The sequence below is a fragment of the Arvicola amphibius genome, chromosome 1 (genome assembly GCF_903992535.2).
Source record: "Arvicola amphibius chromosome 1, mArvAmp1.2, whole genome shotgun sequence".
NCBI lineage: Eukaryota > Metazoa > Chordata > Mammalia > Rodentia > Cricetidae > Arvicola > Arvicola amphibius.
In genome coordinates, this window is record NC_052047.1 from 68220590 (window position 1) to 68325815 (window position 105226).

General features: G+C 48.9%; 6 protein-coding genes across 8 annotated transcripts in view; 3 read left to right on the forward strand and 3 right to left on the reverse strand.

The window, feature by feature from the left end:
* The window catches only part of LOC119820504 (SEC14-like protein 3), a 10515-nt gene extending 4281 nt beyond the window's left edge, over nucleotides 1-6234 (forward strand). The window contains exons 7-12 of one of the 3 annotated variants that reach the window (XM_038338909.1): nucleotides 368-428; nucleotides 2159-2249; nucleotides 4516-4618; nucleotides 5165-5304; nucleotides 5391-5560; nucleotides 6113-6234. In XM_038338909.1, coding sequence (XP_038194837.1) covers nucleotides 368-428; nucleotides 2159-2249; nucleotides 4516-4618; nucleotides 5165-5304; nucleotides 5391-5560; nucleotides 6113-6234 — 687 coding nt within the window. Of the gene's footprint in view, nucleotides 1-367; nucleotides 429-2158; nucleotides 2250-4511; nucleotides 4619-5164; nucleotides 5305-5390; nucleotides 5561-6112 lie in introns of all 3 variants that reach the window. The other 2 variants (XM_038338917.1, XM_038338899.1) reach the window with 2 other exon arrangements.
* Nucleotides 6235-13573: 7339 nt separating this feature from the next.
* Nucleotides 13574-16596, reverse strand: Mtfp1 (mitochondrial fission process 1). The gene is made up of 4 exons (XM_038341358.2): nucleotides 16237-16596; nucleotides 15481-15608; nucleotides 14917-15149; nucleotides 13574-14352 (listed from the first exon to the last, which is right to left on the reverse strand). The coding sequence occupies exons 1-4, from the start codon at nucleotides 16301-16303 to the stop codon at nucleotides 14280-14282; spliced, it is 501 nt and encodes a 166-aa protein (XP_038197286.1). The 5' UTR covers nucleotides 16304-16596; the 3' UTR covers nucleotides 13574-14279.
* Nucleotides 16597-18347: 1751 nt separating this feature from the next.
* On the reverse strand, nucleotides 18348-38039 carry Sec14l2 (SEC14 like lipid binding 2). The gene is made up of 12 exons (XM_038319247.1): nucleotides 37869-38039; nucleotides 35954-36029; nucleotides 31108-31151; nucleotides 30671-30730; nucleotides 30256-30444; nucleotides 28320-28415; nucleotides 28155-28215; nucleotides 27695-27778; nucleotides 24521-24627; nucleotides 24303-24442; nucleotides 24018-24187; nucleotides 18348-19840 (listed from the first exon to the last, which is right to left on the reverse strand). The coding sequence occupies exons 1-12, from the start codon at nucleotides 37920-37922 to the stop codon at nucleotides 19710-19712; spliced, it is 1212 nt and encodes a 403-aa protein (XP_038175175.1). The 5' UTR covers nucleotides 37923-38039; the 3' UTR covers nucleotides 18348-19709.
* A 13981-nt stretch (nucleotides 38040-52020) lies between these two features.
* Rnf215 (ring finger protein 215) lies at nucleotides 52021-57688 on the forward strand. The gene is made up of 9 exons (XM_038324564.1): nucleotides 52021-52366; nucleotides 52611-52754; nucleotides 53345-53416; nucleotides 53496-53581; nucleotides 53991-54147; nucleotides 56265-56384; nucleotides 56461-56604; nucleotides 56814-56916; nucleotides 57004-57688. The coding sequence occupies exons 1-9, from the start codon at nucleotides 52076-52078 to the stop codon at nucleotides 57024-57026; spliced, it is 1140 nt and encodes a 379-aa protein (XP_038180492.1). The 5' UTR covers nucleotides 52021-52075; the 3' UTR covers nucleotides 57027-57688.
* Ccdc157 (coiled-coil domain containing 157) lies at nucleotides 57635-75951 on the reverse strand. Its single transcript, XM_038324555.1, has 12 exons — nucleotides 75561-75951; nucleotides 70092-70245; nucleotides 68878-69142; nucleotides 66605-66776; nucleotides 65164-65809; nucleotides 64469-64546; nucleotides 63967-64157; nucleotides 63077-63253; nucleotides 62780-62948; nucleotides 60946-61085; nucleotides 60243-60331; nucleotides 57635-60156 (listed from the first exon to the last, which is right to left on the reverse strand). Exons 3-12 carry the CDS (start codon nucleotides 69123-69125, stop codon nucleotides 59907-59909), a joined length of 2160 nt encoding a protein of 719 aa, XP_038180483.1. The 5' UTR covers nucleotides 69126-69142; nucleotides 70092-70245; nucleotides 75561-75951; the 3' UTR covers nucleotides 57635-59906.
* On the forward strand, nucleotides 75780-98420 carry Sf3a1 (splicing factor 3a subunit 1). The gene is made up of 16 exons (XM_038324551.2): nucleotides 75780-75959; nucleotides 78940-79061; nucleotides 84230-84437; nucleotides 85416-85673; nucleotides 88649-88723; nucleotides 90243-90393; nucleotides 91429-91622; nucleotides 92497-92614; nucleotides 93044-93229; nucleotides 93880-94001; nucleotides 94099-94344; nucleotides 94856-95063; nucleotides 95481-95635; nucleotides 96817-96918; nucleotides 97032-97103; nucleotides 97769-98420. Exons 1-16 carry the CDS (start codon nucleotides 75897-75899, stop codon nucleotides 97868-97870), a joined length of 2382 nt encoding a protein of 793 aa, XP_038180479.1. The 5' UTR covers nucleotides 75780-75896; the 3' UTR covers nucleotides 97871-98420.
* Nucleotides 98421-105226: the final 6806 nt, after the last annotated feature.

A 105226-nucleotide genomic window follows, 5' to 3' on the forward strand; every position in this document is an offset into this window, starting at 1 on the left:
CAGACAGTCCCAGACCTGTCAGTCCCTTGGCAAGTCACACACACCCTGCTCTACCCTGGGCCCCCACTATGCTTCAGACTCACATCCAGAACAGGGGCAGTGAGACCTGGAGACTCGGAAAGTCTGTAAAACATGTGCACAGTGCTGGGCAACACTGAACATCTGACATGTGTGTCCTCACATGGTTCTCTTCTGCTGTTTAAACAATGGCGTGGTTCCTATGAGCATTTGGCTCTCAGTCTGAGTGAAAAGGTTCCCTTAAGAGGCCAATGGAGGTGATACCGAAAAGAAAAACCTCCAGGCAGGAGATGGCAAAGGGGGGAAGGGAGAAGGTGTGGGCTCTGAGAGGGTTTTCTTGGTTCCACAGTTCTTTGGCCTCCTTGAAGAGAACTACCCAGAGACCCTGAAGTTCATGCTCATTGTGAAGGGTGAGTGAGAAGTGACTGCCCCTACCTGGGCCTCCACAACCTTGCCATTCCCTCTTGGGGCTCAGTGCCTTCCCCCAGGCTGTTGTGGAAAGGTTTGTTTGCTGACTGCATGCCGACCACTTGACTCTGGCACAGAGGAAGGCTCAGGCAAGGGTAGCAGATAGCTCCACTAGTTCCTCTTCCCCTCTTCCACCCATGATCCTCTTTCCCTCCTCAGACTTTCTCTGGCCCTAAGCTGCCCAGGCTGGCCTTGAACTCACTTTGTAGCTCACATAGACCTTACACTTGCAGTCTTCCTGCCTCAGCCTTCATAATGTGTGAGATTACAGGCCTGCACCACCAGGTCTATACTCCTATTCATTCTGGGTTTCTTTCTTTCTTTTCTTTTTTTTTGGGGGGGAGGGGTAAGTTTGTTTGTTTGTTTGTTTGTTTGTTTGTTGAGACAGGATCTGGCTTGTAGCTCTGGCTGTCCTGAAACTTACTCTGTAGACCAGACTGACCTCGAACTCACGGAGATCCACCTGCCTCTGCCTCCTGCGTGCTGGGACTAAAGACAAGTGCCATCACTGCCCAGCTTATTGTGTTTTTCTGAGAAGTTATCTACCCTATGAGGGGCTCTAAGCCTATTCCTGTGGTGTATGTTCCAGGCCGGGTACCATTCTGGGTGCTCACTAGCCTTTTAAGTGGCTGTTCCTCGGGTAGGTAAGTAGGTAGAAGGCTGGCTTGTTTGTAACTGTTGGTGGAGGCTGCTTGTTTGTTCCCAGCTGCCCAGACCCAAAATAATCACACAGAAACTGTTTTAGTTAAAACATTGGCCAATAGCTTAAGCGTATTTTTAGCTAGCTCTTATATTTTAAATGAACCAATTTCTATTATTTTATATTTTATTACGAGGCTCGTGGTTTACCAGGAAGGTTCTAGCTGGCAGTTCACATCTTTCTCTTCCGGTGGCTACATGGTGTCTCTCCGACTCTGCCTACTCTCTCTATACATCTCTGAATTTTCTGCCTGACTTTACTCTATTAAGCCATTGGCTGAAAGCAGCTTCTTTATTAACCAATGGTAATAAAACATATTAATAGCATACAGAGGGGAATCCCACCTCAGGTAACTCGTTGCTTGGTTAGTTGTCCAGTTGATTTACTAGTTGGTTGGCTGACTAGCCAAGTAACTAGTGATGGATTGGAGAGTTGACTGGGCTGGCTGACTGGCTGACTGACTTTGAGCTTGGCTGATTGATTGTATGGCTATCATTTTGGTGACTGGATGCTTGGGTGGATGCCTGGCATGCTGGTTGATTGGCTGACTACTTTGTTCTTCAGCTGAATTTGCATTGTCAGCTGGTTATTGGAATTGCTGGCTCTTTGTGTGAATGGTTGGTAGCTGGAGCAAGCCATTAATTAGCTGTCCAGCTGGTTGGTCAGCAGACCAGCCAATTGATTTTGTTTGGCTGACTTGAAAAGTTTGACTTCAGTGAGTTGGTAGATTATTTATTTGTTAGCAGGCTGGCCAGTTGGGAAGGCTGGGTGATGAGGAGGCTGGTGACTGGTTTATTTGTGGGGCGGGTAGGTGATGGATGGATGGATGTTTAGTTGGCTATTTCTTGGGTGACTGGGTCAGAGTCTGGGCTGGAAGAGGTCCTTTACAATTCTATATCACTGGCCAGGTTCATTGTGGAAAAGTGCCTCCGTGGCTTGATTTCTCCTGTTCTTCTTCTTGTGTCTTTCCAGCTACCAAACTGTTCCCTGTGGGCTACAACCTCATGAAGCCATTCCTGAGTGAGGACACAAAGAGGAAAATTGTGGTGTTGGGAAGTAAGTTGTTCCAGGGCCCTGTCCCTGTGCCTCACACATAAGCTTTAGAGTGATGCTGGTCCATCATCCCTGCCAGCACTCAGCCTGTACCTGCAGTCACGGGCTCCTTCTTCCCCGCGATGAGATGGGGCTCCTAACGTAGAGCCAAGCCATTTCCTAGGCTCTATTCCCTGCCTTAGCCCTCCGGTGAGTGCCCCCTGCCCCTGTACGTTTCTTCTCTGTTGCTTCTCAACCTTGGCTCTATTTGCCCTTGCTTCCCTTCTGGACCTGCACACCTAGTGCTTCTAATGACAGCTCAGACTGAGGAGGAAAAGCAAGAGAAGTAGCCAAGACTCAGAGAAGGGAGTCTGACACAGAGGTCTGGACAGGTGCAGATAGATGCATCGTTCGGCGAATTCTGGGCAGCCGCAGGAGCTGTGCTGCAGGATGATATTGCTTTTTGTTGTTTTGTTTTCTTCTTTGAGGCAGGGTATTGTGTAGCTCATGCTGACTTCAGACCCAGTAAATAACCAAAGAGAACCTTGAACTCCTGATCCCTCTTCCTCCAGTTGATACAAGAGTGAACCATCCTACCCAGAAATTCACAACTGAATAGTGACAAAAGAAATATTATCAAGTGGAAAAAAATGGAAGTAGATCAGAAAGCCACACATACAGTGAATGGAGAAGGCCTAGTCAGTGATTGTGTACCTTGAAGCATGGTGGACTAAGTTCTAGCCTCGGAATTCATGGTACAAAGAAAAACCTGAGTGTGTTAGCACACACTTGGTAATCCCAGCACTGAGAATGTGGAGACAGAAAGATCCCTAGGGCTCACTGGTCAGAAGCTTAGCCTGATTGGTGATCCTAGGCCAATGAAAGACTTGTCTCAAAAAAAAAAATCAAAGTAGACAGGCCCTGAAGAATGTTGCCATAGGTTTCCCTCTGACCTCCACGAAGGTGCACATCCGTGCCTGTCCATGTGCACCTACACACAAGCCATATGGACAATATAATTTGTTTTTCTAAATTGTACTGGGTCGGAGTGATGCCCCCAGGTTGATGACCTGAGAGCCTGTCATCCCAGAATCCACACAGCAGAAGGAGAATTCTCTTACATCCTCATGTATGCTATGATGTGACCCCTCCACACACAACATAAATAAGTAAATATAATTTAAAAAATAATAAAACAAGTATGTGCAAAACAAACAGACATTTTTAGAAGGAAATACCAACAGAATAGATCATGCTTGTAAAGGTATTGTTTGTATGCCGGGCGGTGGTGGCGCACGCCTTCAATCTCAGCACTCAGGAGGTAGAGGCAGGCAGAGCTCTGTGAGATCAAGGCCAGCCTGGTCTACAAGAGCTAGTTCCAGGACAGGCTCCAAAGCTACAGAGAAACCCTGTCTCGAAAAACAAAAACAAACAAAAAAACAAAAAAAGGCATTGTTTGTATTTTCCTGTTTTCTCAGTTTTATGTTTTCTCATATTACTATAAATAAGAAAAATAATTACTTTTTATTTATTTTTGTTTTGTTTTTTGAGACAAAGTGGCCTCAGATTCACCATCCTCCTGCCTCGGTGTCATAAATGCAGAGACCACCATTGTATGCCACTGCCCTGAAAAGAGTTGCTTTTAAAAGTGGTAGAGGTGGGTTGTGAGTGTAGCTCAGCCACAGAGCGCGTGCCCAGAATATGTGAGGTCCGGGAAACATCCATTGCATGATGAAATAAGTAGACAGACAGAAAGACAGACACAGAGATAGGATAGGGTAAATGAGAAAAAACAAAAACAAAAAGCCTAACCCTCTAGCACAAATCAGTGAGCCTGAGCTTGGAAGAAAACCATCTCCCAAGCAGAATGTTCGGATCATCTAGTTATGTGAGCTGAGGATCTATAAGTGGGGGTGGGGGTCTTATGTTCTTCAATACCCCAGCTCCTACCTCTACCCGGTTTCACTATGAAGGAGAGCTTGACAGATGACAAGATAGCCTGGTTGTGGGGAGCACCAAATCCCGGTGTCATGTGAACCCAAGTCTATGCCCTCTACTCCCCTGGGTGCCCCACAAGGCTCAGTACATTTAGCCCTAACATTCCAGCGTTTCCCATTCCCAGTGATATTTCCCATTTCCCACTGGAGAGAATGAATATTCCACAGCCACAATGGGTCAAGGAGACCTGGCAGTTATCTCTGGCAGCCTAAAGCTCAGGGTATCTTGGCGGGTGTGGGGGACTGTTTGGTCCCTTCCACATGTGATAACCACCATTCCATCTCCCTCCACCCAGACAGCTGGAAAGAAGGCCTGCTGAAACTTATCAGTCCTGAGGAGCTGCCTGCTCATTTTGGGGGAACTCTGACTGACCCAGATGGGAACCCCAAATGTTTGACCAAGGTACACAGAGTCTGAGCACAGGAAGAGGTTGGAGGAGCAGAGATGGGTTACTTCCCCATCCACAAACGTATCCAGACAGACCCCTGGATATAGAGATGAGGTATTGAGCTGGGGGGCGGGGGATCCAGCTTATTAGGACTCGTGGGAGCTACTGAGAAAATACACAGAGAAAGGTAAAATGGAGTTTTGATTTGGGAATAAGCTGGAAGAAGAAGCTTCCAGCGGAAGTGCTGGCCCAGCCTAGAGAGCCAGGAAAGGGTTTTGAGGAAGGGGAGCAGAAATCTTCCCAGTGATGATGAGAAGTATCTCTGGGACAAGAAATGACCCCAGAGGGGGCTGAAGAGATGGCTCAGACATTAAGAATGCTGACTGCTTGCTCTTCCAGAGGTCCCAAGTTCAATTCCCAGAAACCATGTGGTGGCTCACAGCCATCTACAATGAGATCTGGTGCCCTCTTCTGGCCTGCAGGCGTATATGAGACAGAACACTGTGTACATAATAAATAAAATTTAAAAAAAAAAGAAATGACCCCAGAATCTATTCTAGATCAACTATGGTGGGGAGATTCCTAAGTCCATGTACGTGCGGGACCAGGTGAAGACACAGTATGAGCACTCGGTGCAGATTAGCCGCGGCTCCTCACACCAGGTGGAATATGAGATACTGTTTCCAGGCTGTGTCCTCAGGTAGGAACAGATCATCGCTCCTCCCCTGGCTGGGTTCTGACCCCTAAGGGACCCATCACACTGAGCAGCGGCCTGACCTCCCACAGATGGCAGTTCTCCTCTGATGGTGCAGACATCGGCTTTGGAGTTTTCCTCAAGACCAAGATGGGGGAGAGGCAGAAGGCCGGGGAGATGACTGAGGTGCTAACCAGCCAGCGCTACAACGCCCACATGGTACCCGAGGATGGGAGCCTCACCTGCTCAGAGGCTGGTGTCTGTAAGTCCACCCCAGCCATGCATGGGCTCTGAAGACAGGAGCCACCTTCCGCATGGCTTAAAGGATGAACATGGGCAGTGGTCCCTTTCCTCACACACATATCAGGGCATACAGTCCAACTTATGCCCAACCTCAAAGCAGGATGTCATGTTTCCTCAGCCTCAGTGTGGGTGTACAAGTGCCAAATTCTGCCCAGTCTGGGAAGGATCATTTGCTGGGTCACCCAGAGTCTGAGGATTAAGACCATTACCTCGGGCTTTTCCCGCCCCCCCCCCACTTGTCCAGGAAGGCTGGAAAGCCTCTGTTGGTCTCATGTCTCATCATGTTTGCGTGCAGATGTGAAGACAATGGGATGTAATTAACACCCATTGTTCTCAATATCTGTTGCAGCAACTAAAACCTGGCATGGGTGAATGCCAGGAGGAGGGAGCTTCAGCTTACAGGCTCTGCCCAGGGTGACGGGTCCCATGGGGAGGTATGGTGGCATGGTGGGAAGTCATACCAGCTTGGCAGGCACAGCCAGTGGGAACTAATCTTCCATTTGTCTCCTAGATGTTCTGCGCTTTGACAATACCTATAGCTTTGTGCATGCCAAGAAAGTCAGCTTCACGGTGGAAGTGCTTCTCCCAGACGAGGGCATGCAGAAATACGATGAGGAGCTCACCCCTATCTAGGCGGATGCCCTGCTTCTCAGAGACCCCGAACCTCAGTTTTCTCTCTACTCTCCCTTTCATTCCTACAATTGATCAATAGTCCAGCTGACTGACACCAGTGAGCAGAGAGTGTCACTGAGGCCCAGGAATAGGGAAATGACTCTGCTTGGCTTCATCTAACCTAAGATAGTTGTGCTTGGCTCCCTCCCTGTGAACTGTAGCAACTTGAGCTGAAGATTATCTGAACCCTTTCCACTTCCACTCGCTATATAGTAGGCTCTTAGTGTATTCCTGGAGGTTAAACAGAGGACCAGCAGGCAGAGACCAGTGGCTCGCAGGAATCCTAAGGAAGAGACCAAACAGCAGATTTCAGCACCCCGGACAGATCCGCACTTGGCAACGACCCAGGCCGTGCAACCTGACAGTGGTTTCCTTTTGGGAGTTTCAGACATAAAAACTCCTCACCTCTGGCAGGAGGCACCTACTCCTGACTTTGCCTGACCCAGGGGCACGGGTCTCACCCATTAGCCCCATAAACACCTCCTTCCTTTTGACTGCACAGCTCACATTTTCAGCAATTAAAATAATTTTCCCCAAAGCAAAAGGAGTCAGAACCAACTCTCTCTGCTGCTGGGCAAAGCAATAACGACAGCTGTTGTTTGGTGAGGGTTCCAAGCACTTTACAAGTTTAGCTCAGGCCATCTTCACACCTCCCCAATACCCTTATTAAAGTCACTTTATGAATGAAGAAACTGGGCTCAGAGAGGCTGAACTAGCCACTCCGTATCATATAGTCTTAAGCGGCAGATCTAGGACCTGAGTATTTGTTTATTTAGTTAGAAGGTATTGCTCTAAACTGCCCCATGATGCCCCATCAAAAGACCCTGCTCTGACAAGGAGAAAAGAAATGGTTTGATTGCCCCACATCCTTTAGTAGAATGTACTGGGTAACCCCACCCCTTTAGTACCTTTTTGTAGATGAAAGAGGTAATCACCCTGATTGGACAGCCCAAGTAATCAAGAACCACATTGCTTAAACAAATTGTTCAAAGGGTCTCACAGAGGGTGGAAAGGGGCTTGCACTCCTGGGCCTGGTGTTCTGTCCTTTGCTCGCGCTGTGTCTGTAGGAATGACCACATGATGTTCACCACAGCCCCGGGGAGCTGGGACAAGGCTTCCAGTTTCTTTCTCAGCTTCTTGTCCCATGGATGGTACATAGACACCGGCTTGAGTGCCCAGCTCCTGATGCAATGCTTGCCAAGAGATGACCAGTTCATAGAATGAGCATGGGCCAGAACCCAAGGGCCCTGCCGGTGCCATAGATGCACCGTGAGTGGAAGATGAGTGTGAAGTCTGACTCGCCAAGCTAATGGTATTCTGTGGAAGGGAGCAGAGCCATGCACACACTGAAGGGCACAGGCTCTTATGCCCAACTTATAGATGGGAACTGTCTTAGGGTTTCTATTGCTGGGATGAAACACCATGACCAAAAGCAACTTGGGAAGGAAAGGGTTGATTTCACTCCCAGTTCCACTTAACACCTCATCAAAAGCAATGAGGGCAGGAACTCACAGAAGGCAGGAACCTGGAGGCAAGAGCTGATGCAGAGGCCATGGAGGGGTGCTGCTTACTGGCTTGCTTCCTGTGACTTGCTCAGTCTTCCTTCTTACAGAATCCAGGACCACCTGGCCAGGGAGGGCAGCACCCACCATGAACTAGGTCTTCTCCCATTGATCACTAATTGAGAAAATGCCTTACAGCCCCATCTTGTGGTGGCATTTCCTCAACTGAGGTTCCCTCCTCTCAGATGACTCTAGCTTGTGTCAGGTTGACATAACACTAGCCAGGACAGGAACTGAGCTTCCAGCAGCACTGGCCCCGTTTTCTTCAGCCTGTGGATGGTGGAATTGGACCAGAGCCAAGGTGTCCACGTTGCTTTCTGACCTCCAGGTTCCTGAGTGAATTTCCAAACGGGCTAAGGCTGCCCCTCCTTCTTGAGTAGGCAGGGGAGGGGAAGTAACTGGAATCACAAAAGAGTGAAGGAAAGGGGAAGAAGAGAAAGCTGTCAGAAAAGAATAAAAGTCTAAAAGAATAAAAGGATGATATTGGATGGTACTTAAAATGTATTCCTTATCTAACATTAAAGTCTCTTTTCAAACACATTTACTGTTCCGTGGTCATTTCACACGCAAACACCAAATGTTTACATCACATTCACTCCTCATTCTCCCACTCTAACTCCTCCCAGAATCCCCAGGCACAACCTTCCCAACTTTGTCTTCTGTGTTTCTAACGCACTGAGTCCAACACTCGTGGCTATAGGGCTCCAGCCACTATAGCATGGGCAACTGCCATGGGTCACTGTTGAAGAAGATAAACTTTCTTCCAGAGGCTGTCAGCTACCGATAGCTCCTCAGCTCAGGGAGGGCCTCGCGAGCCCTTCCCTTTATGTCCTGGAGTACTGTCTGACTTGATCGTGCACTGGCGACCACAGCTGCCATGAGCTGATGAGCGCGTTGGCCCTGTCATAGTCAGAAGATGTCATGTCACAGCACTGGTCCCCAGCCTCTGGCTCTCACAAACGTCCTGTGTCCTGCAGTGTCCCCTTAAGGACTGAGCACTCCCTGTCACTTTCTCTCTGCACGTCGATCAGTCGTGACTGTATAACCACCATGCACCATGCAACGAAGTTTCTTGGATGAGCATGAGAGTTGCATATGAGTAAAAGGTCAAGTGTTTAAAAGGTATTGTGACACTATATGCCTTTAGCAAATGGTAGCAGCACCTATGACCTCCAGCCGGAGGATTCTTTGCCGGGTTTATAGTCCCAGGTATGAGTTCCCTCCTGCAGAATACACCTTAATTCCAATTAGAACACTATTGGTTACCCCAATAAGGTCCAGGCCATTATTGAGCCAGGGGTCACATCTCTCTAGGCTGGTCATGATTGTAGTTTACAGGGTGCACATCTGGGTAGGGTTCCTGATTGCTTTTCTCCCCCAGCAGCCTGCATGGCCCCTCCTGGCACTGTGAGATCTAGCCGTGGGGAGGACGTTCTCAGGCCAGCACCAGCTTGATTTCCCACGTCCTGTGAGCAAAGCGTGTGGTGTCCTCAGCAGGTGGAGTTTTACCTATTCTAGTAAGGCCTGGGTAACCAAGAGTGATGGCAACAGTCTTATTGTTTGGGGGTATGGACCCCACACCAACACTGTGACAAAAGGGGCCCCACACCTGCCAATGGCTTTTTGTTTAATTATCTATGGCTTCTGGGAGGCCATAGATTCTGTGTAAGGCAATATTTGTTGTTGTTGTTTTGGTTTTTTGAGACAGGGTTTCTCTGTATAGCTTTAGAGCCTGTCCTGAAACTCACTCTGTAGAGCAGGCTGGCCTCGAACTCTCAGAGATCCACCTGCCTCTGCCTCCCGACTGCTGGGATTAAAGGTGTGCACCACCACCGCACAGCCCTGTGTAAGGTAATGTTAATGAAACTTTTAAATATATACATTTTTAGGAAGTTTGTAAAAACAGTGATTTTCATATAGCTTTTCCTTTTTTTTTTCATATTCTTTTTCAAACATCCCTCTTCCTACAGCATCCTGTATTTTATCTGGCAAGCCTATAAAGAAGAACAAGGGAGAGAAGTATGGGAGGCTGAAGAGACGGCTCAGAGCTCAAGGGCGCTTACTGATTTCCCAGAAAAGCAGAGCTTGGGTCCCAGCTCAAACACCTGCTACTTCAGCTCCAGGGGATACAGCACCCTCTTCTGGCCACTACCGGCACTGCACCTATGTGCTCATACAAAGTATTTTTAAAAGAAGTGAGAAGGATAAAAAGAATTGAGGAGAGAGGATGGAAAAAAGGAATAAGTTCACCCAAAGAATACAGTGTGCCTGAGACATAAAAATCAGCAGGTCTGAAGCAGGTCTGGGCTGCAAAATAAATCCCAGGCCATCCTGGTCTACATGGCAATCCTATCGAGACCCTTACCATATGAAGGGCTGGGTCTCTGGGGCCACTAGGAGAAATGAAGCCACTGAGAAATTTGAGAAATGAGAAATCAATGACCAATTTGACCAGTCAACAAGGGCATATTGAGGCATGCTGCCCCCTGGTGGAGATTTTGAATGCTCCCTAAAACTAGCCAGGGCTTGCTTGGAGACCCAACTGCCAGGGTGTTCTAGGACAAAGCCATAAGGCCTGGGGGCTGCCTAGCCATACCTACTCACTGTAGCCTCCTGCCAGCACTCTCCCCTAAAGATGCCTGGAGTCCACCATAGGCCCTGCTAGCCTGCTTTGGGGTGGACCTTACCCTCTTCCTGCCATATCAGTTCCTGTAGAAGGGGATCGACCATATTGGTCATATCCCATGGGAGCCTCAAGGAGCCCAATGGACTACCCTGAATTAAACAAGAGTCCTGCCATGAGAAGAACTTAAGAGTCTTGCAGAGAGAGCTGGGTGGTGGTGGTGCATGCCTTAAATCCTAGTATTCAGGAGGCAGAGGCAGACAGATCTCTGTGAATTTGAGATTGCCTTGGTCTACAGAGCAAGTTCCAGGACAGCCAAGGCTACACAGAGAAACTTTGTCTCAAAAAAAAAAAGAGTCTTGCAGAGAAAGAGTGACCACCAAACTAATACCAAGCAGCTCCTGGGATGGAAGAACAGCTTGTTTGCTAGGTAACTCCCCAGCCCATATTTGGGAGCAAACACTTCAATGAAGAAGGGAGGAGCTGAGGCAGACCTTAGCTCCCTTCATTGGCTCTGCCTGAAGCCACAAATCAGGTGCCACCAAGACGCTGGCCTGGGTCATCACAATCTAGTCCTGCCAGGGAGGAAACCTCATTATGGGGAAGCAACCTGTACCCACGTCTGGATTATCAGGGCCCTTTTGGAGTCCCATGACTATCAGTAAGGTGGAAGAGGGGCTCTGGAAGCCAAGGCAGGCTAACATATGTGTTTTTTTTTCTCCTTCTCCTTCTTCTTTTTGCTTTGTAGGCCAGGCTAGCCTCAGATCCATCTGCCTCTGGCTCCTGAGTGCCAGGATTAAAGGCTTAGCCACCATGCCTGGTTCAAGCTTTTAAACTCAAGAGTTTGGAAGCCATGTCTGAAATGTTGGACAATCCTCAAGCCCAGCCATACCACTCCTGTGGGTCATTCTTCTCTATCAAACTTGGATGCCATTCCAGGTGACTCTGGGATTGCCACCATTTGTACCAATCTGGAGAACCTGAAGTTAGCAGGGTTCTAGAGGTTGGTTTCTTCTTTGCTGTTTTTGTTTTGTTTGAGACAGGACCTCATTACGTGGTCCTGGCTAGGCAGGACTCCGTGTAAAACAGGTTGGCCTTGAACTCAGAGATCCACCTATCTCTGCCCTCCGCAATGCTCAGATAAAGGTGTGGGCCACCACGCCTGGCTATAGGTGTCTTTCTTATGGGCCTTTCTCAATCTGTTCTTTCATTTCCCCAATTGCTTCAGCTTGTGAAGCCATTACCCTTGACTTTATTGCACATTATTACACAATGTTAAGGCCAAGCTTCCAGAAGCAATTATCTCAGATTTGAACACTGGTGGATCTCAGGACAACCCGCAATGCACCCACGATTTCAAAAGCGTTTCCCCGCTGAACCATCCCCTTCAGCCCCTGCTGAGATTATTTCTATCTACCATCATCAGCCTCGTCCGTGGTTTTCCTTTCAATGCAGCAATTACCTGTAGTCAGTTGCTGTCCAAGTACTAAGTGGAAAAACTCCGGAAACAATCAGTTTGCAAGTTTGGAAAAGCTCTTACTGTAGTGTGTGGTTATAATTATTGTAGCTTATTATTGTCCTTGTGGTTTGTTGTTCAGGACTCTCCTAAGAGCCAAACTGCCCCAATCCTATGAGTTCGGTGGCAGCTGCTTACAAAAGATGACAACTGGACTCTGTTGACATTTAACTTTTTTCATAGGGCAGTGTCCAGCCACTCCTCTCAGTCAGGAGCGCACAAGTCTGCTCTAGGTTCATGAGTCCTTAGGGAAGGGCTAGAAGTAACCAGGTGAGGCAGGACTAGGGAGGGGACTTCATACAGCCATGGGGAAGCCATCATTGTCATGGGTGCGGGCCTTCTTATGTGGCAGCTTTAGGGTCGGCCATGCTCCTATCTGCAGCTCCTCACACATTCTCTGTAAGTCAGCCTAACGAGGGCATTGGCTCTGCAGGGTGAACCTCAGTGGAAACAAACTTTGGTTCTTACTGGGGTTTTATGAGGTGAGTAGTAGATGCTGCCTGGTGCCCGCCCTCTCCCCCCACATCCTTCCTGTTCCTAATTTATAAATTAAACATGATCGTGGATGTGCATGTGCCAGATGAGACACAGCAGAGTCGGGCTGATGGCATCTGTGGTTTGGGGCGTCCTTTAAAGGAACTTCTCTGGCAGTCACCTAGGTAATGTGACGTTGTTCCCAACTGTGCTCAAGGGCTTCACTCGGATGGCCTTAAAGAGGACACAATGGGTACATCTTTGCATGGAATTGAGCAATAGAATCTCTCTATCCTAAAGAAGCCAGTGGTTAAACACTGACCAGCGACACACTGCTCTGGCCCTCCCATTAGCCCAGGAGGAGGGTAGATGCATGACTTTCCTTTCCGGGTCTAAATTCTAAGGACCAGAGAAGGCCAGTGACAGGGACCTCACAGCATAAACAGTTAAGACGCAGGCATGCTCTTCCACCCATTTTCCTTACATCTTCGTGCCATTTTTATAGCTAAATAAAAGTCTATTACGTAATACATTTTATTATCCATTCATCTGCCCATGGGCTGTTCCATTTCCTAGCTAGTGTGAACCGGGTAGCAGTGAGCATGGATGTGCAAGTCCTGTCTGAGGACAGAGTTCTTCGGGCTCCCGCCCAGGAGTGGTATGGCTGGTCATGAAGTCATCTATTTTTTCATTTTCTGAGGAGCCTCCGTACTCACTTCCACAATGGCTATACCAGTTTGCATCTCACCAGCAGCAAATAAGGTTTCCTCTTCCTCCACATCGTCTCCAAGACTTTCCAACCCTTCGTATAAGGTCCAGAATGCAGTCCAGACTCCCTGCCACAGCTCTGGAGATGCCCCCACCCCACCCCATCAATGACACCATACCACCTCTCAACATGAAACACCCTCTCATTTCTCCCCACCTAAACCTTCATTTCAGACCCTTCCTCCCTCCTTTCCTTTTTAGTTCCTTGGATCTGACATTCCTCTTGAACAGGCTTGGGGACACCCCTCTCTTGTTCTCCCCATACCCCTTCATAGAGCCAGGAAACCAGTCCACTTCTCCCTCGGTGCTGTTGGTGTGGTCGCATCCCTACTTCTCCCAATGAAGAAAAGAAAAGACCATTGTTTAAGGGTTTATTGGGCTAGCACTTGGTGTATGATTGTCTTGCCTCCCAACCAGACACTAACAGCTCCTGCAGCGGAGATGGGCTGGCCAGAGACTCTATCCTGAGTGTCCCAAATGCTGCACCTCTGTGCTCTTCCCTAAGTCACTCATCCACATTACCACAAAGTGACTGTCCATGACTTTAGGAGTATCCCGTGCCCTCTCTGGGCTTTAGTGACCTTCTCCTCCATGGGAGGGTCTAACTTTTCCATCAGAAGATAGGTCTAGAGGCTGAGAGGTACTTCCGTGGTTAGGAACACTGGCTGCTCTTGCAAAGAAACCAGTTTCAGTTTTCAGCACCCACATTGTGGCTCACAATCATCCCTAATTCCAGTTTCAGGTGGTCCAGTGACCTCTTCAAACCTCCAAGGGTGGTGCACAAACATACATACATGCAGCCAAAACACTTATACACATAAAATAAATACTTAAAAAAATATTTCAGAACACATGCCCAGCCAGCGTCCACTCCCACTCAGTACAACCACAGGGTCAGGTCCCACCTCTGGGACCCACTGCAGCTAACACTCCTCAAGGCTTTTGTCTCTAAGCATCCGTTAGTTTGAACCCACTTGAATGCCAGTGTCGTGGACACCAAACAGCCAAGTGTCCACATTCTCTGATGTGAGCAGGCCAGTCATGGGCAGGGCACAGGACAGGGTCAGGAGGAGCTGGGCTTCCCCACTGATGGGTACAGTTTACGCAGGCTGGAATCCAGGAGGAAGTCTACGGACCTGCAAGGAGAGACGACATGGTAAGCAGGTAGCCAAGAGTGAGGAAACACACTGGACTTTAGGGAAAGAGTCCTAAATACAGGTTACCAGTAGCAACCATGTTGGGCCTCATTTTTACCATTCCCCTCCCACTTTGGCTACTTAGGAAAGTCAAACCTAACCCCTGAGAATAACAACCATCTTCCTGCTCTTTCTACAGTTGGGGAAACTGAGGCAAGTGGATAAAGCACTCACTGTGAGACTCAGGGTCAGTTATGCTCCACCCCACCCCACCCCAGACCTCTCCTCATACTTTATCTTGGTCTATTTGGATTGATACATACATCTAGTTCTTTTTTTAAAATATATTTCTGGAGGCTGGAAAGATGGTTCAGAGGTTAAGAGCACTGGCTGTTCTTTCAGAGGTCCTGATTTCAATTCCCAGCACCCACATGGTCAAAGTATCTGCTATGTCCTATGACAAGGGTACCAATGCCCTCTCTACTTCAGCCCTGCCTCTGCTGCTGTGGTTCTGTGCTCACAGCTCTCAAAGCCTAACTCTACCTGCAGGCCAAAGACACCAACCTGTCAATGGGGTGGACAATGACGGGGATGGCCAGCAGTCCAAGTGTGGTGGTGGTCCATTTGCGGACCGTCAGGGGCCAGCGAGTCATAGAACCCAGGACATAGAGAGAGGCAGCACACAGACGGTTGATAGTGAAGCCTGGGATGGCCACGGAGGCCAGAGACTGCCACACAAAGGTGTCGACCACAGCCAGGGTCACTCTGGTGCCGCGGCCGGCTTCAGGGCTTGGCACCTGGTAGATACAAAGACATTTAACCCAGCTAGAGCAGAAGCAGGAAACCTATAGATAGAAGCATGAGGGCAGAGCAGGGAGGAGGAACGAGGGAGAGGGGGGAGCAGGGCAGAAGGAAGCTGGGAGGGGGACTCTGGGCTACATGCAGGGTCAAGGATGACTTGCCTACATCCAGAAGTACCGACTGCTACTTCCAACCCATGTGGGTTGGTCAGGTGGGGATGGACTAGCTTACCGACCGCAGGATGCTAACAGGGATAGACTGTCCCACATGCAAGGCTGCACACTGATCCACACCAGGGTGGGGTTGGAAGGGTGAACTAGCACTCACCTCTCCTGCCTTCTTGCCTTTGTCAATGGCATCCGCAAGCACGTAGGAGCTGGACACGCCATAGCTCAGCCACACCACAGTTTTGGGCACCAGGGAGCGGAAAGCCTCCCCCACCTCATTAGCATAGCCTGGAGGGAAAAGGCATTTAATTATCCGGCCCGAGGGCTGTTCCACGAGGGGGCGCTACACAGAGAGCTGCTTCTAATCCTAGACTGCTAACCTACAATGGAGCAGGTGACCTAAGTCAAGTGACTTTACCTTTTGGTTTCTGGGTTGTGGACTGACGCCAACAATGAAGTTCATAGCTCATTGATCAGAGACCCCCCCCCCCCCAGCTGTGATTCTGGGAATCTGCACCAATGAGCGATGGGTGGGCTCCATTGACAATTAACAAGTGTCAAGGCCTTTCAGGCTAGTCAGCTCTTAAAATCAGCACCCGACAATGCCTCCTGTTCAGCCCTTTTTGCAAAAGAGGAAACTGAGGCTCAGGAAGCGCCAAGGGATGGCAGGCTGTAGGACTCCAGATCCTCTGACCCCATGGCTAGTGCTTCATCACGGCAGACGGCAAACCACGCATAGGCTTGTGCCTCCATCAGAGCCCCGCGGAGAGAGTGCTGTGTGACCTTGGACAAGTCCCTAGCCCTGTCCTAAACCCAATCTCCTGCCCAACCTTTTCCTTCAGACTCCAGATCCGCATCCCACGACTACTGTTTCCCAGAGTGGTGGGGTCGCTGCGCCTCTCACTCCCACGCTCACCCAGGTAGCGCACCCACGTGTCCCGGTAGAGGTCGCGCTCGGCGCCTTGGCGTTGCTGCTCCGACATGACTTTCCCAGCACGGTGCGAGTCACTGCAAGTTAGAGCCTCACCACTGCCTCCTTCCCCAGTAGCACTGGGCTAACACCAGGAAAGAACCCGCCAGAAGTCCGAGGCTGAAGGACAGGTCGGGCTATCGCCACTGCAGGGAGTGTCTGAAAATTGCCTTGTACACCCAAGCCCCTCTCCTAGGCTTGGATTTTGCAGATAGTCGTGTTTTCTCCGAGGAGTTACTGCAAAACTCTCTCAGGCATGATTAGTTTTTGGAGCTAAACAGATCAGGGTTCCAATCGGAGGATGGTGTCTTCTTAGATGTGTGACTTGTAGCAAAGGTGTATTTCTCTGAGCCTGAGTTCCTGTGTAAATGGGAGGCATGCCAGCATTCACACTGCCTAGCCTAATTAAAAGTCATCATGTATTATTCAGTCGCTTGGTTTGCCTCAGTAAACTCTTGCACTAGCCTTGGGTCCTGTTTTACAGAGGGGAATTAGAGGCACAGAGAGAAAGGTCTCTCTCCTGACTCACACAACTGTAAGGTGAAGAAACGGATTTGAATCTAGACTAGGTGTTTTCAGATCCCGTGCTCTAAAAGTGGATTCGGTAAATGAGGTGGGGAGGGTTGATGGTCAGTGCTCTGGAGAGGTAGGAGCCGAGACCCCTAGTCCCTCCTCTGCAGCTAACTGGATCTTCCTGGGGGCCAGACATCACAAGAATGAGCAAACTAATGAGGCCAGGAGCCAAGTTTTCGGCATACTGAACTCCAGGGAAATGAGCAGAATAGAAAGGAGGAGGGAGTTGGGGGATTAGTTATTATGAGGTGAGCCCTTTCCCTGCAGGGGAAAAACACTCTGGGATATCAGAGGCAACGGTGTGGCCCCTGGAGACAAATCCCGCTGTGTCACCTTGTAGATGTTAGCCACCTCCTTTCCAAATCCCAAGTGTCCAGTTCAGTAAAACAAAATGGAGGGGGGTGGGGAGATTGTTACATAGGTGGCTCCCAGCCACCTGCAACTCCACCTTCAGGGGATCTGACACTTCTGGCCTTCAGAGGCATCCACACACGCGTGCTAAACGCTCATACAGAAACACACACATACACATAAATACAAATTATCTTAAATAGTTTCAAAAGTCAGGCATGGTGGCGAATGCTTTTAATCCCAAAATTTAGGAGGCAAAACAGGCGTCATTACAGTCATTACATGAGTTCGAGGCCAGACTGTCTACATAAGGAGTTCCAGGCCTGGCCTGGGATACGTATTAAAAAAAAAAAAAAAATCTTTGCAACAACTCCAGGTAGTTAAGAAGAGGGTTTCTGTATTGCTCTTTTAGCCTTTTTTTTTAAACCCGTGACTAAAGATCTGAAAGGTCGATACCGACTCCCCGTGGAAGACCCCGTTTTCAGCCTGTGTCCTCATGGGATCTTGAGGGTCAGTGGGGACAGGGCCCGGTGCCGGCGCGGGTGGGAAAGGTAGATCTGTCTGCAGGCCCTGAAACACCGGTAGTGCTGGAGTGGAATTAGAAGACGGTCCCTAAAACCACGTGACGCTAATCCGCTGCCTCCCTCCCTTTTAGTACCCGTTGCTCACGCCGCACGCGCTCACCCGCGCCGCTCGGCGCGAACGAACCACCCCGTACGTCCGGAACCACCGAGTGGGGCGGTGTCTCCGCCCTCACCGTGAAGGCTGTCGGGAGCATCTTCATGCCATAAACAAAGATGGCGGACGACACTCAGCGGCTGGGCTAATCAGAAGACAACTTCGTAGGACTTCGGGGAAATTTCACGCGAGAGGAGGGGATCAGAACGCCTCTCTCTCTCTCTCTCTCTCTCTCTCTCTCTCTCTCTCTCTCTCTCTCTCTCTCTCTCTCTCTCTCTCTCTCTCTCTCTCTCTCTCTCTCTCTCTCTCTCTCTCTCTCGCTCTCTCTCTGTGTGTGTGTGTGTGTGTGTGTGTGTGTGTCAGACGGAGTCCTCAACTTGCCTTCGACAAGCTCAAGTTTGGATCTAGTATAGAGACCGCTAGGAAGCCGGCGATAGGCAGTGAATTCTACTTCCTTTGATTTGAAAATTGCTTTATTCATTGGTTAATGTACCTAACAGCATTGTAAACCAAGGCCAGGAAATGTTCCTGAGGTGTGTGACTAGATCCTGGGTAGCCTCGGCCCTCTCTGGTTGCTAGCCCTGCACCTATACAGAGCTCCCTCTGCTTGGTGAACGAGTACTCAGGCTGGGCCGGGGGTCTCATTCCGAGGGGAAAGGGGGTCCCCGCAAGGACCTGGGGCCGCGTTCCAGAATTCTGGGCAGTTCGTAACCGTAACCTGACGTTTGCTCGCAAGGTGTGTAGGGTCAAGAGCTGCTATTGCAAGGTCGCCTGTGGCCGCCCCTTGCCCCTGGCTCAGATGCTTGCCTGCCCTATGGCCATCTTCCCTGCAGCCTCCCTCCCTGGCTGCCAGCGTTTAGAGGCAAGAGGAACCCACTGCTGCCCTGCAGTTACATGCCTCCACAGAGAAGGGCCTGCCGAGCCCTCTCCCAGGTCAGTCGGGAGACTGGTTCCCAGGCACTGTGGGACACTCAGACTGGGAAGTGCTCTCTATGTGCTGGTCACTCCCACTTCCCGTTTTTGTGTAGGATTGCTCAAGTGGAGGCTTACTTAGAGGCTTAGGACCCACCCACGGCCTCCTGGGTCCTTTCAGATCAGTCATTCTTGAAGGTAATTACCCTTGTGCTTTTGGAAGGTTTCTCTTTCACTGGACAGCAGTGGCTAGGTACCAAAGTTCTACAGAACTCTGGGTCACTGACAACCATTAGGAACTAAACCGGCAGCCAGTGGGGCCCAGGAGTTGGCGAGGTTCTCTAGGGGAGAGAGGCCCCTCTGTTTGCCTTCCGGTGCCGACTTGGGTTACTCCTGAGACTGGGGGGGGGCGGGGGGGAAGGGAGATACTCAAGCCTTTTAGAAAAGTTTGGAAGAGGTGGGGATTCCCATCATGTGCCTAGCAGCCTGCTCCCTTGCAACCATCATTACGATCATGGAGATTTGTTCCATGTTCGTTTAGGAGCAAATGTCTTCCCAGCAGCTGACTTCCCTGAGTGTGGCACCCCAATCTCTTCACTTCTAATTTCTTGCCTGCTGCCATCCTGTGTACCCCTCCTCTCCCTGACTTAGCTGTCACTGGGCAGGTGAAGTTGTCAGGTCTCCAGGGTAGACGTCGTTAGAGCCAGTTTCCGGAGACCCCCTTAGCAGTCTGATGACAAGGAACCACCCTATCTGTTTGTCCTCTTTGGATTCTGGCCCGGGTCTCCTGTGCAGTCTGAAGTCTTCCCTCCAGCCCAGTTTCTTAGGGCTACTAGGTTGTTGGAAAGTGGCTACTACAAAGAAACAACCGACAGGAAGGCTCTGAGGGGGGCAGGCGAGAGCTGTTATTTGGGCGTGACTGCCCCCTGCTGGTTCATCTTCTCCTCTGCTGCCTTGTCTGGAAGCAGGACCTCCACAGTGAAGCTGACTTTCTTGGCATGGATGAAGCTGTAGGTGTTGTCAAAGCGCAGGACATCTGAGGGAGCAGAAAAGGAAACGTTCAGGCAGTTCCCGCCAGGAGGCGAAGGGAGGTGAGCAGGGCTGGATTTTACTGACTGAACAAGACGGTGTGCTAGGGGATGGAGAGAAAGTACTGGAAGTCGTCCTTGGCCTTCTGAAACTCAGTCTCACTGGGTTGACAATGTGTTCATAAAGTGGAAGAAAAATGTATGACACAGCACAGGCCTAGAGAGGTGGGTGACAGAGAGACTCACATCTGTAAGAGCTTGGAAGGAAAAGGCCTTCAAGACCAGCAGCCATGGCTTCCTTAGACCAGGCTGACTAATGTTAGCAGTCAGAGTTGTGACGATGACGTCTGTGTGGGGAAGCACTGGGTTTGGAGTCTATCTGTGAGGTCACATTTTTCCCTCTGAGTGCAGCTCTGAACTCAGCAGCGCTCCTACTTGGCATCAGTGAAAGGGTTTTATGTCGCACAGTGGGGCAATGGTAGGTTGGGCTTTCCCTCTGATTTGCCTTCCTGTCCATACCCCTGCCTGATTTGGATCCTGGGAAGCCCAGCCTATTCCATTTCTCTGCAAAATTTATGAACCAGGTGCTTAGCCTCTGGGAAGATTAATGGGGCAAGGGGTGCTCACTGCATGCCTGCCCATAATAATAAAAGGATGGGCTGCTCATCAAAGGAGAGTTGCTTGAGCAGTTTGTGTTGTAATCTGTCTTCTGGAACACTGTTCTGATATTAAAAAGAAAGCTTAGCTGGCCATGGTGGTACACACCTGTAATCGCAACACTTAGGAGGGTAAGGACATTCAAGACCAGCCTCGGCTATATACTGTTGAGTCCAGACTGAGCTACATAGACAGAGTGGGAGTGGGGAGAATGGGGATGGTATCTAAGATACATACAGAAGCCAAAATAAACTTCAGAACAGTTTGTAACACTTTTGTTAATTTATGTGTAAAAATAATTGGGGGGGGGGGTATGTCTACAATTAGAGGTTCTTTGGTGGTAGCACCCAGGAATGACACTGTTCTGGAGGGAAGGTTTTCTCACCCACTGTCCAGCTTTCTCCAAACATACGCTGAATAATGGGCATGTTCCTTGCATATGTGACTGTATAGCGATTGGCAGGCTTGCTATAGAGTCAAGCCTCTAAAGGGATGGGCAGTGTTTGGCAGGCTGGCGGGTGAGGAGGCTGTGGGCTGTGTGTCCTCTAGGAAGGAGCGTGGACACAGTTGGCAGGGACGGCGTCTAAGTCTTGGCCGCTGAACAGGCTTCCTTTCGCTCTAACTCTGCGTCTTTGCAAGCTTGTTCCATCTCACTCGGATGCCCCTTCAGGACAGCTAAGCCCGAAAACAGAACAGCAGCACCACCCTTCTGCGCTGCTCCTTTCTCACTTCCCCACATCTGACTTTCACCCCAGGATAAACTGCACTGGGCCAGCAGTCGGCACAGCGCCCACTCCTTTCCCCTGACACTTCATGGTGTCAGTCATCTGATTCCCGTCTCTACCAGAGGTCCTGCAGATCCCACACTCCCCTCCTCTGGGCAACCAGAGTCCACCATACTTTGATCTCCTTAGACCAGGATTGAGATGCTTTGCTTGGCAAAAAATCTGCCCTCGAACACAAGGAAAGGCTTTGTAGGAGGCACAGGTATAGGGAAGGGCAGTCGTTACAGCTCGTAGGTCTGTGTGGCACAGGGTGACACTGGTCATGTATTCAAAGGCTCATGGAGTCCCTGGAGGCCCTCCAGTCAAGGGCGTCTCAGCTTGTGATGGGTGACTGGCCTCTTGGAGCACCTTGAGGTTTCAGGGCCAGTGTCCCAAAGAGAAAGATGCTGTTCTTTAGGGAAGTAGGTGCCATGTTACCTCTCGTATATGTAGTAAAATGTGCTGGGAGAAGAGGTCTGGGGCTTGGGGTTAGAGCACCTGCCTAGCATGCAGGAAGCCCTGGGTTGAATCCTTGGTACCTCATAATAATTATTATATTCAAACTGACTTCCTTTTGTTTCTATTTTATATTGTGGGTGGAGTATATTGATTTTAAAATGATATGCGTAGGTGGGTTACATTGTCTGTGAGTAACAGGAACAATAGACATTATTTATGAGAGGGCAGTGTTGGTTCTTGGATTCAGAACCACTTCTCTGGGGCGTCCGTGGACTCCAGACAGAAATCTGTTCTAGCCTACTTCCCTCATTTGATGGTGGAGGAGAGACACTTGCTGGAGCACTCTGGGAGAGGTGGTGGCAAAGCTAGACCTTCTCGGCATCCATGCCTGCGAGCCTCTTCTCCCAGCACTGCCTGGCCCCTTCCTACAGTGTTTCAGACCTTCCTATCCACATTGTATCTTTCTGTTCAAAGGCCATTTCATTCTTTTCTTTATTCTTTCCATCCCTAGTTGAACATTTCACACAATAGGCTCTCAGAAAGTAATTGGGAGAAGATGAAACCCACCCAAATGTTGGCCTCTCCTCAGTCCACCTGAGCAAGGGGCAGAGAAGCCCAGGGAAGGTTGTGTTTGTACCATTTGAAGCTGACATACCCAAAGGTTTAATTCTCTACGGGGTGATCATGCTCCACTTTGCAGGGGTCACCTGGTCCTCAGAGGCATTGCCCTTAGATCTCTTGATCTCAACAACCCTACCTCCCTGCTTTTTCATCTGAAAAGGGCAATTTTATCCCGTGGCCTGCCTCTGCCCCTCCAGCAAATAAGCAGATCCCAGGCAGGTAAGGGTTCCTCTGGGGAACAGATCCAGAAAGGACTAAAATAAACGAGGGTTCGCGTTCCCATCCTGCTGTATTAAAGGCTGTTTATCCTTCAGATGAACAGTGTTGGCCTCCTGCTACCCTGTACTTCCTTGATCTGGAACTCTTGTCGCAGCAAGGATAAATGTCTTAATTTTCCTTCAGACAGTCTGTGACTAGGAGCCTCTAGTGTCCTCTCGGCATCTACACTAGCTACGTGATGGGAAAGAGAACATCTTGTCTATGCCTCAGCTTCCTTTTCTAAAGAAAAGTCTCCCCTGTGAGTATAAAGTGCTCTCTCCTTTGTAGATGGCAATGCCTGAGCTGCGCCAATCCTTGTTCTCGGTGTACCACAGAGTATGCTTGCCCCTGTGACTTGGCTGCTCACTAACAAGAATGATCCCGCTCCTCCGGGAGCCAGATTGCGCCCGCACGCCCGCCAGCCCGGTGTGGTGTATCCCTAGGGAGGGAGCACCGGCACCACAGGCTGCTGGACGGGAAGGAAGGAACAGATCTCTGCAGGGCTAGTGCTGCCTCTCAGAGGTGCAGCCTCAGCAGTGGCGCCCAGGGATTCTGCCATCTCTGGGGACAGTCCTGCTCTCCTAGTTACCCTAATAATAGTAATAAAGATGGCTGTCGGTGCTGAGTCGCATGCTCTATTTCTGGCATCGCGCCCATTGCCTCACGGATCTTATCACATGGAACCTGGCATCTCTGCAAGATCCCAGCTATAGCAATCAGGAGCCACACTTAGGAAGGCCGAGTCGTTTGCCCAAGTCCACACACAGCCAATTGTCAAGTCCAGCTCAGAACACCTGCTTTTGGGAGCTGGGCATGGTGGAGCACACCTGTAATCCCAGCACGTAGGAGGCTGAGGCAGGACTGCAAGTTGGGGCCAGCCCGGGCTGCACGGGCCTTCTCCAAGGCTAACTAGGCCTGAGACAGCAGCCAGACACTTTTTAGGGATGCCTGTCCCCTTAGAAGTCAGAGGCAGAACTGACTGTGTGGGTGTAAGGATTTCACAGGGCATAGCATGCCAAAAAAATGCCAGCCTTAAGCACCCTGAGCACTACTCACCTCCAGGTCGACACAGGACACGAGAAGGCAGTGTACACAGGACAAAAGTGCTTGCAGGGGCTCATGTGGTGATGGTTAAAACCTTTAGACCCAGAGTTACAGAAATCTTTACAAATACCCAAAGCAGGACAACCAAGAAATTCCTAGCAGCCCGTAAAGCCAGTGAGTGACACAGCACATGGCCATAAGAAGGTCCATTCACTGCATCTTTCCAAATCTAGTTTTCCTGCTCTGTGTCAGAGAGGTGGCCTCATAGAGTACCCCTTCATGCTGACACTGAGGTGACCAACACACTGAGGAAGAGAGGAAGAGGTGTGTCATAAGCAGAAAGGTAATGGGCTTCACGTGTTGCCAAGACCCAGATACTTACAGATGCCTGGTTCACTGCAGGTGAGGGTCCCATCCTCAGGGACCATGTGGGAATTGTATCTCTGGTTGGGCAGCACCTCTGTCATCTCCCCTGCCCGCTGCCGTTCCCCCATCTTGGTCTTCAGGAAAATCCCAAAACCCACGTCTGATCCCTCCGACATAAACTGCCACCTGCAGAGGACATCCACCTGTGTGTGTGTGTGTCCATGGCAACTGGGCTTCTTGCACCGCAGCCCACCCACTGGCACTGACGAAGGCTGGGATCCCTGAAAGCAAGCAGCCCTACCTGAGGACACAGCCGGGGAAGAGGATCTCATACTCCACTTGGTGGGAGGAGGCTCGGGAGATCTGCACGCTGTGTTCATACTGCTGCTTCACCTGGTCTCGCACGTAGAACTGCTTGGGGATGTCACCGCCATAGTTGATCTAGAAGCAGAGCACAGGATGAGTCGGGGTGCCCTCTGAGCAAAGACTCCCCGTTGACCTCCAGCTGGTGGCCCATACCTTGGATTTACACTTGGGGTTTCCATCGGGGTCGGTCATAGTACCTCCGTACTCCACAGGCAACTGTTCAGGGCTGATATGTTTGAGTAAAACCTCCTTCCAGTTTGCTGGCAGGAGAGGGAAGGACAGAAATGTGTCACTAGGCAGGACTTTGTACCTGGTGGTCAGTCCTGAAGAGGCAGAGAAGGCTGGCCCTGCCTTAAAAGAAAGCATTATAGGCTGACATGGTGCACACGTCACCCAAGGGACTGCAGGCAGGAGCGCCATTAGTGTGAGACCAGCCTTGGCTCCATAGTGAGACTGTGTCTGGGGGGGGGGGGATGGAGTACTTCGTGAGCACATGATGCATACACAGTACTACATGGCGTCAGTAAGAGCCATTACTCAGAGGACAGCTCTGCGTGGTCCGGGGTTCAGAAACCTTGGGCTGCTGTCATAGTGGATGGGGACCAAAAGTGGGGGGGTGTCATGCAGTAGGACTACGGGTTCTTACACAGTTATGCTTATCTCCCATTTTCTCCTACACTGACTGAAAGAGCACCCCCACTGGAGAGGGACCCCTCAAATGGGCTTACGTGGCTTTACCCAGTCAACTTTATGTCTTTTCTTGCTGTTTTGGGCTGGTTGACTGCTTTTGTTGTTGCTTTTCTAAGTAAATCCTCTCCCGATTGGAGCAATTAGCTCTCAAGTGTCTGCTGCCAAGAATCATTTCCCCAAGAAATACCAGCCTGGCATAATGTTTAATTCCAGAAACCATGCCGACTATATAGACCGTCTATACCCAGCAGCTCTAGGCCAGGGACTAGCCTTGTATCCTCTGCATAGATGACTGGGACACTGACAATCCTGTGTCTGCCAGCCCTCAGGTGTTTAGGACCCCAAAGCATGTGACTCTTGAGAACACAGTGCCTGTGGCCTTGGGGTGACTTCATTGGCACTGCTAAACTCCGTGACCAACCTGGAGTAACTTTGACCCCTCCTCTGTTGGAGATCTTGTTTCTTCCCAGTCTGCCCAAGGCACATTTGGTGGAAAGAATTTGAATTGTGGGTAGGAGAACAGCCCGAACCTCCTACACAGCTCTGCTGCCAGGGAACCAAACTGCCTCGCTCACGCACTTGGTGGGTGGTAGCAACAGAAAAACCAAGACCCAGAAAAACCTATTGCGCTGATTTTGTTATTCTCCCAGCTGAGCTGGAGAGCTGGGAGAAAATCAAGAGAGGTCTTGCCATCCTACACAGAACAGCGTTGGCCACAGCCAAAGCTGGGACTTCACCGCCTCAGTCCTGACGTCCTTTGGTTTGGAATAGGGTCTCAATGTGCAACCCGGGCTGACCTGAAATTCATTGTGTAGTTTCAACCTGCTACCTCCCTAGTCCCTAGGTATCTTAAATGCTTTCTTGTTCTTTTGTGTCCGATGGATGTGTGTGTTGAAACCATAAATGTGGACGCCAAAGAACAGCTTCTGGGGGTTGTTTCTCTCCTTCCACTGTGGCATCAGGCGTCAAACTCAGGTCATCAGCCTTGTATAACAAACATATGTTTTACCCGTGGAGCCTAGTCCACATTGTCGTTTGAGACAGGGTCTCACTACGTAACCTGGGTTGGCCTTGAACTTAGAATGCAGCCCAGACAGACCTAGACCTGGAGATCCTCAACCTCCAAGGTGCTAGGAAACTAGACATCGACCACCTTTCCAGCCCAAAGTTGCCACTCTCGCTTTGTCTTAGCCCAAAGGTAAAGAAGCAAACCAAGGGGCTGGAGAGATGGCTCAGTGGTTAAGAGCACTGGCTGCTCTTCCAGAGGTCCTGAGTTCAATTCTCAGCAACCACATGGTGGCTCGCAGCCATCTGTAATGAGATCTAGTGCCCTCTTCTGAACTGTAGACATACATGCAGACAGAACACTGTATACATAATAAATAAATCTTTAAAAAAAAAAGCAAACCAAAATCACTACTTGCAATGTGTTATCTAAAGTCAGCCCTGAAGACACCTTCAGAATCACTACTGCCAGTTCAACTCCAGCGCCTGTCCAAGTTCACCTTTGTAGCCCATCAGCCCACTCCCTATCTCCAGTAGGCCTGGTTCCTGTGTGTCCTCCTGGCTGGTTTGGAGTCACACCTTCCCTGGGCCCCGGCTCTCCCACTCCTCTGTGTATCCAATCCTTTTCACGGTCCCCAGTGGGCTCCTCTTACTCTGCCTGCACTAGGACTTGGATGTTCCCCAGGCTCACTGCAGACTCCTGAATCCTCAGCATCAGTAGGTTTTGCACAGTCAGCCTCTATTTGTGATTTAACCTCCTCTCTGTGGCCAGTCGATCTCTGCTGTTTTGCTTCCTAGGCAAATTGTAAATCCGGCCTTTCCTCCTTATCCCTGACGTTGCCGCCTGGGTTTACACCATCTCTTGCATGGGCAACAGCATGGCATGCAAACTGGCATCTGGCTTTCGTGGACTTTTGCCGGTAGGTTGAAAATAAGACTATGGTGACTCTGTGGCACTCTGCCTCATTCCATGACCGCTGCCTGCACCATCCTAAGGGAGGTCTTTACTCGGTGCTCCTCTTTCTGCTTTGTTCCATGTGGCCACCTTGCTCATGTTGCTGTGTGTAGCTTAGGTAGACATGGCTCTCACCTCAACTCTGGTGGGATGAGAGTTGCTGCTAGCTGTGACTACCCTGTGGTTTCCCTTTGTCCTATGTATCACGCCGACAAGCATGTTTGTGTCTCCCTTCCCTGAGAGCTAGCCAAGGGACTGGCTTAATCCTGGCAGCCTGGCAGCTAGTCCTGAAAAGGTGTGTGGGGGAGTGGAGCCACTCACTCCTGCCTGCCCCCCACCCCCTGTGATCTCCACACACCCTCCTGATGCTCTTTCTAGTGTCTTCTGGTTCATACCATAGCCTTCTCTCTGTGTTGTCTCTCCCTGTAATACTGTAAGCCCCTTTAGGATAAGCCCTGGAATTCCGTTCATCTTTGAACTTGCATGGTGAGCCCAATGCTTGCTTCTAGAGTATGTGAGGAAACACAAGAAGCCACAGATCTGTCTCCACTTGCCCCTATGTCCCAACTACTTCCAAAGTAGAAGATAGGTCTTTGCCCTGGAGGCTGTGACCATACCCCTAAAGCCAGATGTTGTTTGGACCACACACACCAATGTGTAGCATTTGGGCCACTTACCCCCCAGGACCATAATCTTCTTCCGAGTGTCCTCACTTAGGAAAGGCTTGATGAGGTTATAGGCCACAGGAAACAGCTTGGGGGCTGAAAGAGAGGCAAGACCACGTGAAGCAGAGAGCAATGGTAACTCAGATGCTGCCAGCGTCATCAGCCACCCATTTCCACTCATGGGGCAGCTAAGCAAGAGGCTCTGCCAGACATATCTGAAGTCTAGCTTCTAAGCTCTACAAGGATTGTAGCCAACCATTCTCCTATGGCATCACCAGCCTGAATCCTAAGGGGCCAGGCGGCTCACACGCTCTATGAGCTGTAAAGCATCTGTACAGGCCAAGGTCAAGGTCAGGCTTCTGAGCAGGCCCCTGGGCCTCTCCTGTGGCTGCCATTCACTCATTCTGCCCCCAAGCAATGGTTCCAGCCTCTTGTTCTTATTTGGCTCCATCACCAGAAATTCCCAACTTACCTTTAACGACAAACAGACGCTTCAGTGTTTCGGGATAATTTTCTTCAAACATGGAGAGAAACTGTGGAAGCAGAAGTGGTCCTAGTTTCAGTAGCTCAGGTCTCCAGGCCACGGTACCCTTCATCCTGTGAGTCCTGCCCCCCCCCCCAGCTCCCTGCCTCTTACCTCTCCATAGGCCTCCACTGCAGGCTTCCAGAGGTGCTTGAGGCCGAGCCCCTCACAGTCATAAATCATGGTGATGGTCTCTATCTTCTTCCCTAGCTACCAGGGACAGACAGACAGCGAAAGGAAGTCGCTGAATTCAGGGCCAATGCTCATTGGGTACAAACAGAGCAGGCAGCAGAGATGCAGATGTCATCCAGGGTGGAATTGTGACCTAGACAAACTATTCTCCTCTAGCAAAGGACTAGGGTAGATCAAGGTCACATCCAAGGTCCCTACTGTCCAGCAGGTTCTCCTGATGGCCTCTGTCCTCTGTCAGTTACTGTGTGCTCCCTGGGCAGCACCTCTCCCGCCGGCTTAGACACTCCGTTCTACCTAAGCTCTAAGGAAGCAGCAGGTTGAACCACGTTTGTGTCCCCAGCCTCTCAGGTTCTGTACTGGGTGGGCTTTTGTGAACCTCAGCAAAGAACAGCGCTGAGAGGTCTCCCTGCTTTAACCCCATCTGCAGCTGCTGGGGGAGGAGGGGTTAGCGAAGGCTCCAGCTTGCTCCTCAGTCCTTCCTTTCTTTTTAAAAAAAATGTTTATTTTGTCTGTCTTTCTGTCTCTGTCTCTGTCTCTGTCTCTGTCTCTGTCTCTCTCTCTCTCTCTCTCTCTCTCTCTCTCTCTCTCTCTCTCTGTGTGTGTGTGTGTGTGTGTGTGTGTGTGTGTACATGCCACAGTGGGAGTGTGCAGCTCCGAGGATAACTTGCGGGAGTTGCTTCTCCTCTTCTACCACGTAGGTTCTCAGGTTTGCTAGCAAGTCATTTACCTGCTGAGTCATCTCTCCAGCACCTCAGTCTTTTTCTTAGCAGGGAATTGTCACCCTGATGCTTTGAAAATAAACTTGGAGGATCAGGGATCCTGGATTTGTCTACATCAGGACCACCTGGGCACACACCACCCCATAGCTGCCCAAGGGTAGTTTAGTCCAAGACAAGATCTCACTGGTTCCCATGGAAACAAAAAAAGTAGTAACAATGTAGTGAGGTGGTTTTCTGAGTTTTCTTCTTGTTGTTGTTGTTTTGGTTTGGTTTGTTTTTTTTGGGGGGGTGGGGGTAGGGGGATGGTTGTGCTGAGAATTAAACCTTGGCCCTTGCCTATACTAAGTGAGCTGTGTGTCCCTGAGTGACAACGCCAACTGTAGTAATTTATAATTTTTTGTTTTCTGTTGTTTTTATGTCCTACTATATACCCCAGGCTAGCTTCAAATTCAAGACCCTCCTGCCTCAGACATGTTTGTTTGTTTTTTCAAGACAGGGTTTCCCTGTGTAGTCCTAGTTGTCTTAGAACTCACTCTGTAGACCAGATTAGTCTCAAACACACAAAGATCTGCCTGTCTCTGCCTCCCGAGTCTGGGATTAAAGGCGTATGCCACCACCACTCGACTATATACTCCACTCACCTCCCTGCTGTATTGGGGTGGAAGCCCTGGATGTGCGGGGTGAGCACTGTACCAGCTGGGCTCAACTCTCACACTAGTGAAGTTTTTATTAAACCGGATGTCTTCGGTAAAGGACCGCATTTTAGTCTCGGATCTTCCCTACAAACACCATTCCTATAGTTTGGGGGAGTCATCACGTCAACAATTGAAGGTTACTTTAAGTTTTTACTTAGCAAAATGAAAGTGTAACAAGATGGGAGCATAGTTTAGAGGTGGAGAGCACTTGCCGAACTGCACAAGACCCTGGGTTCAGTCTTCAGTCAAAGGGATGGAGGGAGGAAAGAAAGGGAAGAACAGAAGAAAACAGATGGATTGGTGACATGTTCATCTAAAACCTGGAGATTTCGGGTTTGTGAAACCCAGACTCTGAGACTGGTGCTTCCATCCCTATGTGACATTCCTGCTTCTCCTTGACTGTCTCCGCCATGATCAAATCACTCAATGGCAGACAGACCGTACCTTTGTGGTCTGGTGGGCACACTCCTGCAGAAGCAGCTCACAGTCCCTCATCTTGGTCCTGAGCAAGTCCTGCTTGGAGGCGGAGAATAGCAGACCCTTGGCATCCAGGGGACCAATGATGTCGTACCAGACTGGGCAGCCATCTAGATCATAGCCACACCTGCCGCCTGACAGATACTGCTGGATCACCTGGCCAAAGACATAGAAAAGCACCTCGAAGACAGGCCCGGGGACGTCCATCCCTTCTGCTGGTTCACAAGTCTCTCCCTTCACATCCTCCCCCGGGTGCCGAGAGATACCTGTTTTGGAACTATAGTGTCTCCCTCTGAGGTTCCAGGTCCAGTAGACCAGGGTACAGACTAGGAGCCTAATAAGCATCCTCACACAGGGATGGAGTGGGATAACTGGCCCTCACCTCGGGTGGCTGCCAGCTGATGATGTTGTCGATGTCCTTTTGCTTCCGGAATTCCACGTGCTGCAAGTACACAAAGATTTTGGAAACACAAGACAGAAGAATAGGTGTGTGGTGGTGGTGGGGTCTTGACTATGCATGAATAGGTGACCAGCACAGATGACCCCTAGAAGGAACTGGACAGGGGTGGGAAAGGAGGCCCTAGTTTCTTCGGATATATCAGCAAGAACATCATTTTGGGCTAGTTATAAAGTAGGGAAGTCCAATGTTTCCAGGGAAGGAAGTGCACTTTGTCCCTCAGGAATAAAGCAACAATTGTTGGCTAATAACTATGTCACACAAACCAAAACCTATACTAGGGGTGGGTGATGGGTAGGCAGGAGAAGTCCAGGCACAATGCGACTCTGGCAGAAGGAACTGTGGTGGCAGCAGAGACTCACCTTGCGGAGCATGGCCTCTGACTTCTGCAGGTCAAAGCTTCGGGCTGTAACAAAAGCATGACCAGGGTTGGGAATCAGACCGCATGTCTATGAACCTGTGCCCAGGCTGGGGGCCCAATCCCCTTGTGGGTTCCCCCAGCCAACTGTCAGCTTTGTAAACCCCACAGCCCTGAGCTGGTGGGGTAGACAGGTCAAGTTCAAGGCAGTTGGGAGTGGGCAGCGTTGCCAAGCTGGGGTCAGAGTATCCTGGTAGATAATCAGGTGAAGGGTCTTATCTCAGAGAAGGTGAACTCTGGAACCTTTTATCAATCAGCCATCTCCCACAAGAACAAAAGTTATCTCTTCCACAGTATAATATCCAGCCCTGAGAAATTGACCCACAGTTCAAAGATGAACATAGCTGTCCCGGGAGCTGCGGCTGAGCTGCCAAACATCCTGGAGAGGTAGAAGAGTCAGTGTGCCTCTAGCCAATCCTGACATTTCCCTAAAAGACTCACACATCCCTCAAAGGAGCACAGTGGGGTCTTAGTTTATGTGGACCCACCCCAACAAGTTGTCCTGCTCAGATCTGAACCCAAGATTTCCCTGTCCCCTGAGGCCACCTGCAGAAGATCAGAGTTGCCAGCCTCACTAATTGCTGTGAGCTGCAGTCTACTCCGGGGGCATCACAAGAACAGAGTTCCTTCCCCTATCGTGCAACAGTTCTCCCAAACCATGAACTCTGACTGCCCTCCTGGGCCTTCCTTCCCATCGTGCTGCCCGTCCTTAGAGCCATTTCTCACACTCAGCTCCACAATCACCTAATCACTTCCCTTTGGATATTGTCCCCCTGGCCGCACCCTCCCCCGGCGAACCTCACAAGCTGAGCCCAGGTGTTGTTTGCCCCTTCTCCGATATGCCCTAAGAATTCTCTTTGCAACGGTCACACCTTTAGTTCAGGTGGAGCTTAGAGTCAATTGAAACCCCAAATCCCTCACACCTGTGCTCCTCACACCTGCGCACCGGCTAAGCCGCCAATCCCTCCATGGAGAGAGAGGCAGGCCCTCCGTTGGTATCCCTCTCACATTTCCTCTGGAGTCTACTCCATTCCATCATTTGAAGCGTTCCAGAGAGGCTGATGGGTGTGGCCTCTGACCTACAAACTATCTCTCCTAGCTATACATCCTCCACTGATTTAATTGACATCTAGATCTACTGATAGCCCTGGAACCGAACATACAGTCTGCCCTTTGGGCTGTCAGCTGTCCCTTCAGCATTGCGCTCTGGGAGCAGGGGAGCATACTCCCTAAGTGCATTCGTGAAGTCCAGTCCTCCATCGGAGTCAGGGCAGTGTGTCTAAAGGTCTGATCAAGCCTGGGTGTGGTTCCTTGGTAGATCAAGACACCAGGGTCTCGAGTTTGAAGTCGGCCTGAGCCGCATTAGAAATTCATGCTAATCTGGGCTACATATTGAAACACTATCTTAAGAAAGAAAAAAAGATCAGTAAGATGGTTCAGTGGGTGGGCTGGAGAGATGGCTCAGTGGTTAAGAGGCTGGTCTGTTCCAGAGGTCCTAAGTTCACTTCCCACATGGTGGCTCACAACTATCTGTAATAGGATCTAATGCCCTCTTCTGGCCTGCAGGCAAATGTGCAGACAGAGTACTCATACCAAAAAAAAAAAAAAAAAAAAAAAAAAAAAAAACACAAAAAACATTTAAAAAAAAACAAAATGGTTCAGTGGGTAGCGGGGCTTAATGTACATGCCCGGCAACCTGACAGCTTGTTTGCTCCCCAGAGGCAAAGGTAGATAACTCCACAGTTAACCTCTCACCGCCACGTGCGCACTGTGGCGTGCACTCCTCACTCCCAATCTCTCACCCTCTATCTCTCTCCCTCTCCTACTACACATTTAAAAAAAAAACTTCTTAAAAACAAGAGAAAGAGTTGGCCAGGCCACTGCCACTGTGCATGCCAAATCCTCTCTGGCAGATCCAGCAGCCACTCTGGCAAGTTGGGCTTAGGAATTTCCTCACTGCCACCCTTCCTGTGCCACCAGCAGCCCCGGGTTTAGAGGAATGTAATGTGGGTCTGCATCTCAGCTCTCCTATCTTGTGTGTTTCCAGATACCGCGTATGCCTGACCATGCCACTTGAGAAGCTTGAACTGACTATCCTTTTGTAACAAAGGAGCTAGACCGTGAAAATGAGAGTTTCTCACAGAAAGGATGCCTCCCTCAAGAGAGGAGAGCCCTTATCTCGGTACAGAACAGGGATCCAGGAGTAGTAAACTGAGTACCCTTATCCAGGAGAACCTCTCCAGTTAACTCTACCTGCCAAGGTCCAACATTCAGGATCTTTCCCACCATGTCTGTTGAGTCAGGTCTTTCGAGGCTCCTGCTGCCCTGCTCAGAAGCAGCTGAAAGCCTGGCATGGGGCACTGCACAATAACCGAGCAGGCAGCCTGGGCTCTGGTTTGCCCGCACCTTAGCCCTGTACGCTGCAGACTCGTTCAGTTATACTCCCCCTCTCTCAGGGTTCCTCCCACCTCTATTCTGTCTTGCTCACTGGCCTTCCTTGCTGGGGGACCCAGATCTCACTTTGAGCCAACTGCTGGGAGAGCCAGAGAGAAGGGAACCCCAAGCTCATACCACATTCTACTGCAAAAGACTCCTTTAGAATCAAAGGGATGAGGGGGGAGAAAGAGTGTTTTTTTTTAAGGCAACAAAAACCCCAATTCAAATTCCTAATAGGGTCTGAGTAGGCCAGAACTCCTGCCTAGAAAATGCGAGGCACCAATGAGCTACAGAGGGGAAACTTCCTCTGCTCAGAAGCAGAATTTGAAACCAGAAATGCAACTCAGTGGTAAAATGCTTGCCTGGCATGCCCCAGACCCTGGGTTCACTCCTTAGCACCCCCAAAACAATTACGAAGCAATGCTTGACCTCAGGAGCTGTTCACTGGGAAGGAGGCTGTGGCTTACTGGAAAAGGGGCTGGCTGGGAATCCAGGGCCCTGGACTCTACTCTGACCATGCTTTCCATTTCCTTGCACCTTTTAGTCCCTTGCCCGGTCTGAGCCTGAGTTTTCTCATCTGGAGAGTGAGAATCACCATCCTGAGAGGGAGGAGCTGATGCCAGATGTGGGTCCTGATTAAACTATCGAGCCTTAGACAAGTGATTTATCCCATCCCGGGACTCCGATAGCAAAAGTTTAGTGTCTGGGAGACCAGCTGCCAAAACATCACACTGGCCTAGACCTGCAGGGGCTGGAGAGATGGCTCAGCGGTTAAGAGCATTGTCTGCTCTTCCAAAGGTCCTGAGTTCAATTCCCAGCAACCACATGGTGGCTCACAACCATCTGTAATGAGGTTTGGTGCCTTCTTCTGGCCTTCAGGCATACACGCAAACAGAATATTATATACATAATAAAAATAAATATTTTTTAAAAAAGAGAGAGCTGCAGAGTTGTTCAATGGCTTCCTCTCGCTTCCTTCCAGCAGAATCTCCATAGCTGGATCATCTTGCAACTGGCCCTTTAAGGAGGCTACTATCTTCCCACTCCTCCACCCACCTGCCTCTAGCTGTAGCCTTTCAGCAAATGCTAGGCCAAAATTTCCTCCAGCATAGACAGACTTCATTGCCACCCCCATGCCACCCCTCCACCCTCTCTAGGTAGACTGTGAGAGGGGCCAGATCACATGGGGGGTGGGGTAAGGGTGAGCAGGTGATAAGTCAGGGGCCCATGAGCCCCACATGGCTCTCCTGGGTACACCTGTCTTGGGTTGCTGCTAGCAGATCTTCAAAAAGATGCCAGCTTGCCGGGCGGTGGTGGCGCACGCCTTTAATCCCAGCACTCGGGAGGCAGAGGCAGGTGGATCTCTGAGTTCGAGGCCAGCCTGGTCTACAAGAGCTAGCTCCAGGACAGGCTCTAGAAACTACAGGGAAACCCTGTCTCGAAAAAAAAAAAAAAAAAAAAAAAAAAAAGATGCCAGCTTTATTAAAGTTCTGGAAAGCAAAATCGGCATCTTTTTTATCTATCGCAAGTCTTCCTGGGCTGGGAAATGTGTGAGTGTGCAGACAAGTCACAAGGCAGGTCCAACGTCTGCAACAGAGTTCTCCGGCTAGTCAAACACAGTGGAACTCTCTCAGGTTTCTGTCTAGTAGTAAAGTTTCTATGAAGAAAAGTGAAAGTATGTCAGAAGAGCCCAGAAAGGTGGCACATGCCTCGGATGACAGATAAGAAGAGGGAAGAGCACAGACAGGTACAAGGCATGCTGGTTGAGTCTGATCCCGACACTAGCTGCAACATGTTCCTGTCAGTCCACAGGCAGACCTTGCCATGCCTTCTCTTGCAAAGAAGCTGGGCACCGTGTCTAATCCATTTCTCAGAAGAGGAGCCTAAAGATCTGTGACCTTGGCCCAGGTGACAAAACCAAGCTGGCACGACTGGAACTAGAACTCAAGACGGGGAGGGAGCACCCTCCTCAGTCTCCATACACAGTGCCCTTCATTCAAGCTGACAGCACCAGGACCCTGGTTCTAATCTCAGCTCTGCCTCCAACTTCCCACTGAGTGGGGCCTTTCTGGGCATTGATTTTCCTTCATGTCTGCAGAGCAGATTTGCAGGGTAGATGAAAAGGATGCTAACCGTCCGTACCCAGAGGTTTGGGTCTTCTTGCTGACTGCAGCTCACCCAGCAAGTCCCTTCACCTCTCTGGGCTTCTGTGTCTGTATCCTGTAGAAGGCTTGGGGTGGGTGGCACCAGCCATCCTTTCGTCTCAGCTTGACAGGCTTTCCAGAGGATATCATTTTATCATCCAGAACATGCCCCTGCCCCTACCCCAGCCTCCCATGGCCATCTCCCCTCACCTCGGAGCCATCGAAGGAGAAAATAGTCATCTGGATTGGGCAGAGTGGGCAGCACGTCCTGGACATTTTCACGAAACTATAGGGAGAGACAACTGAATAAGTGGGAGCTTCCCAACCTCATTCTTCCCAAAGGGACCCTCTACTGGGGGCCTTTGCCAGAGCCCTCCTTTACATACTGTTGTAGCCTCTGACTGAGTGAGGTTGTGGGCTGTGTTGCTAGAAGTACCGGGCAGGAGAGGAGGGCCCTGGGACCAGGACACTGCCCTGCCTCACTTCTGAGCAAGTGGGTGTATTCCCAGCGAACAGTGATCAACACCGTTAGCGGACACTCTGGTCAAACCACGGGGAGTGCTGTTTGTATGCCCAGCACCTGTCCTGTGCACAGCCCTTATCTGGGTTCTGTGTCTTCCGTCTCTCCCAGAACCTCAAGAGGTGTCGCTGTCACATTTTACAGATGAAGAGATGAGAGCAAGAGGCTCGGGCAACACCCCCAACAGCTGGGATACGGATCTCTGAGTTCAGATCCCAGGCTCTTCCCTCTGCAGTCTGCCCGCCCCCTGGGTAATGGGAGCAGAGGGAAGGAAGCGGGGGTAGTCTCAAATGCCTTCATTCAAAAATGGTGGCCAAGCTGAGCTCCAAAGACTACAAAAGAGAAGAGGGAAGGAGAGAGATGACAGCCCAGATGGAGGGGGCAGCTCCAGCAGTTAGCCACCACGTGGGGTAAACAGTGACTCCAAGGGGAGGCCACATCTAAATCCAAACTTTCATCTGCTCTTGGGGAGAGTAGGCCCCCTGCTGCTCTCCCTCCAGCAGTGACCTTTACCTGGTCACTGACCTATAGGACACCCCCAGAGGGGACCAATGAGGAATGGCCAGTTCTGCCCTTTGCCTTAGGTCAGACCCTCCCATCCCCCAAAAGCAGCTCCCAGCATTAGGACAATGGTCATCTAAACAGCAAGGGTATGCCACCCTCACCGAGAACCTTACCTAGTAGCCCATGGCTTAATCACCACCAAACCCACATCCGCCAGACTTCCTCTGCAGGTCAACAGTAAACTTGGCATGGGAAAAAAAAGCCACCCCCCAGCAACCACATCTGCTGTTGCACTCTAGCATAAGTAAGAAACTGCCTGGCTGTGGAGTCTCCAAACGCTGGGGCTGGACCCCACCAATTCTGGCCCAGGGCAACTGGTCTTTCCGGCAGCAGGGCCAGCCCCTGAACTTGAATGGAACAGAGAGGTGCCTCTCTGCCCAGGTGCCAAGGCAAAGCCTGGACCTATCCTTTCTGAGTGGCATCACTAAGTCCCTTGCCAGCCAAGGGTCTGGGTTGCCAGAGGGAGGAGGGCTCTTCTCTCGGAAAGGAACTCAACCCAGTTAGTCCCAGCATCTTAAGATTTCACACACAGAGGTGCCCCGTGGCCACCCTCTTCTGACTTCATCAAAGAACACACAGGTGAGGGCTTGGCCCAAGGTCGCACAGTGACTTGGTGCCTCACAAGGGCTCTGGGGAGTTTGCCACGAAGCTGTCCAGGACCCTTCCATAGGCCGCTGTCTCCGCAAGAGGAAAACCTCCCGGAAATGGGAGGAAACCTGGGGCCCTGCCCCTGTCCCACAGCCCTGCTGCCAGTCCCTGCCAGCCCCGAGGATGAATGTTGCCTTTGTGCCCTCAGCCGCTTCTGAGGGCTTCCAAGCAACCACTTCTTCCCAGGGGGAACCGCCAGGGCTGCTCGTGCTGGAGACTGCGATGACCAAACTTCCCGAGGTCCTCACACTGAACGAGAAGCGGTCCGCTAGGCACTAGCCAAGCGGGGGCGACTGGCCGCCTCTCCCTCAGTCGCCTGCTCGTGGGGACCGTCCCTAGCAGCGGTTTCCAGCGGGAAGGCGAGGGCCACAACTGGGACAAGATCAGGCTCACCTTGGCCAAAGCCTCCTCCTGTTTGGGGCTCAGGTCACCTACTCTGCCGCTCATGGTGGCTCAGACTTGGGGCGCGGCGCCTGCGGCAGCTGATGGAGCTCCGAGTCGTTTGCCACCGCAGCCGCAGCCGCTGGAGTAAAGTCCCAGCCTTTGGCCGAGGCCCCGGGGCTGGCGACCAAGACCCGCCTCTTAAAGGAGCCCGAGAGGCGGGGCGAGTCGCGCAGAGGCCCTGGAGGCGAGCCAGGATGCCTAGTCAGACACCTGAGCTACTTGGGCGGTACTCCTCATCTTAACCAAAAGAAAGCTGAAAAGAGCTGGCTAATGACCTCTTCCAAGGAGTGACTCCACAGGGCTGGACTGGGCCGCTCTTACCCCGAAATGTTGACAGCTCTCCCTGTGCCCACTGGGAAAGGATGCCCCCGACTAGTCTATCAGCTTCTAGTAACTCTGGTGTAGACTCTGCCATCCACTTATGATCATTACTACCTGCTCCGCTTGGGGGTCATTCAGAGGCGACACCCGGGGTTGCCGATGTAACTCGGTTGGTGGTAAAGGGCTTGCCTAGCAAGCGCAACCTTGAGTTGGATCCCCAGCACTGAATGGTCTTGACAGCGGCACATTTCTACACAGACTGTGATCCCAGCATTCAGGAGGTGGAGGCTGGAGAAATAGAAGGTCAAGGATCATCCTTAGTTACTTATTGAGTTTGAGGCTAGCCTAGAATACAAACAAACAAACAAACCAGTGTTGGTACCCTTTTTTCCCTACCTGTAGAATAGGCTTGGTGAAGAACGTGGTGTCTTGCTGAGGGGCAAGGAAGAACAGCCTCCCCCCTTCCCAGGACCCAGTTCTCTGTGCCTGACCTTCCTTTCGCTCTGGGAGCCACTCCTGAAGCTTTTGCGTCTCAGCTGGTGTGTGTGGCTTCCTCTCTGGAAATCTGGAGGCTTGGGTTTGAGTGCCCACTTTGCACAACTTTCTCCAAGTCCGTTTGCCCCTCTGCATCGTTTGCCTTCACTACCTGGGGGTGATTAGGGCCTGTAAAGCAGCAGAAGGCTAAAAGGGATTAATGCACATAATTCTCAGACTCGACTTCTGTGGCCACTTCCTAGCTGGCCCTACACAGGCATCCCTTGCTGGCTGCCTGGTCAGATCTCAGCCATAGGCTAGACAAAGAGGAAACCGTGGACACCAGGGCCCACAGGGCCCTGCTGTGGCGTCTCTGCTTCCCATCTGATCAAGGGCCTGTGGGCTCCCCACTAAGGACAAGTCTGACTTGTGGGTGGACTCATGGCAGCTTCATGTCCAGCCTGTGCCATCAGACTGCCTCCACCCAGTTATTCCCTCTGCCCTTCACCATAAAGCAATTTCTTCTTTTCCCAAGTCCAACAGCCCCTCCTCCTACCGGAGTCCCCAACCACTTTGGTCTATTTCCATGCACCTAGCACCTGGTCACAAGCCCAGGGACACATTCTCTTCCTACTGTATGTCAGGTAGTAGGCATTGCTCTGGAACCCAGAAATGCTCACACACCACCCTTTGGTCCCACACGTACTGAAGAGAATACAAAAGCAAGGCAGATGGCCATGGAGAGGAGTCTAACAGTAAGAGATTAGAAAGGACAACGTTTGCTTTGGATGAAGGGACACTAGAAGGCTCCATTGAAAGAGTGGACTCTGACTGGCACCTTAAGATGTGGGGACACGGAAGAAGGAACTCTCAACCTATATTGGCACAGCAGCTTGAGCTAAGTTCTGGTAGATGCAAAGTGTGGCTACGAACAGAAATGCAGAGGCAGCATGGGGTGGGAGTGGGGGATTAAAGCCCTGGTGTGACCTTGCTTATTAACATCCACCTTCTATACCACACTCCCCCACTTTCTGACCCCCAGTGTAGGCTCCCGTAGACAGGGATGGAGTGTGGTGGCATGTATATACACTACAGCACTCAGAGCAGAGGCAGGAGGATCACAGATTTAAGGCCAGCCTGGGCTCAAACAAATGACAGGAACTGGAGGGGAAAGGAGGGGGAAGGAGAGAACGTGGTGGGCTTCAAACCAAAACTCGGTGCTGGCCGTGGTCTGGACGAAAGGGGAAACATGCGGCACCCCACAGAGTTCATGGGGCCTCACTTAATAGTGGGAGAAACTGGGACTCAAAGAGGCCATGGTTTGCCCAAAGTCATTAAGTGTACAAGAAATGTAGAGTGCCCAGTGACAGATCAATGGAAGCTATCAGTTGAACCCACGCCTTCCTTCCTTTATTAATTAATGCAGAAGTAACCCTCAGCTACCTCAAATCCAGATCTCTCCTCACCCAGAGTCAAGGCAGATGGTAAGGCCTGCTGAAGGCATAAGAAAGGACTTTGCTGTGCCCCTGGTGTGGCCTCCTCCTAAGAGATCTAAGGAAGGGTGGGCTGAGGGGCAGCCATTGCCTGACGCCTCCGAGCCTGACCACAGCCAGGTAATGCAAGTGTCCCGGCCCTAGTTATAGCTTCTGATTTAGCACAGGACAGAGCTGCCTTCTTCACTGGATGCGAGACCTTTAAGAGTCTCCAGGGGCGGGGGACAGTGTGCTTTTTACTAAAGAAAAGGAGTGCAGCCCCTTCTGGCTGTGCAGCCCCTTACAGTTTATAAGGCCCATGCAGATGACTTCTCTTAGAAGCGCTGGCCAGTTCTCTAAAGTGGCGAGTCACCTGATACATGGAGGCACCTGCAGAAGGGCTGGTTCCAGAAGAGTGTTGTCAGTCAAGACACACCTGGCTGTGACTTTTGCTTCAGGGCCCACTCAGAAAACCACAAGGGACATGCTTATCCCAAGGATGAAGTCCCTAGAGTTGCTCCCCAAGCCCATATCTATAGATACCCAAGAGAAAAGTCCAAGCAAAGAATTCTCCCTCTTGTCTGTCCCTTTCCAGTTCTCTGGCTGCTCATTGCGTCCACTGAGATTTGCTGTGTTCAGTCCACCAGGAAGCTATTGGCTAATCTGATAATAGAAATCCTAGATAAATAATCCAGTAAACTCCTCGGAGTTGACTTCTGAGACGCTCCATCCTACGCTAACCTTTCCTCTACTTCCTACCCTTTGCCCTACAATTCTCCCTTCCTGCAAGGTATATTGCTTCCTTCTGCTCAAGAACCATTGCTGGGCCAGGCGGCGGTGGCACATGCCTTTAATCCCGGCACTCGGGAGGCAGAGGCAGGCGGATCTCTGTGAGTTCGAGACCAGCCTGGTCTACAAGAGCTAGTTCCAGGACAGGCTCCAAAGCTACAGAGAAACCCTGTCTCGAAAAAAACCCCCCAAAAAAGCCATTGCTGGCTCCCTAATTCCCTCAGAAGTCACCCCAATCCCACTGATTCACTTCAAGGCCTACTCCAGCTCTTCCCAGCATCCCTTGTGGCTTCAAAAGTCCCCCTTTCCATACCCTTTCTCATCAGTCAGAGATGTCCCCTGCTGTTCCCTCAACAGGCTTCTACCTAGAGCCTGTCCTGGAACTAGCTCTTGTAGACCAGGCTGGCCTCGAACTCAGAGATCCGCCTGCCTCTGCCTCCCAAGTGCTGGGATTAAAGGTGTGCGCCACCACCGCCCGGCTCCGAGGTCTTCTTTATTTCTTCTAACCAGCTCCTCCTTGGCCCTCGAAGCCCTGACCCAAAGCTGTTTCCAGAAACTTCTCCCTTATCTGCCCGTTGAAATGTGACCTCTGCCAACCAGAAGCCCATTTCTCCAGACCTTAACAAGGACTCTTCTGTATTGTGACTGGCACCTGGACTGGCCTCCAGGGTCAGACAGCCTGGAAGTAAGCGTTGGCAACAGGGGTGCGGGGCTCTCAGGCCACGGTACTAGGAGCTGAGGAAGTGTGGTGGACAACTCATAGGGAAGCTTGGGAGCCTTAGCCTTGCAAGTTAGGGCGCTGGAGTTTCGACTCTTCTGGGGAGCAGCTCTGGGCAAGGAAGAGTTCTAGACTGGGAGTCCTTGCTCTGTGTCCCAGAACTAATGTGTTTTAGGGGCTCTCCAGCGGCAGCGTGCACAGGGGTGGGAGTGGGCGTGGGGACACCGTGTTACCTTCGTGACTGCTGGCTTGTGCCTCCAGGGCCTCTGTGGCTTCCTCATCAAATGGAGAACATAGCCCTCAGAATCAAAGTCCCTCCCCTGGTGCCCTGACCTCAGATCTCCTGATGCCCATAGCAGGCAAAGTGGCACAAGGATTGGCACAGAGATTTGGGAGTCAGAAACACAGTCCGGTCTTTTAAACCCTTCAACAAATATTTGTGGAACACTCTACTTCTACAACGCCAGGGCCATTGGAGGAAGCCCTTGAACTTGGAGGGCAGCCCTATAGCAAGGTCTCCCCCTTAACCTGGCCTTGAGGGGTGCGGCTGCCTCAGGTTACCTCTCTTCTCTGAGTGTGCCAGTAGCCTGGAGTGAAAACTAATCTTTTGCCTTTCTCCCTGGGGCCACTGGGATGATTTCAGGTGACATCCTGGCTGGCAGAGCAGTGAGTGCTTATTGTTGCTATGTGTTATTCGCAAAGTCACAAGAGAAAATGAGAACCCAGGTCCGTCCCTCTCCTTCCCTGGGGCCCCACTTCCTCCTTGCTTCCACAGTCCACCCTGGCTTTGTCAAAAGATACAAATCCTCTCCCAGCCCACTTCCCACACTTGAACCCCACCCCCGCCGATTAAGTCCTTTGTCTTCCCTGGTATCACTGTCTAATCCCTAAATCCTTTCTCACCAGTCTCCAGTCCTCTCCGGGAGAGTCAAATCCCTTTAGAATGAGGTGGCCCAGTTTGCTGCCAAGGGAGAGGCTGGGGGCAGGGAACGGGGACCTCTGAACTACCTCAGAGGAGACTGGAGGACAGGAAGGGTCTCAAGGGCCTTCCTTCAGTTCTGGCACTAGCTGGAGACCTCCCTGTGGGAAGGTGGTCCACCACTTCTGTTCCTACCCCGCATCCAAGATGGAGGCCAGATCACACTCTACACCAGGGACCCCAGACACAGAATGGTGGCCCACCGGTAAACTCTGGAACCAGACCACCTGGTTCTGTCCCCTAACCACGTGAGCTGTCACCATCCTCAGTGTCCTATTGAGAAAATGACCTGACAGTCTTACTACCTCAGCAGCTGGGGTGAAGTTACGTGAGCTAGTTTCTGAAAAGTGTCTAGAACCCAGAGAATGCAGCAGCTTTTGTCTGCATGCCCTTCCTGTTTCCTGCCCCAGACATTCCGTAGGTGGCCACCCACACTCCATCTGGGAGCGCCTTTCCTGCTCCTGGTTTGATACTGAAGTAACCCCTGATCCCCATGCCTGTCTCATTCTGTTTCACACTCCTTGTGGCACTTAACCTGTGGTCTGCAATGATGTTACAGTGTATGTGGTTGCTCGACTCTCTGTCCTCAAGGGCAGGAGCCACCGTGGGTCAGGGTCACTGCTGTGTGCCCAGTGTCTGGACTCCAGGACTGACAAAGAAGAGAGCCGGTCTCTCCTTCCACTGTGTGACAAGTGACCGCTGCTACTCTCCAACTGACCGGTGTGACCAACCCACTCTGGGTGTCCAGGTGAGTAGAGGGAGCTGTGTGATGACAGCCAAGGGACAGTTAGCGATTCTCCTGTTTTGTTTTGGGTCTCATCTCTGCAAGGTGAAGGGACTTCTAAATTCTAAAATTAACGCCCCCCCCAACTTAACTGTCTCTTGATCTGGTCTTAACTGATCCTGTGAGTTGGGAATTTCTTCCCTAGAGGCCCTTTCTGTGTAAGACAACACATCAAACCGTGCATTTCAAGGTGGTAACCTTTCCCCTGGGACTGGGATGCCACCTGGTGGCAGTGTGCTGGCAGTGGCCCTTCCTGATCGGTAGAGCCTGTAACCTGCAAGTGGATTTGCATTCCTTGCCCTTCCCCCACCAGCACTATGGTCCATGGCGGGCCTCACCAACCCCAGTGGCATTTACACAGCCTAAGGAGCTTATAGGGGGTTCACTGGCCTCACTGTGCGCCCCATTACTCGTACCCATCGTCCCATCTGCCATTGGAGGACATCTCTTGCCTCATCCTGGATTTTCTTATATCCTTAGGGCTTAGGAGAAGACAGGAGCTGGGGGTACCCTCTGTGCAAGTCAGCTCAGGCCAGGGCCAGGAAACCTTGTATAAACAGAAGCAAGTCAGTTGGAATCAGATCTTGTGTTGTGGAAAGGCCCAAATCTTTTCATTGAAGATCCGTAAGAGTTGGCCAAAGCGGTGATGGCTTGCTTGAAAACACATGATAAAAGAATGGCTGTCCTGTCCCTATTTGTTCCCCCATCCTGTCCCAGAAGTCAAGTAAGCTGGGAGCTGCAGGCCTGACTCCTTCAAAGGCATTGAAAGAATTGAGCATCCTGTCCATCCATTCCTGGGAGCTGGTGATCTGTCTCGCTCCCAGTCCACTCCAAGTGGGGCCAAGGTCCTAGACTCCTTGCAGCCAGTGTCCTAGTTGCTCTCTTTTCTGGGCTCCCTCTCCTCTTTCATGCACCCACACCACACCCACAGCAGCAGGGGGTCTGACCCACGTTACAATGGCATTCTTTTGTTTTGTTTTGGTTTGGTTTTGAGATAGTGTTTCCTCTGTGTAACAGCTGTAGGGTTACTGTGGAACTCATTTTTGTAGACCAGGCTGACCTTGAACTCACAGAGATCCACCTGAGTGCTGGGATTAAAAGCATGTGCTACCATTGCACCCAGCTACAAAGACACTCTTTTTTTAAAAAAGATGTATTTATTTATTTTGTATACTGTGTTCTATCTGAATGTATGTCTGCAGGCCAGATTTCATTACAGATGGTTGTGAGCCACCATGTGGTTGCTGGGAATTGAACTCAGAACTTCTGGAAGAATAATCAGTGCTCTTAACCTCTGAGCCATCTCTCCAATGACACTCTCCAATGACACTCTTAATCTTTGCCTCCAGGATAGGCAGGGCCACTCAATGGGAAGACAGACCACAGGGTACCTTTAATACCCACTGTGCTTTCTCAGGGAGCTCTGGCTGCCACTGATGGAGGGCTGGGATGTAGATGTTTATTGGGATGAAAAGTATGTCAAGTTTGAGCAAAGTTCTACTTCTTTCTGGGTTGTCTGTTTGGGGAAGGGGGCGGGGGATGCTCCTATCAGACCTCAGGGTGGGCCAGAAAGCAAGAAACCAACAGGAACAGGCAGAGCCTGCAGCTTTGTTGATAACAGCAGCCCTGTCAATGGGGCATACAAATGGACTGAAATAGTCACCAAATGAAAGAAGACTCATGGAAGCTGGGTGTGGTGGTCACGGTGCCTGTAGCCCAACTGAGGGAGAAGGATTATCAAGAGTCAAAGCCACCCTGGGTCACACAGTAAGTTCCAGGCCTCATCCTCCCCAGTGGCTTTTACCCAGCCTCATAGCTGGTGGAGGAACTCACTTCACAGAAGGGAAGCTCGTAGGGGGCTCCAGCCTGTACTAGAGTGAGATCCTGTCTCAAAGAGCACAAAGATCCCTTAGAATATATCCTGCAACTTATGCTGAGTTATTTCACATATGCATATGTTAATGACACATAATAGACTATCTGAGCACTAGTGAGGCTAAGGCAAGAGGATCACAGGTTCAAGTCTAACCCAGCCCACATAGCAACACCGTTCCAACAGCAGTAGTAGTAATAGTAACAATAATTATAACAATAATAATAAAGGATATAATGAGAACTCATGTGGTTTAAAAGCAGAGCATGGTTCAGCGGTGAAGTGTTTCCTGGCACGCATTAGGCCCTCAGTTGGATCCCAGCACCACTATGTCCCACTCTGGTGACCGAATGTCGTGCCTCTCCCTAATTTTCTCCACAGCTTTACTGTAAATGACCACATTCCCATAAAGTACAGTTCAGCTGGTGTGGTGGATTGGTTTCTTTGTCACTGACATGAAATTCACATTACATGTAAGGGAAGTTCAATGACATGTTCATAATGTTGCCCAGTCGTACCTGTTTCCAGTTCCAAAATGTTCATTATCCGTTTAGCAGTCATTTTTCATCCCCCAGCCACCAGCTAACTCTCTGTATCTGTGGGGTTCGCTTTTCTGAGTATTTCACATCAGTGGAATCACACAGGCGTGATGTTTGTATATGGCTTCTTGCACTGTGCTTTCAAGGTTTGTTTGTTTGTTTGTTTTTGTTTTTCAGGACAGGGTTTCAGGTCCTCTGACTTCCTACTTCTGTTTCCATGTGTTCTGGCTATTAGGGAGCCCTAGCAATCCTGCAGTCTTGGGATTGGGCTCTTTCCTTCGCTGAGGATCCTTGCAGCTGGGCTGGACTGCACTGCTTCTTTCGGTTGCTTTGGGCAGCACCTGTGCTTTGGCAATGCTAATTCTGCTAATCCACTGATGCCAGGGCCTTTCTGGTTTTGCTTTTTAAGTTTTTGCTGTGCATTTCTATAACATTTCGTAGTTTTCGGTGCATGGATCTTTTACCTCCTTGTTTGTATTTATTCAAAGGTATTTCATTATTTTGTGTGCTGTTAGTATAAGTGAGGTTATTGCCTTAATTTCTTTTTTTCAGTTGTTCCTAGCTGGTACATAAAAAGACACTGCAGACCGACCTTTGTGAGTTGATCCTAGACACCCCAATGAGCTTATTGTTGTGTTTGTTCTTTTTTGTTTGTTTGTTTTCCAAGACAGGTTTTCCTGTGTAGCTCTGGCTGTTCTGAAACTAGCTCTGTAGACCAGGCTGGCCTCACACTCAGATCCGCCCGCCTTTGCCTCCTGAGTGCTAGGATTAAAGGCGCGCTCTGCCGCTACCAATGCCCAGCTGGCCTTGTTCTTAAGTTGCTTTTTGCACTCAGCATCCTGTAAGATTCATTCATGCTGCAAAACATTTATTTCTGTTGTATGATTGTCTACATACGAAGAATCCATTGTTTATCTCTTGTCCTAGTGCTAGAGCTGAGCGATTTCCAGCCTTTCACAAGCAGCCTTGTTTTGTACATCACAGAGGGGTGATTCTCAGATGAGACTGCGTGTAAGGATGATCTCTCCGGGAAACCTTTTACAACTCACAGAAACAAAGCTACCTCCAGAGATGCTGGTACTGATTTAAAGTATGGGTTAAAGGATTTTGGGAGTGGGTAATTTATTTGAGAACAGGACTCGCTATGTTCTCAAGGCTGACTCCAACCAATCCCTCTGCCACAGTCTCCTAAGTATCTGGAATTACCTGCCACAGCATCCTGCTTTAATTGTTTGCTTTCCGATGGGGGGGTAATCTCACTTTGGGCCTCAAGCTAGCCTTGAACCCACAATCTACCTGCTTCTGTCTCCTAAATGCTGAGTGCACGGGTTTGTGCCACCGTCTTGGGCTGTTCCCCCCTCCCCCACTCCCCACCCCTGTGCACTGGTGTTTTGCCTGCATGTATGTCTGTGTGAGGGTGTCAGATTCCCTGGAGCTGGGGCTTCAGACAGCTGGGAGCTGCCATGTGGGTACTGGGAACTGAACCTGCGTCCTCTAGAAAAGTAGAGTGTGCTGCTAACCACTGAGCCATCTCTCCAGCCCCCATCCATTGAAAAGTTTCTGCACAGTCAGGCGGTGGTGGCATGCTTTAATCCTAGCACTGGGGAGGCAGAGGCAGGAGGATCTCAGTGAGTTTGAGGCCAGCCTGGTCTACAAAGCGAATTCCAGGATAGCTAGGGCTGTTACACAGAGAAACCCTGTCTCGAAAAACCAAAACAAACAAAAATAAGTTTCTGCACCCCATAAGCCTCTCTGCCACCACAGCAATCCAAATCAGACCAAATCAAACCGAATTAGAAAAGGCCCAGGTTTAATGGGTAAAATGCTCCTGAATGATTTTCCAGCCTCCCAGAGAGGAGACCTAAAAAACCAGGTGTCTGTTTTCTGGGGTGCAGTTTAAATACCCTGGGGGTGTGGTCTTGATTATCTCTGGATAATCAAGCCGTGTTTGATGGACTTTCTGAGATGAGGCAGGGTTTGGGGAGAGAGAGAGAGAGATGAAGGAAGGGGGTTGAGGTGGAACTTCCCCCTAGAACATTCCAGACTCTGTAGTGTGAACGGCGGCGGGCTGCGTTCCCGCCGCCCAGTTCCCAGCAACCGGCTAGCTTTCCGCCACCCGGCCGCCGGCTAGCTTTACACCCGAAATAATTACACGGAAACTGTATTCTTTTAAAACACTGCCTGGCCCATAGTTTCAGCCTCTTATTGGCTAATTCTCATATCTTCCTTTAACCCATATTTAGTAATCTGGGTAGCACCACGAGGTGTGGCTTACCAGGAGAGATCTTAACCTGTGTCCATCTCGGAGAGCAGCAGCATGGAGACTCCCTATGGAGACTGCCTGAAGCGTCTCCTCCACTCTACTTCCTTGTTCCCACAATTCTGTTCTGTCTGTCTCTTAAAGGGCCAAGGCAGTTTTCTTTATTAATTAACCAATGAAAGAAACATAGATAACTCTCCTCCATCAAGACTCTTTGGGTATGAGGATGCCAGGGGCTGGGGTAGAGCTTCCACCAGAACTTCCACCATCTTGGGCTTTGTTAGACTTCTTTTTAAGACTTTTAAATAACACTAGTATTCTGTCTGTCTGGAGAGTCATTCCTCTAGGCTATATACTTAGGACTAGAACACCTAAAATGTTTACTTCCATCTCTGTTTGATGAATGGCTTTCTAGTGTGACTGTACCTGGCCAGCACAGCAAAGCTGCACGCCCCAGCGATGTGGAAATTCCACATCCCTAGCAGCACCTGACAGGGTCAGACTCCAGCTAATCTCTCACGGGACTTAAAAATTTCATTTTCCTGCTCAATAATTACTTTTGCTGGGAGGATGCCTTTAATTCCAGCACTCTAGAGGCAGACGCAGGCAGATCTCTGAGTCTGAGGCCAGCCTGGAACTCTACCAATGAGTTCTACCCTCAGCAAACTCTTTACATTTATCGATCATTCTTGTTCCCGCATCTGTCCACTCCCTACTGGTATCTTTTTATGAGTGCATTACATAATCTGGGATGAGTCATTTAGTTACCAATATCTTTCTTTCAGTTTGGAGTTTAGGTTGATGTCATTTTATTATTTACATGCACGCTCATGGAAGGATTCTCTTGTCTGTGTATGCAGGCACACGAGAGTGTTGGGGAAACATACATGCATATGTGTGTGTAGAGGCCATAGGTGGATGCTGATGTCTTCCCAGATGTATATACACTGAGGCAGGTCTTTCACTTGAATTGTAGCTAGCTAGCTCCAGGGCTTCTCTGACTTTGTTCTGCAGTAGCCGGGATTGCCAGCAAGCCCCAGTTGGCCGCCTGACATGTGCGTGAACCGTTCCCCCACACTGTAGCCTCGGCTGCTGAGCAGCCTCCTCAGCCCTTCTCACACTCTGGTTTGGTATTTTCATTTTGTCAGGATACATCGTCTATTTTTTTTTTTTTTTTGGTTACTATTGTGATAATCACCATGACCAAATGCAGCTTGGGAAGGAAAGGGTCTATTTGACTTACACTTCCACATCATAGTGCATCGTTGAAGGAAGTCAGGGCAGGAACCTGGAGGCAGGAGCGGATGCAGAGGCCAGGGAGGAGTTCTACTTACTGGCTTACTCCCCGGGGCTTGCTCAGCCTGCTCTCTTATAGAACCCAGGACTGGCAGCCCTGGAACAGCACAGCTCCTCCATAAATCACTAATTAAATAAAAAGAAAATACCCTATCGACTTGCCTGCAGCCATATCTAATAGAAGCATTTTCTTAAGTGAAGTTCTGTCCTCTTATATGACTCCAGCATGTGCCAGCACAATCCAGCACACTCTTACATTTACTTTGTGTCTAAGGGGAGCACATGTGTCATGGCACAGGTGGGTGTGGGTGTGAGAGTGCCAAGACACGTGCGGAGGTCAAAGGACATTGCAGGAATTGGTTCTCTCCACCTGTCCTGTGAGTCCTAGGGATCAAATCCAGGCCATCGGGTCAGCAGGCTTTACCGGCTGAGCCATCTCACCAACACAATTTTATATTTTAGAAGTTTCTTTTAGCAGGGCAGTGGTGGCACATGCATTCAATTCCAGCACTCTAAAGGCAGAAGCAGGAAGATCTCTGTGAGTTCAAGGCCAGCCTGGTCTGCAGAGTGAGTTTCAGGACAGCCAGGGCTACATAGAGAGACCCTGTTTTGAAAAACCAAAATTTATAAAAAAATAAAATAACTTTTTTCACTTTTATTTTGTTTGCATGCAATGTGGCGTACCATGTTCATGCAGTGCCTACAAAGGCCAGAAGAGGGCAGCAGATGCCCTGGGACTGGAGTCACAGGACTTTGTGAGTTGGCAGTCCCTGTGGGTGCTGCCTGTCAAACCCAGATCCTCTGGAAGAGCAGCCAGTGCTCTGAACCACTGAGTCATCTCTCCAGTTGCTGCCCCCACCACTGTACATTTTTTTGAAACAGGGTCTCACTGTGTAACCTGTGTTGACCTCAAATGCCAGAAGCAAAGACCTGTATTTTGAGATCTGTATTTTGTTTACAGCCATCTTAAGCTCCCAAGATAAGTAAAATGTTCACCTCTATCCCCTCTGCGTAAATTCCGGGCCTAGGAAATCAACTTGGTATCTCCTAGTGAGACCTTCAGGACCCAAGCTTTAGAAGCAATTAGCACCTTCTTTGTTAGTTAATATCCCATTCTCTCAGCCAGAGACCTTCCGGACCTGAATTCCAGCCGTCCTGACACCCTCCCCTCTCCCTTGCCTGTTTGCAACGTAACAGATAATGAGGAACAATAAAACTCGCGGCTTGATCAGAAAGCCTGTCTTGCTGTCGTTTCCTCTTCCTCCTCCAGGTTTACCAGGGACCCCTGTTCGTATCCCGCTGGCCAGATACTCAAACTCATGATCTTCTTGCCTGCCTCACCCTCTCAACTGCTGAGATTGCAGGGATGCCCATGACAATATAGTTTTTCTGTCACAAAAAAAAACCCAAAATCAAAATAAAACAAAACTCTTATGAACTTGAAATAATCAAAATTTTGTTTATTTAAATAAAGTTTTACCTTTCTTTCATGTTTAAACCTTTAATTTTCATGAATTGGTTTCTGTGCATTAGGGATCTAATTTCACTTTTTTGTTTTCGTTTTTTGAGACAGGGTTTCTCTGTGTAGCCCTGGCTGTCCTGGAGCTCTCTCTGTAAACCAGGCTGGGATTAAAGTGTACGCCACCACTGCTCAGTTTCCCTTCTTTTCCCGGTGTTTACCTGACTTCGTAGCAGTTTGTAAAAGAGCATCTCCTCCCATCTCCCGAAAGGCAACACGTCCTTTGACAAACCAGATTTATGTTTGTGCTGGCCAGTTTTATGTCAATTCCCTGTTGTAGACTTTCTCTATACATGTCTTCTTTAGAAATAGTTTGGTCATCACATTCTGGTAGCTAATCAGGCTTCTGTTTTCCGTGGGTTTGAATATTTTATTAGAAAATGGGGGGAGGGGGTGTTGCAGCTCATCTGCTCTTTGCCCTTTTATCAGGGTACAATTTGTAAAGGGCTCAGGTTTCAGATTGAGCCCGTTCCCAGCAACCACAACCCTCAGGGTAAAGGTTTTAGTACAAAAATGGAACCTTTACAATCCAGCAAGCGTTGGAGATTATGTTAAATGTGGAGTACTGCAGGTCAAGCCCATTTTACAGATGAGGACAGCCCAGTTCTCAGTGCCATTATGGCTCTGTGTGGTTCGTGGTTCGTTCAGTCTAGCCCTTCTCCCTGCTCCTTTAAGACCATGCCCTCGATCTCTCCGTCTGCTTTCCGTTGCTGATTCTCTATCGCCTGCTATTTGATTCTATGAAGAAACACAGACTTGGAGAAGAATGTGACGTAGCCTTGGTCACACCGTGGGTCCATCAGTCAAGGCCCCTGCATCTCCCTCGTTCCTGCCTTTCTCCAGGCCTGCGACTACCCAGACTCTGACTCCTCTGACAACCTGGCAAGCTCTACCGAGCCTTCTGTTGTCCGGGATCGGGACGCAGCTCAGCATCCACCGCCGCCTGCACTAGGGGGCGCGCGGAGCTGACAACCACTCAGCTCACCCTCCCGGCGCCCCGTCTCCTCCGGCTGCGGCTCCGCCCCTACCGGCGCCCCGCCCCGTCCGGCGCGGCCTCGCTTTCTCCGTTTTCCTGGCGCCCAGGACCCCCCCCTCCCCCAACCCACGGACTCGCCAGCTCTTCTCTCCGACCATGGGCCCTGCCGATCGACCCACGTTGAGATCGCCACCGTCGCCGCCACCTCCTCCATCGCCGCCGTCGCCGCTGCTACTGCTGCTGCCCCTGCTGCCTCTGTGGCTGGGCCTGGCGGGGCCCGGGGCCGCGGCGGACGGCAGCGAGCCGGCGGCCCGGGCGGGACGGGGCGGAGCCCGCGCCGTGCGAGTAGACGTGAAGCTGCCGCGGCAAGACGCCCTGGTTTTGGAGGGTGTCAGGATAGGTCCTGAAGCCGGTCCCGAGCCGCTGCTGGGCGGTCGCTTGCTGCTGGTAAGCGCAACCCTGCCAAAACATGCCGTGACCCTCGCGTAGTCTCGGCTCCCCAGAATCCGTCTTCCTTCTGAAGCAAGCCCTTAACAGCCCAGAGCCGCTCTCCGGCGCTCAGGCTTTCACAGACCTGAGATCCACATGCCCCTTCCAAATTCATTTCCACACCCCGACCTTGCATCCTCTGTGGGAGACCCCGGCTGCTTCTCCACCCTTTGCTCCCCTCTTCTCATGGCTCCTTACACAGATGGATGTCGTGGATGCTGAACAAGAGATACCTGTAGACAGCTGGATTGCAGTGGCATATGTGGGCAAAGAGCAGGCCGCCCAGTTCCACCAGGACAATCAAGGCAGTGGCCGGAAGGCATATCCCAAGGCCCTGGTCCAGCAGGTGCAAAGGGTTTTTGGAGGGAAGTGGAGAAAGGGAATGCTTTCAGAACATCTTCTGGAGCCAGGCTACCAGGTGGCCTATGAGGAGCCTTCCAGAGAAGGCCTGGCCTTGGGTCAGTAGACCCCAGTATGGATCATCAGAGCAGTGTGATGGGGAGGTGGGAGGAAGTGGAAGATTTCCTGGGGAAAGAGCACCTGTTCTCAAAATATGTGATGGGAGTCAGCGAGGGTAGGGGACCTGCTTTGCCAGGACTAGGGCAAATGACGAGGCTTTCTGGATCCTACAGGAGTGGAAATTTCACACACACGAAAATGTGCAAATTTCTTAAAATCAAGGATATTTCTTATGTAACTATGATATCTGAAGTTAGGAAAGTTAACATCGCTAAAATATTGTAATCTCTGACTCAAAATTAAATATTGCCTCAGTCCACAACGATCACGTGTTACCTTTGGCTGTCATAGCTCTTCCGGTTTAGCTATTGCTTACCTTGAGGAAGCTCAGCCAAGTCTCTTCAGTGGTCAGGCTTCTGAGAACCGGGGCCACTGGGAAGGCAGGTGTGGCGGCCTCTCACCTCTCTTCCTTTACAGATGCGCCGTGCCCTCTTCCTGGGAGCCTCGGCCCTGCTTCTCCTCATCCTAAACCATAGTGTGGTCCGAGAGGTAAACTGGAGTGGACTGTGAGGGTGAGCAGGTGAGGGGAATGGGGACCGAAGCCTGCTGACCTCCCTGTCTCCTGCAGTTGGACATCTCCCAGCTTCTGCTCAGGCCAGTAATTGTCCTCCATTATTCCTCCAATGTCACCAAGCTGCTGGAGGCACTTCTGCAGTAAGTTGGGTTTGTTTGGGGTGGTTTGCTGCCCGAGTTTTGTGGGTCTCTGACTCTCCTCCAGTGGGCCCTCACCTGACCCATTAGCCTGTAAACTACTGTCAAAGGTTCAAAATGGGGAGATGGGAAGGAGGAGGCAGGACCTGGGAAAGGAGTTGCCCTATGGGCAGAGAGGGACTAGCCCAGCATGAGGAAGCTGCAAGCCTGGTTGTCAGGTTGTTCCTTGGCCTGGCTGGGTGAGAACCTGGGAAAATAGCCAGGAAAGGCCTGAGAGCCAAACCAGAAGGCCGACAGCAACAGTATCCTGGGCATACACTGCAGAGCCAGGTAGATACATCTGGGCCTCCCTTCCCAAGGGTCCTTCTGCCTGCCCTCCCACCCCACCCCAACCCATGATTCTTCCTCCCAGGAGGACCCAGGCTACTGCTGAGATCACCAGTAGAGAGTCCCTGTCTGCCAACATCGAGTGGAAGCTGACATTGTGGACTACCTGTGGCCTCTCCAAGGACAGCTATGGCGGCTGGCAGGACCTGGTGTGCCTGGGAGGTGGTCAGGCCCAGGAGCAGGTAGGTGCAAGTGGACCCTAGGACTGGAGGCTCAAGTGAGGCCAAACTTAGCTTACAAGGACAGCTCTGCATCCCTTAGGGACATGGCACAATAGACACTGAACATGACACTCGGCCTAGGTCGTGGGCAGTGGTAGCTGCTGCTGTCGTGCCCCCACCTGCCCAGCAGCCTCCACAAACCTCTCATCCTGTTTATTTTTCCACTGGGGAAAACACCCAGGCCATGTACACGCTAAGCAAGTGTGCTGCTGCAGAGTTCACCCCCGCTGCTTCTTTATTTCTAGTCTTCTTTCTACGTTCTGGCTACCTTACGATATTCACCAGCTCCTATACGTACTCTCACTTCCTGCCTCAGGACCTTGGCCCTGATTGGCCTTTGTTGTTCATTCCCCTTTTCTCTGTCCACACGAGTCCTTGCCTAATGGCACTTTCGCAGCTCAGCCCACGTCACTGCTTTGGGCTGCCTGTCTCCTCCACTGCTCTGTTCATAGTCTCACTCCGTCTGCTCAGTCATAGCTGGGCTTGGCCAGGCTTTCTCAGCATTTTTAGATCCAACCCAGTATGTTGGAGAGAGTGACTTGGTGTCCTCGTGGCTAGGCTTAGTGTCCATGTTTCCCAGTGTTTAGCTTCCAGGGGTTCAATTCACAACATTTCTTGAACCCCAGTCTATATAAGTTGGGGGGAGGAAGATTTACTCTGTCTCTTAGTGTATGACAAGGGCCACACTGAGCAGTTTGAAGTCAGACAGGTTAAAACCCTGGCGCCTGAACCTTAGCTGAGCAACCACAGGCCAGTGTTTTCCTGTTCCTCATTCTCTCTCTCCCTCCCCCTGGGGTGGACTACACAGACCTCTGGGAAAGGGCCCAGGTGGCCTGGAGGTGAGAATGTACAGTGTTTAGGACAGGCTGGCAGGGACAGAAGACAGATTTGAACAGCTGCGAAGGTACTGCCAGCCAAGTTGGGGTGGACGTGGCAGATGAGATGTCCAAACGATAGCTGGTCAGGCATTTCAAGTAGCTGCCCTGATGGACAATGGATGCCAAGCCCGTCCCCAGGTCCAGCTGCCTTCCTGAGCCGGGAATGAAAAGCTGTTCTGAAGAGCAGCACCCTGCTGTCCTAATGGAGGGGCCCTGCCCTGCTCTCCCTACTTGGGGCTTCCAGCCTGGCTGCCTCAGAGTGCAGTTTCAGAACGTCTCTGGCTGGGGAGCAGAAAGATAATACAGCGAACCCTTCTAGGTCATAGCAAGAGCACCTGGGCCCAACCGAGGGTGTTAGGAAGAGCAGTCCCAGGGAAGCACTGACTGTTAGGACATCCCGCCCTGTAATCCGTGACAAAGACCAAGGGCTACTGAGAATGCCGAGAGTTTCGAAGTGTGTTTATTAGTCATAGCACATTTAATTTCATGTGAGCCGGTGCACCTGTGTGCGGGTGCCCACGTGGCTTGCACAGAGACTGAGGCCAGCTACAGTGTGACATGTAGGACTTCCTTCTCCACCAATGAAAGGGCCCGGAGGACTACCCAGGGCAGCAGCAAGGAAGCCCATGGTTAATGGGTGTTAGGAGGACGGGGCGGGGCAAACAGTCACCCTGAGGGGCGGGGGAGCTCCTGGAGCAATAGGCCAAAGTTGTTAAAAGGACAAGGGCAAGGAAAAACAATTTTCAAGATAGGGGAAATGTGTCAGGGCATGAACAAGGCAAGGGAGAAGACAGTGAAGGAGGCATGAAGGATTGTCTGAAAGTCCCTGGATCTGGGGGTGGGGCCTGTGTGCTAGCGGTTAAGAGGGAAATGATCACAGCATAGAGGCGTACCTGTTCTTGCTGCTTCTGCAGTCTCAGGGGTGAACATCAGCATAGATGAAGGTGAGTGGGGGATGGTAGGGACAGACCAGGAGGAAATCCATGTTGGAAACAGAGTAGCAAGGTACTAAGGACAGATGTGGCTCTCCATGCATCTGGAGCAGACCCTGAGGAGCTCATAGGTAGGTGAGATGGAGCCTGAAGAGACAGGCCCTCAGTGCATGTCACCTGCTTTGTCACCAGTGTTCCTGGGGGTGGCTATTCCTGGGGGAACGTGTAAAGCAGCCCCAAAGACCCTGACATCCTTCTCCCTCCCCAGAAGCCCCTGCAGCAGCTATGGAACGCCATCTTGCTTGTGGCCATGCTCTTGTGCACAGGCCTTGTGGTTCAGGCCCAGCGGCAGGCATCAAGACAAAACCAGCAGGATCCTGGAGGCCAGGTGGGAGCCAAATTGTGGAAGCCCTCATGCCCTCAGCCCTTGGGCCTGCAAGACTGTGGCCATCCTTTTCCCACAGGGGGATTTGTTCAAACGCCGTGTGGTTCGGAGACTAGCATCCCTCAAGACCCGGCGCTGCCGGCTGAGCAGAGCAGCACACAGCCTTCCAGAGCCTGGCACTGAGACTTGTGCTGTGTGTCTAGACAACTTCTGTAACAAGCAGGTTAGTGCGAAGTCAGCCACCAGTTGACCTGTGAGCCCTGCTCCTGCTCCTGAGACCCCCAACCCTCCAACCAAGACCTTCTTCCAGTCCTCATCAATGGCTACCAAGAGCATACCCGGGGAAGACTCAGGAGTGCTCAATGCGTAGACCAGGTGAAGGGCACAGGTCTGGCCCCCATCTAGAGCCTGTTCCCCTCCCCCACTCTGTAGTGGCTCCGGGTATTGCCCTGCAAGCATGAGTTCCACCGAGACTGCGTGGACCCCTGGCTGATGCTACAGCAGACCTGCCCACTGTGCAAGTTCAATGTCCTGGGTGAGCATCAGGGGCAGGGGGGACTCCTGGGCTAACCCCCAAGCCCTACCTGATCCTCCTCTCTCTGTTCTTCCTTCTCCCCTTCAGGGAACCACTACTCAGATGACTAACTGCCCAAGTGGAGAGTCTGCACTTTGGGATGGACTCTTCCCAGCCTCCACTACAGGATAGTGGGTTGGACAGACCAGCTAGCCCTGTGGGCAAAGTCAAGGCCTCACCGTACCCATGATGGGTTGGAGGGACTTACAGCCCCGGGCTGAAGACACAGAGCCAGGACCCAACAGGCAAGGAGAAATATTAGAGCCCTTCTCTGCAACCCTGGGATATCTGTGTCTGTCCTTATAGGCAGCTCCCAGGACTCTGGGGAAAGAAAACATGGCCACTACATCTGTCTCCAGCTTCTGGGGCTTCTGTGATTGAATTTTATGCTATTTATTGGGAATAGATTGATGGAAAAGATTTGTGGCCATGGGACCCACTGGCATGGCCCCATCTTTGAGGCTATTGCCTAGTCAAATCAAAAGTATAACGTTCAAATGAGCCTCCTCCACTACCTGCTGCCTGTCCAGCCAGATGACTCCAGTCTGGCTGGGATCAGAGGCCTTAGAAACCATCTAGTGCTGTATTTCTTGGTTGAGCTAAATGTCACTGACCAGGATACTTGAAGCCACAGAATATATGTGGTGCATCTGCCAAGGGCGTCATTTGAAAAAAAACATTTGGGTAGGGAAGTTTTAATAGTAAAATAAACATGGAATATATTTTAACATAAGACATAAAATTTGTGCAGATGTTTTAAGATGTTAAGCAATAGATGGGTATGTGGTGGCATATGCCAATAATCCCAGAAACCTGAAGGTAGAAGCAGGAGGATTAAGAGTTCAAGGCCAGGGTGCCTCTCAGTGGTGTACCCCTTTAGTCCCAGTATTGGGGAGGCAGAGGCAGGCAGATGAATCTCTGTGAGTTCAAGGCTAGCCGGGTCTACAGAGTGAGTTCCAAGACAACAAAGGATACACAGAGAATCCCTGTCTCAAAAAAATTAAATAAATAAAATAAAAACAAAAATACATAAGTAAATAAATAAATTAGAAATAAAACAAAACAAAACGTTCAAAGCCGAACTGGGCTACTAAGGAAACCAGAAGATCATGAGTTCAAAATCAACCTCAGCTATACAGTGAGTTTGATCAGCCTGGGCTCCTGCCAAAAACAACCAAACAAAATAGCAGTCACCGGTCACCTTGGCTTCTCTTGCTTGGAGCAGGGAGAACTCTTACAGTCCTCAAAGCCTCACACCCTTCTGCTGCATGAACATGCCTTGCGTAATCTTTAGGACCCTGACTCTAAGAAGTTTATGTTACATGACCTTCAGGCGAGGGCACTGGTAGAGCACTTACTTGCCTGAAATGCACAAGGTCCTGAATCCAATTCCCAACACTAACAGGAACAAGACAATGAGAAATGTTTCTGGTCAGCACAAGTCCAAGGAAAGCAGGAGCAAGTCAGAGACCGAGGGGAATCCGTGTGGGAGACACATTCTCTGCCGCGCGCTCTCTCAACAGGGTCTAGATGTATCCCTTGCTGTCTTGAAACTGCTTGCTATGTAGACCAGGCTGACCTCAAACTCAGAGATCTGGCTGCCTCTGCCTCCTGAGTGCTGGGATTACAGGCGTGCGCCACCACCTGGCTCTGCTGCCTTCTTGAAGATGGGTGGTGCAAATAAGAGGCCAGGCAAGAGCAGCATGGCTATGGGGACCTCAGCTCCACAGCCTAAGGATCAAGCTTGGCCCCAGCCGGGAGCTTGTAAGAGGACTCCTCCGCAGAGCATCTAAAGGAGACACAAACAACCTGGACTTCTGGACTTTTTGCTTGTTTCTTGTTGTTCTCTGTCTATCCGTCTATCTGTCTGTCTGAGTCAGGTCGTCACTATATAGCATAAACTAGCCTCAAACTCTCAGTCCTCCTGTTTGGGAAGGGTCTGGCTTACCAACTGGCAGAAGTGAGAGCTAAGAAATGGATGTTGAATCAGTGGGGGCCTAGAACGCCCAGCAGTAACGGCCTCTCCCCAGTACAGTGGCTCAGAGCATCCAGTCTCCTTCAGACACCCTGGGCTGTTAAGAGACAGAGTTGAGAGACCTGACAATGCCAGCTTACTGCGCATGTGGCTCCCATTGACCCTTCACTGCAAACTAAGGCACTCGACCTGATGGCCTCCCCACCACATAATAAATAATGCCACCCAGAAGGCTAGGAGAGTGTGACCTGAGAAGTCCTCGGTAAGAATTTAGAGTCTGTCTTTCACAAACAAGGTGACTCGAGGCAGGCTAATGGCCTGGTTTAGAGAAATGACCACTGTGTCGTAGGATCGTTGGTACATCCTTGCTGAGGCTTGTATCATCCTGAGCTGGGTGAGCCCCAAAGTCTAATGCTCTTCAAACCATGGCTGGCTAAGGTGTCCAAAGGCCTGGTCTTCGGTGGCTTTGTGAGGCTCTGACCTCTAGGACTTAAGAGGGACCTCTCAGTTGTCCCTAAAGGCAGCGAGCTCCTTGGTGAGCTGCCGGGTGCACCAGATGCAGAGCCAAGGTGGAAGGCGAAGGCACTGCTGTTCCCTGCCTGCCTTGATGGGCCAGAGGCAAAGTCCTGGTGTCTGGTTCCTTGTTCCAGATGTGCCCTCACATCTGGAGCCCTACCCTGAGTGCTGCTCAGTGACCCAGGGTTACCCCTCAGCCCTTTCTGTGGCTCAGGTGCCCTCTGGATACTCTCCCCACAGTGCCTGTCAGGATGGAGACAAAGTTCACACTCAATGGCAGGCCTCTATGGGCCAGTGACCTGCCTGGTGGGATCACAGAGGCCTTTGTTCAACAAGGAGGGAAGGTCTGTTCCCCCAGCTCAGCCACGCTGAGGCCAAGATCACTGTGGGCAGATGGCTGGGGCTTTTATTCCATGGGGGTTGCTAGCCGCCTGCCCTCCAGCCCTACCCCTGCTTCAGGTTAGGTGGGTCGTTCCTGGGGTTGGTATGTAGAGCCAGCCTGACCTCGGTTCGGTGAGAGTTTCCTCCTGAGCCTGGCAAAGGCCCGGATGGGGTTCTGGGTGCAGGTGGCTGAGTGGGTTCTGTCCTCCAAAGAGGACTTGCTGGGCCAGCTGCAGGGCTGCCTAGAGGGGGATCCTCGGGACCCTCCTGGGTGGGTCCTGCCTGTACTGCTCATCCTGCTGCCAGGAGACTGCCGTCTGCCCATGGGCCTGAGGGAGGACCGGAACACAAAAATTCTCTGTGATCAAGGGGACCCCACCACTTATCTGCCCGACCTCAAGGAAAGCCTACTCACCCTGGAGATGTAGTCTGTGCTTGGGCGGGGGGTACCTCTCCCTGGATGTCCTTGTAGGGAGGGGACCAGAGCTGGCCCTGTGGGATCATCTGCAAAGAAGGTCAAGCTTAGAAGGGCCCAGAAGTCCCTCCCTACACTAGTGTCAAAAGATGGATGGGGAGGCAGAATCCCCAACCAAATCCTCAAGTTCTCTTCACTAAGAGATGGGGTTTGCAAAATCATCCAAGGGCCTCCTCAACTGCAAACCCTTGGGCAGGCAATGCATACTGACTGTTGAAGTAAAGGAGGGAGGGGCTGTAGTGGGATGTGAGCTGGAAGGCCCCGTCTTTCACAGCCTCATACCTTTTGACATATGGAAGAAGTTTTGCAAATGTGGCCTAAAGCCACATGCCACAAGGCAGGCAGTCTCAAGTCTTGCCTGGTAAGGCCCCCTTCCTGTAGTGATATTTCATTTGATTTTAATAAATAAAGCTGCCTGAAGATTAGAGAGTAAAACAGCCCCACTGGTCAGCCTGACACACACCTTTAATCTCATTGAGATTCCTGGAGGCAGGATTGCCATTTCAGCTTGAGGTAGAGATAAGAGCCAGTAGCTGACTGTTTGGCTTTTCTGACCTTCAGGTTGAACTCCAATTATATGTCCCTGGGTTTTTATTAATCGTGCTATATCTTCCAAATACCCAACCCCCCCTCAAAGGCTCACTTTGAGGCTTCCCTGTTGGGCCACCTCTCGGATTTTGGTCAGCATTGATAGGAGCCGCCTGTTCTCTTCCTGTAGGACCTGGATACGGATACCATTGGCTTGCACTTGTCTCTCCATGTCATGGGTGACATTGCCAGAATCTGCAAAGACATATTTGGGGCCTTACATCACTGGGCCTGCCTCTTGTGTCCAGTTGCACAGGGCACAGGGTGGGGAGGGGTAGCACCCAGGCATCCCGTCACATATTCCTTCAGAGGCTTTTGTTCCCTTCCTGTTGCCACCTACTGTGAAAGGCGATGTTACATTTTAGAATTTGAGAGCAGGGTAAATTCTACAACTTGGAGGTTTGGATCTTGTTCAGGACTGCGTGTCTTTGACCTGTCAGAGGTACTATAGGTTGTGCAAAGGTCCACTGGGATTTGAGTCCCAGGAAGTCATCATATATGTTCTTCCTTAACCGTGTGTGCTAGATGAATGACAGCTTCCAGTCCTATACACCTGAGCAGTTGCTGTCCATGCTAGAGCTCAGTTTCCTGGTTTATGAGAAGGTTGTTGGACTGGAGAGAAGGCTCAGTGAAGAGTGCTAGCTATTTTTCCATAGGACCGGGGTTCAATCCCCAGCACCCACATAGTAGCTCACATCCACCTAATTCCAGTTCCAGAGGATCTACCCTGTCTTCTGGCCTTTAGGCACCAGTATATATACATACACACACACACACACACACACACACACACACACACACACACACACGGTCAAAATAGCCATACAGAAAAAATTAAAAAAAAAACAAAACAAAACAAAACATTTGCAGGGCTAGTGAGATGGCTCACCAGGTAAGGAGAGATACCGAAACCAAGCCCGACCACCTGAGTTTGGTCCCTGAACCCTGTACCCATATGGCAAAATAAGAGAACCAACTTCTACATCTGTCTTCAGACCACACTTGTGCCACGGCAGGTACACACATACACACACTAAATGTGCAAAAAAAGTTTTTAACAAGAGTCCAGGTTAGCTCCATGAGGCAGTTGTGGGCAGCAAGGGCTTGACGTGTAGCGCTCAGGAGTGATGACTCACTGTGACAGCTGAGCCACAGTGGATCTCCTGATAGCTCTGGGGAGGGATCCACCCATCCCAGGGCCTGAGAAGTCTAGAAAAGCTGGTGGAAGAGCAGAGATTGACTGGCAGGATCCTGTACCAGTGTAGATGCCCTACGCTCCTAACCATGGGGTTCAAGACACTGGACAGCCGGGGATATGTTCTAGCAAGATGGTCCTATGTTGTATGACACGAGGAAAGGCAACCTGGAGAAGCTGAGCCAGGACTGACATGTTCCGTGAAGGACATGTGCTAAGGGAAGACATGCCTGAATTCCACCAGGGCAGTTGTTCTCAGCCTGTGGGTTGTGGCTCCTCTGGAAGCTAAGTGACCCTTTCACAGGAGCTGCATAGAGATCTTCATACCAGATATTCACGTTATAATTCATAACAATAGGATTGCAGTTATGAAGTAGCAGTGAAAATTATATGGCTGGGGGTCACCACAACATGAGGAACTGTACTAAAGGGTCACAGCGTCAGGAAGGCTGAGAACCACTACACTAGGTACTGAGAAGTTCAGTCACTTTGCCATTGGGTTTTGTGTGTTGTCTCCACAGAGAAGTGAACAACATGAGACACTTGTGGGTCATGGCATCTCTAGAACCACACAGCTTACCCTCCTTCTCCCAGTCTCCTCTTGCTGAGGGTGAGAACTGTACCCGATTACATCCAGGCAAGCCTATGCCCAACCAGGCCCCACCCTGCCCTCAGCAGTACCCTAGGCCCCTACTTTGGATCTGGGCCTCCGTGGGCTGGTGCAGGTCTGGGAAGGCCACCAGCAGTCGCTCCCGCTCCTTTAGTTCCTCTAGCTCCCGTTGCAGCTCCGAGACCGTCAGCTGCAGGTCTGTAGTTACCTGCTCCAGCTCCTGTTTCTCCAGCTGCAGGCTCTGCAGTAGTTCCTGGGGCAAAGGAGAGCTTAGCCCTGGCTCTAAGCTCCCTTGGGGACACACAGGCCCAGGAATACACAAAAGGTTAGAGGTTCCTAGGATAAGAGTGCTGCCCTCTCTCTCACCCCACCCCACTGCACCTGCTGTGCCTGTAGCTGGCACTGTCCCTGTTCCCTGTCGCTCTGGAGGCTCTGCAGCTGCTCCTCCAACTCAGCCCGCTGGGCCTCAGCCTCATCCAGACTTCCCCGCAGCTCTTCCCGCTCCTGGTCCAGACTGTCCAGCTGCTGGAGCAGAGTCCTCTGCTTGGCCTGCAGGGACTGAATGGGAATGAATAGGCAGGGCAGATAAAAGGACCCTGGGGCCCAACCAGCCATCTGGGACTAAGGAAGCTGTGGTGCAGTGTCTGTGATGCGGTGTCTGTGACTCTCTGTGCTATGTTTGGATGCAGAGGTCAGCACACAGATGCTCAACTGCAGAAGGCAGATGCACATTTGATCGGGACAACACCAAGACCCACTGTTGAGAAAGCAGTTGGATGACCCCTTCTTTCCACTCACTCAAAAATGATTCTAGGAAACAAGTTTTGTTTCTTTTCATCAAGGCTCCAGTGTCATATTTTCCTGTGTCACTGAGTATCACTCCCTCCGCACCAAACAAACAAACAAACAAATGAACAAAACAGCGGGGCAGTGGTGATGCATGCCTCACCTTTAATCCCAGAACTCGGGAGGCAGAGGCAGGCAGATCTCTGAGTTTGAGGCCAGCCTGGTCTACAAAGTGAGTTCCAGGACAGCCAGGGCTACCCTGTCTTGAACTGCCCCCGCCCCCAAACAAAAGAAACCCAGATATCCTGGCACATACTGAATATAAAGAGAGAGACCTGGCTCTACCTCTCGGTAGCTGTGTGCCCTGGGGAAACTTGTTTAATCTCACCACGCCTCAGTTTCTTCCATTTATAAAATAGGGGACAACATCTTCCCATTGTGGCAGGGAATAGGGATAAGAGGGCTGCAGAGCCTGAAGCACTCACCTCCTGATGACGGACCATGCTGTCGACTCGGGCCTTCTCTTTGTCCAGCTCTGTGCTGGCCCAGCGGATCTGCTGCCCAGCCCCATCCAGCCGCCCTGCCAGCAGCTGCACTTGCTCCTCCAGCTGCTGCACTTGCCTCTCAGCTGCTGCCCTCCGCTCACCTTCCTCCTCCAGCTGTTGGGTCTTTGCCACTGCAGGATTGAGAGAGCAGGTACACAGGAGACAGGGGAAGGGAACTCTGGGTGAGTCTCTGACTGGGACTAAGCAGAGGTCACAGACCACAGCACGGGGCTCTGGACCACATGAGGAGGGTCTGGAATACAGAAAGCACTTTCTGCCCACTGAAATTGAGACTCCAGCCTGGACGATCACCATCAGCCTAGAGTCAGAACCATTCTCCTGTGGTTCCCACTCTCTGCCCTAGAAGCTTTGGATGGAGGTACATGGCCAGCTATACAATGAGTTGGAGATGTGGATGGGGTCACACAAAGGGGCTTCTTACCCATGGCCTGCATGGACTTCTGCTGCTGCTTCAGGTCTCCCTCCAGATTGGTCACCTTTGCCTTTAGGTCACACGTTTCTGTGGCAGCCAAGAGAAAGGCCTTTCAGTGGATCACTTGGGCCTGTGGCCTTTAAGCCCAGTGAACCCTGTAGAGTCAGCCATCCAGTGTGCAAGGGCTGCTTGAGTTGCCAAGGTGGGGCTGGGGTAATCCTAGGAGGCCTTGGGCCCTGGCATGCTCCACTGGCTGGCTGCTGGATTACCTATGCCTCTCTGGACCCAGTGATCTGCGTGGAGACAGTGGAGAGGCTCAGAAAGCACAGTGACTTCTTGCCCTAAGCCCTCAGTTGGTAACAGTGGACAGTGGTACTTTGCATGTGTCCAAGAGCTTTTGCCAAAGCCAAGAGGCTGCTCTGTTGAGGCAGAGGTGCTGGGGATAGGGGAGCATCCTGCAGGTACTTTTAGTGACCATGAGGGGTGAATGTTAGATGAACACTCCAGCTCTCTCCCCTTTTGAGGCGACAAGACTCCAGCTATCCCCTGCTTACAGGGTGGCCAATGGATGTCTACATCCTTCTTGCCGCCTTCCTTTCCTGGGTCTCTTCCATGCAGTCTATTGGGATTTGCCCTGCTCTCTGAAGGGGAGGAGGGATGACTGTCCTAAGGCTATGGCAGTATCTGGCCTCTGGGGAGTAGACCTGTGGTTAGCTGTTGCCTGTCACGCTTGCACTCGGCCAGGCTCCGCTCAGCCTCCTCTGTCTGCCGCTGCCATTCTCCTCTCTCCTGCAGCAGAGCCTGCTCTAGTTTGCTCACTTGCTTCCGTAGCCCGTCCTTCTGGCCCTCAGCCTCTTCCAGCTGGGCCCTGAGGGGCCCAACAAGTTGGGTGAGGGCTCCCACATGCTTATTGAGACGAGTCAGGTCTTTGCTCTGCTCTGCTGCCCAGTGGCCCATGGTGGCAGCTGGCAGTGGTTTGAGCCCCATGCTGTCCTGCACCAGCTTCTGGAACTGGCCCAAGGATGAAGGCAAGTTCTGGCTCTGACACAGGCTGATGATCACCTTGCCCACCTCCCACAAGCTGCCCTGGACACTGGTACAAGCATCACAGGGCACCAAGGCTGTCTCGATGGTCTGGGAGTGGACGCTCTTGGTTTTCTCGGTGGTCCCAGCTGTGCCCCGCAAGGAGACTCTGACAGGGATGCTCTGCAGCCCTTGGCAGATCAAGGGCAAGCCTGGCACTGGGGAAGGAGGCTTGATGAACTTGGCAGTCATGCATTCGGGGCTCCTGGCTGGTTCACCCTTAGCCGTGGGCTTGCTGATGGGAATCTCCCCTTGGTTTGCTCTTTTCTGGGGTCAGGAAAAGAAAGAGAAGGCAGGTGAGAGAGATGGACATGGGAGGTAACCAGTCTCCTGGAGATGTTCATGACAGCCTTGCCCTGTGCTCAGACCTTCAGATGTTAAGTGATACCCACACAAATCACAGAGAACCTTCTCCCTTTTCTCTCTGACTCAACCCAGCCCTGGCCTCTTTTCTGCTCTCCCGGCTCTCATCCCAGGCTTTGCATGGTTAAATATGCATGGAACTGGGAGGGTAATGGTGGCAGTTACAGCCAATTCTTTTTTAAAAAATGATTTATTTGTTATGTTTACAGTATTCTGTCTGCATATATTCCTGCAGGCCAGAAGAAGGCATCAGATCTCATTATAGATGGTTGTGAGCCACCATGTGGTTGCTAGGCATTGAACTCAGCACCTCTGGAAGAGCCTCTGAGCCATGTCTCCAGACTTCCCAGGCTCTTGCTTGCTCTCATGCACCGTGACCACTCTGTTTTAGACTCCTCTCCCTTCCTCACAGGGCGACTGTGAGGATTAAAGGATAACCTGTTAGAGAACCTGCTGTGTAGATGAACAAACTGAGGTTCAGTGTGTAAACAGCAAAGCCAGGGAGCCAGACTTGACCCCAAGGTTTGCTTTCTTCACTGCCAAGGCCATGGGACTTGAATGGGGGGCTCTAGAGTTTGACTGCTCCATCTGGGCAGTGGAGAGCCAGCAAAGGACGCAGTGGGTGCAGTGACATGGTAAGAAGCTAGAATTGGAACAGTATGTGAGGGAGACCACCGTTAGGGGCCCGAGATGACCCACCTGGGGCACTGCCTGCTGGTACAGCATGCCCAGCCTCAGCAGGTTGTTCCAGAAGCGCCGCACTGTGAGCCCCACAGACATGCATGGCCCTGCAATTCGGGCAGGAGGAATCATCTGATCCAAACTGAGGTTTTCCAGGTAGCTGGCACAGCTCTGAAGCAGCAGCAGGAGCCTGTGGACAGAGTTGCTGGGTGGGCTGGGGCCAATGCTGGTCTAATAGAGTCTTCATACAACTGGGGGCTTTGAGCTCTGGGGAATTGACCTAGACATCAAGGACCTAGAAAGAGTCCATGTGAACTTCATGTTCAAACCAGGGGCCACCTCTGAGCTGGTGCCCTCTTGTAGCTTCCTAGATGGAAGTACCTTCTGCTTCATGGTTCCCCACTTGACTAAGGAGCTGAAGAAAGGCAGCCTGGCTCAGAAAGTCCTGGGCAAGTAGTGCCTCACTTTTACAAATGAAACCCCTAAATAGCAAGAACACCCCAAAGTCACAGGGTAAGCAGGGCAGGGCAAGGGCATGTACGCATTTTCCTGGTTCCAGTCAGAGTTGCCTCCTCCAGGCTGAGCAGCCTCCGTGACAACTGAGATGGGGTGCAGACAGCTAACCTCCAAGTTCAAGTTTAGAGTCAAGCTAATGCTAGGGAAAGGGGGTGTTGGAAAGTGTGTCTAGGCATGGCCAACACTTACCTTAAGGGTAGAATTGTATGTTTGCAACACACAGCTGGAAGGTAAGTGAACTTATCTTGTTACAGGAGGTAGGGGTAGCAGGAGGCCCCGAGGCCTTGAGGAAGAGGTACATACTGCCTCCAGGCCCACCCTCTAGGCCATGTGGACAATAACACTGGGGCATTAGGACCCAGCAGGGAATTTAGCTGATCAGTCTGTGTTCTCGGACAGCCACCTGTGGTGGGGGATGCTGTGATATATGTAGCCTTAGCCATGGTCCCATCATTGATATGTCCTGAGCGTCTCAAAATGTCACACTGTTGGCTAGAGGCCATGACCTTCACTCTAGGGTTCCCAAGCTAAGCTTAGATTCAATTGTCTCTGGCAGGAGTTACTTTTTTTTTTTTTTTTTTTTTTTTTTTTTTTTTTTGGTTTTTCGAGACAGGGTTTCCCTGTAGTTTCTAGAGCCTGTCCTGGAACTAGCTCTTGTAGACCAGGCTGGCCTCAAACTCAGAGAGCCACCTGCCTCTGCCTCCCGAGTGCTGGGATTAAAGGCGTGCGCCACCACCGCCCAGCTAGGAGTTACTTTTATACCCAGGAGTCACTTATACACAAAGGAAGCTAGTACTAACTCAGAAGTACACAATGCTCAGCTGGGGTGTGAGGTGGGGAGGAATGTCAGCAATAGCTTTACAGGAAAAGGGTGTGATCGGGCCCTGGTGGGTAAAGGGGTGTTCTGTGAGAGCAGGAAGGGGTTGGCAGGGCCAGCTTCGCTGCCTGCCCTGGGAAAGGAAGTGCTCTGCACTCACAGCTGTCCACCCCTGTGGAGGGTGCAAGCACCGCTTTCACACTCAGGCCTCCTCCAGGCCTCTCAGGAGTACTCTGCCTTCTGTATCCAGGCAGGTCACTCCTCAGTGTTTCTGATGCCCATTGGGCCCCGCAGCTTTACTGCATGGGCAGTTTTTGAGTGGTTCCTAGGAGGAAATTTTAATGACAGAGTAGAGGTGGTGGGTAACAGAGGAGCAACTGGTCTTTACCTAGTAGGGCCAAGGGTGGGAAAAACACCCCCACCCCGTTTCTGGCCTTGAGAAGCACCGAGGGAACACAGTTCACAAAACGCCAGAAGCTGGGATGAAAATGCTAAGCAGCAGCTATAGTGTTCCTGCCACACAGAAACCCAAGGGGATAGCAGGCAGCGCTCTGGTATTATGGGGTCCAATAGCAGAGGGTGGAGTAGGGATAAAGACAGAACTTCCTGAGGTAGACAGGATAGGGCAGCAGAGTACAGCACAGAATAAAAGGTGGTGTTGCAGAAGTTGGGGCTGTGGTTGTGACTTTAATCTCAGCACTCAGGAGGCAGAGGCAAGCAGATCTCTGTGAGTTCGAGACCAGCCTGGTCTACAGCTCTAGTTCCAGGCAGGTAGGGCTGTTATACAGAGAAACCCTGTCTTGAAAAACAAAACAAAACAAAAAAAGAAAGAAAGAAAAGAGAAACAAAGGGTCCTGAGTTGTGGCCCGACCTGTATATTCACTTCACGGTTGACGGATGACGGATGTTACCCATGTTGTCAGCACCTCTAGATGTCCAGGTTTGATCCAGGCCTCACCTGTCAATGACCAGCTCCAGCAGCACAGCATGGGACAACTGTGTGAACTCAGGGTCACCTGGCACGTGGTCATAGTGCTCCAGAAGGGCCACCATGTCAAGGTCACAGGCCACACGGTCAGGGAACTTCCAGGACGGGAAGCGCACAGGCCCAGCGCGGGAGAACACATCCACAATGGTGCCCTGTAGGTCTGTGAGGTCCTTGCGCAGACTGTCCATGCAGGCCTGGCCGCCTAGCAGGTGTGCCATCCCCACAACTCCTGGGGCTAAAAGAGGAACCAGGGTCAGCCAAAGTAATGTCGCTATTGCCAGGAGAACCTTATAAACCCCCTGGCCTGTCTGGGTGTTCCAAATCCAGAATCCACCTCTGATTTTAGGGAGAAATCCTGAGTGGCAGGCCTTTTAGACCCTGGCTCTGTATGTCTTAGCCAGCCTCACTTCCACCTATCCAGTCCCATGGCGACCCTGCCTCCAGAGAATCTGTGTGCCTCAGGCCCCCTTGCTGTATGGGAATAAGTCTTCTACCTGACGGGAACAGAGGAAGTCCCAAGTAAGTGAAGTACTGAATGAATGGATGCTATTGATATGGGCACAGACTATCAAGGACTCCAGAGTCTTGGCCCAGAGGGAAATGGCAAAGCCTCCCTTGCGGCACTAAGCATGGATGTTGACAGTATATTCAGACTATTCCCACCATAGCTTTCTCCCCATGGATGTTTACAGCCTGAGTATTGCCCCCGACTGAGACTGTGCCTACCTAGCTAAACTTGTCTCCTATTTCTACCGATAAACCATAAACACAGTCTCCCTGTGTATTTATAATGACCTTGCCCCCCTGCCCAGTCCTCTATAGAAATGCATGGAGCTTCTGAGATGCTGTGGTTTCTCTATCCCAACCCCAGCTTTGCTTTGTGTCTGTCCTGTCATCACACTGTCTCTGCTCCCAGGCAGGTCCAAGTCTGGAGCCATGCTAGATGTGACACAGCCAAAACACATCATAGCTTCAGCATGACAGGGACTGCTAGGATCCACTCCACCCTACCATCACTGCACCCCTGTGAACATGTGGACCGTGCCCTTTGAGCTCATTACTGTATGACCTGGTCACCAAGCCTGGGACCTGGGCCCAAAAGTGCTGGGAAACTCAGAGGCCCAAGGTGATGCTGGGGTCTGAGGTGGACTCTGGATTTCCCAGAGGACTAGTTCTGTCCTTACCTCTCACAGATGTTTGCCCATGAAGCTGGAGTGACCGACTATGTCTACCTCTTGCACTAGGCTCTGAGGTCTGGGGCTTGTGCAGATGCCTGGCTTTCTGGCTCCTGGCTTCCTGGTTCAGGTGCAGGGCTGGCCGCAAGCGGCCCTCCCATCCCTGAGAATGGATGCATAAGAGAGTGAGTGAGCACACAGTCAGGAGGGATTCCTGGGAGATTGGGTGGGAGCTACCTGTAAGAAGCAGCATCCAGGCTGGAGGAAGGGGAAGTGGTGTAGGAGGTCCTTCTTTCTATGTGTTGCTTGTATTGGTTAATGAATAAAGAACTGATAGGGGAGAACTTAGGTAGGTGGAGAAGACAGAACTGAATGCTGAGAGGAAGAAAGCAGAGAGAGAGCCACCATGGAGCTGCCAGAGTCAGACATGCTAAATCTTTCCTGGTAAGCCACTACCATGTGGCAATATACAGATTAATAGAAATAGGTTAAATCAAGATGTGAGAGTTAGCCAATAAGAGGCTAGAGCTAATGGGACAAGCAGTGATTTAATAATATAGCTTCTGTGTGGTTATTTTGGGGCTAAGCTAGCCGGGTGGCTGGGACTAACAAGCAGCCCCTCTTTGCAACAGGGATGAGAAAAAAGATTGAGGAGCATACAGACCTTCAGCTTGACCACAGTAGTGCCACTGCCCCAAATCTATCGCCTTTATACAGAAAAGGGGAAAGTGGAACCTAGAGAAACCACTCAGGCAGCAGAAATTTTCCATCTACCCTCTTTCTTCCATCCTTAGGCCATGCTGCCTCTAGAACAGCCATGTCCAAAAGAAGTATAATGCAAGGAATGGGGCTTGGAAACAGAAAACAGCAGAAGCACAGAGGCCACTTTTCCTGTCCCCTCACTCTTCCCTGAAAAGGTGGTAAAGGCAGGAACACTGGCTCCCCTCCCTTCTCACTGAAGACCTTGTATGCCTGGCACTCTGTGGGAAATCTGCTTGGCGAGGAGTACCACAGGAGAGTGCAAAGAAAAATCTGGAGTCAGAGAGATGGCCAGTAGGTGAAACACTTGTCACATAGGTGGACAACCTTAGTTCGATCCTCAGATCCTATGTGGTACAAGGAGAACATCAATTCACAAAAGTTGTCCTTTGACCTCTACACACGCATTGTGACACATGCATGTACGTATATATACATTAACACATTTTTTTTTTGAGATAGGGTCTCACTATGTAGCTTTAGCTGGTCTGGAACTTTCCATATAGACTAGGCTGGCCTCCAACTTAGAAATCCACCTGCCTCTGCTTCCCAAGTGCTAGGATTAAAGGTGTGTCTATGCAGCCCTGCTTTCTTTTCTTTTCTTCCTTCCTTTCTCTTCTTTGTTTTTTTAATTTATTTATTATGTATACAATGTTCTGTCTGCATGTATGCCTGCCCGTCAGAAGAGGGCACCAGATCTCATAGATGGTTGTGAACCACCATGTAGTTGCTGGGGATTGAACTCAGGACCTCTGGAAGAGCAGCCAGTGCTCTTAACCTCTGAGCCATCCTCCAGCCCTTCCTTTCTCTTCTTAAACATCTGTCTTACTAGGGATCTCAGTCTTTTCTTTCTTTCTTTCCTTCCTTCCTTCCTTTTTTTTTTTAAACATATGTCTTATTAGGGATCTCAGTCATGAACCTTGTGATGAGTAAGTTAAAATATTACTTTCCCTCTCTTAAACCACATTAAAAAAGAAAGCAAAAAGAAAGTAGGAGAGATGGCCCTCTTGCAGAGGACCCAGGTTCAGTTCTCAGTACCCACAAGCATCTATGGGTACCTCCAGTTCTAGAGGATGTGATGCCCTCTTTTGTGTTTTCCGGTATGCACACATGTAGTACCTGGACATGCCTGCAGGCAAAACACCCATACACATAAATATAAGTAATCTTTTTTAAAAGGGGTGAAAAAATTTAATTTTATTTATCCTAATATACTCAAGACATTATTTCAACATAAACAATATGAAATTAGGATTTTTGTTTGTTATTTTCTATTTTTTTGAGACAGGCTTTCACTATCTAGCCATGGCTGTCTTGAAACTCACTGCACAGATCAGGCTGACCGCAAACTCACAGAAATCTGCCTGCCCCTGCCCCATACTCCCCTGAGGGCTGGGACAAAAGGTGTGTGTCATCATACTTGGCTTTTTACTTATTTTTAATTTGCTTATTTGTAAGTGCAAGTGTGACTGATGTTTATGGATGCCCATGGAGCTGACGGTCCACGCAGGTCAGCCACCCGACACGAGCGCTGGGAAGTGAACTCAGGGCTCCTGCAAGAGCAATACATGGTCTCAATTTCTGAGTCACCTCTACAGCCTGGGTAATATTTTTTTTAGGACATGCTTGTGCTGGGCATGGTGGTCCACGCCTTTAATCCCAGCCCCTGGGAGGCAGAGACAGGCAGATCTCTGTGAGTTCAAGGTTAATGTGGTCTACAAAGTGAGTTCTGGGACAGCCAGGACTATTACACAGAGAAACCCTGTCCTGAAAAACCTAAACAACAACAATAATAACAACAACTAAAAACAAAACAAAAAACACAAAAAGAAAGAAGTAAAGAAGGCAGTCTTGTATATATCCCTGCTGGCCTTGACTCTGAGCAGGATGACCTTCAAGTTCTGATCCCCACACCTCTACTTCCCAAGTGCTCTCAGGACAAGTGTGTACCACCAGCCCCTACAAGTGATGTTGGAGAGTGAACTCAGGGTTTTGTGAATGCTAGGAAAACATTCTACTCATTGAGCTATACACCAAACCCTTAAACATTTTTTTTAATTTATTAAGCCACAAAGTCCAGTGCTTATTTGACCCTTATCGGTCAAATCTCAATTTGTTCCAGAGAGTAGTATTTCAAAAGCATTTTTAAGTTTTTTTTTTTTGTTTTTTCTTTTTTTGGTTTTTCGAGACAGGGTTTCTCTGCAGCTTTTAGAGCCTGTCCTGGAGCTAGCTCTTGTAGACCAGGCTGGTCTCGAACTCACAGAGATCCGCCTGCCTCTGCCTCCCAAGTGCTGGGATTAAAGGCGTGCGCCACCACCGCCCGGCTTGTTTTTGTTTTTTGAGACAATGTCTGTCTACATAGCCCCAACTATCCAGGAACTCATTGTATAGACTAGTCTAACCCCCAAAATCACAAGAGATCCACCTGTCTTTATCTCTCAGTACTGGGATTAAAGGTGATTCCCCCACACTTGATCCTATTTCAAATACTTATAGCCACATGGGGCTAGTGGTTACCGTGTTGTGCAGTACAGGTGTAGAGGGTAAAACGCTATGTGTTTATCAATAATGGGATTGAAAATCTACCTGCTAGGGCCAGGCAGGGTATGGTAACACAGGCTTGTAACCCTAGCTCTTAGGAGGCTAAGGCAGGAGGAATGCAAGTTCAAGGACATCCATGGCTATAAAGTGAAAATTGGGAGGAAGGGAGAGAGAGCTTTTAGAAACCACGAACTCCCTGCAAGGAGTGTCGCCCTCAATACTCACATACAAACAAATACATTTGACTCATATCTCCCATGTGTTGACTTGGCAACCACCTCTGGTGAGACAGTGCAGCCCAAGAGATTTTTATGTCCCCAAGTGAAGTGGAGACAACAAGGAAAAAAACAACATTTCTTTCCTGGAAAGACCATGAAGGAAATAAAGCAAACAAGAAGTTCCAGTCTGGGGCAGATCTAACGGGAGACCACCAAGTCCAGTCGGAATGGGACTGATGGAACAGGGGACCAAACCGGACTCTCTGAATGTGGCTGACGGTGGAGGAGGACTGAGAAACCAAGGACAATGGCAATGAACATGAACTCTATCTACAGCATGGACGGGCTCACTGTGAGCCTTGTGCTGACTGATGACCTTCAGTTACCACAGCAGAGTTCCTGCCTACCCCTACCTCCACCCCATTCAAGGGCTATATAAGCTGTAACTTTCACCTTGACAATAAAAAAAAAAAAAAAGAAGTTCCAGTCTGGGGAGAAGCATATTCAGGAGACAAAGCACTGAGTGCAAAAAAATCAGTTTAGTGGGGCCATTTTGGATACCAATTCCCATGAGATTCTGGGTCAAAACAGCGAGAATATTCAAAGTTAAGCAGACACTACAGCTTGGTAATACAGCACTTGCTTAACATGTCTGAAGCCCTGGGCAAACCGTCAGCACCACAAACATGTATGCACATAGAATACCCACGGTTACTCTCTATTGATTCTTTTAGAAAAGAGCTTATGCAGATTGATAGTGTGCTTGTGAAGAACATATGACATGTGCTTTGTCATTCCTAGGTCTTGAGTGAACGATAAACACGAAGCAATCAGCTCTGATCTGCACCTGTGACCACAGAGGTTATGACTCTAAGAGAACCAACACTGTTATTACAGAGGTAGCAGCTCATAATGTAATTTGAGGCTTTCTGACTCCCAAGGAAGGACAGGAGCCTTTCTCTCCATTCAACCTTCAGTCTTCCCTCTTTCAAGCAACTAACACTGTGGTTGAAAACCATGCTTATTTCTCAGTCAGACTGAAGCCCCCTGAGGTTCAGTCACCACTAAGAAAGTATTTTTGAAACTCTAAAACCAGGTACATGACAATTGCCAATCTCTGACCTGAGTTAGCTATTGTCTGGACCCCTTGGGACATGAAAGTGACACAGTAAAGACATAGTAATAAACATCAGATTAGTAGAGTAAACTGGCCAGAGAATGGATTCCCCACCCCCACCCATACAGAACTTTTTTTTCCCTCGTTAGTATGGATTCTTACTTCGTGGTCTTCACCAGCAAATAGCTTGCTCTAAGGAGCAAATAATGCATTACCTGTAGTGTTTGACAAAGGATCTAGCTTGGAGTAAATAAATGTCCAACTGATCCTAACTGCGTTAACAACAGTGAAATAACCAGCTACCGAATGGATGGAGAGGGACCTTGGGCGTTTTGTTGCTGCCCCATTTCACAGGTGAAGCGAAGCAGGATGAGCACAGAACCCTCTTTCGGTATTCGGGAATTGGGAGAGGAAAGGGAATGGGGACCTAGAAGATCTCAAGAGAGAAAAGACGGTGATTTACGTCTCCGGGATGCGAGAGGCGTGGTCGGCAGGCCGGCACCGGTGGGAGTTTGGAGAACAGCTTTGATTGGAAGAGGTCTGGCTTGAGGGCGGGGCTATGGAAGTTAAGGGTGCACCTTAGAAAAGAGGCCAGTGGGAAGAGACCCCAAGGAATTGGGGGCTTGGGCTCTGTAAGGAGGGATCCGGAGGAGGTGGTGCTGAACAGAAAAAAGGGACTAAAGGTGTAGTTAGGTGGGACTCTACGGCAACAGGTCTACTGGGAGGAAAATTCTTCAAAATGACAGGCCAAGCAGGAAGGAAGACTGGAGTGGGGGGCTTGGAAGCAAGGTGCGGTCGCAGGGAGCGAGAAGCGGGCAGGGCCGGGAGGGGAGTTCAGCTCACCTGTCTCCGGCGTCGCAGCCTCAGCTCTGTGTCTGGCCGGCTCACAGAACTTCCCCCAGAGCGTCTGCGGCTCCTGGGATCCCTCGAAACCCTTAGCAGCGCGCCCCGACCGCTGCCATGGCAACAGCGTAGCGCGCCGCCGTGCCCGCGCAGTGGGGTGGGAAGTGCGCCACGGCCGGGGGGGCGGGGCCGGAAGTGTGTTCACTGGTTTCCGCGGCTTTCCGCTGGGTAGCCGCCATCTTGCCATTGCGTTGTAGCCTTCGTGTGGGGAGCTTAACCTTACCGCCGTACCGGTTGTTACCCTGAGGCGGACTGGCAGCTCTGAGCGTCGCAGTCATGCCGGCCGGACCCGTGCAGGCGGTGCCTCCGCCGCCTCCAGTAGCTACTGAGCCCAAACAGGTACCGCGCCCCGTGCTCCTCAGCCCGCTGCTCCGGTGTAGGCCTCGTCCCTCCCCCTCCCGCGCGGGCGCTACGGCACTCCTGCTGGAAGCTCAGGCAGCCCTGAAGGACGTGGAGGGACTGCAAGTCCCAGGAGTCAACGCGCTGCGTTGCCTTCTGGTCCCAAAAAGCTCCCTAGAACCGGAATTTTCAAAGAAGCTTGCGGACTTGCAGCCTAGGCTTCTACCTGGGGGCTTATTAGAATCACGAAGCCTCCGCTCTACACCTTATTTTAAGCCGATCCCAAGGTGTTTCGTTCAGATGTGAGAAGCATTGGGCCTACTGGTCGCTCAGCCTTTGTCCAGTAATCGCTAATTTCCTAGATTGCCTTATGTCTTTTTCGTTTTTCCAAACACCTACGCGGTGCTTTTCCTAAACCGTACAAGGTTCCAGTCTTCATTATTGGAGAACGGATGAGACGTAACCCCTGCCTTAAGAGAGAGCCCAGACTAGTGAAAGTATATGCATAAACAATGTTTATTTTCTGTGTCGGTGTAAGTGATAAAATGTCAGGCAGCCTTTAAAAGCTCTCAAGGCTGGGCCCATGACACACGTCAGTAATCCCGGCATTTGTGAGTCTGAGGCAGGAGGATCATGAATTAAAGGCTAGCTTGGACTATAGGGCGAGACCCAAAAGCTAACAGACTGCTGAGGCGGAAGTATGCGAGTAAATAATTGCAGTTAGGTTGACTACAAATAAGCTGTGAATTTAACCAGCACTGCTTGCTGGAGCAGAGGGGAAATCAATGTGAGGAAAGTCCGCAGGAGTGAGAGGTGAATGGCTGTTTTGCAGGAAAGAATAACAATGAAGAGTGATGGGGGAAAGGAAATTAGTCACCATACGCTTATCAGGCATATACTATATGCTGATTGTTGCTTTGGGTTCAGAATACAATCCCAAATATGACAGATGAGGCCCATGTCCTTTCTCCAGACGTTTACGTATTTGTGTGCTTGTGTATTTTCTTCAACACTGGGGAATAACAGACAAAGTGATACCAAATAATAGTTACAAAAGCACCACAGTAGAGTCATATGCTCCCTCTTTTCTCAAAGGTACGGGAACAAGTGTGGCTCAAGTGCAAATTTGGGATAATGGTGGTAGAATTTGAACATGTCTATGAAGACAGTGGGAGATAGTTTAGGCTGAATAGTGACATTTGTGTTTCAAAAACGTAGACTTGCAGTGCTGTAAAGAGGGGGAAGAGAAACAGTTAACTGTATCCCAAAGACACTGAGGGTCTGAGGGATGGGCAAGTGTTTGTCCCAGAATGGCTGTTGGCACAGGCTCTCCAGCCAAAGTGATGTGCTAGAATCCTGATTCTGTGTGGGGGTCAGGCACAAGTTTGTTATTCCTGTTGTCTGGAGTTTGGGAGTAAGAACACTTCCAAGGTTGTCATCAGGATCCTAAGAGTTAAAATGCTTCAAGCGCCTGGGTGTACTTTGTGTTTGGTGAATTAGGGAGGCTCAGGAGGCCTGGAATACCATTTGCAGGTTGGAGAGGAAAGTACCCAGGAGTCTGTTGGGTCTAAAGCTTGGTGGTATTCAAGACTTGCCTGAGAGATCGATGTAGGCAGGATTTTTCAACCTAAAATAGGGAAAGGAAACGTAGAACATGTCTGGGTGAAGACAGAATACTGAGAAGAAATTGTAACCATATGTTTAGAACAGTGATTCTTGGCCTTCCTAATGCTGCAGCCCTTTAATGCAGGTCTTTGTGCTGTGACCCCAAACCATGAAGTCATTTTTGTTGCTACTTCATAACTGCATTTTGCCACTGTTATTAATCATAAATATCTGATATGTAGGTTGGTCTTAGGCGACCCCTGTGAAAGAAAGGAACGTTCAGCTCCCAAAGGAGTTGAGTCCCACAGGTTGAGAACTGCTGGTATAGAGGTTTCCAGTGTATAGGATAAGAGGTAAAATGTAGAAGACAGAAGATCAGGCTCCTGCCGCTGCTAAGAATATTTGAATTGAGCAATCAGGAAGCAGAGACAGGCGGATCTCTGTGAGTTTGAGGCCAGCTTGGTCTACAAAGTGAGTTCCAGAACAATCAGAGCTGCACAGAGAAACCCTGTCTCAAAACCCCCCAAAATAAATAAATACTTGAAGTAAATGAGAACCAAATAGGAGACGACATAGAAACTTGGGATGTTCAGCTGCCAGAGGAAGAACACGGGGAATGCAGCAGCCCAGAGGAACATGAAGATGGAGGGAATCTCAGTTTTTTAAGATGAGAGCCCACCTTTTAACTGAGAGGAAGACGAAGCCACTGGATAAAACCGTTGGTGTCGAAGTCCATTGAAGCTCCACAAACCATTTATGCATTTAACAGTGGCTAGGTTTATGGAATTGGTGGATAAAAAAATGGACAATTAAGACAGAATGATCTGTCGGCCAGACTTTTTTCTTCTTCTTTTTTTTTTCCTCTCCTTTATTTCTGTTTGTGTTAGGTATAGAACCTAGAACCTCATGCAGGGTAAACACATTAAACTACTGAGCTGCTCTTTGGCAGACAGTTATTAAGTATTCTATGCAAGACACAATACTAGGTTCAGGGCTAAAGACATGGCCTTTTGGATTCTGAAATTTGGTTTCTTAGATGTGGTCAATATCTGTGAATCTGAATCACATGGACATTGGGTAAAAATGCAGATTTGGAGGCTAAGGATATAATCAGTTCCTTGTTTAGCATGTTCAGCCCTTTGTCAGCAAATAAGCAAAAAAAAATTGTGTATCTGATCACACCAGTCTGCCTGTCTAAAGGGAGCCAAGAAAGCCATTCTTTTCCCTAGCTCTTAGGAATGGCCCCATAAGTATATATAAGAAGTCTGAAGGACAAAGATTATTGTCAGCCATGTCTTGGAGAAATGCTAGAAGCTGATTTATGATAGCCTAACCCAAATCAGGAATTTGAAGATCTTTCCTTTTGTTTTCACAGCCAGTTGAAGAAGAAGCAACATCAAAGGAGGAATCCACTCCTTCCAAGCCAGTGGTAGGGATTATTTACCCTCCTCCAGAGGTCAGGAATATCGTTGACAAGACTGCCAGTTTTGTGGCCAGGTAACAGCTGCTTCTGCACAGTGGGTTGGGGAAAATTGTAACATAAAGGGCTTTTGAGTCAGCACAAAGGTAGCATGAGTTTTTGTTTTTTGTTTTTTTGTTTTTCTTTTTCAAGACTCTGGCTTAGGCTTGTTAATTCCTCCAAAACCACAGTAGGGCCTTGAGGTGGGCAATAAGCAGGACTGGTGTCTTTGACATGTAACAGCAGTAACCACAGTGAGAGCCATACCCAACTGTAGAGTCACCAGGACTTTCAGCTTCCAAAACAAGCCTGAGGGAATTCCTGGTGGCTTCTTTTCCCTGATGATGTGTATGCTGTGTTTGGGCTGCTGACCAGAGGAGATAGAAGGCAGAGTTGATCATTCTCCTTGTGTAAGGAGCCGTACATGATCACTTGCAGCTGATAGGACTGAGTAAAGCTCAGTTATGTTTAAACACTTAGTTAATCTTTCTGGGCAGGGTGGAAATTGGTCAGGCTTTTCCCCAACCTCTTCATCCTACATCCTTAGATGTAATCTTTAGGCCCACTTGACTCCAAAGGCCAACTCATCCCCTGGCTTAGGGCATTTGTAGAGTTTTGTTTTGTTTTTGACAATCCACAGATATATCCAGTCTACATATGTTTTGTTTGTCCGTAGAATCTTTCTTAAAAATTCCTATTACCACACTTAAAAATGAAGTGATTTCACAATTTGTCTGGATTTCTGGCTTTTCTTGAACTAGACTGCTTCTTACATGAGTACTACTTGGCCCTGAACAGTGTCCAGGGGCATGTGCTGTGTTAGGCCCACATTCATAGTCACTCCCGTGAGGCAACATCTCTGCCACCTTGTATCATTTAATAGGTGTTTCTTTCCCAACTTCCTACTCAAGTAAAACATCAAAAGAGATTGTTTGACATCTTTCGCAGTGTCCACTCCATGAGAGTTTATGTCACTTTAACTTAGACTTTCACCTAAAAACTGCCCTAAGATTAGGACATTGGGTATTATTATGTTTAGTTGGCTAATGTTTCATAGCAACATTAATGCCTTTGCCATTTCTCCTATGATGTTAATAATTGGGAAAAGGGTGTTGCATAAGGAATAGGTGCAATCTTACTGTCAGGACAATTCCTGCCAGCTGTTGTCTCCTTTTCCTGTTTCCTTCTGCTCTTAGCATCCTTTTTTGGATATGGTAATACCAGCACAAATACTATCATGTCTTTGATTTTCCTTGCATGCTAAATTGTAAACATTTCCTACATTACTCTATGATTTCTCTCATGCTGGATGCTTTCTATAAAGAAGGATGCAGGGTGTTGAGACTATGTTTTCTTGAGATTGTTTCCAGTGTTTCTACTTGGTCAGTGAAGCTGTAAGAAGAGTTTGAACATTGTCTTTTCTTCTTAGAATGTTTTCTTTAGAAGAAAATCTCATGTGAAACATTAGTGGCTAAGAGAGCATTAAAAGAAAAATGCCAGCGGCTGGGGAGATGGCTCAGTTCAGTAAAGTGCCTGTCATGAAAGTACAAGAACTTGAGTTTGTATTTCTGGCTCCCATGTAAAAGCAAGATTTAGTGATACGTATTTCTGGTAACCTTAGTACTGGGGAATGGAGACTGGCAGATTCCTGGAGCTTGCTGGCGGGGAAGTCTATCAAATCATTGTGCTTCAGATTCAGTGAGAGACCTTGTCCCTTGCCTCAAAAACTAAAGTGGGGCCTGTGTGTTGATGCACTCTGAAGGCAGACGCAGGTCAATCACTGTGAGTTTCAGGCCAGCTAGACACTATCAGACACTATCTAAAATAAATATATAGATAAACTTAAATAAGGTGGGAAATGATAGACACCTGATATCAACCTCTGGTATCCACAGGCTTGTGTGCACACATGTATGCAAGTGACTTTCCAATAATTGTGTCATGCTCTGCTGTCATAGACAGAAAAGCACGACTTCTGAGTTCTCTCTCTCTTTTTTTTTTAAATAATATTCTGTCTGTGTGTATGCTTGAAAGCCAGAAAAGGGCACCAGACCTCATTACAGATGGTTGTGAGCCACTATGTGTTTGCTGGGAATTGAACTCAGGACCTTTGGAAGAGCAGGCAATGCTCTTAACCGCTGAGCCATCTCTCCAGCCCCTGAATTCTCTTAAAAAGAAAAACCCATCACTGTTATAGTGATGCACACCTGTAATCCCAGTGGTAGTGAGGATTTGGAGGCTAGCCTGGCTATGTGGTGAGTTCTGTTTCAAAGAAAGGAAATAGGAGCTGGAGGAGTGGCTCAGACATTGGGACCACTTTCGGCTCCTACAGAGGACCTGAGTTTGTTTCCCAGCACCCATGTCAGGCAACTCACAACCAGAGAATCTGAGTAATTACACACAGACATAAACTATATTTTTGGAAAAGGAAAACAAAATGGATTGGATATTCCTTCAAGTTCCCTAATTATGTGAGGCAGAGGCAAGTGGGTCTCTGTGAGTTCAAGGCCAGCCTGGTTTTTACAATGTGAGCTTTAGGTCAACCAAGGCCAAAATCTTGTCTTTAAAAAAAAAAAAAAGATATAAAAAATAAAAAGGTTAGCCGGGTGGTGGTGGCTCATCTCATGCCTTTAATCCCAGCACTCGGGAGGCAGAGGCAGGCAGATCTCTGTGAGTTCGAGGCCAGCCTGGTCTACAGAGGTAGTTCCAGGACAGGCTCCAAAGCTACAGTGAAACCCTGTCTCAAGCCCCTAGATAGACAGACAGACAGACAGACAGACAGACAGACAGACAGACAGACAGATAGATGAAGGAAGGAAGGAAGAAAAAGGTTGATTGTGTAGCTTAGTGATGGAATGAATATATTTTTATGTACAAAGATAAGAATTCTATCTCTAGTGTAAAAAACACCACTGTGTTTATAAGATGGGATTTTAACCATGGCAGTCACTTTTGTAGACATTATAAATATGAACTTGGGATGGCTCAGTGGGTAGAATGCTTGCTGTACAGTATAGGACTTGAATTTGACTCTAGCACCACATAAAAGGTGGTATGTGTGTCTGTGTGTGTGGGTGATTGTAACCCCACCCCTGGTGGGTAAAGATAGGCAAATTCTTGAGGCCCACTAAGTGGCTAGCCTGCTTAACCATAATGGTGAGCTCCAGGCTCAGTACAAGACCCTGTCACAAAAAAATAAGATGGAAAATTGTAATCGGAGGTTTCTCTCCTGCCTGCCAGTTCCCAAATAAGCACTCAGAGGCTTAATTTTACTTATAAATGCTTGGCCGAGGCTCAGGCTTATTACTAGCTAGCTTTTATATTTAAATTAACCCATATTTCTTATCTGTGCTTTGCCACAGGGTTCATGACTCGTTACCTTATTTTTTATCTGTCTTGTTTCCTCAGCGGCTGGCTGGCTGGCTGGCTGGCTGGCTGGCTGGCATCTCCCAGACTCCATCCTTCTCCTGTATCTCTGCTTGGATTTCCCTCCTTGCTATATCCTCCTACCTTGCCATAGGCCAAAGCGGCTTTATTTACCAACGAATGAGAACAACACATATAGCATACAGAAAGACCATCCCACAGCAGAAAATGATAGAGAAGGTTACTCAGTGTCATCTTCTGGTCTCCATGTGAGCACTAGTGAGCATATGCATTCTCTCTCTCTCTCTCTCTCTCTCTCTCTCTCTCTCTCTCTCTCTCTCTCTCTCTCAAATTGTAAATAGCGTCATGCTTTGAAATGAAGGGACAGGTCAGGATCTTGCTCTGGGAGAGAGCTATATTTAGGTCTGCTCTGCTAAACCTGGTACTCAGGAGCAAGCAGTGGGTATCTGCAACCAAAACTGGCTAAAAGGAATCTTTTCTCTGTAGGTAGGTCTTCCCAGACCTGCACTTTCCTGTCAAAAACCTAAATTGGAAATTACCTTTAAAAAGCCCCGCCAGCTGGGCTGAGTCAGAGTCAGGCTTTTCTGCTGAAATCCATTCCTTATGTTGGAAGATCTAATTCTAAAATTAGCAGTAAGCCAACTTAGAGCACTGGAATTTCCTGAAATAAATACATTTGCCTTCTCATTATATCTTTCTAACTGTTTCCTGATGTGTAGAGACTATGGCTTAGGCAGCACTGCAAGAGACAACCCAATGGCTTTTCTAGAAGCCATTAGTCTCCCTGGGCATTTTCCAGACGTGGTGACCTGATTTAGTGGGATCCAAATCAAATCTGTGTGTGGTTTACATTACATAGGGAGGTAGGTGTCTTTTTAAGGCTGTGTGCCTTTAAGTTGACACAGATGTTACATGTAAGTATGACACTTGGAACTAGGTTTGGTGGCATACTTAGTTGCACCTGGAAGGTAAAGACAGTCAGATCAGGGGTTCAAGACCAGTTCTTAGCCTGGTGTACGTGAGACCTTATCTCAAAAAATCAAAACCAAAAAGTTATGACCACTTGAGTTATACCTACTGGGACTCTAAAAACTTGGATTCCCCATTTTGTCATTGTTCTAGAGGACTGATTGCATTTTTTTTGTGTGGTGTATATATCTGTATGTGCGTATGTGCACAAGCACACACACATGGCTCAGAGCACAAGTTGTGAGAGTTAGTTCATTTCCTTTTACCATGTGGAACCAGGAGATCAACCTCAGGTTGTTCATCTTGTCAGCAAGCACCTTTACCTACTCAGCCATTGCACCATGCCCTTATCCTATATGTATACAAAATATATAAATCTTGCAGAGCCTCATGAACCTTACAGAGAAACATTTCCTTTGTGGGCCTCCCAATAATAAATGAAGTTACTTTAAGCAGTGTTTGGACAAGTCATTAACATTTATTAGCTTTTTGAGTTTTTTGTTTTTTGTGGAGCTGGGAACCAAATCCAGGGCCTTGTATGTATTAGACAAACATTCTACATTTCTGCCATATTCTTAGTCAAAAATGTTTTATTCTAAGAAAAAAACAATTGTTCAGCTAGTTGTGACAGAGGAGCTAAGGGATGACTGGTGGGAGTGGCCAGGCCCACTTTGGCAGATAGCACTGACTGCTGTTTCCTAGTTACTAAACGAGGAGCTCCAATATACCAGGGATAGACTGGTTTTGTGAGTGGGTGGTGGCACAGATATTGATACGGATGGAGGTTTGGATCTGAGTCATCACAAAGGTTGTGGTATTTGTCATTTGATGTGTTAACTTTTCCCCACAGAAATGGGCCTGAATTTGAAGCCAGGATCCGACAGAATGAGATCAACAACCCCAAGTTCAACTTCTTAAATCCCAATGACCCTTACCATGCCTACTACCGCCACAAGGTCAGCGAGTTTAAGGAGGGGAAGGCTCAGGAACCCTCAGCTGCCATCCCCAAGGTTATGCAGCAGCAGCAGCAAGCCACCCAACAACAGCTGCCCCAGAAGGTTTGGAGCACAGCCTCTCTTTGTGGGTTAGGGAGGAAGCAAGCTTGGTGGGCACAATTAGCTCTGCTGTCCACAATCGCCAGGGACAGAAATAAAGTTACCCTTGTCTTTCAGAATCACTGATGGTACATAGCACTTTTTGAGCACTTGTTGGTCAAGCTCTGTGCTCTGGGCCCAGATCATGAAGAGCCCAGTGGAACAACTGTTTAGCTGATGATGAAGTTGAGGCTTGTCCAAATATGATTTACAATTCAAGGTGTGAGTTAGTTGTAGTGTGAGAATAACGTTTTGGCCTGGCTGAGCTAAAGGAGGTGATTTAGCGTTATGCCATTCCTTCCCTATTGTTTGGGCGGTTCCAGTACCCAGTTTGTGCTGGGGCCCAGGAGTGTTGAAGCCAGCACTAGAGATAGTCAAGAATGTCAGTAAAGATAGAAAGTGCCAATGCAGTTTGTTTACTGTGTAGATCTGGCCTGGTCTCTTCATTTTACACAACTCCCAGACTTTTGTGGGAAAAGCAGCCTTTTGTTTAGCCATGAGAAAAATTGAAGTCATGTTTGAAGATCTTGCATTTTGATTGCTGCTTGTTGGGCCTAAATTTCTCATTGTTAAAAACAGCCATAGTATCTATTCTGTCTGCCTCATGGTTCTCTTGGAGGTCATTGATGCTCTTTATGCAATGGGATTTACTACAGAACACATGGGTCCTATTGTATAGCCTCTTAAGTTAGATTTTACAGCCTATTTCCTTTGTATTTTTGCCACCTCTTTAGGCCTTTAATTTCAGGATGGGAGCAGAGATGTAGATACTTGAAGCAGTAGTTGGGAGTTGAGGCACAATTGGGTGAGACTACAATGCCCTTGGGTGCCAGTCTTCTCATAACAAGTCCTAGTGATGCTCAGTTAATAAAACATTGGAGTCTTTGGCCATTCTGCAGAGTTAGTTTACTTCAGTTCTGTTCTTATTCAACGCTGTCTTAGGTCCAAGCCCAGGTGATCCAAGAGACCATAGTACCGAAGGAACCCCCTCCTGAGTTTGAATTCATCGCTGATCCCCCTTCCATCTCAGCCTTCGACCTGGATGTAGTGAAGCTGACAGCTCAGTTTGTGGCCAGGAATGGGCGCCAGTTTCTGACTCAGCTGATGCAGAAAGAGCAGCGCAACTATCAGTTTGACTTTCTCCGTCCGCAGCACAGCCTCTTCAACTACTTCACAAAGCTGGTGGAGCAGTATACAAAGGTGCTGGGCTGGGACAGAGGGTACTGTCTACACACTGGAGTACAGCATTCACTTTCTGTCAACAAGGACATTGCTTTGTGGGTATCTGGGCAAATGTGAATCCCAGCTTAATGTAAGTGTGTGTGTGTGTGTGTGTGTGTGTGTGGTGTGTGTAAGACTGTAGGTCTTTCCATTGAGCACACTTTGGGTCAGAGAACAGTGTTCAGCTCTCTCCTTCCACTGAGGATCAAACTCAGTACATCGGGTTTGCATAGCATGTGCTTTTACCTGCTGAACCATCTCATAGACTCTAAATCTTGATTTCTATTGTGCTTTTTTTTTTTTTTTTTTTAAGACAGGATCTCACTGTGTAACTCTAACCTAGTTAACCTTGAACTCACTATATAGATCTTTCTGGCCTCAAGCTCAGAAATCCCTGGGATTAAAGGCACGCCTCCCTCCCTTAACGACAGAGCTTCAGTCGTTATCTCTTTAATCTTGTTATTAAGGAGACGTGTTTATGAAGCTTATTAGGTGGCCATCTGCTGTGTGACAGGACTAGGTAGCACTAGCTGCTTTTAGGTGTGTTACATTTTCACTTGTCTACTGTGTGGCCTGAGAAGCAAGCTCTTTATATAGTCGCTTCCTATTACTTAATTTAACCCTTGAAAACCTTAGTGGTGTTTCCCCAGTTTTCATAAGCAGAAATGGATTAAGAAAGATGATTTTATGGGGCTACATTTACACCTCAGTGGTAGAGTACTGTTCTAGCCTGGATTCTATTATTTAATTAATTTTTGCTCTGGATTAAGTGCTGGATAAAGACCAAAAAGGGAGTGAAATGCAAAGTCATCAGAATGTCTACAATCTCAAGCTAGTAAGCAGTGTTGTTGAGATTCAAACCTTTGTTATTTTTATCCAGTGAAGTAATTTTTAAAAAATATTTATTATGTATACAATATTCTGTCTGTGTGTATGCCTGTAGGCCAGAAGAGGGCACCAGACCTCATTACAGATGGTTGTGAGCCACCATGTGGTTGCTGGGAATTGAACTCAGGATTTTTGGAAGAGCAGGCAATGCTCTTAACCTCTGAGCCATCTCTCCAGCCCCTCCAGTGAAGTAATTTATACTAGGAAAAGTTCAGTATGAGTTTACTAACATGGAAAACATGTACAACATATTCCCATTTGGCCCTGGTGATGTGTAGCCGGGGTTACAAACTGAAACCGTTTTGTTTTGTTTTCTTTTCTTTTGTTTTTTTCTGAGACAAGAGTTTTTCTGTAACAGTCCTGGCTGTCCTGGAACTTTCTTTGTAGACCAGACTGGTCTTGAACTCACAGAGATCCGCCTGCCTCTTCCTCCTCTCAAGTGCTGACATTAAAGGCGTGCACTATCACTGTCCCACTTTGAAATTGTGTTTAGAACAGAATCTGTCGTGGAAATCTGGTATTTAAAATTAATTAATCAGTTAGCTGGGTATAGTAACTAATACTTCTAATGTCAGCTCTAGGAAGATTGGGGCATGAGGATTACCAGGAGTTCTAAGCCAGCCTGAGCTCTTTAAGAGACTTTTTGCTTTAGAAATCAATTTTTTTCTTTTCTTTTTCTTTTTAAGATTTATTTATTTATTATGTGTATAGTGTTCTGTCTGCATGTATACCTGCAGGGCAGAAGAGGGCACCAGATCTCATTATGGATGGTTGTGAGCCACCATGTGGTTTCTGGGAATTGAATTCAGGACCTCTGGAAGAACAGCCAGTGCTCTTAACCACTGATCCATCTCTCCACCCCTAGAAATCAGTTTTTAATGGGTTACAAAGGACAGTCACTGGTATATGATTACCAGTGGCACATTTTTCTTGTTTTCCTTTTTAGTAGGATGGCATTTACATCTGTTCTTAATATTTAGAAATGGTGTTAAAGATTGGAAGAATTCTTAAGGACTAGCTCTGTATAAAATTAAAAATATAAAAATGTAGCCAGGTGGTGGTGGCTCATGCCTTTAATCCCAGTACTCAGGAGGCAGAGGCAGGTGGATCTCTGTGAGTTCAAGGCCAGCCTAGTCTACAAGAGCTAGTTCCAGGACAGCTAGGGCTGTTACATAGAGAAACCATGTCTTGTGGGGGGGTAGGGAGGTATCTTTAGAATCTAGAAGCTAGTAGAACATAACTGAAATTCAAAGCCAAAGGTTACAGTAAGTACACAGTATCAGGTTTTTGTGGATTTTTATATTTGTTTCATTTATTTTTAGTTTGCATGTGTGTTTTGCCTGCATGTATATCTCTGCACCACTCATGTGCCTGGTGCCATCAGGTATCCTGGAACTAGAGTTATAGATGGTTGTGAGCTACCATATGGGTGCTGGGAATTGAACCCAAGTCCTCTAAAGAACGGACACTGCTCTTAGCTGCATGCCATCTCTTTAGCCCCATAGTATCAGTTCTAAGTAAGGCTCAATTTGAGCTGCTTCCATAGTTAGGAATCCTTAGACTCTATTTTGTTACTTTTTTCTCTTTTTCTCTCCTTCTCTAAATTTGGATGTTGGTATTGACTCATAATTGAAGGCACTGGTGTCTACTCATGGAAAGCTGTTATAGCAGGTAGAATCTAGGGATAAAGGTATAAGGGGAGCAAGGTAAAATTGTGCTGCTTTATGAGTGGAAGTAGATACTGCTGGGACAATTGGAATGATTGTTGGAATAAAGGCAGTTGGTGTCCTTGGTAAATGCACGTTAGACATTGGGTAATGAGCAGTGAGAAGACAGAAATCTGTCTCCATGGAGTTTTTAGTTGGGAGAAGAAAACAAGTGAAGTGTCCTTGTGTTTCAGCTGGAGATGGATATTCTAGATTCGAAGGCAGGGGTTGGAAATTCTGGGAAGTATGTAGAGTTGGGTGAGGCTAAGAATCCATCTCTTATGTTCTGTGATGGGCCCGGCAAGGCTGCTTCTTTGTTTATATTGTGATTTACTGACAGTTGCTATAATTCTCTTTCAGATCTTGATTCCACCCAAAGGCTTATTTGCAAAGCTCAAGAAAGAGGCTGAAAACCCCCGAGAAGTTTTGGACCAGGTAAACACAGGCTTCCTACTACCAGGTACCAACGCATCAGGTTCTTTGTGTGGGCTTTGTTTTTGTTTAGAAACTGTCTTTGAGGCAGTACAGGTTAACCTTCTCTAACCTTCAGGCCATGTGTATGAGGTGCGTATGGAATATAATGACCTTCAGGTTGGGCATGGGTTCTGTCCCTGGTACATCTCATTCAACATGTGAATACAAATATTCCAAAATTAGACACACTTCAGTTCCCAAAGCATCCCAGGTAAGAGATAGTCAACTTGAACATAGTTGTAGAGTGCTGAGAAGAAAAGCCTTGTGATGACTGTGAAGGCCAGTTAGAAGTTTAGCAAGTTTCTCTTCCCTACTTTAGGCAGAAACTTCCTCCCGAGCGATCGCCGGGTGAGAGATGGTAGGTGCCTTCTGAAGTCACCAGGTTTTCACAGTTGAGCAGGCATATTGGGTGGTGAAGTCTGTGAAGTGACTACTTCTCAGACACTTAGATTGTCGCTGCTTTTGAAGATCACAGGGTTTCTTTTCTTTTTAATTTTTAAAAATGTTTTGACAGATCGTGTTGCACCTCTAATCCCAGAACAAGTTCAAGGCCACTCGGGCTACAGAGTAAGACCCTGTCTCAAAAAACAAAGCCTCCCCCCCCAAAAAAAAATCTTTGATAGTTTCATATACACTTCTATAATTTTTAGATGTCTTCATCCAACCCTTATTCTTTCATTTCCCCTGCCTCTTCCACTGAAACCCTTTTTCAATGAGGTCCCCTCCTTTCTTGTCGTCTTTCTGTGTGACCCTGACGCGTTTATTGGAGTTGCTTACATGGACATGGGATAAGAGGTTATTTACCGGAACATGCACCACTGAAGAAAATGATAGCCTTACTTAAGGCACCCTTAATTGCCAGTAGTCCCTCAGGGAGGAATGCCTTTCCTCCATTTGTACTGGATCGCTGATAGGTCCAGTATTTTGCAGGTAACCACAGCTACCGTGAGTTCATGAGTCCAATGGCTTTGTTATGTCCAGAAGATGTCTTTTTGCTGTACATTTCCCCATCTTCTGGCTCTTATGTTCTTTCTACTTCCTCGTCTACAAATGTCCACTGAGCCTTGGAAGGAGTAATATGAATGTCCTCTTTAGGGCTGTATACCACTTTCACTTACCCTTGGCCTTTGACCAGTGCCTGCATTAACTGCCACAAAGTTTAATAAGATGTTTCTCTGCTGAGAACTAATCATAAACACTTAACAACATGACCATCTTGCAAAAGAATAAAAAAAGGTAATAGGTTCCCCCTAGGGCTTATGACACTTGCAGCCACTAGCTCTTGACAAGGCTTAAAGTACCACTTAGCCAGGTTTTAATGCACATTTGCTGCAAGAGTTTGCTGCTGTGAGTGCAGTGGCCTTTGCCAGCTCTGGTGGAACACTGGAAGTTTTCTCCTTGTGAATATAGTTGCCTCTTGGTCTGAAGATGAAGCCCTGAAGCCTCATAAGAGGCATCTTGTTATTTCCTAATCCCGTAGGTGTGTTACCGAGTGGAATGGGCCAAATTCCAGGAACGTGAGAGGAAGAAGGAAGAAGAAGAGAAAGAGAAGGAACGAGTGGCCTATGCTCAGATCGACTGGCATGATTTTGTAGTGGTGGAGACAGTGGATTTCCAACCCAATGAGCAAGGTAGGTGTAGGAGGAGAGTGCCTTCATGTGGAAGCCAGGAAGTCTGGTGCTCCCAGGGAGCAACAGAACCAGGCACAGACCTTATTAGTGTGTTGTTTCCCTGTGTTCCAGACATTTGCCAAAGTTAAATGCAATCCAACAGCTGGTTACTATGTTAGACTCTGATGTCCTCTGCAGATAATAAAATCAGACAATTCCCTAGCCTTTGGGACACTCACAGGACAAACAGGACAAGAAATGCCTTTTCTTGTTTTTGTTTTTGATTTTGTTTTTAAGGAGATGACATATTAATCAGGGTTTTCCAGAGGAACCAATATAATGAGTCATTCTCTCTCTCTGTCTCTATCTATCTGTCTATCTGGATTTATTAGAGTAACTTACAGCCTGTGGTCTAGCTAGTCCAACAATGGCTGTCTCCGATAGAAAGTCCAGGACGCTGAATGCCTCAGCCTCAGCAGCAGGATAGGCAAACCTTCCATCAAGAATGAGGACGAGCAGGCAAAAAGCAAAATCTTCTTTCTTTCATGTCCTTTTATACAGGTTATCACCAGGTACAGCCCAGATTTAGGTTGTGTCTTCCCACCTAAAATGATCAATCAGAAAAATCCTTTAGGGCTGGAGAGATGGCTCAGAAGTTAAGAGCATTGCCTGTTCTTCCAAAGGTCCTGAGTTCAATTCCCAGCAACCACATGGTGGCTCACAACCATCTGTAATGGGGTCTGGTGCCCTCTTCTGGCCTGCAGGCATACACACAGACAGAATATTGTATACATAATAAATGAATATTTAAAAAAAAAAGAAAAATCCTTCATAGGATTTTAGTTAATTCTAGATGTAGTCAAGTTGACAACGAAGAATAATCATCACACAAAGTCTCAATGTAGTCCTGGTTGTCCTAGAACTTGCTTTGTAAACCAGGCTGGCTATATTATATACTCACAGAAAGTTTGCTTGCCTCAGCCAAGTGTTGGGATCAAAGGTGTTTGCCACCATGTCCAACTCAGAATGCCACTGACCCTGGCTTACCCCTTTTAGGAAACTTCCCACCCCCAACAACACCAGAGGAACTGGGAGCCCGAATCCTCATTCAAGAGCGCTATGAGAAGTTTGGGGAAAGTGAGGAGGTGGAGATGGAAGTTGAGTCTGATGAGGAGGATGAGAAGCAGGAAAAGGCTGAAGAGCCTCCTTCCCAGCTGGACCAGGATACTCAAGTACAGGACATGGACGAGGTAAATTCCCAGGTGGTTTTAGCCTACCTTTCTCCTTGAGTCCAAGAGATTGGGTGATGCTCTCCTAGTCCAAGGTTCCATTCTTGGAGGCTCAAAAGATGGTGAGCTCCGGAGAAGGCCAGACTGACTGCTGCTGTTCAAACCCTGGCAGCCCAACATATCATTCCAGCTCCAGCAACAAAGATCAGTTCATAGGAAAGATCTGAAAGCTGTGCCGGCCTTGTATAGTCTGTTGCTTTCCCTTTGGCTCAGCATTCCTGCTCCCAACCTACACCCTCCACCAACCCTGTTAGGGAGCCATATTACCCTATGCTTTTATGCCTTTCTAGCACTTAGGCCTAAAAGATCACTAGTTCCCTAACTTGTCTAAATGTAGCCTACGTGTCTTTTCAGATATTTCTGCCCTCTTCCAGCATGGCCCTCCAAGTAGGCACAGAGTCCTGAGCCAAGCTGCTTTCCCCACTCTGAAAGAATCTGTGTACTGCTTGAGAAGAAAGGGCCCCAGTGTCTGTGGGAATTGACTTTTTTCTCCCTCCCAGCATTGCTCTGGAAGCAGCTACCATTGAGTACTAACTTGGCCCCTGTATTCCTCTTCTGTGTGTTAAGTGCCTTTGGCCTCTTGGGATCGCCTGGTGCCAGCCACTGGAAATGCTTGGGAGGAGTGTTAGCACCATGGTCCCTGATGCTTCCATTCATGTTGTGAGGAAACAGCTTGGCTTGCTGCCAGTTGACCTCAGCTGCCCCAGAAGGCTTAGCACATGGATGCTGGCTGGCAGGGGCCAAGGCTCATTGGCACCCTGAGAGTTGCCATAGTCTTGAGCTTTGGGAAAGCGGCCTTTCATCTCCTAGGTTGTGCCACTGCCTTGCTTTTCAGGGTTCAGATGATGAAGAAGAAGGACAGAAAGTGCCTCCACCCCCAGAGACACCCATGCCTCCACCTCTGCCCCCAACTCCAGACCAAGTCATTGTGCGAAAGGACTATGATCCTAAAGGTAGGGCCTGCCTCCCAGACCTTGTGCTGCTAAAGAAAGTCCTGTATGGTCTTGTATGTTCTTCAGATGGGCTATTTCTTTTTTTTTTCCCCCAAAGTTAAAAACAATTTGTTACATTCTGGCATGTTCCTTATTCACAGAATATTATATGATTTATTCACCATGTTAATGTATAGAGACTTAACAAATTATTTCAAAATAGTCATAGCTGTAATTTAGCCAAATGGGCAGTTTCTAGAAGGACTTGAGGTGACCCCTACGTTACAAGCCTCGTGGTGGGAAACACAATGTAGTCCTCTCCAGTTTTGGGTTTCTGTTGTGAAGGTGGCACTGGATGGATGTTTTCAGTGAATGACGTTTGAATACACCACATTCTTAACTTGAGCTACCATCCAGAATTCTCACTTAGACACCTCTGTTTTCTCTTAGCTTCCAAGCCCCTTCCTCCAGCTCCTGCTCCTGATGAGTATCTTGTATCCCCCATCACTGGGGAGAAGATTCCTGCCAGCAAAATGCAAGAACACATGCGTATTGGGCTTCTTGATCCCCGTTGGCTGGAGCAGCGAGATCGCTCCATCCGAGAGAAACAGAGTGATGATGAGGTCTATGCACCAGGTGAGGTGGAGGGGCCCATCCCATAGCTGTGTAGACACAGAAAGCTTGAGGTCAGTGAGAGTTTGGGAGATAGGTGCAGCCAATGATAATGCAAAAGAAATCTTTATTTTCCAGCACACTGAATTCTCCAAAGGCCTATTGATACCCCGTAACAAAATACTGGCAATAGCTGGGAGGGATACTTAGTCTTTTACTATCGTGGACAGACTTGTAATTGAAATTCTCTTCTTCTTGAGTGACACTCACAAGTCTTACTGCTAAAGCAGCAGGATAGGGCTTCATGTGGAGGTGCGCACCTTTAAACTCAGCATTCTGTAGACAGGCAAGTGGATCTTTGTGAGTTTGAAACCAACGTGGTCTTCATGGAGAATTCTAGGAAGGCCAGAACTACATAGAACCTTTAAAAATAAAAAGACAGCAGGATAGGAAGGGGGCTGCCGAGGGCTAGGAACTGGGTCTTTAATCCTGTTAGTAAGGACTGGACAAGCACCAGGTCTTTAGGATTGCTCCTTCTCTGGCAGCCCTCTTATTGGAGCTGACAGCCAGCCAGTGCTGTGGGTCCAACCTCCACACTACATTCCCAGAAAGCTGCTGACTTGTCAAAGGGCACCAGCTTTAGCTTCCCTTTCTCGCCGTTCTATTGTGTACAGGTCTGGATATTGAGAGCAGCTTAAAGCAGTTGGCTGAGCGCCGTACTGACATCTTTGGGGTAGAAGAAACAGCTATTGGTAAGAAGATTGGTGAAGAGGAGATCCAGAAGCCAGAGGAAAAGGTACAAAGAGTCTTAGTGCCTTCCCTGCCCTCTGTCTCCCACATGTGGGCTCAGTTCCAAGAGTCCTGACAAACTGTATCTTTGCTTTCCCATGCAGGTGACTTGGGATGGCCATTCAGGTAGCATGGCCCGGACCCAGCAGGCTGCCCAGGCCAACATCACCCTCCAGGAGCAGATTGAGGCCATCCATAAGGCTAAGGGCCTGGTGCCAGAAGACGACACTAAGGAGAAAATTGGCCCTAGCAAGCCCAATGAAATTCCCCAGCAACCACCACCTCCATCTTCAGCCACCAACATCCCCAGCTCAGCACCCCCGATCACATCAGTGCCCCGGCCACCTGCAGTGAGTCAGAAGCCACCCTGTGATCAAGTATTTTAAACTTTGTCCTTGGGTGGGATGATGTCTGGGAAGGGCAATTGTTTTAGAGTATGGCCTGAATGCTAGTTTATTCACTTGAAAGTAGAAACGTGTAGCTTTGTCTTCCACTGCAAAGGAACATTGCACTAGGGAGTGAGCTGAGGGGCGAAGCAGATTTGAGGCAAAGAAGGGCTGTGGGCTTCATGGGTCTTTGAGAACTGGTGGCCTGTATCCAGATTAAGTCAAGGTCAACCTCTTTAGTGGTACTGTCTGCCATGAGGAGCTGGTTGAATCTGAACCACCAAGCCCCAGGTGGACAGAATATTATCCTGGAACTCTCAGCAGTGAGTTGTTAACGTGGGCCTGATGTGAGACTTCAGTCTCAGTGATAAGCAGAGTCCAAGTTGTCCAACCCCCATTTTGTGTGGTTAGTTGTTGTGCTCTTGAACCTGAGCCTTGGTTTTCTGTGACTGACATATGGGTCTCCCACCCTCAGATGCCGCCTCCAGTTCGTACCACTGTTGTGTCTGCAGTACCTGTCATGCCCCGGCCACCCATGGCATCTGTGGTCCGGCTGCCTCCAGGCTCAGTGATCGCCCCAATGCCACCCATCATCCATGCACCCAGGATCAATGTGGTACCTATGCCTCCTGCTGCACCTCCCATCATGGCACCCCGCCCACCTCCCATGATTGTGCCAACAGGTCAGTCTGAGTGTTGCTTTCCTATCTGTTAGATCAGTTCACAGAACCATGGCTGGTATTAATGCAACTATCCCTACTGAGTCCAAACTGGGATCTAGGAGCTATAGTTATTGAGGGAGACAAGATATTGAGATGGCATAGCTAGTGTGTCTGCATCTGGTGGTCAGGTCCTTGACAGGCTCAGAATCCTGACAGTTGACTATGTCTGGCTGATCTTGCCCTGCCTCTTGTCCTCTGCTGCCTAATTTGGGCAGCCTCCCAAGGCTGCCTGCCAGGGAACCTGCTGAGTGCCAGACTTACCAAGACAGGGCATTTCATACCTCTAAGGAGTAAAGCCTTTAAAAATCTCCCCAGTCCTGCCTCCTGGGCCTCAGCACCCCTTCTGTACTCATTGGGCACTGTACCATGTCTTTGCAGCCTTTGTGCCTGCCCCACCTGTGGCTCCAGTCCCAGCCCCAGCACCAATGCCTCCTGTACACCCCCCACCTCCTATGGAAGATGAGCCTCCATCCAAGAAACTAAAGACTGAGGACAGCCTCATGCCTGAGGAAGAGTTCCTGCGCAGGAACAAGGTCTGTGATCTAGAATGCTGCCTCTTCCCTGGAGTACGTGGCAGCATCGTGGGTTGCCCAGGCTTCAGCTATATTCCACTCCGTTTCTGTTAGCTTCAGGGATGTAGGTCAGCAGAGGAAGCGTCTGTGTGTGTGTTTAACATGAGGTCAACAGCTGGGGGAACAGAAAGTTCTAATGGTGGTGGTGGTTCTGATAGTATAGAGTCTTGCAGACGCTAGTGTGGAGATGCCAAGACAATATCACCTAAATGAAGTTTAGTGAAGGAGCACTAAACTAGCTGGAGGAAGTTCTAGGCATGGCTCTTAAATTCAGTTCTACCCATGGGGCTGGAGAGATGACTCAGTAGTTGAGAGCACCGATTGCTCTTCCTCTAGAGGACGTGGGTTCAATTCCCAACACCCACAATAGCAGCTTATAACTGTCTGTAATTCTAAGATCTGACACTCACATACAGACATACATGCAGGCAAAATACCAATGCACATAAAATAAAAATAAATCATTTAAAAAAAATTTAGTTCTACCCCCAGCCCTGGGAAGGCTGCCTATTAGGGTAGGATTCTGCTTGACATTCTGGACCAAGGATCCTACCTTGGCATTGCCAGTCCCTAGGAAAGTTGTTAGGCGTCAGTGAGGAGACAGAGTCCCAGCTCCCACTAGATTTGCCCTGTAAATTTGACATAATTGTTTTTCCAAGACTAAGGTCTATTTCTTGAGCACCTACTAAAGGTTCAGACTGCCTTCTCTTTAGCATTCTCAACAGCTGCATTGAGCTCAGGCATCTTGTCCACTCTGGAGCTGAGTTGTGAGCCCAGTACTTCAGACCACAATCTTTATCCTACTGGTCCTTGGGGTTGCAGAATATTTTCACCTTAGTTCCAAATTAACTAGAAAATAAGATGGGTCCATTTAAGAAAGGGAAAGGAAACTGAGCATGGTAGTATACCCTTAAAATCTCAGAACAGGAGGATTGAGGCCAGCCTGGGCTAGATATGAAACCCTGTCTAAAAACCAAAAATAAGGAAATGAATGAAGCCTTGTGTAATGCGTCACAAGTAGCAGCAGTAGTAAATGAGGCCAGAGGGACAGGAGTCATTGTTTGGATGGGCCCACTGTTAGCAGAGCGTAGTTCCTGGTTGGCTTGGAGCTCTCCAGGCATAATGAGCACTCTATTTTCCAGGGTCCAGTGTCCATCAAAGTGCAGGTACCCAACATGCAGGATAAGACAGAATGGAAGCTGAATGGACAGGGACTGGTCTTTACTCTCCCACTCACAGACCAGGTATGTATTGCCACCCCTAATTGGTATACGTGCTTGAGAGCCAGTGGATTAGGTCAGATGTTTCCAGCTGGTTTTAGCAGCAGAATGAGTGTGGCTTTTCTTTGGTCCCACAGGTTTCTGTCATCAAAGTGAAGATTCATGAAGCCACAGGCATGCCTGCAGGGAAACAAAAACTACAATATGAAGTAAGCCAGGGGAACCCCGGTCTTGTCCCTTAGGTTCCAGCATCTCTCTCATCCTAGAAACAATCTCCTGTTAAAAAGTAGATGGGGAGAGACCTGGATGTGGCCATCTGAGCCCATCCCAGAAATGATACAGCTGGACTGCTGAGGCAGGTGAACCTGACAGTGCTGGATCTGACAGCACAGCCTAATGCGGGGTCTAAAAACCTGTTAGAACTGGGTGGGGACCATGCCAGTGATGTGATCTTAGCCTGGTTCTCTCTGCAGAAGGGGTATTCCATGTCTTCTGGGGCTTCATCTCCTCCTCTGTAAAACGAAGGGGTTGAATTAGGTAATCACTAAAGGTCTTATGACCTGAGAAGTTGGCTGTTCGTTGGACTTGGTCATGGCTGACATCTTAGGGAGTTAAAGATTGAACCAGATGTTGATAAAGGTCCCTTATGTTTGTCAATATCAGCTGGAAGGAAGGAAGGGGAAGGAAAGGAAGAAAAGGAAGGAAGGAAAAAGTGTTCTAGAAGAAATTGAAGTTCTATAATCCAGAACTGGCCTTCCCTTAAGTCTCCATATTGCTGAAGTCTGGAGTATTAACAGCTAAGCTCAGCTGTGTGAGGCTGCATTGTTGTCGTCAAAGACAGGTGCCACAGCTAAGACATTTGTCTGTTTTCCAGGGCATCTTCATCAAGGATTCCAACTCCCTGGCTTACTACAACATGGCCAGTGGTGCTGTCATCCACTTAGCCCTCAAGGAGAGAGGTGGCAGGAAGAAGTAACGAGAGATTTCTGCAGTTGAGTTCCTACCTTGGACCTCTTCTTTTGCCACTTCTTCCAGGAGCTTCTCTGGAACCTCAAGCACAGCCTGTGCATTTGTTTCCCTCTTAAATCAGTTTGGAAATTCACCTTGTTCTTAGAGTTGTTGCCCACTATCTAACCTGACATGGGTAAGAATAGCAGAGCTTTCTAAGCCAGTCTGTGGAATGACTTCTTGTTAGGTTCTGGATTGGAGGTTCTTCAGGAAGCCCATTAGGAGTGGAAAACCCAGGGCTTTCCTATTGACAGTTTCATAATGCCAAGTGATGCTTGGCTGATAGAATATGGTTACTGTCATTCATCATTTTGTATCATGCTTTGGTCTTTCTAATAAACCTCTTGAAGCCAGGCATGACATGCATGCCTGTAATCCTGGGACTTGGGAGGTGCCGACATGATAATTAGATGTTCAAAGTTACCCTCAGCTGTAGAGCTTGAGGCCAGCCTAGGCTGTGTGAGATATTGTGTTAAACAAAAAGTATTTTTAAAATTAAAAACAAAACACCTCTTGGACCCTCGTGGAATCAGTTTAATAAGATTTGTCTCTTAACCAATTGTGTCTACTACCTAGTGCTGTGGAGCTCTTAGGGTCTCAGCAGTCGTGGTGTTTGTGTGTAAATTTTTGCTGCCATCATTCTAAAAAACTATGGGCTGGGGAAGTGGCTTGGTGAGTGTTAGAGGGAGGCTGCTTGTTGGTTCCCGGCTGCTCTCTGCTTGTTCTACCCAGCCATCCAGAACCGAAATAATCACACAGAAACTGAATTAATTAAATCACTGCGTGGCCCACTAGCTCTAGCTTCTTATTGGATGGATGACTCTTACATATTAATTTAATCCATTTTTATTAATCTGTGTGTTGCCATGTGGCTGAGGCTTACTGGTTAAAATTCTGGCATCTGTCTCTGGTGGGGTTTTACATGGCTTCTCCCTGACTCCTCCTCCTCTCTCTTAGCATTCAGCTTAGCTCTGTTTTCCCCACCTAGCTCTGTTTCCCTATAGCTCTGCTATATGCCCAAAGCAGTTCCTTTATTTATCAGTGGTAATCACAGCATTCAGAGGGAAATCCCACATCAGGTGAGTAAAGTGCTTATGGTGCAAGAATCCATGTAAGCCGCTGTAACCTCTGTGCACTGGGAGGTGGAAGACTGAGCCAGAAGCCGGACAGTGAACAAGAGAGGCCCTCTCTAAAGCCAGATGGAAGGCAAGGCCTGATGCCTGTAGTTGTCTCCACGTGTGTGCAATGGCACACTTTTACATAGACACATTTTATATTTGTAAAGCATTGGGACCCTCCAGCATGCAGAATCCCATAGCACAAGGACCACAGTACTTGGTATAGTAGTTTCCTTCAGACCTAGAATCACTCATCCATTGATTGGCACAAGTGATTTTTAGGTAGTGTTTCATCTAGTGTGAACACAGGTTGTTCTTTACGATGTGTATTGTTAATTATGCCAAGTCTGTGGGCATATCTAAGGGCCTTTTATTTAGTTTGCTGCTTTATTGTTTTTGTTGTTGTTGGGTTTTTTTGTTTGCTTGTTTTTGTTTTGTTCTGAGACAACTGTCTTGGAACTTGCTATATAGACCGGGTTGACTTTGAATGTACAGAAATCAGCCTGCCGCTTCCTCTCAAGTGCTGGGATTAAAGATGTAAACTGTCAGACCTGACACTGCATCCTGTTCAAGCACTTGTGTGATAGTCCTTATGTGATTTTTCTTGTTTGGGGTACCAAAGGCAAGTCACATGCCCATAATTACATGTTTCAGATGAAGAGTATGCGCAAAACATTTGCCTCAGTCTTGGTCACTGAGTGAGGTGCTGGTATAGGTTATTATTTTTGGAATTGTGCTATTGCAGAGGCATAGGCGCTGCTGTAAGTATTCAGAGGGAGAGAGATGAGAGCTTGTTGATGATGTAAACAAAGCCGATTTCTTGGTACCTTTTCATTTGATGTGGTTTAGGTGTCATAGAGGAAAGTGCTTTCATGATCACAGAAGCAGGATTTCTAGTCCTCATCGTAGCTCCACCTTTCCTCTCTCGGCCTAAGCTTAGGCAGCTCCTTGGCAGGGCCAGAAACTTGGCTCCAGCACAAACTCCTCACGTTCAACCTTGTTGATGCCATGCCATTCTGTACCCTGTGTGACATTTGCCTTTCTCCTGGTTGCCCCAAGGTTGTCCCTCAGGACTAGTGCAAAATTTGACTTGCTGGTAGGCTTTTCTGATTTAGGGACCTGAAAGCAGACTCACTGCTAGACACTAATTGGGCAGCACTAGAAATCCTCTGGAGGGATTTCCAGGAGGGGAGGGCATCAGAAAACCTTAGAGAATCCCATGCCCAAGAGCTCCCTTTTGACATTAGGGACATGGCATGGTGTCAAGACATATGCTTCTGCAGACTGGCAGACCCCACAGTGCTTGTCTGTAGCTGAGGCTATGACAAGGGGCCAGGAATGGGGCTGGGCAGAATGCAAGTGAATGGGCCCTTTGATCCATACGCCATGGAGTTCACAGTTCCCAGAACTCCTGAATGAAAGCCTGTCCTGGCTCACATTCATTGGAGGCTCATTGACCACAGAGCCTTGTGACCTTTGGTGGCTGGCCGTAGATGAATGTTGTTTGCTGGCGCTGCACATCCTACAACATTGCAAGTTTAAAAAGTGCTTACTTAATCTTTTTTTTTGAGTTTTAAAAGTTTTGCTTTTTAATTTCATTTTAAAAATGTATAATAGGTGTGACACACTCCTTTAATCTCAGCACTCAGGAGGCAGAGGCAGGTAGATCTATGAGTTTGAGGCCAACAAACCTGGTCTCCAGGATAGCCAGCACTTTTACACAGAGATATCCTATCTCGAAAAACTAAATATATATATATAAATATATATATATATATATTTATATATATATATATACATGCTTTGGTCATATGCCCTCCATTATCATCATTCCTTCCTCCTCCCAGCAAACACTCTTTTCCCAACAAGTTTCCCCTCATATTTGTATGTGTATGTGTGTATGTCACTGCATTTAATTAAGGTTGTGTATTTGATCAAGGGCAACAACGTAACAGTGGCTATACCACTAAAGAATATTCCTCTCTACCCAAACAACTGTTAACTGCCTCTAGATCCTCAGGGAGGGTAGGACCTTATAACCGTCCTTCCCCATCCATAATGGAATATTGGTAGGCCCCAGTTTTCAGCAGGCCTTGTGCTGTGAGGTCATGGGTACAACAACCATGTAACAGCCGGCCCCATTTCACTACAGTCATAGTCAAGATTGCTGCTCTTTCAGAGGATCCTAGATTAGTTCCCATCATCCTTACCACGTTGGTCACAACTGCCGATTACTCCAGATGACCTGAGGGGCACCTGTATACACAAGACATAAATTTTAAAGACATTAAAACAAACAAAAAAACGGGGTGGTGGTGGTGCATGCCTTTAATCCCAGTACTTGGGAGGTAGAGGCATGTGGATCTGTGTGAGTTTGAGGTCACCGCGGTCTACAAAGCGAGTTCCAGGACAGCCAGGACTGTTTCAGGAGAAATTCTAGCTCCAAAAAACAAAAGCAAAAAAATTTTGACAATGCTCTGGCGTTAAAGAAATTAACATTGGGAGGTGGAGAGATGGTTCAGTTGGGAGAGCACTTACCAAATAAGCTTGAGAACCTGAGTTAAGGTCCCTACACCACATAAAACACAATCTCCACCATGTTATGTCTGCACTAGGAAGGCAGAAACAGGACAATTCCTGGAGCTGACTGGCCAGCCAATCTAACTGAACTGGTGAGTTCATTGAGGGACTATTTCAGAAAATAACTGAGGAAGACATTTTACAAGAACGTCTGGCTTTTCACTCGCACCCACGTGGTTTGTGTGCACATACACCCAGACACGCATAAACTAACAGTGACCCCGCTTTGTTCTGAAGGCTTCAGAACAAAGCATACTGGCTCACCAAGTAATTACTAACATTCCAATTTTTTCAGCAGAGGAAAAATGGTGTTCTTAAAGTTAAATAAATTTACACAAGGACACATGGTAATTTAGGATAGGCGTGAAGCAATCCACATGCTTTGAATTAAGCTGTTAACTTCAGTGCTACAGCTGTAGGCTATAGTGGACTCATGAACTTGAAATTGATGAATTCTGTCACCTCTGCCCATTGTTACTGGGAATTTTCCTTGTACCAAGTGCTTAAGAACATGTCACACTAAAATCTCAAGATAATTAAGCATTTGTTTTTGCTTTTTTCCAGTATTCCATTTTACTAATGAGGAAATGGTCTAAAAGAAGCCAGGCATGGTAGTGCCTACCTGGTCCCAACTACTTGAACTTGGATAGGCAGGGCAATTGCTTGAGCCCTGGAGTTGGAGGCCAGCCTAGGTAACATAGTCCCTGGCTCAAAAGAAGAAAAAGTCTCAGAATTAAGTCATCGACTACAGTCTGTCATGTTTCTGAAAGACAGGTACCCTTGCTCTGAGATCACTGGGTATCTGTGTCACTGTCAACTTGACTGGATTTGGAGTTAGGAGACACCTGTGGTCATGTCTGTGAGGTTTCCAGGAAGGTTGAACTGGAGAAGGAGGAAGACCAATTGTTAACGTGAAGGGCACCATTCCATGGGCTGATGTCAAGTACTAAATAAAACAGAAAAAGACAAAGGAACTGGTGGCACGTACCTTGTATCCCAAGGGTTACATGGTGAGACTTGTCTCAAACAAGTAGAGCTACCTCACCATGATAATGGACTGGACCCTTAAACTGTGTGTCCCAAATGAATGAACATTTCTCCCTGGTTGCTTTTGTCGGGTACATTACAGGACAGAATGGTAGCATGTTTTGGAAAGAATCTTAGGACCAGGATTGTTAGGTCAACGTGGATACTGCAGTTATATCTGGTTCCTCCTTCCCTGGAATAGACCCACTCTGCCTTCTGGGAGCTGTGTTCAGCCATTGGAAAGGAGGAATGTCTTCCCAGACAGGGTTTAAGGGCAAAATGGCCTGTGCTGGCTCCCATGTCTGCTGTTGCTCTTTTTGTGGAAAACCGAAAGCAAATGGAATGTAGACTGCAGGTCTCTAAGAGTTTCTGGCCATGTGGAATCAAGAAGATGGCTGGTGAGTCACTCTAGGTTAAACCCCTTTCTTGGAGCTTGTTTCAGACCCTGGTAGCTCAGACTGTCTCCCTCCTTAGTTATTAGAGTGTCAAATGACACTGTGGTAAACCATAGAATACTAGATGGATGAGGAACCATTCTAAGAGTTGATGATCTCTAGGGCTGGAAGTTGGATGCTGGGATTAAGTCCATAGAAGTTTAATTGGCCCAATTCTTCAAATACAAGCATATTGTGAGAACAGGTCATGTCTGAGACTGTCAAACTAGTCTGGGACTCTACGCAACTGACTACTTCATAGAGCCTCAATTTACCTATCTGTAGAGTAGGACATATGTAATAAAATTACTAAAAGATTACAAGAGATGGCATAACCAATTTGGAAAGCAATTTACCAGTTACTCAAAAAGGTTAATAAACAGGCTGTCGTGATGGTTCAGCAGGTAAAGGCCCATGCCTGATGACCTACGTTTGATACCCAGAATCCATGCAGTAGAAGAAGGAAAATGACTCATAACTATCTCTGACTTTTGCACATGTGCCATGCATGAGCACATGCATACACACTACTTATTTATTGTTTTTGGTTTTCCCAAGACAGGGTTTCTCCATGTAGCCCTGGCAGTCCTGGAACCCACACTGTGGACCAGACTGGCATCAAACTCACAGTGCCTCCTGAGTACTGAGTTGGTTTTTTTTTTTTTAAGGTTAGCCAGAGTACCATTAAAACCCAGAAATTCCACTCCTAGGAAATTCTAGGAAAAATGAAATATGTTCCCTGATCAAACAACATTATTCCTACTAGAAAAAGAAAAAAAGCATCAAATGACTTTCACTGATGAATACTGTATAAATATGGTATGTCCATACAATGAGTATAATTTCAGCCATGAAAAGAATAAAGCACTAAGAAGCACTCAAATGTAGATGTATCTTAGAAGCAATAAAAAAGAAAGCTTAAAGCTAGCCTGTATCACATACAAGACCCTCTCTTAGAAAACTGGACACACAAAATGATTGTTAACCACAGATAATTGTGATGTCTAGAAAGAGCAAATCTGTAGGCACAAAGTAGAGTAGCTGTTGCCAGAGACAGTGAGGAAGATGAGAGTGACCATTATGAATAGTTTCTTTGGACAATAAAAATGTTCGAAAATTGGATTGCAGTGTTTGCATAACTCTAAGGATGCTAAAGAACCATGGTATTGTACTATTTATTTGAGTTAGGGCCTTTGGAGCCAAGTTGGCCCAGAAACTCATCATGTTTTAGTTTACTGAGTGCTGAGATTATAGGCATGCATTAATTTATATTGGTGCATGTGTGGATGAGTGGATGGGGTGATGGAATTCAAACCTAGAAACTACACTTTAAACAGATTTGGGGTATGTTAGTCGTATCTCAAAATCATTGGGGGAGCCAGGCATGGTGGCCCACACCTGTAATCCCAGCACTTGGGAGACGGGAGGACCCTGGGCTACATAGGGTCTGGAGACCCTATCTTAAAACAATACAAATCAACTTTCACCAAAAAAGGTGTTGGGAAGGAAAAAAGATTACAAAGAGAAAGTAGAGTTTAGGTCAGGTTTGTTTGTTTTTGTTGTTTCTTTTTCTTCCCCTCCCCCCAGATGGGTTCTCTGTCCTGGATGGAACTCACTTTGTAGACCAGGCTAGCCTCGAACTCAGAGAGATCCGCCTGCCTCTGCCTCTTCCCGAGTACTGGGATTAAAGGCATGCGTCACCACACCCGGCTCTGTATTATTTTTTCTTTCCTTTTCTTTTTTCGAGACAGGGTTTCTCTGTAGCTTTGGAGCCTGTCCTGGAACTAGCTTTTGTAGACCAGGCTGGCCTCGAACTCAGATAATCCACCTGCCTCTGCCTCCAGAGTGCCGAGATTAAAGGCGTGTGCTACCACGGCCCTGCTCATTATTATTCTTATAGCGTCTCCCACGAGCTAATTTAAACGCCCCTAAACAGCAACAAGGTGATTCAGATACCTAAGCCCACTAGCTTCTGATCATTGTAAATGAACGGGTGAAGCAGCCCCACCCGCGGCTCTATTTCGCAAGGATCGGGTCCAAGGAGGCAGAGGCGGGCGGGACCTCCGGGGAAGCCCTGGGCCTTAGTCCCGAGAGCCGCAGCAGGTGACACGCCAGCGCCGGGCCAACCCGGAAAAGCCAGAAGAGCTTGTCCAGGTGAGTTTGTGT

What these genes read in the sequence shown, in the direction of transcription:
- Sf3a1 (XM_038324551.2), top strand. Translation starts at nt 75,897, where the DNA reads ATGCCGGCCGGACCCGTGCAGGCGGTGCCTCCGCCGCCTCCAGTAGCT. An exon ending in TAGCTACTGAGCCCAAACAG is followed by an intron (nt 75,960 to 78,939) that starts GTACCGCGCCCC and finishes TTGTTTTCACAG; the next exon opens with CCAGTTGAAGAAGAAGCAAC. An exon ending in AACAAAAACTACAATATGAA is followed by an intron (nt 97,104 to 97,768) that starts GTAAGCCAGGGG and finishes TCTGTTTTCCAG; the next exon opens with GGCATCTTCATCAAGGATTC.
- Ccdc157 (XM_038324555.1), bottom strand. Translation starts at nt 69,125, where the DNA reads ATGGCACACCTGCTAGGCGGCCAGGCCTGCATGGACAGTCTGCGCAAG. An exon ending in GCATGGTCCGTCATCAGGAG is followed by an intron (nt 63,254 to 63,966) that starts GTGAGTGCTTCA and finishes ATTCCCATTCAG; the next exon opens with TCCCTGCAGGCCAAGCAGAG. An exon ending in GCACAGACTACATCTCCAGG is followed by an intron (nt 60,157 to 60,242) that starts GTGAGTAGGCTT and finishes GTCCTCCCTCAG; the next exon opens with GCCCATGGGCAGACGGCAGT.
- Mtfp1 (XM_038341358.2), bottom strand. Translation starts at nt 16,303, where the DNA reads ATGTCGGAGCAGCAACGCCAAGGCGCCGAGCGCGACCTCTACCGGGAC. An exon ending in CACGTGGGTGCGCTACCTGG is followed by an intron (nt 15,609 to 16,236) that starts GTGAGCGTGGGA and finishes TTTTCCCTCCAG; the next exon opens with GCTATGCTAATGAGGTGGGG. An exon ending in AAGGCAAGAAGGCAGGAGAG is followed by an intron (nt 15,150 to 15,480) that starts GTGAGTGCTAGT and finishes TGTATCTACCAG; the next exon opens with GTGCCAAGCCCTGAAGCCGG.
- Sec14l2 (XM_038319247.1), bottom strand. Translation starts at nt 37,922, where the DNA reads ATGAGCGGCAGAGTAGGTGACCTGAGCCCCAAACAGGAGGAGGCTTTG. An exon ending in GTGCCCACCAGACCACAAAG is followed by an intron (nt 28,416 to 30,255) that starts GTACGGTCTGTC and finishes TGTCCCTGGTAG; the next exon opens with CTAGGGAAGAAGATAGAGAC. An exon ending in CAGTGGAGGCCTATGGAGAG is followed by an intron (nt 28,216 to 28,319) that starts GTAAGAGGCAGG and finishes CTGCTTCCACAG; the next exon opens with TTTCTCTCCATGTTTGAAGA.
- Rnf215 (XM_038324564.1), top strand. Translation starts at nt 52,076, where the DNA reads ATGGGCCCTGCCGATCGACCCACGTTGAGATCGCCACCGTCGCCGCCA. An exon ending in CCAAGGCCCTGGTCCAGCAG is followed by an intron (nt 52,755 to 53,344) that starts GTGCAAAGGGTT and finishes CTTCCTTTACAG; the next exon opens with ATGCGCCGTGCCCTCTTCCT. An exon ending in ACAACTTCTGTAACAAGCAG is followed by an intron (nt 56,605 to 56,813) that starts GTTAGTGCGAAG and finishes CCCACTCTGTAG; the next exon opens with TGGCTCCGGGTATTGCCCTG.